The sequence below is a fragment of the Callospermophilus lateralis genome, chromosome 18 (genome assembly GCF_048772815.1).
Source record: "Callospermophilus lateralis isolate mCalLat2 chromosome 18, mCalLat2.hap1, whole genome shotgun sequence".
NCBI lineage: Eukaryota > Metazoa > Chordata > Mammalia > Rodentia > Sciuridae > Callospermophilus > Callospermophilus lateralis.
In genome coordinates this window covers 12,097,997-12,239,083 of record NC_135322.1, presented here as the reverse complement: position 1 = coordinate 12,239,083, position 141,087 = coordinate 12,097,997, and the positions used below count along the sequence as shown (strand labels likewise).

The 141,087-nt window shown below is 49.4% G+C and overlaps 3 protein-coding genes across 14 annotated transcripts; 2 read left to right on the top strand and 1 right to left on the bottom strand.

Annotated features, from left to right (window-relative positions):
* The first annotated feature begins 24,781 nt into the window (after positions 1–24,781).
* On the top strand, positions 24,782–59,268 carry Pou2f2 (POU class 2 homeobox 2). 10 transcript variants are annotated; one of them, XM_076837756.2, is made up of 16 exons: positions 28,831–28,874; positions 32,677–32,742; positions 32,862–32,896; positions 33,037–33,093; positions 36,367–36,483; positions 36,709–36,996; positions 50,725–50,830; positions 50,970–51,061; positions 53,430–53,591; positions 53,740–53,881; positions 53,974–54,122; positions 54,199–54,375; positions 55,808–55,874; positions 57,067–57,268; positions 57,398–57,471; positions 57,780–59,268. In XM_076837756.2, the coding sequence occupies exons 1-16, from the start codon at positions 28,835–28,837 to the stop codon at positions 58,112–58,114; spliced, it is 2,109 nt and encodes a 702-aa protein (XP_076693871.1). In that variant the 5' UTR covers positions 28,831–28,834; the 3' UTR covers positions 58,115–59,268. The 10 variants fall into 10 exon arrangements, with proteins under 10 accessions (XP_076693875.1, XP_076693874.1, XP_076693873.1 ...); XM_076837760.2 differs by lacking the exons at positions 28,831–28,874; positions 36,709–36,996 and adding an exon at positions 24,782–24,816 and having other exon boundaries at positions 53,478–53,591; XM_076837759.2 differs by lacking the exons at positions 28,831–28,874; positions 36,709–36,996 and adding an exon at positions 24,782–24,816.
* A 7,633-nt stretch (positions 59,269–66,901) lies between these two features.
* On the bottom strand, positions 66,902–72,191 carry Znf574 (zinc finger protein 574). Of its 2 annotated transcripts, none has more exons than XM_076837852.1 (2): positions 72,047–72,191; positions 66,902–69,882 (listed from the first exon to the last, which is right to left on the bottom strand). In XM_076837852.1, the coding sequence occupies exon 2, from the start codon at positions 69,858–69,860 to the stop codon at positions 67,167–67,169; it is 2,694 nt and encodes an 897-aa protein (XP_076693967.1). In that variant the 5' UTR covers positions 69,861–69,882; positions 72,047–72,191; the 3' UTR covers positions 66,902–67,166. The 2 variants fall into 2 exon arrangements, with proteins under 2 accessions (XP_076693967.1, XP_076693968.1); XM_076837853.1 differs by having other exon boundaries at positions 72,051–72,191.
* An 8,221-nt stretch (positions 72,192–80,412) lies between these two features.
* Grik5 (glutamate ionotropic receptor kainate type subunit 5) lies at positions 80,413–134,254 on the top strand. Of its 2 annotated transcripts, none has more exons than XM_076837471.2 (19): positions 80,413–80,491; positions 80,804–80,968; positions 83,814–83,911; positions 84,007–84,172; positions 86,117–86,295; positions 87,649–87,702; positions 87,795–87,956; positions 89,430–89,582; positions 90,008–90,112; positions 90,227–90,334; positions 99,207–99,410; positions 116,701–116,814; positions 116,988–117,097; positions 117,432–117,605; positions 126,700–126,865; positions 127,687–127,912; positions 129,781–129,909; positions 130,005–130,126; positions 133,826–134,254. In XM_076837471.2, the coding sequence occupies exons 1-19, from the start codon at positions 80,413–80,415 to the stop codon at positions 134,252–134,254; spliced, it is 2,943 nt and encodes a 980-aa protein (XP_076693586.1). The 2 variants fall into 2 exon arrangements, with proteins under 2 accessions (XP_076693586.1, XP_076693585.1); XM_076837470.2 differs by having other exon boundaries at positions 116,698–116,814.
* Positions 134,255–141,087: the final 6,833 nt, after the last annotated feature.

The window sequence follows — 141,087 nt, the reverse complement described above, 5'->3', positions numbered from 1 at the left end:
AACTTGCTTATGAACCTGCCAGCAGACAGAGCAGAGGCCCTGTCTGTGCCCCCTCAATATTTGTTACCTAACCAAAGGGAAAAAATGAATGGACAAATGCACAAGTCAGAAATATCATCATTAGGATTTTCATTTTCATCTCCCCACAGTACATAGGCACCTAATAACAAGAAACTCTTCAAATTTCTTTCTCACTATATCCTCCCAGCAGTCTTTTGAGATACACAGTTTTCTAATTAATTAACTCATTTGTTCATTCAGTCATCCATTATGTACTTAGAGAGTATCTCAAATTTACCAGGCCTTCTGCCACATCCTAAACTGTAAGACAGTCCCTGTCATTTAAGGAGCTTCCTGTCTGATAGGAAAAATATATATGCAACTAGGGCAGATACCAATGTGCCCATTATGAGAATATGGACACTGAGGTTCAGGAGCCAGATATGACTACTGAAGGTAACAAGTAGACAGCAGGAACCGAGTTCCAGGTACCTGTCTTCACAGTTCACCAACTTACAACTCCTGGTGGTGAGACAGGAAGAAAATTCGTCTGCTGAAGGGGTGTGTCATCCTACAGGAGGCTGAGACCAATTCCCTGGGATATTGACTCCATTTTCTCTCTCTCTCCCCGCCCCCCCACCCCTCTCTTTCTCTCTCTAGGTTCTCTACTGGACCGGGTTGGTGGCCTGAATGTATTAGCTTTGCTGCGTCTGCCTAAGAGGTAAGAGCCATGGCCTCAAAGTCTTGTGTATTGCTGTATTCAGGGATCCTGACCACTCACAGAAGCCTCTGCTTTCCAATCCTGGTCACTGGCCTCCCCTGGGGGGTTGCTTTCCTTCCCTGTGTTATCCCCAAACCCCAGAGGTTAGAGTCTGACTGGTTTGTTTTCTTTCTCCATATGTACTGTAGCTTTCTGACCAAATCAGTAGTTCTGGTGTTGGTAACCATGGGTGTTCCTTTGGATGAGTGTTAGGGCTCAGTGGGAGAGAGATGAGGTTAACAGTGGCTCAGATCATGGCTCTGGGGTCAGGTATGCCTAATTGCAAGGGACTTGGAAAAACTGATGCCTCCATTCTTCACCTACAAATGGGAAATAATAACAGACCCCACCTTAAGTGCTATCCAGAGGACAAATGAGATACAGGAAGGATGGACAGGTGGCTCTGTGATCCTGGACATGGCTCAGTTTCCCCAGCTGCCAAAGGATGGGAAATCACAGTATCAACCACACAGAGGTGTTGTGAAGATGAAAGAAGTTCTCTGCAAATCATGTAGCCTTAGGAAGTAGGAGCTCAAGATATAACTGGAAGCACTACCCTGAGCAAATAATACTTTGTGAAGTCCCAGTGAGGTGGACAAACCAAAGCCCAAGTTTTCCAGCCACTCAAATCTGTGGGAAGCAAGGGCTCTGGGCATTAACCCTCATGTGGGTTCCACTCGGCTTCTCATGGCCCAAGCAATGAGCATCAGGGCAGGGGTGGGTCCACTGACTATGCTCATGCACAAAGGTAGCCCTGACTTGCCAGATTTTCTAATTTTTCAAGAAAAGCCAGAAATCCCAATTTTTATGTGAAATCTCCTAGTTCTTCTTCTCCATCCTTTTCCCCAGTACTGAGGATTGAACCCAGGGCATCTTGCATGTTAGATAAGCACTCTATCACTGAGTTGCACACCTAGCCCTTTTTATTTTGAGGTAGCATCTTGCTAAGTTGCCCAGACTGTCTTCAAACTTGCCATCCTCCTGCCTCAGCCTCCTACATAACTAGTATGATAGATGTATGCCACCTCACCTAGCTAAAATTTCCCAACTTAAAAATGTTGACAACTAATGCAAAGTTTCAAAAATCTCCCTGTGGTCCCAAACATACTATAGATGTCTAGGTTTGCAGCATTATAGGCCTCCCTGGAAAACACATACCTACCCAGTTCTGTTACCACTTAGGGATATTCATAGACCCCAAAGCTCATTCACAGATCCCTCTTCTGTGAGGTATGGGTGTCTTATGTATAGAATGTGTCCTTTCACTAGTGTGTCTTATTCAGGGAACCAGAGTTGTAGCTTTCCCAGGAATACTCCCGTCCTCTCTGATACCCTTGAGGTTGAAAAGAAGGTCTAGGATCTTCCAGGTTGCAGAGTTAATTTGGGGGCTAGAGGGGCTTTGAGGTCTGCCTGAAAATTGGACTAAAGTAACAGAGGGCTAACAGCATTGGTAGGGGTTGCAGTTAGGTCTATTATTTTATTTTTTGTCTTCAAATAGGTGTTCATTAAGTATCATGGTTTTATGGACATATGGACAGAGTTGGTAACATGTGACAGAGAGTTATATTCCAGTGAGGAAACACATTTATTAGGGGCCACCTATGTGCCAGGTCCTATTATGGATATTTTTCTTTGAATTTATAGTGTGATCCTGTGAAGTTGGTGTTAGCCACCTATTACAGGGGAAGAAAACTAAGGAACAAAAGAGGAAGGCCTGGTGACAGTGCTCAGCCCTGATTATGGCCTAATGTCTCCCGACATATCAGTGGTAGAGTCAGAATTTGAACTCAGATCTGCCTGAACTTAAAGCTTTCATTCTTCTACTTCACCAAAACCTACCATAGATTTTGGAATCTCCACAGGGTTGCAGATCTTTGTGCTTTGGGAGTAAATTGGATTTGGGAGAACACCTTACGTCTGATTTAGCACCAACTCTGCTAAACCTAGCAATGAAGGTGTTGAATAAACCTGGAACTACTTGCGGGTTTTTCAGTAAAACTCGAGATAGTAATACACTAGAGAGGTGTTTTGCTGATAGAGTTTGTAAACTTGCCTTGGAGGCTGTTGCCAGATATCTGAGTGGTTCAAGTACAAATTCAACCCTCAGGGAGACATCTTTGAAGGATGTCACACACTTTTATGTATATAATTTTGTCACACAACTACAACAAACATTGCCCCTGTCTCCACTGTCTTTCCTTTATAGCCACACTTGGAAGGTAAGTAATTCCCCTAAACTACTTGGAGGCTTCCCAATGCTCTGTGGGGACTGAGCTCCAGGGTGCGCAGGACCCTCCTCCATCCAGCCTGGGCACAGGTGTGCCTCTGCTGCCTTGCTAGGGTGTGGCTCCCCCTCCTTCACTCTCCCGGCTCCTTCCTCCAGTTCTCTTCCCACCTGTGCCAGGGCTTCTCTCTGCTGTTGGTTGGGTTCACTCTCTGCCTCCTCAGTTCTCCATTTAAGGCTCCCCTACTTTAAGCAGCCTTCCCTGATCCCTGAGCAAGATTATACCCCTCTTCCCTGCTGAGCACTGTCACCAGGGCTGATTATATATTATGTGCTTAGTGTCTCCCCCATAAGCTTCATGGTGAAGGGAAGTTCTGTTTGTCTAACACATCGGCACTCAATCCCTGGCACAACATAAATGCTCAGTAAGTATTTGAATACATAAGTGAGCAAACAGACACATAAACCCTTATCCATTCATTTATTCTTACAGCCAACATTTTCTGGAATTTCTTGTGCACTAGGCCTTGAACTATTGTCTGAAGGAGAAGAAAAAAGGCAGATCTTCTGAGGCCTCAGAGGGGCCCCCAGCTGATGAAGAGTCAGGCATAAACCCTATTACCTGAACCAAGGGGCTACAAGGTGCTGGGTTAGGGAAGAAGGGAAGAGATTGGCCTACTTAGGGGGCTTCCAGAAGAATTTTGGAGAAAGTGATAAGGAGAAGCTCCTGAGGGTTAGGAAAAGCCAAGGAATAAGTTACAGCTCTGGTAAGTGGGAAGGTGTGTCTAGCTGACTGGCTGTTATTCACTATTGGGGATGGTGGATCCTAGCCTGGCCTCAGAGTCCCCATGGCCAGCTACAGTCATCTGGGCCTGATGTCCTCAGAGTGCCAGGGCAGGAGCAGGGCTGTGTCATCACCTTGTCTCTCCCTCCCTTTTGTCCCTTCATCCTTACACAAAAAGTTATGTGAAACTGGTCCCAGGGTTGCAGAGATGATTCAGATGTACTCACCAGGGGTGTGCCCCAGGGAACCCGCACTAACCACAGAGTCCTAAAGGCCTTGGAAGCAGGCATTTAGCTGTGAGTGAAAGACTTTCATCACTGTGCCTGGTGAGGTGACTTGAAGATAACTGCATGAAGAGGGTGTTGAGCCACAAGGTAGAGAAGTTCTCTCCAGGTGAAGGTGTAGGGGTGCTGGTGGGTGCAGAAAAGATCCAGAAATGATCGGTGGTCAGGGATGTATCCAGATCCTCAGGCCCAGTTTCCTTCTATATTGAAACTGGGGTGCTTTGGCTTTAGGAGTAGGGCATTTACTGTTACAGATGGGGTTTGGGGGGGTGCTAGAACACAGCTTTAGTCGGGGCGGGCAGCTTTCTTGGTGTTAGTGACTTTGGGTGAGACACACGGGATACTCCATAGGTGGCAGCTGTGTGAACCAGGTTGTGGGCAGGGGCTGTGGGCATTGGTGTTCTTCACTGGATTTATAGTCCAGATGCCAAGGGCTGTCTCCCATTGTGGGGTGTGGGGAGATTGCTTGATCCCTTTGGCTGAGTTTTGTCACTGGGTGGGGTAGGTAGAGACAGCTATAGACAGAGTGTCTGTTGGCTGTGGGATGGGATATATAGATGTGGATGAGGTAAAAATGGCTCACATCTCTTAGCAGGTTTGAAACAACAGGGTCCTGAAATGCCTGACAGTCCCACAGCAACTGAAGGCCGAGTGATCACCATTCTGGCAAGCATGGGACCCCAGGGGCTGAGGGCAGGCACTGGGCTCTGACTTCAGATAGAGGGAGGTGCTCCTCAGAGCTCTGTGTGAGAGCTGGCAGACAGAGGGCAGGCCTTAGGTCCAACCCTAGAAGTTTTTAGCAAGGTTTGTTGGGAATCATGGTGAGTGTCCCATGCCCACCCAGACTGTCTGGCTCGCAATGCCCGGCAGGTCTCTGCTCCTGGTCTTCCTTCCTTTTCTTCTTCTCTGCCATGTGGTTCTACCCTGTCCTCTTCTTTCTCATTTTCTCAGTCTTCGTCTGTATTTGGCCTCTCCATTCCTTACCGGTCACCTCTTTTCCTCTGTGCCAGGGTTTCTGAGTCTCGCGTGTGGGGAGTATTCTTACTTCTGTCTCCAGAGAGGGCCACAAGGGGATGTGGAGCCTGCTGGGGGTGAGGAGGGGGCAAGGACAGGGAGAAGAAAATAAGGTCCTGAAGGAAAAGCAGGAACAGAGCTGTGTCCCTGCCTCTGTCACCTCAGGACTGCTTCCAGGACTCCCACACTGCCATTGCCTGGGCTCCCCGGGGGGCCAGAGGGAGCCGAGAGAGGGGGTCCAGAAATATGCCTGAGGGTGTGGGTGAGAGACTCAACTTGGAGCACACCCTGGGAGAGAGAGACATATAGAGAGAGAAGGGGCAAGGAGAACGCCGACAGAGAAACGAGAAGGGAGAAAGCAGAGAAGGGTCGGGACAGTGAGGAAGAAACCGAGAGGGAGGGGAGGGAGGGCACGGGACCGTGAGCATGTCGGAGGTGAGAGATGAAGGCCACTGGGTTGGGGGCTTGAGAAAGAATGGAAGGATGAGGCTGAGGGCAGCCCCGGAAAATGGGCTGTTGGCAGGAAGGAAGTGCCCCATGCCCCGGCTCCTGTGCCCTCCTCAGGCCCACTGTGACTGGCAGACTGTGGAAACTGATCCAAGGCTCCTAGTGCCTGTGTCCCTGTGTGTGGAGGGTGAGGGTGAGGTGCCGGGTGAGGGATCCCTGCTCCCAACTGCCCTGTGGCTGTGAGCCCAGCCCATGGGACCATCTGCTCATCTTCTCCACCCTGCTTCTGGCTCCAAGGGGCCCAGCGGACTGCCGGAGAGCTCGGGCATCCCCGACTTCTGACCTGGAGGCTGGGGAGACAGCTGATTTGTGTGTGTGTGCGTGCATGTGTGCGTGTGTGTGTGCATGTGTGTGTGTGTGTGCGTGTGTGTGTGTGTGTGTGTGTGAGGATGGGGGGGAGAGATAATCACTTTGGACTTGGCCTCTCTTCAGCTTGCTGTCTTGAGTTCCTAGTGCATCACCAATTGCCCTCCATCTCCGTCTGTGGCTCTCCCTCGGTCTCCATCCCTGGCTCCCCGGGCTCCTGCCCGTTTCCTTCTCTTACTATCTTTCCGTCCCTCTCTGTACTGTGTGGAGTTCTCCCCACCCCTCCCCGCACCTCTGTCCCCTAGTTCTCCGTCTCTGGTTCCCATTCTCTCTTGATCCGTGTCCTCTGCGGCTCCTCCTCTCTGGTTTCACTGTGTGTCCTGTCTCCCTGTCTCTCTGCATCCCTCTGGTCTCTTTTTCTGTGTGTCTCTAGCATGTTCTTTCCACCTGCCCTTCCTCCCCTTCCTCCCTCTGCCTTTGCCTCCTGGTTTCTGTGTCTGTGTCCCTTCTGGTCTCTTTCATCTTCTGACTCTGCTTCTCCCTCTGCGTCTCTCTCTGTGTCCCTGTCTCTCTGTCCATCTCTGCTCCATCCTTGTCTCTCTGGGTCTCTGGCTGTCCATCCCTGCCTGTGTGTGTCTCTCTCTTGCTTTCCCTCCCCCCTTTTCTGTTTCTAACACCCACACTCACATCCTACCTCAGGAGTAATTGCTTTTGTCTGGGTTGGACTGGACTTGTGGTGGGGGGAGGACGGGGGGAGCGGGTGGCGCTGGGGGGGTTGGGAGGGACGGAGGTCGCTTGGTGAAGCTGAGGTGGCATCCACCAAAGCAGCGGGTATTGAAGAGCAGAGGTACTGCCTGCCCAAGGTGGGAGAAAGGAGGGGGTCAGTGCCCACCCTGGCAGGGGTCTGGGGCCTCTGGCAGGAAAGGGAAAGAAGGCAGGCAGGCCCCCACACTGGTATTTGGAGATGATGAATTGATGAAAAGGCCAAGCTAGTCTCAGTGGCAGACTCTGCCACCTTGCCCCCTCCCCAAACAGAGACTCAGGGGTGTAGCCTCTCCACACCACATACACCATCATGTGCACGAGTCACCATGACACACACAGGGACACACCCAGAGCCTCCATTCCACTCATGGAAATGCATTCAGCCATCAACACACAAGGATACCTGGAGCACGTAGACACAGAGAAACCACATGGAAACTCCTACACTCATAAAGAGAAAGAGCTTCTCACGCACACAGAGACAACCACACAGAGCCCTGAAGTGCACATTCAGCCACCCACAACACAGGCACCAGGACACAGGGAGAATCACTCACGGAAATACCCGTGCTCAGACATGCTCCGCTGGGGCATGTACATGCCACCACACGCAGAGAGCACACAGAAGCATGCAGCCCTCATATTTCCTGGGGACAGAGAGTATCCCCTGAAATGTTCTTGGGATACATTCACACTTCCCCAAGAGACATATTTGAGGAAACTCAGGGTCAGGTAGACACCCATGGAAATATACATACAACCCCGGAGGTCCCTGGGACACACCCACAGACTCGTGGTCAACAGACATGACTCAGGAGCCAAGACACTAAGGACGCACAGACCCTGAGTGCCCGGCAGAGCTTACGGACCCGCACATACCCTGTACGGATAGCAACTTGGACACCACAGCCCTCCCTCTGGAACCTCCTGTTTGACACCTCACAAGCCCCCCATTCCTACACACGCCCAGGCCAGGCCCTGGGGTGAGGATAAGGCAGCTTCCACCCACAGAGATCCACACCATGGGGCAGCCCTGGCCCTGTGAGTGGGTGGCAGGCTTGCCTGAGGTGCCCCTTTTTCACATCCATTCACCCTAGCTTATTCCAGCACCCCAGGCCCTCCCTTCCCCGTGAACTCAGGACAGTGTCTCCCAGTGCCCCTAGGGGCCCCTGCCCACCTCCCAGAGCTTTATCCTTCACAAACCTTCAAAGGGCCCCATCTTCTTGAGCCGCTCCCAACTGAGGGGATGCCTGCTCTCTCTTGGGGGACTGTCTCTCAATTTATCCCAGTCCCCTTACCTGTGAGTGTGACCACCATCCCCGTCTGCTTCCCTGCCCACTCCCATACTCACCCCCTTTCCTGGCTGTCCAAGCTCTCAGCCTCCCTAAGCTCTCCCGCTGTAGGGGAGTGGTGGTGGGGGCCCTGGCCCCTCAGAAGCTGGGGTAAGGGGTGCATGGGGGTGGGGGGCATGGGTGCGGCTGGCTCCGGGAAGGGAAGCAAGGCAAGCAAAGGAGAGAGAGAGAGAGAGAGAGAGAGAGAGAGAGAGAGAGAGAGAGAGAGGCAGAGGCAGGCAGGCAGCCAGCCGGCTTTATATCCCTGCCGTATTGATCTACCATGTCACAGCCCCGGTCGATAGCCAGCCGAGAAAGAGAGGGAGAGAAGGGAGGGGAGGTTTGGGGGAGGGCAGCCGGGACCCCTATAGTCCTTGGCCCATCTGGGGCCTCCTGGACAGGCTGTGGGGGCATGTTTGAGCCTGGCCCACTTCCCCAAAAGAGGTCTGCCCTGCCATCTCCCTCCTCCCCTTGGCTGCGGCCCTCTCTCTGAGAGTCATCTCAGCCTTGGTAGGAGAGAAGATCTGCTCATCTCTTTCTGTCTCTCTGGCAGCTCTTTACCCCTGCTCAGAGCTGTTTGCCACCTTAGTACCCCTTTGCCCTCCATAGTCAGGAAGGGCAGGTGTGAGGCCCCAAGACAGTGTCCTGTTGATTTGGGGGTAGACAGGACTGTAGATCCTCTTCCTATGCTATGTGAGCATGAGCAAAAGAGAGACCTCTCTGAAGGCCCTCTTCCTTGCACTCAGGGGCTCCTGTCTGCATGGTTTTGTTCCTTGCATCTGTTTCTCACCATAACTGTGCCAGGCCAGTGCCAGGCCAGATCACACTGAGGATTTCTTTTTTCTAGTTCTTTTCCCTCCCTACTGGCCTAAGCTGGAAGAGACTCAACCTCTCTTTTCTCCACAGAAACTTCTACCACCTGCCCCATCCATCTAAGTCATCCCTGACCTGGGAGGGGAAGGGCAGGGAAGGAATAGGTCTACCTGGGTAGGAAGGGGTGGTAGGGAAAAGGTGCAGGGACAGCACCGAGAACCCTGGGGCTGTGCCTCCATCATGGATCCTATCTGTTGCTCTGTCTCCTCTTGCTGGGCCTCAGTTTCCCTCCTTCCCGCATGCAACCCTGCTCCAGCTGGAAGGTTCTGTCATGGCTCTGGGATTCATAAAGATTGCTGCAGATGGGAGACAAGGCCATCAGGAGGGTGAGACCAGGGCCAGGAGGGTGCCTGGTCTCAGCCCCTCCCTCAGTCAGAACTGCTTGGGTCCCAGGTGTTTCCCCCAGCCCCCAACTCCCCGGGGCTCCAGTTCTTTGTCTGCCCAGATCCTCCTCCCCTCCAAGCCCAGCCTGGAGAGGTTGAGGAATCACCTTAGCCTTGACCCGAGGGGGCGGGCCGAGGAGGGGCCAGCAGCCCCCACCCCGCCTCCTGCCCATGGCCATCTACAGTTCCTCTCCTGCTTCCCTGAGTACCAGGCACCCCCCACCCCAGCATCAGGCCGCTGCTCCCTTTGTTAGGAAGGGGGAGGGGAAAGAGACGAGCTGAGGGGACGTGGCCTGACCCCCGACCTCTCCCCCTCCCTCCTCCCATCTGGGTCCCCAGGGGCTCAGAGCCCCCTTGACGGACAGTTCTGACCATCAGCCAAATGGCTCAGGGAGTGAGCAGGGGGCCAGGTAGGGGGGAGGGGAGGAAGGTCTGACCAGGGTTCTGCGCCCACTACGGGTGTGGGGGTGCTCCCTGGGTGAAGGGAGGCTCTTAGGAGGGGTTACAGGAGAAACTAGCCATGGAAGGGGCCAGGCTGTGTGGGGGAACCTAATCAAACTTGGGGGTATGGAGGCAAAGTGGGGCTCATCCTGGAACCAGCAGCACTGGAAGCCCTGTGGGTAGGGCCTGGCTTGGACAGACGCCCCCACCCCACCCCCACCTGGCCTGCAGCACTGGGAGTGCAGTGAGTTTTTAAAAAAATTAAAAGAAAGGAGAAAAAAAAAAAAAAACAGGAGCAGGAGAAGCTGGGGGAAAAAATATATAAGAAAAAATATAATAAGAACTAAGCGGTGGCTGCAGGAGAGAGAAAGGGCAGGAGGCGGGGAGGGGGGCGCAGGGGGGAGGGCGGCTCGGGCCCTGGTCGCTGCGGAGGCCGGGCCGCCGGCCTCTGCGCTGAGCCCTCCGCGTCCCCCCTGCCGGCCCCCTCCAGCCCCGATCGATCCAGTTTCTTGGCAATAAAGCATTTTTATTGTCAGCTGCCCTGAATGCCAAATGTGAGCCTGGTCCTGCTTCCCCCCAACCTGCTTCCTCACCACCCCTCCCCCAGCCCTCCTCCACCCCCTGGCCTGCCATCGCCCCACCAAAGAATCAGCATCGTCCATCACCAAGACCCCCTCCTCTTCCTCCTCATCCATGTCAGCTGCAGTCCCTGCACATCCTCAATAACCCACCAGCTCTCCACCCCCACTTAGGCTGCTGTGTTCCCCTCCCTAACCCCAGGCCTATAGGGGAGCAGAAAGGTGGGCTCTGGATGAATGGTCTTGTGGGGCACAGGGATGGGCAGGAGGAGGAAGAACAGGAGGGTGTTGGAGAGGGCAGCAGGAGATGGCCACAGGTTGAGGAAGGTGTTGGCTAAAATCAGGGGAGCAGTAGCCTGCCCTGCAGCCGCAGCCAACAGGGGCCACCAACAAGAACAGATGGGGTGTCCCCAGCACACCACGGTGAGGGGGAGGCAGACCCAGGCTTGGCCCTGCTGCAGCCCTTGGGACCCCCTGTACCCCTTCTATTCTGAAGGCTGCCTCTTTTTCTGGGAGGCAGCTGAGTGAAGGCGGAAAGACAGGGGCGGCAGTTGGACACCTCTCCATAGATCAGCCTCATCTCTGCTCAGGACCAGGGAGGGACACACCACACACCCGAAGGACCACTGGTGTGAGGGGCCGAGAAGAGGGTGTTGGGAAGCAATTTGCAGAAGGCCCAGTGGCCCCACCACAGCTTGCTTTTCTCCCTTCCCTTCTTTCTTTTCTCTTTTTCTCTTTCTCTCTTTCTGCTTTCTCTGTCTCTTCCTCGCTTTCTCTGTATGTTTCAGTCTCTCTGTTTGACTCTGATTCTTTCCTTTATTGCTGCCTCTCCCTCCAGGGATTTAAAAACCTGCACATACTTCTCTGTTCTACCTTTCAAGGCCCCGGTTATTCCCTCCCTTCACTTCTCTTTTCTCTGCTCTGTTTTTCCTTCTACCCTTGCCCCCCTCCATCTCTTGTCTCTTCCTACATCTCTCCTGGTTCAGCCCCCCTCCCACTACTGTAAAAATAAACAGAGCCCCTGAAACATCAACGGGAGCAGAGAGAAAGGGTCTCTGCCCCTCTGCTCTCTCTCGCTCATAGTATCAGTGACTGCTGGAGTGAGAGCTCCTCTACACCTGCAGACGTGGAGCTGGAGTCCTGAGGGCTGGGCCCTCTGTCTGTCTCACACTTCCTGTGTGGCTTTGCTCAAGTCACTTGCTTGTCCTGAGCCTGGTTTTCCCCTGAAAAATAAGCAGTTCAGATGGTGTTTGTGGCATCTCCTGTGTCTTGAAAGCCCAGGGTTCTTTTATTTTCTGCAAAAGGACTGGGGGCTTCTCTAGCAGGATTCCCCACTCTGGTGAATGTGGTCATCCCACTGTCATACTAGGGGCCCCCATGATGATATCTCAAGGATGCAGGACTGGGCTGTCATTATCTCTTTGTGGCTTGGGAAGATGAATCTGTAGAAATAGGAAGGCCTGCTGGGCATGATGGTGCACACCTATGATCCCAGTCCCATGGGAAGCTGAGGTAGGAGGATTGCAAGTTAGAGGTAGCCTTCAGCATCTTAGTGGGACTCTGTCCCAAAATAAAAAAATAAAAAGAGCTCAGTGGTTGGGCTGGGGGTTGCAGCTCAGTGGTAGAGCACTTACCTAGCATGTGTGAGGCCCTGGGTTCAATCCTTAGCACCACATATAAATAAATAAAATAAAGTTCCATTGACAACTAAAAAAATAATTAAAAAAGAGCTCAGTGGTTAAGTACCCTTGGGTTCAATCCTCAGTATCTCTCTCCCTCTCTCTCTCTCACATACACACACACACACACACAAGAAAGAAAGAAAGAAAAAAGAAAAAAAAAGAAAGAAAGAAAGAAAGAAAGAAGAGAGAAAGCAAGCTCTGGTATGCCAAGGTTTTTCTGCTCAGTCTGGGCTTAGGAGTGACAAGACTGGGGTCATGCTTTAAGGAGTAGTGTGAAAGATAGATTCAAGATCCCAGGCCCCACCTCCATTACCAGATTTCTGGGTTAAGAGTTTTGTATGTGACAGGGGTCTGTCAATATGACTGATACTGAACTGATCCCTAGTTCAGTATCTGTCACATGGACAGGGTTCAAGGGATATGTGTGGAGCAAATGATGGAGTGAAGAGCCTATGCCATAGGATAGGCCAGGGGGTGGAGAGACAGAGAGAAGGGTGGCCTCAGAAAGAGCAGGGACAGAGCAGAGGAAAGAGCAAGGGATTCAGAATCTCTGGGGTGAATTGAGAAGCCGACAGATGGGGGTCACTTGACAGGAAAAGAATTCTGAGGTGACCCTAGATCTCCTTTCTAAGCTGCCATCTTCATCCAAGACTCAGTGACCCAACCGGTCACTCCACTGCACATCCACAGATCTTTCCACTAAGTCAGTGTCCATGTCATGCTGTCTTGGTCTACAGATCCCTGGTTATGAAGGGAGTAAGAAGCCCTGTGTCACACAGGTCCCACTGACTCGAGGGATGAAGCCCTTTAGGTTAAAAAAAGTTGTGTGTAGACACTCATGCCTAGCCACATGTCACATGCTTACTTATACCTCAGCTAGTTGTAAGTGTTTGAACTACCCTCAGATAACAGCTTTCCAGCTGGTAAAAGGCCTTCCTAAGAAAAGAGAGCCTTCCTTCAGGCTGGTTAGTGGGGAAGGCCAGGGCATGAGCTAGAGGACCAGGGCTGGGCGACAAGATTGGCAGGAATGGCTTAGGAGTGTGGGATTCTAGTGGGGTTGAGAAACCTGGAATGAAGGGAGGGCTCTGGGTCAGAAGATGAATCGATGGGCAGGAGACAGGGGATGCTTCTGCAGCAATGACCTCACTACCTCTGTGGCTTCCTGAGGATCATACACTTGGTCAGGAGCTATTCCTTGAAGTTCAGGACTCATCAATACTTCCCACTTCCTGCCTTGGCAGCGAGGTGCAGATTTGGGAGTCCTTTCTCATCTGGCTCTAGATGTCCCCTCTGTTGCATGGCCCTCCCTGAGTGTTCCTCTCTCCACTGGCCTCTCATCATTTTTTTGCTCACACTCTTCCCTCAAGTGGAAGAGTAACAACCCTAATAGCTGCTTATGGACAGCTTTTTGTGACCTGGGTAGTCTTGCTGACTCTGACACGCTAGGTGCAGGCATTGTCATTAATCCTGCTTTCAAGATGGGGCCACTGAGGCTGAGAGAAGGCAAGTGGCTTGCTCATGGTCACCAAGTGGTTAGTGCCAGAGTCAGGACTGCCATTTAGACTCAATGGTTCTGGCTGACTTTCATTGATTCAACCAAGAAATATTTTTTGAGAGCCCCCAGCTAAGGAGGTGCTTAGAAAATGTGAATGCTTTAGTGTGAGGGGTTCAAATCCTGACTCTGCCATGGATTCACTGTGACACCATGGTAGTTGGCTTTTTCTCTCTGATCCTGTTTCTTCCTCTGGGTCATAACCACCACCTCATAGGAATTAGTGAAGCAGGAAATATAAAATACAATAAGATTACCTGATAAAAGGTCGTGTCCCTCCTCCTTGCTCCTCTCTGAAATAGTGCTCATCCCCTAGTTCTGGCTCTTTTAAGCTTTTATATTTTTGGAGCACTTTTTCTAAGGCATTATCAATATCCATTCTCTGCTTGGATCCTCATTATTCCTTGTAATAGATGAATTATTATCTTGGTTTAAGGAAGTGGAAACTAAGGTTCAGAAGCCTCAGGTGCCCCCGTGGAACAAATGCATTCAGCATTCTGTTGAGTACATGAGCCAGGTGCTTGTTGGGTACTGAGCATACTCTCTCTAGGTGTTAAGAATAGACAAGACTTATCAGAGTCAAGCATGGAAGTAGGAAGATCCTTAGGGAGAAGGTTGCTAAAGTCACTCAGGGCAGAGATTGGTGGCCTGGATTGCAGTAGGGGAGTGAAGGAATCAGAGGGCACTTTTGGAATTGGTGATGATATTGAGGCTCAAAGACATTGAGAGCAGAGTTAAGGTCTGGGCTTGCACATATCTGAGCTTTTTCTCTCACCAGGGCAGCTGCTACTTTTTCTCTAGAGGCTGGAGGAACCTCTGGGTGGTAGGGGCCTGGATTGTATCTATTTGTTGGTCTCCACATAAACTGCAAAGTTCCTGGTGTTCTTAGCACTGAGCAGAAGTTTGTGGTCAGAATGAGATCAAGCCTGGAAGTGAGTGAGAGGCATTCCCTTGGAAGATTCCATGAAGGAGGTGAACTCTGAGTAAGGTGGTGTCAGAAACAAGTAGATCTGAAAGATGTAGGCTCCTCTCACACCTAGACTTGCTGTGTGGGCTTGCAGAAGGTGCCAAGAGCCTGTAAAGTGGAGTGGGGAATACCATTTGGTCTGCATCCCAGAGTCCTTGTGACTCAAGGCTGGCAACCAATAGACAAGCTCCTAGTGACTGGCTCTTATTGGCAGGAGGCTATGCAAGACAGGGAAGGGAGACATATGGATATCTTGGACAGCAAAGCCCAGGTTTAAGTCCACCATTTGAGTCAAAGGGAAGAGGTGGGCAAAGCGTAAGTTTGAGGAAGAAAACCGTGTTGGCAACATGGACTTTGCTGTCCAGCTGCCTGGTGCTGGTCATAGTTCCATCCCCATAACCCCAGGTAAATGACCTAACTTGCTAAGCATCAATGTCCCCACTGGAGAGTGGGGAGCTTAGTGGAAGGCCGGGCCTTTGATTTCTTCTCTACCTCCACCCAGGTACACACTCCCAGTAGTCCCCTTTGGCAGGGTATGGAGGTCATTTTCTCTTCAGCAAATATACACTGAGTACCCACTACATTGCAGGCACTGGAGACACAGGAAAGACACAACTCAGTGGGATTATTGTCACAGGTCTAATTTGAATGTTGACTGGTGGGTTCATGTTAACACATTATTAAAAACACTTAAGTTGGACTGGGGTTGTAGCTCAGTGGTAGAGCACTTGCCTAGCATGTGTGAGGCCCTGGGTTGGTTCCCCAGCACTATGTAAAACTAAATAAACAAATAAAGGTATTGTGTCCATCTACAACTAAAAATATTTTAAAAAACACTTAAGTAAACAGATAAATAATGAAAAAGGGCTCTATCTAGCTCAGTGATGGGAATACACCATGACCAAGGTTTATAATTAATCCAGTTTTTTGCACCTGAAGTACTTTTTAAAAGGAAGACAAAATATAATAGGAAAGCCAGGCATGGTGATGCATGCCTATAATCCCAGCAGCTTGGGAGGTTGAGGCAGGAGGATTGCAAGTTAAAAGTCAGGCTCAGCAATGGTGAGATGCTAAGCAACTGAGTGAGTTCCTACCTCTAAACAAAATTTAAAATAGGGTTGGGGATGTGACTCAGTGGTTGAGTACCCCTGAGTTCAATCCCTGATACCCTCCCCACCAAAAAAATAACAGGACAGACATGCTCCCCATCCTCCAAGCAAAAGCATTCAGGTTGTGGAAGAAAGATAATTAGCAAGTTCATAATACATAACACATGGAAACTTGAACATTAAAGGAGAATGTTAGAAGAAAATGCAATATGATAAAGAATGGAGTGATGAGAGAAGAGTTAGAGTGATCAAAAGGACTTCTCTGTGGAGGTCATGTTTAACTGGAACCTCGCAGTAAGTGAGGGGAGAAGGCAGGGGAATGACTGGGGAAAGATTGCACGAGGCAGGGGAAGAGCAAAAGCAAGGTCTTGAGGCAAGGAGGAGAGCTTGGGCTTGGGGTTGCAGAAAGCGAGATCCAGCCAGCATGAAGGAAGTGTGCAGAGGATGGGAGAGAGCCAGGGGGAGTACAGAAGGGGTGGCGTCAAGTCACAGGGCAGAAACAAGAGTGGCCGTTACAGTAAGAAGTCTTAGAACTGGCTTACTTTGCCAGCCTCCCCCATGGCCTTCCGGTCTTGGCTGTTAGTACCCTGGACAGCAGCCTTGGTCCCGCCAAGTGTTTGTAGCTACGGGCGCGCCCTATCCAATGCTGGACACCAACTTATTTAAATTTGTTTCTGAGCAGTGGAATGAAAGAGGGAAGAGGAGTCAGATGATGCTATCACGTGTACAAATTTGCCCCTGCCTTCAGGAAGCTTATGGTGACTGGACAAGACAAAAATGGACAGTTGAATGAATGCTGACCCAGCGAACATCTCTATCATCACCACTAGAGTTGAGGTGTCAAAGGCACCCCAGCATCCATAAGTTCCTTCCCTGTATCCCTTCCCAAGCACCCTCACTCCCTGCTGGAGGCAACCATGATCCTCCAGCCTGATAAACCTTTAGGATAATCATTGCTTTGCTTTTCTACCTGGTATTCTAATTTTAATTTAAAAATGAATATGATCTCAGGGCCAAAACCAAAATCATTTACAGAAAAGGTTAAAATTTCCTTTGAATCATCTATGCTTCCTCAGTCTTGGTTTCCTCACCAAAGGTAGTAGTCATTAGTTAATTAATTATCTTTCAGACCTTTTCCTCTCAATGCCTGTGCGCCCACAGAAAATGTAGAGTGTTTTACCTAAATGATATCTAAGTGTAAACTTCATTCTGCAACTTGATTTTTTTTCTCAATAGTGCCTTGGAGAGCTTTCCATGTCCATATCCATAGATATATATCATTCTCACTCATGACCACATAAGATTCCTGAATATGAACATACTACCAATTTATTTAACCACTGTTCTATTGGTGGCATCAAGATTGTTCCTGATTTTATCAATCTCAGACTTTGATTTAAAAAATTTTTATTTGTTCTAATTAGTTATACATGACAGCAGAATGCATTTTGACACATCATACATAAATGGAGTATAACTTCTCATTCTTCTGGTTGTACATGATGTAGAGTCACACAGGTCATGTGATCATGTATGCACATAGGGTCATAATGTCCAATTCATTCTATTATCCTTTCCACCCCCATATCCCCTCCCTTCCCTTCACTCAGACCTTGATTTAATGAACTCTTTTGTACTTATGGCATGATGGCAAGTTTATACTTAACATGAATGAAGTTCTTGTCATCCTGTGTTACTGCCTCCATTTTACAGATAAGGAAACTGCAACTTGGAGAGGGAAGTCCTTGACCTAGTTATAAAGCAAATAAGTGGGAGAACCCATTTAATCTGTCTAACCCTCAAACTAGTCATAATATTCATGTATATGTATACTTATATTTAGTCTATGGGGAAAATGTCCTCATTCAATACATTTTGGAGCCCTGGATATATGCTGGGTCCCAACTCAACAATAATGAATCGAACCCAGTCCTATCCTTAAGAATATTACAGGCTGCAGGGGACAGCCTCACTGGGAAGCAACTCAAGACAGTACAAATAGTGCTAAGGCCCAGGGGTGCTGCCTGATCCTGTAGGAAGACTGGGGTCCTTCCTATTGGGTTTCTGGTGGAGTCAGGGAAGGCTTCCAGAGAGGGGAGATTTGAGCAGGGGGTAGAATCTGTGTGGAAGATAAAGCAGGCAGGAGGGACATGGCATGCATCGTAATCCTTGTTGCTGAGCAAAGCTTGAAGGTGAACTCAGAGGGCAAATGGCTGAAGAGGTTGTCAGGGGGCATATCCATTTGGGCTTGGAGATCCAGCCATAGACTTCAGTTTGTGGGCCATGGAAGCTTGGAGGTATTTGCTCATTCAACAATAACAGGGTTCAAGTCCAGCACTGATAACATTAGGATGCCATGGTGAAAAAAAACAGAAAAGAACACCTGCTTTCAGAGAGCTTACATTTTAGATGGCAAAATACTAAAACAGTTAGATAGTAATTAAATATCCAAAGCCCATGAAGAAAATAAAAATGAATATTATAGTAGAATGTGATGAACATAGTGCTCTCTAAGGAAGTGACCTCTGAGATGAATCTTATTTGGTAGGGAGGAAGGTACCAGGGATTGAACTCAGGGGCACTCAACCACTGAGCCACATCCCCAGCCCTATTTTGTATTTTATTTATTTAGAGACAGGGTCTCACTGAGTTGCTTAGAGCCTCAGTTTTGCTGAGGCTGTCTTTGAACTTGTGATCCTCCTGTCTCAGCCTCCCAAGCCACTAGGATTACAGATGTGTGCCACCACACCCGGCTCCAAGCTGAATCCTTAAGGATGAGAAAACTGGGAGGAGGTGGGTGGCATTCAAGAGCATCAACCAGGTCAAAGGCCCCAAGGTGGGGATGAACTCAGTTCCTCCAGTGTAGCTGGAGTTTGGTGCTAGTGTGGACAGAGGCCCTTCAGAGCTCTTGAGGCCATGGTATGGGGATTTGATTTGTCCTGGGGGCATCCAGGAGTCCCCAGAAGGCCCTGGGTGGACAAGGATAAGGGTCTGGACTAAGGAGATTCATTTCAGCCTTTGGACAGCTCCCTGAACAGGGGAGACAATAGTGGTCACTGAGATGCTGGAAGAGGGGAAGTCAGAGCTGGAGCAGAGCAGGATGCATGTGTGCATGTGCATGTGTGTGCACACGTGCAATGGAAAGTCTGGGTGCAGCAGGGGGTGTCCATGGGTACAGTGAGGAGACTTTAGGAATCTGCTCCTTTGGAGACCAGTGAGTATGTGGCAATGGAGATGAAGGACTGTGTTCTTGGGGGATCTACAATCTGAGAGAGACATGTGTTAGTCAGGGTAAGAGCAATGAGCTCAACATAGTAATTTAAGCACAGGCTTGGAAGTCAGCAAGACTTCAGGTGACTGTGGGCCTCAATTTCCTCATCTTTAAAATGGGATATTAAGAGTCCTTACTTCTAAGGTGGCAGTGAGGAATCAAGGGATTCTAAATAAACTCAGTTAGGTCTTCCATAGAGTAGACCTGCAATTCATTCTCTTTCTGTTTGAGCTGATCATCAGTCTGTCTTACCTTTCTTGCTTCTTTCAAGCCACAGAATTTTAGAGCTGGAAGAAGTCTTAACAGTATCCCTTTAGCCTACCTTCCTCTTAAGAGTTGGGAAACTGAGGCCCAGAGTGTACAGGGAGGCTGTCCCTAAATCATCAGATGTCCAGTTGTAAAATAGCAACCTGGTCTTCTGATTTTTATGTTTTTTGAGCCACAGCACAGAACTTCTCTTCTTACTTGAGGTGACTGTACATTCTGGTGGATTTGGGAAGCTCGGGTAGTAGTGGGTATGACCAGTGCCTTGTGTCAGTGTGGTTTATTAAGCATCACTGGTTGTCTGATCCATAGACCTTACTGATTCCAAGGTGCTTCTTTCTGATCTTCCCCTAAATTTGTTCCCCTTCCCAATGTCCGTCAGAGACAGCCTAGCATCCCCCTGCCCTTTGATCTCCTGGTCCCTAGTGACTGTAGATTGAGTTTGTATCCTCACCTTTACCTCATGTTTCAATCTTCCCTAGCTGCCTGGACCAGTGTCCAGTCTCAGCACTGGTCATCCTGCCTCCAGATTCACCCCACCAGCCTGTCTCCATACCAGTCCCTGGTGGCTTCCTCACTCAGAACCTCCCTCTCAGCAGCCTTCCATCTACAACATCAAACCCATCCTTAAGGTTCTTGTCTCTCTGGGCCCTGATCTTTCTCAACTGAGCTTAAGCTCTCCCTCCTCCCCCATCTTCCTATGGCAGGAACTACTTCCAAGTAGCTGGGCTCACTCTTGACTCCTTCCTCTCTTCCACACCCCAGATTTATCTAGCTACCAAATCCTGCTTTGTCTGCACAGAAAATTTCTTCCAGAGGCACCTCCTTCTTTCCTCCCCCACTGCCACTTTCCTGGTTCTGTCTTCATCATCCCTCATGTGGACACTGTATCAGCTTCCTCATGGCTGACCCCCTCACTCTCTGGTTCTTTGGTGTACCCCCACCATCACAGCCATAATCATCCATTAAAATGTTCACAAAATCATGTCATTTCCCTGCTTAAAACTCTCTCGTGGTGTTCCACTGTTCTTGAATCAAATTCCATAATTCTTGCCAGGGGCTGCAAGGCCCTGTGTGGCCTGGCCCTACACCTCTTCACCTCATCACCATATCCTCTTCCTCATTCACTCTGTACCTGCTGAACAGGCTGATTTTCAGTTCCTGGAATTTTCATGTTGCTTGCTGCTTTAGGGCCACCACCTCTTCTGTTCATACTGCCTGGAATGCTTTTCTCCACATCTTTTGCATCCTGAACACTGTGCTGAATTACAAAGTAAATGTTACCTCCTTGGGACAGATTTCTGCAATTTAAGAAATCCATTTAAGCTCCTTTATCTATTCTTTTTTTTTTTTTTTTTGTACTGAGGATCGAACCCAGTGGTGCTTAGCCATGGAGCCAGATCCTCAGCCCTGTTTCATGATTTATCTAGAGACATGGTCTCACTGAGTTTCTTAGGGCCTCACTAAGTTGCTGAGGCTGGCTTTGAAATCATGATTCTCCTGTCTCAGCCTCCCAAGTCGCTAGGATTACAGGCATGTGCCACTGTGCCTGGGTCCTTCACCTGTTCTTGAAAGCACTTTTCCCAAATTGGAATTATATATTTATTTGGTGATTTAAAAAAAAAAACAAAACTGATCCTCCTCTTCAAAAATGTAAGCTCTGGGGGGTGAGGGATAAAGCATATCCCTGTATTCTCTGGGTTTAGCCATGTCCTGGCACAGTAGCATTTCCTGGATACTGACTGAGGGATGGACTAGCAGATATTTTATCTGCATGTCTTCCCCCCACACCATGAGCAACTTGAGTGCAGTCAGGTCTAGCTCATTTCTGGGTCCTCTGCTCCCAGCCCAGGGCTCAGAACCCAGAAACATGTAGGAAATGTATGGAATAAGGAACTGGAGAAGGGTTGGCTTACTTTGAGGCAGGACCAGATGGGGTCAGAAGGAATCTAGTTCCTTGCTGAACATCCAGAAACTGGCTCTAAGAGCTGTCAGAGTTGGGTGGGGGCTGTGGAGGATTCTAGTGTTCCTGAGTGGACAGAGTGGCTATTCCTGTTGTCCACTGGATGATGGGGAGGCTTCCAAAGTCTAAAAGGAGGTCCATGGCAGAGCAGAGAGAGAACAAGCTGTGAGGAGAATGGACCCAGGTTTGAATTCATACTCTATCACTTACACGCAATGTGACTTGGGTCAGATGACTCAATTCTCTGAACCCCACCAACAAAATGGGGGATGATAACAAACCTCTTCAGACTGTTGTGAAGATTTAGGAATAAATTATTGGTTCAAATAGCACAGAATAGACAGTGATGCTGCTGCTACTGCTAGTGTTGATTACGATAGTGAGGAGGAAAAGATGAAGAAATATTTTGAGTCCCTGGATGCTGGTCGATCCATATAGGACTTGACTTTGACTTGGGGCTGTTGAAGAAATAGTCCTGAGGGAACCTCAGATCCAGGGGGTGAAGTAGCATGTCAATAGGAAGTAGTTCTGAGCCCAGAAAATGGGAAAGTGGGCAAGAGATGGGCAAGCACTGCCTGCGGTGGGCCAGAGCTGAGGCTGGGCATGGTTTGAGGGTCACTGAGGCCCCTGACGGACTGCCTGGCCTGCAGCAGGGTTGGCCACACTTCTCTTTGTGGGTTTGTCTGCCATTCCTACCATCCTTGTTTTCCTGCCCATGTAGGTCTCTAAGCCAGCTCTCACTATCCCTCGGAGGCTGTCCCTGGCCTGGATTCTGCTGAAGGCCAATGTGCTTAGATGCAGAAGGGAGGCCAGGCAGAGAAAAATTGGTGCTAATGAATCTGGGGCCCAGGTTCACTTCCAAGTCCAGTCATGGACTCAGAGTATGGCCTGCGACTCAGTTTCCCTGTCTCCCACCAGGCAAGGGTTCTGAGGTGCCCCTCTGAACTCCCACATGCTAGAACCTACAGATGAGGCCAGCATCTATGGGGAAAGGCCCTTTGGGTTTCCACATAAAGCAGGGATGAGGCTGAAGGCTGAGCAGAAAGACTGCTAAAGATAACAGGAGTCCAGAGAGATACTGGGGAACTGAGCCACAGAGAGTGTCCCCAGGGGTGGCCGGGAGGAATAGGCCATGGCAGGGGCGCCCTAAGGGGTGAAGAATCTCTCTCTGCTGTCCCCGGTGGGCTGGCTGCTGCCCCCCCACTCTCCAGCGGGCCCCCAGGGGACCTCGCTCTAATAATGTATTTGATCGACTCGCCAGCCGCGTACAAGCGATTATTGTCTTGTCGGGAGTCAAACGTATCGATCCGGCGAGAAATATGAGCGGAGCAATGGGGCCCGCGTGTCAGTTACCAGCCCCGCTGGCCCTGGGGAGCCCCCTACGTCTCCTTTAATTACCGCTCAGCCCTGAGCCCAGCCTGGCCTCCCCTGTGCCGCCTCCCTGCAGGCTCCCTACACCTCAAGTGGCCCCCACTGCTCCCCAGTGCCTGTGTCCTACCTGCCTTGTTCAGCTTGGCATGAGTCCTCTTCTCTGTCAGGGAGGCCACCGTCTCCCCCTGCCTAGGTCTCTCCATTCCCAGCTGTCAAGTCCTACCTACCTACTGTGTCCCAAATTCTGCCCCTCTGTTCTCTCTTGGGCAGGCCCACCCCAGGTCCCCTCATTCAGGCCCAGGGATTGAGCTCTGGTCTGAGGCAATAACAGTAAAGCCAACATGGGAGGTGTCAGGAGTGGTGATTTCATCCCCTGAGGGAGCAAGTAAGGCCTTCCCAGCTCCTGGACTCCCCTTCAGACCTGGGAGCACTGCCCTAGAAGTGTGTGGTCCTCTCCTCGCTCCACTTAAGGGGCTGGCCTGGAGTCATGTGTAAAAGTGTGCTTCTCACTTTGATGATGCTGAATATGTTCAGGGTGGAGCATAGGGGTGTCCAGTGTATTTTGCCCCCCATTAATGTCATATGACCCCCATTTCCAACCCCCCCAAACATAAATCCTAAATGAAAACAGAGCTCACTGGGCAAATGCAGCTCTAAGACAGGGCTCCAGTAGCCCACTGCCACCAGACTGCTATCTGAAAGACCTTCATGTGTGGAACCCTGCAGTCAGATGCTGTGTGGTCTGTGGGTGTCCTCTGTGCAATGGCCTTGACAGTACGGAATGTTGTGGAGTGTGGGAGCGTGGAAACTGTCCTCCCTGTGCAGATGGGAGAACTGTGGTCATCGCTGTCATGCCCACCTGCCTGCCCAGTGTATCCGGGTGACTGGCCATGTGCAGATGGGGAGGGCACCCATGTAGTTGTGCTTGTCTATCACATCCCTTGTGGGTGTGCATGTGTGTGAATGTAGATACACGTGGCCAGACCTGGACTGTTCATATGTGTAGATGTGACCTTGTGCCCAAGGGTCCACATAGAGGAGTAGAAGAAGGTGTCTGTATAAGGGAGAGACCATGGTCAGGAGGGAGGACTGGGGCCATGTGCACAGAGATGTGTTCAAAGGAGTCTGTGTGTGTGTTTGAAGTGCTAGGGTCCACGTGTAGAAACACTTTCGTGTATGTGTAGGTCTGGGTGAGTCCAAACGTGTGTTTGCGGACGTGTGGTTTGGGGGGCCCCCCACAGCGTGGGGCACAGCGTGTCCGGGGGAGTCCCGGGCCGCAGGAGAGGTATTTGGAGGCGCCTTGCGATTCTGCATCCTCGGACCCTGTACGTCGAAATAAGGAAGAGGCCCGAGGCTTTGGCGCGCCTTTGTCTGCTCCGCGGTGCGCGGGGAGTCCTGCGCCTTTGTGTGACCCTCGCAGGTGTGCGCGCGGGGGCGGGGGCAGGGTGGGGAGACCGCGAGGGGAGGGGAGGGAGGGGCTCTTCCTCCGCAGCCAGCCCCGCCCTCCAGCCCATTGGCGGGGCGCTGCCGCCCTCTGGCGGTTACGGAGGTAGGCACTAGGCTGCGAGCTCCGCAGCGCGCAGGGCCAGCCCTCAGGCTCCAGGGCACTGAGCGGGCTCCCCCACCAAACAGCCTTGGACGTCCGCATTTGCCTCCTGACCGACTTCTCACCGGCCCGGACTAAGACCCCGACTCTCCGCCGGTGCTGCCACTGCCCACAGGCACTATTTCTTCCCATTAGTGACCCTGGATGGCTTACCTGTGCACAGGTGCAGGGTTTGGTCATCCCCAGTGTCCTGTTTTTTGGCTTCATTGCTTTTTGACTTTGGACCCTTCAGAAAATTGCTTTTTACCTTTCTGATCCTCAGTCTTTTCGTCTGTAAAACGGGACAAATAACAATGCCCGCTGCTCCAGAAGACTCCTGTCAAGTATGATGCGCAAGGCCAGGCACTGGGAAGATCCGCCCCCAATAAACTGCCAGCTAGGGTTTGTTATTGCTGTTATTGCTACCAGCCTACCTTCTCTCCCAGACCCATGTCTCCTGTTCCTCATGGGGGATAGTAAGAGGGCTGAGGTCACTGTTGTAGGCATCTCTCGGGGTTGCAGCCCCAGGAGTCAACTCTTCCAGCCTGCTTTCTTTCCATCCCACTAACTCCCACCCCCCAAACACGCATACACATGATTTGGGGTCAGCTAGACTGCTGGAGCAGGTCTGTGGGCCAGGGTATTTTCCCTTCCGAAGGGGGCGGACCAGCCCTGTGGTTTCCTCCCTGGGTGACTTCCGGCAAGGAGGGCTGGCCCCCAGAGAGGGCGGGGAGATGACACAGTTGTTCCCCCAGCCCTGGTGGGGCGGGCAGTATGGTTCACTCCAGCATGGGGGCTCCAGGTAAGGGGGCAGGTGCCTATGCACTGGTGGGAAGGACAGGTTGAGCACATTTGGGTTTGTTGTGCTGGCAACTCAGCTGACCCCCCTGCCATCCCTTCTTAGCTTTCTCTCTTGTCCTGCTCTGTACTCCAGCAATTCCCCCTCTTCCTAGGCTGGCTCCCCCCCACACACACACACACTCCCTGGCTCCTCTTTTCCCTCCCTTTTCACAGCAGGCATTGAAGCTTCCAACCTTTGTCCCCATGTCTACTGCCCTGTTCTGAGGGGTCTCTGGGAGGAAGGGACAGAGCCAGGTGTTAGTAGTGAGACCGTGTATAGAAAACCAGTGGGGTGGGCGATGTGGGTGGTACTTGGGTGGGGCTGGTAAGGGGTTGCTGGACTTGGGTATTGCCATTCTTTTGAGTGTATGTATGCATCTGTGTATAGGTCCTGGTGCATCTGTATATGTGTGTGAGCATGTGTGTGCAGTAGTTTTGAATCTTCTGAGGGTGGTTCTTACGAGCACATTAGCAAGTGTATGAGCTGGTGTAGGGGGCTATGTGTGGCATTGTAAGGTGGCCTTGGCAATGCTCTCTTGACTTGCTTCTTTCCCCTCAGCTGTCACCGCCTCAGAGGTCTGATATCCCTGTGTAAATTAGCAATAAGCCTCTCTCCGTCCCCTCACCTGCCTTTTCTTTTCTTCACAGCACTTATTGATGCCTGAAATTTCATTATATATTTGTGTACTTATTAAATGCCTCCTCCACCAAATGTCAGTTGCCTAAGTGAACTCTGTGTGCCAGGCACTGTATAATATGATTTATATTTGTTAGTTCACTGAGTAGAATGCACATACCTTGGCACAGTGAGGATTATCACTTGACAGTATTGTTGGGAATGTTAAATGAGATGACATGTGTAATATGCTTAGCATAGTGCCTGGAATGTGGCAAGTACTTGGTACTTCATGATTCTTTCATTTGTGGCTGCATGGGCATGACTGTGGGTATGTCACTTTTCTGGGTGTCTGTGGGTGTGAATCTTGGCTTGATGTATGTCCTCCTATGTGCACCAGTGTATGTGGGCATCATTGTGATCCTTTACCAACACATATTTATTGAGTGGTTCTGTGCTGGGTGTTGGAAATACAATTGAAAAAGGCAGCTTCATATCTGCCCTCCTGGAGCCCCAAGTTCAGTGGAGAAGACAGACCTGTCACCAGTGATCCTACAGAGTGATTAAGGCAGGAATTGGGGAGGCATGGGGGTAGTAGGAGGCCAGAAAACAGAGTTCAGCTAGTGCAGGGTCAGAGAGTGCTTTCTAGAGGAGGGGACTGTCTGAGCTGGGATATGAAGTATGAATTGGTGTGAGCAGGGCCCAGGAGGTAAGGAGGGGATGGGATGGGAGAAAGATGTTTCTTTTTTTTTTCTTCCTTTTTTTTTTTTTTTTTTTGAGGGGGTACCAGAAATCGTACCCAGAGTGCTTAACCACTGAGCCACATCCCCATTCCTTTTAAAATTTTTATCTTCAGACAGGGTCTCATTAAGTTGCTTAGGGCCTTGTGAAGTTGCCGAGGCTGACTTTGAACTTGTGATCCTCCTGTCTCAGCCTCCCAAGCTGCTGGAATTACAGGTGTGTGCCACCGTGCCTAGTAAAGGAGGAAGACTATTTAAAGGATGGCATGTGTTTATTGACTGCATAGTCAGCTGTGTATGTGTGTGTGTGTGCCTGTGTATTGTGGACACAAAATTCATAGTGTCTTCACATGCACGGTATCTGTTCCACCACTGACTCATCTCTGTCGGGGACCAAATGGGGATTACATAGGTGATATGCAGCAAGTTAGACTCTTTACTTGCAATTTTTCACAAAACAGCCCTACTTGGGTGGACTGGCCTGCGTTTTCCCTGCCCAGACATGAATTAATACATTGTGTAGCCTTTGACAGATTCCTCATCCTACATGGACTCTCACTTCACATCTGTGAACTGGCCCAGGGTTCTGCTCTGGTCATCCTGTCCAGGATGAAGTGACTCTGTATATGTGAGTGTGTGCATGTTTGGGCACGTCTATATGTGTATCTGTGTGACTTGCGTGTGCATATCAATCTATCTCCCTGAGGCTCCGGGCATCGTGCACATCCATGTGTGTGTGTGACTCTGGGTATGACAGTGTATAAGTGTGTAACATCTGGGTATATGTTTTGCATAACTTCCCCTGGCATCACAACTAGGCATCTGTCTTTATCAGCAGACCTGTGAACATTCCTGTCTGGCATCTGTGCACACCTCTGTCTTGTGTGTGTTGGCCAGGCCCTGCTTGGCTGTGGCTGTGGTGTGTGATGTGGAGTTCTTGCCTATTGTTGGCACAGCTGGAGGCCACCTCTCTTGTTGTGTCTGCTGCCTGCATGGCTATCCCTCCCTCTTGACAGCTCAGAAGTGCTCACTCCCTTGAGGCCACCAGGGACAGCTGTGGGGTTGGGGGAGGGTGGGAGGTGCTGCTCCTGGGGAGGCCGGGGGCTGGGCCAGGTGGACCCACAGAGGTTCCCGGCAGCATCAACCCTGCCCACAGGGGCTCCCAGGGCATAGCTAGTATCAAGGCGGGCTGTAGAGGCAGAGGACCCAGGGGACAGGCCGAGCGGGGCCAGGAAGGGTGAGGGGCAGTCCTTGGGCCCTCTATATTTAGCCTTATTTTCGGTAAGTGCTTAACGAGAAGCTCGCCTAAGTCTGCTAAAACTGGCTGGGGGAAATGCAGAGGAGAAGTGAAAGTCCGGGGAGGGAGGGTCGGGGAGGGTGGAAGGGACCCAGAGTCCCAGGCCTGGGGTAGTGGATGAACTCAGGGCAGGGCAGCCCTGGGTGAATCTGGCCTAAGAGTGGTGGGATTCAAGGTGTGGCTCCAAGGGGCCTAATCATGCATTGCTATTGGTGTCCAGTTCCTCCAAAAAATTACACGCTCCTTGGAAAGTCAGAGAGGGTCATAATCCTAAGTAACCAACCAACTTTTCTATTCAAGTGAAACTTAGAGAGGGACTTCTGGAGATGCCAGGGCACTGAAGCACATCAGAATCATTGGGAGCACATGGTGGGTGTGTGTGTGTGTGTGTGTTTAAATCAGATGGCATGTCACACCTTGTTCCATTAAAACCGATTGGCTGGGCACAATGGCACATGCTTGTAATCCTAGGGGAACAGGAGACTGAGGCAGGAGGATCACAAGTTCAAAGCCAGCTTCAGCAACAGCGAGGTGCTAAGCTAAGCAACCCAGTGAGACCCTGTCTCTAAATAAAACGTAAAAAGGGGGCTGGGGATATAGTTCAGTGGTTAAGCTCCCCCTGGGCTCAATCCCCTGCCCCCCCCCCCAAAAAAAAACCCAAACAAAAAAAGCAGCACCAGAATTTTCATAAAGTCAAGGGCAGGGCATGAAGCATTCCTGCCTGGGCAGAGGTTGAAGCAAAGTCTTCCATGGCCTCTCCAGGTCCCTGGTCCCTGATGGACGATGCCCTGGAGTCCTTGTCCATCATTTAGCTTTTGGTGCATGGTAAAAATAGAGCCCCTATTCAGCCTTGGTAGGAATGGCTTTACCCTTCCCTTGAATTGCACTCTGATAAGGGAGAAAGGATGATCAAGAGATAGCTTGGCACCTATAATCCTAAGCGGCTCAAGAGGCTGAGGCAAGACGATCGTGCGTTCAAAGCTAGTCTCAGCAACTTAGCAAGACCCTAACCAACTCAGAGAGACCCTGTCTCTAAATAAAATATTAAAAAGGACTGAGGATGTGGCTTAGCAGCTCAGTTTCCCTGGGTTCAATCCCCAGTACAAAAGAGAGAGAGATACCTTGGCCAAGGGAAGTACTTAATTTGCTATGCCCCACCCAAGGACTGGGTGGTGAGTACTGGGGCCTCGTGGGAGTAGTCTAGAAAATTTAGGGAGAATGAAGGAAACGGAATGGTGGACATTTTCCCTCAAACTGCTTTTGCCTCTAGCTGCTAACCCTGCGGAGTGAATCTTAACTTAAAAGTTTAGGCAGAATTGCTTTGGAGATGGGGCAGAGGATTGAGGTGTCGTCAGGTGACAGCAAAGGTAGGGTCTTGCTTGGACAGCATGGGGAATCCTCTCATGCTTTCACTCATTTCAAAGACACAGCCTGAGTCCTGCACAGCAGTGACTCCAACCTGGGTCCTCAAGGAACCCACAGTCAGGGGGTGGGAACAGAGTCACTGGGGGAACCTACATGAAAGAGACACTGACAGCCTGGGGGTGAGGGATGACTTCATATAGGAGGGGATTCGTGAGCCAGGCCTTGAAGAGGGGCAGGAGACGCAGTAGAGCAGGAAAGGGTCCCTGTAGGAAAGAGCAGAGGGAAAGGTCTGAAGGAGGGAGGTCAGGACCCGGCCATCTTTGGCTGTCAACCTGCATGTCCTCTGCTGGGCAGTGGAGGGGCTCAAGATCAGACGCGCTCTGATGGGAAAGACACATGGGGGACTGGAAGGCTACAGCCTCTGAGCCAGTGACGGGAGATGCTGGGGCAAGGAAAGCCAGGGCAAAAGCAGCAGGGCAAGATCCCCGGCTTCCTAGAGGGCAGTCCTGAAGGATAAGTAGGAGGTGGACAGAGTGGGGGACAGCACATACCAAGGACTTAGGGAATATTTGTTAAATGGCAGGGAAACAGCAGGGCAGGGTAGGAACAAGTAGGAGGCAGCAGAAGTTGCGGGGAGGGGTGTTCTGCAAACACATAACTCGTTCTGGGCTGGTGAGGCTGGGGACCCAGCAATGAGTCAGATAGGCCTGTCCCTGGGTCTGATGAAGAAGGAACCTGGTCACAGACACCACAGCCCTGGGGGATCGAGGAAGGGGGTATGAGAGGATGAATTAATTTGCTAGGGCTGTCATAACGAAGTACCGTAGACTAGATGACTAAAACAACAGAAATTTATTTTCTTGAAATTCTGGAAATTAGAAGCCGGAGATCAAGGTGTTGGTAAGGTTGGTTTCTTTGAGGCCTATTTCCTTGGCTTGTAGGTGACAGTCTTCTCTGTGTCTTCTCTCTGTGAGTCTGTGTCCCAATTTTCTCTTTTTATAAGGATACCAGCCAGATTGGATTGGGGCCCACCCTAATAGCCTCATTCTTACCTTACTTACGTCTGTAAAGACTTGATCTCCAAATGCAGTTACATTTGGAGGTACTGGGATTTAGAATTCATCATACGAATTTGGGAGGACAGATTCACTCCACAGAAAAGGAGTTTCTGTGGTGGTGGGCTGGAGGCTGCTCCATCTGTGGACAGGAGAGCTGGCATTTGCCAGCCAGGAAGGGGTATAGCACCTGCAAGATCTGCACTCCTCGTCAAGCAGAGCCCCCAAACAGAGGGAGATGCTGGGTGGGGTGTCAAAGAGCAGGATGCATGAGTGGTAAGGACGAACTGTCGAGGGTAGTAGGCTGCACCCTGAAGTCTGGCCGAGGGGCCTGGACTTTTCTTAAAGAAAAAGGTTTAGAGCCAGGGAGAGCTGGATGTAGGAGGGATTGCTGGAGGGAGGGGGCCAGGGAGGGGGCTTAGGCTTGGCCCTGTGATGGTTAATGGTTGCCTGGAATAGCGCTAAGGTTTCCCTGAGTAGGAGCTAGGATCAGGCCTTTGCTGCCCGAGTCGGTAGCAGCCCCAACCCATCTCTCTTTACATCTTCCTGGATTTCTAACGATCATTAGGCATTCAGTGTTCCATCTCCAGTGCCCAGAAACGGAACTTGAGCCCCCATAGCATTCTGAGCACTGTCCTCCCACACCCTCCCAGCCTACACCTTAATAGGACTATGTGCCTTTTTTAAACCTTTATTTTTCTCTTTTTGTTAAAGCATAATGTATATACAGTAAAGTACTCAATTTTTAAGTGTGCAGCTTGATGAATTTTGTCCTGTGTATTGATCCTACGGGCTTCCTCATGGTCGACACTCCCCAGAGGTACTTACTAGTCTAGTCTCGATCATTCGAGATCAGCTTGCTTGTGTTTTGAACTCCATGTATTAGAATTAGCACTTGTGTGTCTGCCTTTGTTTGGCCACTTTCACTGGGCCTGTGAGAGTCAGGAGCATGCATGAAGCAGGAGCTTGTTCTTTTTCATTGCTGTGACTGTTTCATTGTATGGATGTACCACATTGTGTTTATCTGTTCACCCATTGATGGGCTCTTGGGTTCTTTCCAGTATGGGGCCATTATGAAAAGTATGCGGAAACATTCGTGCCTGTGCCCTTTAGTGGCAGGATGTGTGTTTCTCTTGGGTGGATGCCCAGGAGTGGATGTGCTGGGTCATGGCGTGGGGGGGCAGGTGCAAGGGAACTGTCTCTTCAGTTTTCCTGAATAGTGTTTGTATCAATTTACACTCCCACCAGCAATTCATGACGTGGCTTTTGAATTAAGATTCTAAAAGAATCTGAAACACAAGCAGCAGTTCACACAGAGTAATCCACAATTGCAAAATCCCCAGACTCTCCCCCAAGTCCCTATTGCTGAGTTCTTCCCAGTCCTCACTATAGCAGGTCTTCTTTAAATATCTTGGGTGCAGATCACATTCGAGTTGGACAGCTCCTTCGATTGGGGTGGGGTCATAGTTTAGGTGGGGGTTTTGGAGTGAGCTGTGGGATGTAAGGGCTGAGGACAGTTGAGAGTCAAGATCAGATGAAGAACTTGGATCATCTGGGCATAAGCTGGGATCAGGGTGAGTAAGGGTACTGAGAATGGGTAAGGCTGAACCCCAGATTTGTGTTGGGGTCCAGGGGTAGGAAGGGTAGGAGTCAGTATCAGGATGAGCTTGAATTAGCAATTGTTGGAGATAAGATTCATGCAGAGATGGGGCCCATTAGGATGGAGTGATCCAAATTAGACACAGGAACCCTGGAGACATTAAGATCTGGGCCCAATCAGGGCACTTCTTCACCTTGCCATGCTCTTGCAGAGGTGAGACCACTTTTGGAGCCTCAGTTCCCTCCTCTATGAAATGGGGTGACATCAACATCAACTGTTCATGTAAGCTCACTCCTATTTAGCTTCCTGCTTGGTGGGTGAGCACTCACCTTTCCATGGTTGGTGTCGGTGCAGAGAGTTCCTGCAATTTTTCCATTCATTTGTTCCCCTGGTGCCCAACTTGCTGCCTGCCACCTTTCTCTGGTCACCTCCTCCTATTTGTAGGATGGACTTGAGAATGCAGCTAGGAATCAAACTGAAGTCTGGGTAGAGTCTAGGGTTAGACTGGAGGACATAGCAGGGACAGGGGCAGAGGGTGTTAAGGTTAGAGAGCAGCAGAGTGAGGCCCTGAAGCTTCTGCTTTGCACACAAGGAGGCCAGTGGGAGTGACGTGTGTTGGGAAAATTGGTGGGCCAAAGGGTGGCTTAATCACACCCTGAGATCTGACAACTCTCTCCTTTGGGGGTGCTGCAGCCTCATCACATCTCCTAGGCCCCATTCAGAGTGGAAAACATGTCTCACCCGAAACCTGGTGGGGCAGAATGGGAGCCTGGGCGGTCCTCCTGGGGAGGAGGCCAAGGTCGCACTTGCTCCTGGAACACCAGCAACCTCCTCCCGGGCAGCTGACACCTTCTTGTGACCACCTTCTACCTCCCACCCTGCCCCAGTGTTTCACGGTGGGTGACATCCCCTGCGCTGCTTTTTAGAGGGGAGAAAGCTTAAGGCAAGATTCCTTCAAGGCCTGAGGGCCCCCTCTTGTCCTGCCAGAGGAGGGCAGAGGCTCAGAACAGAGGATACCTCTCAAAATGGGACACTTCAAAGGTGGCAGTGGGAGGAGGGGATTTGGAAGAGGCTTGAAGGTTGGAAGGGCCCAGGAGCCCTCTAGGCTTCCTCTCCTTCACCCCATTTTCATCCCTTCTCTGTCCCCAGAAATAAGAATGTCTAAGCCCCTGGAGGCCGAGAAGCAAGGTCTGGACTCCCCGTCAGAGCACACAGGTGGGTGGGGAGGGGCAGGGTCACAGTGGGCAGAGAAGTGTGGCAGATGGGAAGACCACAGAAGGGACAGGTGTGGTGGGGGTGGCTGAAGACAACACATCCTTTCCCTCTCTTCACAGACACTGAAAGAAATGGACCAGACACTAACCATCAGGTCAGGAGGGAGTGGATTAGAGGGAGGTGGGCAGAGGGAGGAGGGAGTAGAGGGACCTCTGTGCAGCCACAGAAGGGGCAGGAGCCTGAAGCCGCTTCATCATACTATTCCCACCCCCTGACCCATCTTTCTCTTTGCAGAACCCCCAAAATAAGGCCTCCTCGTTCTCTGTGTCTCCAACTGGCCCCAGCACCAAGGTAAGCACCTGTTAGAACATCCAGGAAAGGGGACTGTGTTTAGGAGAGGGTCTTTGACAGTCAGCCATAGGCCCCAATATCTGAGAGAACACCCAGTGACAAGGCTTCTCCCGCCCCTTCTCACCCTGGGTTCCCGCCCCAGGCCTGTGACTCACCAGAGCTCCTTCCCCTTCCCTAGGGGGTGGGGGTGGCCAGGGAAATCCCCCCCAGAGCCCCAGGGCAATGAACAACAGGAAGCCAAGGCCCCACCCCCATCCCGACTTCCCTGACCAAAGGGGCCTGCACCACCCCCTGTCCCCCAACACACACACACACACACACACACACACACACACACACGTACCCATTGGGGTTGCCGGAGTTGGAAGACCCAGTGACTCTACAGCTCTGGGAATTCAGGAGGAGAGATGATGGGGAAGCCCAAGTCTCCTCTCTCTAGCCTGGGCTGGGGCGGGCAGCGGGGCGGGGGGGGGGGGGGAGCGGGGTGGTTCTGGGGCACAGAAGGTAGGTCCAGAGACCTGAGGAGAGCACCGTAGGTAGGGTCAGAGAGGACATGGGCAAGACTGCTGACACTGAGCAGAGGTGGCCAAGGAACAGGATAGGAGGCTAAGACATGTTTCCCACTCAGCTGCAACTTTGCTCTGTGACCAGGGGAAAGTTACTCCCCTCTTTGGACTTCTAAGTGTCTTCTTCTTCAATATGGTGTGTGTGTGGGGCGGGGGGGGTGGTTAGGGACTGTAGAATTGGATGGCCCCTGAAGTCCCTTCCACATCTGGTCTATTCCCACATTGCTGTGGGAGGACAAAGTGCTTTGTGAGCAGGTGTCTTCTCTTCTGTACTGAGCGCTTCAAACCAGGTTCCACTCTTGCCTCCTGATTTCAGGCTTGGCCCTTACCTCATCTCTGAGGTGATTGCCCATTGCTCCCACTCCCCCATCAGCTCAATTAGATCTTTGCAGTCTCCTTCACTCCTCAGCAGCGTTCTTTCTCGCGGGAAAGCCAGTGAGGCCAAGGGAAGAGAGTTTTTCCTCCCATTCCCAGGCCTGAGTTCTGTCCACCCCTCACTCTGTTTCTCTAGTCCTGGCCTTTGCCTCTCAACCTCTTTCCGACTCTTCTGGGCCTGTCTTTTCCCATCGGCAGTGATTCACATGCTACTGTCATGGTTTCAGACATATCCACATACCACCATGTAAAATTATTTACATAATAATTTTGTTAATTGTCTCAATGTTTAAAAACACTTTGCTGTGGAAAATGTGAAGCAGATACAAAAACAGACAGAAGGGTATAATGAAAATAACACCCCCCAGGATCTCATCAATCAACCTCAACAATCATCAACTCATGAACTGCCTTGTGTTTTCAACAGCTTGAATAAATGGTTTTTTAAATGGAAATTTCATGAATGGAAAACTAGAGTCACTTGCCATGGAAATAAATACAATGATTATTAAAATTTACCCACAGTCTCTTTATGTGCTGAAGGGTCTAAGCCTGAGGCCTGTTCTCCATTAGCTAAAAGGAGAAATCGGCCAGCCTTGGAGAGATGTTTAAGACCTCCTCACATCGGAGTCTTTCTTAAGACAACCAAAAAGAATGAAAAAACACACACACAAAAAGGAATGGTTTTTCTCATTACAGCATTCAATATTATTTTTTAAAAACTTCTTATTAAAATGATACCCATCAAAATATACATAGATCCTCAGCTTACGACTGAATTTTCACAAACTGAGCACACCCATGATGCTAGGAGTAGCAATCAGATCAAGAAGCAGAAAGAGACCAGCCTTCCAGAGGTCCTTAATATCTTCCATTTCCCTGACTTCTTATACTCAGTGTCGTTTCATGCTGCATTTCTCTTAGCTCTAAAGCTTCCTGAACTTGGGTCCTATAATTTGGAACATGATATCTGTCACTTGGCCTTTCCTGAGCCTTTGTCTTTCTGTTCGTCTTTTCTTCATTCCGAAGATCATCACCCCCTCAACCCTCCCACCATGCCAATCTGCCTGTTTTACCTTGCAAAAGTTGCTTTCCCTCTCTGGATCTCCTTTTGCAAATTAGTGCTTGGATGGTGGGCTGAAGGATGGTCCCTAATGTCTGCTCTTGGCTTGAGAGTGTGACCATCAAGCCATGCCTTCTCGTGTCCCAGCAGCCCTTCAACCAACAGCCTCTGTTATGTGTCTTTGTGTTGAGGAGAGGAAGAAGGCCAGGGCAACTCTCTGCTGGTCTGTTCTAACTGCATGATGCAAGATTCATTCATCTCATGGTTAGGAGTTTGGAGGGATTCATAGACCTCTGGTACAGAGGCTGGAACCTGGCAGACCTTGGGCCACATTTGGTTAATCCACTGCACAGAACCAGCCTGGGTGTGTTTTTCTTGTCCTGTGGTGTTTCTGTTCCAGATTCTGAAATGGGACTGGCCAATGGGAGCAGAATAGTTGCTGGGTAGGCCTCCTCTTCTGGTGGGCATGTACTCTTCAGCTCACCCTGTCCACCCCTGCCTGTGTCACCCACTTGTGCTGTTTGTCTTCATAATCCTTTGAGTTTGTGGCCCAGGTTAAAATACCCCGAGATCCTGCTTTCCAACCAAGTCTTATTCCACTGGACAAATAAGAGATGCACTTCTCTTTTTAAAATATTTTTCTTTAGCCTGGAGTTGTGGCTCAGGGGCAGAGCGCTTGCCTCTCACATGTGAGGCACTGCGTTAGATTCTCAGCACCACATAAAAATAAACAAACAACAAAATAAAGATATTTTATATATACATATATATTAGTTGTAGATGGCCAGAATACCTTTATTTTATTTATTTATTTTTATGTGGTGCTGAGGATCGGACCCAGTGCCTTACACATGCGCTAGGCAAGCGCTTCACCACTGAGCCACAAGCCCAACCCTAAGAGATGCTCTTCTAACTGATGCAGATGAAGAGTATCTCATCCTGATACCGACTCCTACCCTTCCTACCCCTGGACACCCACTAATTTGACCATACAGATTCCCAGTGGCACCATTTCCCAAATGGGGACACTGACTCCCAGGAGGAGAAAGATGCTCACCGAAGGTGGCCTCTCCTGTAGGGAGCTTGGATGCAGGTGGTGAGCTAGCCCTCCTGGATTGATAAGGAAGTTGAGGCCAGAGCAGCTCCTTCTGTGCCAGCCTGAGGCTGTCATTGCCACACATATGCACTCTCTTTGGTCCACAGGTGGGCATTCTCTCTGGCCTCCACTTAACATTCTGGGGTCCCGGACCCTGCCTCTCTCCCCCCCAGATCAAGGCTGAAGATCCCAGTGGTGACTCAGCCCCCGCAGTGCCCCCGCCTCCCCAGCCGGCTCAGCCTCATCTACCCCAGGCCCAACTCATGCTGACGGGCAGCCAGCTAGCTGGGGTAAGTAACTGGGGAGGGACTGTGATGAAGGCACAGACCAACTCCTCCCATCTGTTGCAGGACTCGTGAAGGAGGAGCCCCAACAAGGCCATAGCCTCTCATGCCTGCCTCCTGCCCTCCTCTGCCCTAGGAAGACTTGTCCTCACCTGCTTGGCTCAGGCTCTAACCCCTCTCTGCCTTCTCTGCTCCCTTGCCCTCTTCGGCCTGCTGCCCACCCACCCATAGCTCACAGCACTGATGCCAGCTCAGCAGCAGCTCCTCCTGCAGCAAGCCCAGGCCCAGCTGCTGGCCGCCGCTGTACAGCAGTCCAGTGCCGCTGCTGCTGCTAATGCCGCCGCCGCTGCCGCCGCCTCCTCCTCTACTTCTTCCTCCTCCTCCTCTTCTGCCTCCTCCTCGACTTCGCAGCCCCCAGCCTCCTCTGGGGGAGGCGACCTGCCACCACCACAGCCTGCCAGCCAGCCCCCTGGGACCCCACAGCTCACCTTGTCCCAACCCATCCAGCTCACAGCACAGGTAAGGGTGGCCACCAGGGACCATACTCCCTCTAGCAAAGGACAAGCAGAAGCAGTGAGTGTGCAGGGAGGGGCTGACTGGTCCATGTGGGGCCTTCTGACCACCAGCCATATGCTAGGCAGTTTTCAATAATCCTAGGAAGCCTTGGGAGATGTTGCTATCCCATCTTACAAATGGATAAAATGAGGCTCACAAGGGGGAGTATCCCACATAATAGCCTTTCACCTGATGGTATGCTGAGCTAAATGCTTTCTGTGCATCTCCCTAGGGCCCAGAGCCTCCTAGATATCATTAGTTTCAACTGAACAGGTAAGGAAACCAGAGTCATCACCATGAGTGGTACCTGTATGGGCACAAACAAATCAGAATTAGTGCCTCCAAGATGTTCTTTCAGAAAGGATGTCCATGATCTGTGAGTTAGGAAATGTTAGCTCCTCTCTCCCCCTTCTGGAGTTTATGGGTACATCCTGAGCCATGAATTAGTGGTTGTATTAGTTTCCTAGGGCTGCCACAAAAAAATGCTATCAAGTAGGTGTCTTCGAACAATAGAAACCAGGTATGATGATACATGCCTATAATCCCAGTGACTCAGGAGGCTGAGCAGGAAGATCACAAGTTTGAGGACAACCTGGGCAACTTAGCGAGGCCCTAAGTAATTTCGCAAGACCTTGTCTCAAAAAATAAAAATGGCTGGGGATGCTCCTGGGTTCAATCCCTGGTACCAAAAAAACAAAAAACACAATAACCCCTCCTAAAAACAGCAGAAATGTATTATCTCAGACCATAAGTTCAAAGTCAAGGTATCAGCAGGGCCACGCTCCCTCTGCAGTCTCTAGGGGAAAATCACTCCTTGTCTTTTTTAGCTTCTGGTGGTGCCAGCAATCCTTGGTGTTCCAAGAATGGATGGCTCCAAACTCTGCCTCTGTTGACATATGGCCTGCTCTTTGTGTCTGCCTCTGTATCTAAATCTCTTTCTTTCTTTCTTTTTTCTTCTTCTTGTGGTGCTGGGAATTGAACCCAGGGCCTTGGGCATGAGAGGCAAGCATTCTACCAACTGAGCTATATCCCAGCCCTAAATTTCTTTCTTATAAGACAAGATTCATTGTACTAGAGTCTACCATAATGATATTATTATTATTACTAGGAATTGAACCCAGGGGTGCTTAACCACAGAGCCACATCCCTAGCCTTTTTTATTTTATTATTTTGAGACAAAGTCATGCTGATTTGCTGAGGCTGACTTTGAACTCATGATCCTCCTGCCTCAGCTTCCCAAGTCACTGGAATTACAAGCATGTACCACTGCACTGGGCTCTGACCTCATTTTAACTTGTTTATACCTGCAAAGACCTTGTTTTCAAATAATGCTATATTTGGGGTACCAGAAATTAGGATTTCACCCTATCTTTTGGGGGTACACTGTCTGACTTGACAGTGGTTAATAAATTTCCCATAAGGATAGTCAGCTAGCAAAAGGAGCAAGGTAGGAGCCTAGTCGGATTCCCCTTCAGACTGACACGTTCTCTCCAGTACATTTGCCCATGTCACCCATTTGTGCTGTCTGTGTAGTTTCCACCAGCACTTGAGTTTGTGCTGCTCATTAAGGGGGGAAAGATCCTGAGAAGTCCTGCAACAAAGACACCTGCTTCACCTCCTTAGCCTAGAGGTCCAAAGCTTTTCTCTTACTCCATCCACCATCTTTCCAGGACCCCCTGGTGGCAGATGTTGTCTACCCTGCAAGGCTTTTCCCTTTTTATTTTTATTTATTTATATATTTGTTCATACATGTACGTATTTATTTATTTATTTATTGGTACTGGAGCTTGAACCCAGGGGCACTCCACCACACTGAATCCCCAGTTCTTTTATTCATTTATTTTTTTTATTTTGAGACAGGGTCTCGCTAAGTTGCCGAAAGTCTCACTAAGTTGCTGAGGCTGGCCTCCAACTTGCCTCCTGCCTCAGCCTCCCAAGGCGCTGGGATTACAGGTGTGCACCAAAGTCTATTCCCTTGATGGAGTTCATCCCTCTGTTACTGACTGATGCTCCCATCTGGAATTTGCCTGAACACTGAACTGATACCTGCCTTCTTTAGAATAGGCTGCTCCTGGGCCTGATTCTGCAGGGAAACTCAGAGCCACCGGGCCTCACTGCTCTGTGATGACTCTTCCTGTGTAGCCTTCCACTATCTGACTCACCATAGAACAATAGCTGTGGTCTAGTCTTCTGGGTGCTGCCTTTGTACCAGGCACTGTGCCAGCAGTGACTTCTGAACTCATGCAGCCTCACTTCACCTGAGGCTCCCAGTGGCAAAATGACATTCCCCAGGTCACACAGTTAACAGAAGTGGCAGAACTGGTTAGGAAGCCAGTGGTGCTGGGAATTGAACCCAGGGCCTGGGAAGCCTAGGGCTCTAACCACATGGCCTCTGACTGCTGCCTTTAGCTGTCTTCCTTGGACATGTCCTTCACGGCCCCTCCCACCCAGGTCACCAGCAGCAGGTGTTCCATTTGCCTCATAGTACACAGCCAAGGCTCTTTACTTAGCAATGCCAAGCCCTTGGGGCTCCTCACTGGGCTGGGCAGCCCCTGCTCCCATTCTCCTTTCTACCTAGAATTGTTCCCTTTCTTTACCTAGACTCTTCATCCATTAGGCCCAACTCAGGAGTACATGTCTCCACGAGGTCTGTGTGGATTTCCCTCCCTCCCGCTGTCTGAATATGCCTAAGGAAATATCTGTCAGAGGGACAAAGGCTAGAGGAAGGAGGAGGGCAAAAGACAGGCAACCCGGTGCAGGCCCAGCCAGGCCATCACCCCATTAGCAGCCAACACTCCATGCGTTCATGCACCCCTAGGAACTCCCAACCCCCTAACTGCCCAGCAGCAGGCCAACCCTCTGCCACCTGCTGTCCAGCCAGTCCCTGGTTGCTAAGGTCTCCTTGAATCTCTCCCTGCAAGCCCTTTCCTCTTACTCCTACCTCCCCAGCATCCTCACCCCTGGTCTTTCTCTGTGTGTCCTCAGCTTGTGCAAAGCTGGACCATGTTTGTTTTCTAGGGATTCTTTCTCATAGGCTGAGTTACTTTGTGGCCCCAATTTCCCATCAGTAGTTTATTCTGTACCGTCTGGGTGCTCGACACCACGCAGAGCCCAGAGGCAGCTCCGCCTGCCCCAGCTGCCCACTGCTCCAGCCCTCCCAGCCAGCTCCTGGGCCTCCATCTCCCCATCCTCCACTTCTCTTGCCTGCTCAGCTCCATTCTTTCAGTCATTTCACAGATATTTCCTGGCCTTCTGAGAGTCAAGCCCTAGCAGGAAGCTGAAGACTTAGTAGTGAGTCCCAGTCATCCTTGCTCCTCAGGAAAGATGTAGTGAAACAGGCACATCAACCATTGAGAAGTTTTATTTACAGATATTAAGAAGCCCAGAAAAGAGAGTCAAAAGCACCCATAGAACTAGGGTGTAGCTCAGTGGTAGAGCACTTGCACAGCATGTGTGAAGCCCTGGGTTCAAACCCAGCACTGGGGATGAGGGGGAAGCACTTATAAATAAACTCTGTCACTCCAGAATTATATAAAGTATGAAGGCACAGTCCTCCTTCCATAGTGCTAGTTAGACAGTTTGGCAGGATCCTTCCCTGCAATTTCCTGGATTACAGATGAAAGGTTGATTATAATATTGTTTTATAATTTGACCAACGTTCAGTGAGGTGTATTCAACCTGGGGCAACATGAATGCTTATGGAATCAATGAAGGACGTTTTGCTGCAGTTTTTTGATCTCTCCAGGGGAGTGTTTCAGAATGTCTGGGATAGGAGTTGGCACTGATTGAAAACTTACATTAATCATTAACTGTTAAAATATTATTCTGTATTTGGAAGGTGTGAGTGTCAGGGAAACGGGCGTAGAATCCCTATTTTCCTAGTAGAACCACAGGAAATAAAGGTTACCCAAATCTTTTAGGCTGGTAATGCCTAGTGAATAAAGGTTTCCCAGGGACACCCACAGGATGTGGTGGGAATGTGGGACAAGGAATGTGCATGTGTCCAAGGGACAGGCTTTCAAGAGGAGGCAATATCTGAACTGAGGGGAGGAGTGTGTTGATGAGTTGGAGGAAGGGCCAGTGGGAAGAGCCAGTCGTGAGAATGCAGGACAGGTTTAGGGAGCTGGGGAGGGTGACAACGAAGAATAAGCTGGAAGGGGGCTCCAAATAGGCCAAGGCTCGACTCAAGGTGGCTGAAGAAGAAATGGAAATATTTGACTCAGATCATTGAAAACACCTGCCCTGGAATATCACGCCCAGCTCCAGAGATCTGTCTTCTTGTTTCATTCTGGGGCAAGCGAAGTGGCACCAGCACTTCCAGACTTCCAGACTTCCTGCCCTGAAGGATCTGACACATCTACTGGTCAGGTTTGAGTGGTCACCCAATCCCTGGAGAAGGCAGGGTCAGCCCCATCTGGCCCTCATGACTTGAGCATGGGGGAGACAAGTTCCCTCAGGAAAGAGATGTTGTTGAAGAGGGATAGTGGTACCAGACCTGGAGGTGTGTGGTCAGTGCATCTTAGAACCTTGGGGTTCCAGAATTGGGCCAGTCTCTCCCACTATGGTCTGCAATTGTGTGTCTATCCTGGAATTTTAGTGTAAGGCAGCATGTAAGGTGCGTGCAAGTTTATCTCCCTGTTGAATGGTTCTCTGTTTCATGGTGTTCTGACCCAGCGGTCAGGATTTCCTGGGTTCCATGTGGAGAGGCCAACCTCTAGGAAATGTAGTGCAGAGATGAGCTCACTCTGGACTCTGGACATCCCCACTTCTTCTTCTTCTTTTTTTTTTTTTTTTTTTTGGCCTTGAGATTGAATCCAGCGGAGCTTTACTACTGAGGTACATTCCCAACCGTGTGTGTGTGTGTGTGTGTGTGTGTGTGTGTGTGTGTGTGAGACAGGGTCTTGCTAAGTTGCTTAGGACCTCTTTAAACTGCCCCAGCCTCTCAAGTCATGGGATTTCAGATTTCAGGTGTGTGTCACCACACCTGGCTACATGCCCCCCTCCCCTTTAGAGCTTCCCCTGGTAGAGTAACTGGAAGAAGAGTCATGGTCATTTATTCATTCAGCAGGCACTTATTGGTCACATTTTGAATGCCAGGGGCCCATTTACACCCTGAGGGGCAGCTGAGAACAGGGCAGAGGTGGCTGTTCTTGAAGACCATATACAGACAGTAAACAAATAACAATCCAGCAACAAGATAGTTTCAGAGTAAGTGTAAGGCAGAAAATGAAACAAGGCTGTGTCGGAAAGGGAGGAGCCACTTTTGATGGGTGGTTAGGAAAGGTTTCTCTGAGAAGATGGCCTTTGAGAGTAGAGGACTGAATGAGTCAACCATGAAAAATGCTGGGGGAAGAGCATTTCAGGAAGAGGGAACAGCAAGTGCAAAGGTGCTGAGCTGGGAAACAGCTTGTTTTGTTTAAAGCACAGAAGGAGGAGGCGTGGCTGGAGCAGGGTGGGCAAGGGGAATGTGGAGGTGAGGAGAGGAACATAGGACCAGAGTTTGCAGGGTTTCGTGGGCCAGTGCAAGAAGTTAGAAAAGTACTCTGAGGCATGATGGGAGGCTTTGTGGACTTTTTTTTTCTTTTTAAACAGCGGGGTGACACCACCTGATTGGTATTTTTACAAAGCTCCTGGGCTGTGGGAAGGACAGATTGCCAGGGGTGAAGTAGAACCACAGAGCCAGTAGGAAGTCCTTGCAGGCGCCCGGCGGGTGTGGGCGATGCTTTGTATGGATTGGAAGAGTCAGGAATTATGCCTAGGAATTTGGCTTTAGCACTCATATCACTGGGTGGTGATAGGGTGGTCCCTGAGTTGGGGAAGACAGGGAAGGAAAAGGGTATTCTGGAAGACTTGGGTAGGGAGTCAGCAGTTTCTTCTGGACGTGTTGGGGTTTGTCTGAAGAGTCTCTTAGTCACCCAAGTGGAGGCAGCAGGTAAGCAGACAGACAGAGACCAAAGCTCAGCAGAGGGCCTGGGTGGGCACTGGAAGTTGTCACTTTTCAGGAAGCGATGGATTCAATAGCTAGGTAGGGTTTGCGTCCTTGAGGGCTCACAGTGGAGTGGGGTGCCATGAGATGGCAGTGGCCACCAATGTTCATACTTGAGGAGAATGTTGCAATTCCCAGAGCGCTCTCTGGATGATATTACTCAGGCCTCAGAGCAACCCAGTGAAGAGAAAGACACTCTTCTCCCCTTTCTGTAGATAAGAAAACTGAGGCCCTGAGAGAGAAATGACCTAGTAATAATGATTTCAAAGCCTCAGTCTTTTGGGGACATTTGCATCACCGTTCCAGACAGTAAAGGAAGTTGAGGCCCCAAAGAGAACTTTGCTTCCCTGGGTCAAGTGCCAAGAAGTTGTCATGAGGACCAAGACTCAAACCCCTGAATTTCTAAACTGGAAGGGACGCTTCGGAGGGCGTCCGTAACCTCCCACCAGTGTAGGAACTCCTTCATGCCATCCTACCACGCCTCTCAGAGTGTCAGGAAGCCTGTCCTCATTTTTTAAATTTTATTTTACTTATCTTTTGTGCTGGGATGGAACCTCATGTATGCTAGACAAGTGTTCCACCACTGAGCTGTGCTGCCAACCCTAAACTTTAGTTTTAATTGACAAGTAATGATTGTAAATGTTTATGAAATACAATGTGATGTTTTGATTCATGTATACATTGTGGAATGATCAAATCAGGGTACTTGCCACATTCATCAGTCCAAATAGCACCATTTCTGGGTGGTAAAAACATTTAAAATCTGCTGTTTGGGTTGGGGGTGTAGCCCAGCACTTGCCTAGCACACTTAAGGCTGTGGATCTGATCTCCAGCCCTGTATTAAAAAAATCTTCTCTTGGGCTAGTGTTGTAACTCAGTGGTAAATCACTTGCCTAGCACATGTAAGGACCTGGGTTCAATCCTCAGCACCACATAACAATAAATAAATAAATAAGGGTATTTGGGATCTACAACTAAAAAAAAAAATCCTCTCTTTTATTGATTTTAGGATGTACAATAACACTGTTATTATCTATAGACCCTGTGCTGGGCCACAGAATACCATAATTTATTCCTCCTAACTGAAACTTTGTAACTGTCAGCCAATATTCTCCCACCTGTCCTCATTTAGAACATCATCAATCATAATTTACTTGCTTCCCAGACCCCACCCCTTCCTGTTCTCTGTCTGGACTTTACTGAAGGTTGCCCGTGTCTTAGCGTGAGGTGTCTAGACTGGTCATAGTTTGCCATATTAGGCATGTGGGCCAACACTATTCCAGTCATGGTGGATGAGAGCCACAGGAGTGGGCTGTCTGCCCTGTGCACTGGAGTGAGGCACAGCACCTGGGCTGTGTTTCAGCTGGTTGGCTCTGGGACCCACATCTCCTCAAGTTCACTATCATGGCTTTCTCCTTCCCAAGCTCAGATGAGAGAAAGTGAGAAATTATCCCCCCACCCACCCATTCACTCATGTAACATATAAACCACCTTTTTGTCCTCAGCCTGTGGCTAAAATCCTAGCTGCAGCAAAGCATAGCTGATCTGTACTGAGGTTTTCTCTCAATTCATTTATTGAAAATATGTTGATTGCCTGTTACAGGTTTGCAATAGGAATGGAGGGTGATCAGAATATAGTGATGAGCAAGAATTGGTCCATTCCTTCTCAGATGTAGTAGGGTGCGCTGGGTGCGCTAAACCTCTGGGCTAATTTTCCTCAGAAGTTGGGGACAGAGCAGTTGATCAGGAACTATGCTGGCCAAGGGCCCTCCCTACCACAGCTTCTCTGCTTAACTAACTTTTCCACCATTTGTCTCAGACATAACACGCCCCCTAGTGGCTTTAGCAAGCCACGTGGAATCTAGATTGTGGAGAAATGGGGCCCCCTACCGGCTAATCCCAGTCCTTACCCTGCTCACTGTTCACCCAGAATCTTTTCTTTTATTCCTTTAGTCAGCAAATATTTGGTGGACATGCCATGCTCAGGCACCTTTCTAAGTGGGGACAAGGTAGACAAGCTTGTGCACATGGAGCTGATGCCCGCTTTAGTTGGGGAGATACATAGGAAGCAGATAACTGCAATGTTGGCGAGAATATGATGTAGTGTCAGAAGAAAAGGAAGACCCTTTATCAGAGCCGGTGGCCAGGGAAAGCCTCTCAGAGAGGGGCATTTGATATATCCTTGAATGAAGAAGGGCCAGATGTGCAGATCTCGAGGAATAGCAAAGACCCAGAGGTGAGGACTCCTTGGGTTCAGTGATAGGAAAGAGGTCGCTGTCCTTAGTTAGGTCAGGGTTTGAGAAGCCATGAGGTGAGAAAGGAGGGGTCAACGGGGGCCTGGGGCAGGTAGGGCTGCAGCAGGGAGTAGGTTCTGTTATAAATGTGATGAACATAAAGGAAGGTTTGTGGTTCTATTTATATTTTAGAACAGGGACCAGGAGTCCACAGACCATCCCAGGAAGGATCAGTGGATGGCATTCAGAGAGTCCATGAACTTGGATGGGAAAAAAATATATATGCCTCAATTTTTACCATTTGCTAACCAAAAAAACATAGTGTTTCCTTCTATTGTGAGTGCAGACAAGAGGCCACAGTAGTATTAGCAGTACTTGAACTGTTACCAATAGGATGTACAGAGATTTTCTTATCCCCCTCTAGAGATATTGCATATCTCTCAGTATATTGTTTTCTCCAGGTGCAGGGACACACACCTGTAATCTTACATACTTGGGAGGCAATGACAGGAGGATCACAAGTTAAAGGCTGGCCTTGGCAACTTAGCAAGATCATGTCTCAAAATAAAAAATAAAAAGGGCTGGGATGAAGCTCAGTGGTAGAGCACCCTGGGTGCAATTCCCAGTATACACATACACAAAAAAAGTGTATTTATGTATTGTGTGTGTGTGTATATATATATATATATATATTTTTTTTTCACATCATTGCTTTGAAATTATAGAAGTTATCAGACCTATTGCTGGATCCTCTTATTTGATGTGCTTGTAAAGAAACCTACAGATTACTTATTACAATTTAAAATATACTTAACTGCATTTCAATATGATTGATTTAATTGAAATCCCATGTTTTATTTTGTGTGTTTTTAATTCTGAGAATGGAGTGATAGCTTGTTTCAGATATCAAAGAATTCATGGCATAAGCCAGGCATTGTGGCACATCCTGTAATCTCAATGACTCAGGAGGCTGAAGCAAGAGGATCACAAGTTCAAGGCCAGTCTTAGCCATTTATTGAGACCTTCAGTAAGTTAACGAAACCCTGTCTCAAAAAATAAAAAGGAGCCAGATGCAGTGGCACACATCTGTAATCCCAGTGGCTCAGGAGGCTGAGGCAGGAAGATGGAAAGTTCAAAGCCAGCCTCAGCAAATCGAGGTGCTAAGCAACTCAGTGAGACCCTGTCTCTAAATAAAATACAAAATAGGGCTGGAAATGTGGCTCAGTGGTTGAGTGCCCCTGAGTTTAATCCCCAGTATCTCAAATAAAGTAAAATAAAAAGGGCTGGGGATGTAGCTTAATGGTAAAGCACTCAAAACACTCGATGGTTCAATCCCCAGTACTGTTAAAAAAAAAATGAGGACATATGAATGTGCAGAATTACATTTTGTTAGATCCCTCTCTGGCTGCTTTGGAAGAAAGGATGGTCAGGGGCAAATGGTATGGTGGCTTCATCCAGGATGGTGACAGTGGGGAGAAAAAGAAGTAGAGGGAGCTGGTAGAAAGTGAGCTGGATTGACTGGATAGCAGAGAGAAAGGGAAAGTAGGAACCACAGATGACCCCTGAGTCTTGGTCTGGTTAACTGGATGGGTGTGGATAATTTTTTAAATCTATGTTTCTCACCATGAGATCCTCTACAACCCAGGATTCACTTTCCCCAACCTCTCTCCTGCTGATTCAGGATGCAAATCACAGACACCTCTTTTAGGTTTCTGGCAGGAAAGGGGAGTTTTCATTGAGAATCATGCTAGGGAGAGGTACAAGTTACCAAGTATTTTAATCAACATACTAAGAGTCATAGCAAATCAGAAAAAAAATCAAATAAGACTTTCTAGTTTTTTTCCATTGGATTCAATCCAGTGGGCATATAATGGGGGTTTCTGAGACTCTTTTAAGGGTTATGGATACAAGAAGTTAAATAAGACATGCCTCTTCCTGCTAGAGTTTCAGACTAGCAGAGGAAGAAAGTACATCAACAAACTTGTCTTGTGAGAGGGCAGCACAGAGCAGGGTGGGTCTCCTTTTCTGAGGCCTGAAGAGTATACAGTTTGGAGGGCTTTGAAATAAAAAGAAGATAATATTATGAAATATTAGGTCAAGGGCTTTGGGAGGGTCTATTGTAAATGGAGGGCTGTAAAGCTTAATGTTTTGCTTTGAAGTTGATCTACATCTGAAGGGAGATGGCCATGGGCATGTTATTGGGCTGCAGTAGTTAGGAGAAGGAAGTCAGAGTGGACTTGGTCTCTCAGGATATAGTGGAAGACTTCAAAACCCTTACACTGGACACTGAGGGGACTGGCAGCTAGAGGGAAGAAGCATCAGCATACCTCCTCCTCTGCTGGAAATGGAGAAAGCAGAGGCTTCTCTTTTCAGGGAGATAGGAAACAGCCTTGAATTGTTGTAAGATGAATGATTGGAGAAGCATAGATGTTGGTCGCCACTATTTGGATGGGCGGGGGCAGGACACCTGAATATTTAATTGGACAAGGTAAATGTTTCAAATCTAAGAAATGCAGAAGGATTTACAGCATGACCTGTTTCTGGTATAGTTTTCCAAATGTTATCTATGCATACCCAAATCAATACCTATATTTACACTTTTTACACAAATAATTGCACATCATATCCATTGTTTTGCCTCTTGAGATTTCCACTTGACAGGACACTCTGGAGACTTCTATATCAAGACACAAAGAGTCTTCTTTTGATGACTGCATAGTGTCCACTGTGAAGCTCCACCCTAATTCACCCACCCATCCTCTATTGCTTCATGACCAACTGATTCCTACTCTTGCTAGAACACTGCATGCTGTTGGGAATATCCTTCTATGGAGGTCATTTTTCACAAGCGTGAATGTGTCTTTAAGACAAAGTCCTAGCAGTGGAACGGCAGTGTCAGAGGATATGTAATTTGCAATTTTTATAGACATTGCCAAGTTCCCCCCCACCAGTCACGGGAAGAGCGTTTTCCCACATTTCCACTGTGGTGTCTTGTGCACTGTTTTCATCTTTGCTGATCTGAGAGATAAAAAGAGCACCTCAGTGTAGTTCTGTTTGTTTACTTGTGATGTGAATTCACTGTACTTCCTTTGGTAGGCGCTCTCTAGAGTACTGGATCATTAGTATTTTTCTTATGGATTTGTAATTGCTCTTTATTAAGGAAATCAACCTTTTCTGTCGAGTTGCTTATATTTTTCTCAAATGTTCATTTCCTGGGACATTAAATTGGTCTTTAGCATTGAAAGGAATTGAGGGGCATATGCCAACACCCCAAATTTCCCAGAAGAGAAAAATATCATAAATAATGTTATAGCTTTTCGCTACATATACATAAAATTTGGAAAGTAAATGATGAAGTATGAGTTTTTGTCTGTAACATAAATGTGGAACACCTACTGGGTGCTAGGTGCTATTCTAGTGCTAAGGATACAGTGTTGTGATGGAAAGAGTCAAGATCATGCTCTCATGCAACTGACCTCCTAGTGAGGGCGGCACACTATGAATAAGGAAACAGAAAGAGCCACCCCTGAAGTCTGATGAGGCTTGTGAAGGAGGTGAAAAGGGGATTGAGAAAGGAGGTTGGGTTGTGGGCTTGTTTATATTACATAGTCAAAGTGGGCATCTCTGAGGAGAGTTTGTATAAGAACTAGAACATGCCCATAGAGGAAACAGCATGTGCAATGGTCCTGAGACAGGAAAAAAAATCGCTCAGAAGAGGACTGAGTGGCTGGAGAGGACAGAAGGAGGGGTTGAGGTCAGGGAGAACTGCACAGGCCTATATAAAGGCCTTATACCCAGGTGAAGAGTTTTGATTGCAGTGTGTATGGGGGTGTTGCTTTTCCTTTTGGAAATGTCCAAGCATAGAAATAGAGAGGCTGATGCAATGAACCTCATATGCCCACCGCCCAGCTTAACAGACACCAACGTTTTGTCAGTCCTACTGGCAAGTAGGATTTCATCCATACATCTCACTTTTTTGGAGGTGGGGTGGGCTGGATTTTATTCCTCGGCTTCTTCCCCTGCCTCACACCCTTAAAAGAAAAACTTCACTGAGGTATAACACATACAGAAAAGTGTACATAGACATACAGCTCAATGAATACCTACAAAGTGGGCGTGCCCATGAACTGGCATCCAGAGCTTCCCAAGCTCCTGACAGGAAATGAAACGAGGAGAATCAACAGGTGTTCTTTTCTGCAACTAGCTTCTTTCACTTACGAGGCTCGGGAAGTTGGTGCTATTGTGTGTGATGTCAGGTAGACTCTGGACGCTCATCTTCATTGCTGTAGCATCCATTGAATTATTTACCCACCCTGCTGTGAGGCACTGGGGCTGTCTTCAGGTTCTGGCTATTTCCAATGGCCTACATGGACATTCTAGCCCGTCTTGTGGAGAACATTCATACACATTTATGGTCTTCATACCCAGGGGAGGAAATGCTGGATCATAAGGCAGGTTAGGTTCAGTTTCAGTAGATACTGGATTAATTTACTAGGGCTGCTCTAACAACCACAAATTGTGTGACTTAGACAAGAGAAACTACTTTCTCCCAGTTTGGGGGGCTAGAAGTCTAAAACCAAAGTGTTGGCATGTTGATCCCTTTGAGGGCTGTGAAGAAAACATCTGTTCTGGAAGTCTGTCCTTGGCTTGTAGAAGGTCATCTTTCCCCTGTGTTTCTTCACATCATCTTTCCTCTGTTTCCAAATTTGCCCTTTTATCAGGACATCAATCATAATGGACTAGAGTCCACTCTAATGACTTTGTTTTAACTTGATCATCTGCAAAGACCCTGTTTCCAATAAGTTTATGCTCTGAGGTTCTGGAGATTAAGATTCCAGTATATCTTTTTATCAATTCATAACAGTGCAAAAGAGTTGCCCAAAGTGGTTTTGCCAATTTACAAAGCCTCTATTTGCTGAAGTATTTTAAAACTAATTTGGGGTATCTTATCATTTGTCTTAGGAGTGTTTTATAAAAGAAGAAAGACTTAATTTGATTTACATTTTTAAAGAATATTTATTTTTTAGTTGTAGTTGGATACAATGCCTTCGTTTTATTTATCTATTTTTTATGTGGTGCTGAGGATCGAACCCAGGGCCTCATATGTGCTCAGCGAGTGCTCTACCACTGAGCCACAGCCCCAGCCCATTTGGTTTACATTTTTAAACAAACCTATTTGTTCTGCAGGAATGTATGGCAAGGCAAATATTTCATTAGGAAGGAAAATAAATAAATAAAGAGCGAGCTCTCCTAAGACTGCTCATATGGGACTCTCTGGTACCCCTTGGCAAAAGAAGCCTCTGGGTGCCCTCAGCTCAGGGTGCTGTTCAGAGACTGATGGACTCCCTTGCTGCCCAGTGCCAGATTGCACTGTTCCTGTTTTAGTCCCTTGGGGACTCAGGTGATACAGAGAGGGAGGAATCTGGCCAGGACTTAGGCTGATGGTCTTTCTGTCCATCACCTTTCTGCCAGGACATACAGCAGCTCCTCCAGCTCCAGCAGCTGGTGCTTGTGCCAGGCCACCACCTCCAGCCACCTGCTCAGTTCCTGCTGCCGCAGACCCAGCAGAGTCAGCCAGGTAAGTCTCCCCTCCTGTCCCTGCTCCCTCACAAAACAAACAAACAAACAAACAAAAATCCACTTCCCTGATGCCTCAACAGTATTCCCTTACCTCCCCCATCCCCCCCTCACCTTGTGTATCCCCCGTTTCTCTCCAGGCCTGCTACCGACGCCAAATCTATTCCAGCTACCTCAGCAAACCCAGGGAGCTCTTCTGACCTCCCAACCCCGGGCCGGGCTTCCCACACAGGTGAGAGGATCCTCTGAGTGTGCCCAGGCCAGGCTAGTAGCAGGGCCCTCGGCTGGGTGAACAGAGGTGGTATGTGGGGGGGAGTCTTTTTTCTTTGCCCACCCCAAGCCACAGGAACCAAGACAGAAGCTGGGGAATCTGCCGCAGATTTTCTGTGTGACCCCAAAGCATGCTTCCTGTCTGGAACAGTGCCTTCCTCTAGAGAACGAAGGGAGTCAAACTAGACTAGTGCTTCTTAACCTTTTCAGGCACACAGACTCCTTTGAGAATGTGAAGAAAGATTTAGATCGGATGATCCCCATGCCCTCAAAATATGCATCTTAACAAATACAAACTTTCAGGAGGTTGCAAGGCTTTCTGTTAGAAATGCCTTGGTTTCTTCCAGCATGAAACTGGAGGGTTCTTGTGAGCAAGGCATCTGTTAGGCGCAAACTCATGTTCATTTCCCAGACTTAGAGTTTGTCCTGGGAGAGGGGCCCACAGATGTTTTATTTGACCACCATCAGCTTAATTCCCAGAAAGCACCAGTTTCCAGCTTCTCTTCACAAATCAGAATATCTTGCAAAACTGATGTACATTCATGTGATTACCTGGAGGCAGTGAGTGAGTCGCCCTCCCCCCCCCCCCTTAGAAAGGGTATCAGCTCTCCAGGGCACCTCAGGGTCCTCTTGCCTGGACCCCTTTCCTTCAGTTTGCTGCCTGGGTTCTAGAGTTTAATGAGACTCTTTCACACCTTTTACTTAGTTCAGTTTTTTTCCTTTTTTTTTTTTTTTCTTGTACAACCCTTTCAGAAAATATACAGAGGTTGGGGGTGTAGCTCAGTTAAAGAGTGTATGCTTAGCCTGCTCAAACCTCTGGGTTCAATTCCCAGTGCCCCCAAACACACACACACACACACACACACACACACACACACACACGTATGAGCTAGTTCAGAAAGACTGAAAAGTTTAAAGACCAATACAGGTCTTGGCTACAGCGCTGAAATTCAAATGCTCTGAAAGTCAAGGTGTTCTTCAACATTGGCACCAGAACTATTTTGGCTGCAAAAGCTGCCCTGCCTGATACGGGGCAGTGTATGACTTCCTATGTCTCTTGGTATAATATTCCTGCTGCTGCAGAATTGCTAATGTGTCTGATTACAAGGTAATGCCTTTAGCCTGATTGGGAGATGTCACCTTATCTATAATACATGCCCTAGATATAGACTTCCCAAACTCTGAAAAACTTAGGATTTCCAAACCACAGCTGGTCTCAGGATTTGGGATCATCAGAGATGACAGACATCCCTATTCCTACCACCTGCTTTAGACTTTTTATTTTTAGAACAATGAAGCATTCCAGATAGAACTCTTGCTTCTTTGCCCATCTCTTTCATTGTACTCCCTGTCTTTGTTTTTATATTTTATTTGCAATCTACAATTTTTTGTGGGGGGGTACCATGGACTGGACTCAGGGACACTCAAACACTGAGCCACATCCCCAGACCTATTTTGGGTTTTATTTAGAGACAGGGTCTCACTAAGTTGCTTAGCACCTTAGTTTTTCTGAGACTGGCTTTGAACTCTCAATCCTCCTGCCTCAGCCTCACACGCTGCAGGAATTACAGGTGTGCACCACTGCACCCAGCCTATCTACAATTTTTTTATGACTTAAAATTTTTAGAGCAGTTTTAGACTCACAGCAAAACCAAACAGGGAAGGTAGATCCCATATACCTGCTGTCCTTCACATGCAAGCCTTCCCCTTTATCAACATCCTCAACCAAAGTGGTGCATGTGTTACAGTCAGTGAACCTACATGGACACATTGTTATTACCAAAGTCCATAGCTTGAACATCAGGGTTCACTCTTGGTGTTGTACATTCTGTGGGTCTGGAAACCCACTTATTTTTAACCTGATTCTTCCAAAACCCCAGTGAGCAGCAATGATGGTTTTCCTCCTTGTAGAGGGAGAAAGGGGGGCCCAGGGAAGTTATGAGCCTTAGCCTGAGCTGTCCAGCAATTCAGTGGCACAGCCAGAGCCAGTCTTTGATTCCTTGGTGGAGAGGAGGAGGGAAGTACCACTCCCCTCCTCCTCATTCCAGGGAACAAGCACTTGGCAAAAGAAGCTGGCTGCTCCTTCTGGGTGATTACAGATTCTAAGGGGCAGTGCAGAGAGTTCCAGGCAATGACAGGACCCATGAGGGGCAGCAGAGTCGAACCTTTAACGGGATTGACAGTGAATGTTGAGGTGCTTCCTGGGGCAGGTCGTGGGGAGCCTGCAGGAAGAGTCTGGACTGCAGGGAGGGACCAGGGACGTGCAGACACTGCTGAGCACCATCCTCGCCCTCCGTCCTGCTTCCCACCCCACCTGCCCGCCCCACCAGGCCGTGACCCGCCCCACGCTGCCCGACCCGCACCTCTCACACCCGCAGCCCCCCAAATGCTTGGAGCCACCATCCCACCCCGAGGAACCCAGTGATCTGGAGGAGCTGGAGCAGTTCGCCCGCACCTTCAAGCAACGACGCATCAAGCTGGGCTTCACACAGGTCTGGGGACACCCTGCAGGGTGGGAGGCGTGCAGCGTGGGGGTGTGGTCAGTTGATGGGGGTGCGGGGAGTAGACCACTAATTGACAGGCACCCTAGTACCGGAAGACCTCTCCCTGACCTCAGCCCGTATTCACTCCATGGCTCAGGGTGATGTGGGCCTGGCCATGGGCAAGCTCTACGGCAATGACTTCAGCCAGACGACCATTTCCCGCTTTGAGGCCCTCAACCTGAGCTTTAAGAACATGTGCAAACTCAAGCCTCTCCTGGAGAAGTGGCTCAATGACGCAGGTGAGATTGGGCTGGAGTTCTAGGGTTGGGGACCTGATGCGGGCTGTGGCAGTGGGAGGGTCCTCTCAAGCCCATGTCTCCTCCTGGCACAGAGACTATGTCTGTCGACTCAAGCCTGCCCAGCCCTAACCAGCTGAGCAGCCCCAGCATGGGTTTTGACGGGCTGCCCGGCCGGAGACGCAAGAAGAGGACCAGCATCGAGACAAATGTCCGCTTCGCCTTAGAGAAGAGTTTTCTAGCGGTGAGGCCCCATCCTCCTTGGCGGCCCAGAGGGTGGCAGGAGGGAAGGCCAGTGCTAGCGAGCCCTCTGCCCACAGAACCAGAAGCCTACCTCAGAGGAGATCCTGCTGATCGCCGAGCAGCTGCACATGGAGAAGGAAGTAATCCGCGTCTGGTTCTGCAACCGACGCCAGAAGGAGAAACGCATCAACCCCTGCAGCGCGGCGCCCATGCTGCCCAGCCCAGGGAAACCAGCCAGCTACAGCCCCCATCTGGTACCGTGAGGGCCCTGTGGGGGGCAGGGGAGCCACAAGCCCGGTAGGCACCTATGTGAAACAAACCTACCTGGTTGTCCACAGGGCCTAGAACAGAGGCCCCTGGGGACAGTCACATAGAAAGTACAGTCATACCGGGAACACAGGGTTTCCAAGTGCAGATATATACTGACACAGAGTTCTCACAGGGACATAGCAACATGGGGATGGATATATATGACCAGGGAATGGACCAGGCTCACATCCATACAGAGACAGGGAGAGGTGTTTTTTTTTGTTGTTGTTGTTTTTGTTTTTGTTTTTACCTGGTGGGGACATCATTTTACCCATGGGGGAACCCTCAGGACCACAGCTTGTGCACAGGCCCACTCAGTATCATACACAACTGGGACATCCTTTTCCCATTCCTTTATTTCCATTTGTGGAAAGGGCTCCAGAGGAGTGCTACTCCAGAGAGGAGCCCCCTGCCCCAGGGGTGTGGAAGGAAGAGGGATCCTTTGAGCTGAATCATAAAGGATAAGCCAAAGCCGGCCATGTGAGGAGAAGGGCTTCGCAGGTGAAGGGAGTGGTGTGTACACAGGCCTAGATGCTGGAGTGCCAGGCTTATTTGCAGGAACTCCTGGGCAGTTTTGAGTGGAGCTGCAATGTCGAGTGGGGATGGCTGGAGGCAGGAGCCCCAAGTTCATGATGAGGAACTTGAATTTGATCTTGAGTAGTGAGGAGCTAAGAAGGAGTATTAAGATGGGGAGGGACAGGGTCAAATTCAGCAAGGCTTCTGGGGCTGATAGAAAGGTGAGATTGGAGGTAGGGATGATCCCAGGAAATCAAGTAATATGACATCCCAACACTGACACAAAGATTTTATCTTTGAGGGCAGGTGTGGCTGGGTGCAGTAGCACATGCTGGTAATCTAAGCAACTCGGGAGGCTGAGGCAGAAGGATCACAAGTTCAAAGCCAGCCTCAGTAACTTAGAGAGATCCTCCCTCAAAATAAAAAGTTAAAAGGGCTGAGAAGGTAAAAGGGTAAAGTAACCCTGGATTCAGTCCCCAGTACCATAAAAAATTTTTTAAAAAGGCAAGTATATTAATTCTGGGAGAACCAATGTCAGCAGGAGCACAAAGAACAGTTGCTCCTCAGTTCAGTCACATGTCATTGGAGGACTTGAGCCGGACTAGAGAGTGCCAGGTGGGAGGCAGGGAGACCTCTCAGTTGAGAATTATTCCTTCCTGCTTGTGACTCAGACTCACCTAGGGTAAATGTGAGGAAAGATATAATGGAAAGCAAGTGACATAATACAAATGTAGCATTGTATACAAAGTCCCTTCTCCCCCCATCCCTTGGGGAGGACAGTGGGGGTCATATGCACAGGGAGCATCATGGGGGTTTCTGAGAGACAATGGCCTAAACATACCTCTTTTTCTCTCTCCCCAGGTCACACCCCAAGGGGGCGCAGGGACTTTACCATTGTCCCAAGCTTCCAGCAGTCTGAGCACAACAGGTCAGGGAGGGCAGAAGGCCGGGAGGGGAGTGGGAGGATGCTGCACAGGCTGTAGCCTGAGGTTCTCCAGTGGCTGTGTGGCCATGGGCCTCAGGCTGAGTCTGGAGGTTGGGGTTCAAGGGGAGTAGGAAGGACAGAGGATAGAAGGCAGACCCTCCTCCTCCTCCACCAGAGCATCAGGGCTCTAATCTGCTCCAGGATTTCCTGTGAGAAAAGCATGAGGTGGCTAAAAAGTGACACACATAGCTTTTGTCCCTGGCCTCTGTCATTTATAAGCTATGTGAAGTCAAGAAGTTACTTTACCTCTCTGAGCCTCAATTTTTGTAATGTATATTATAAAAGGCAGCCACTCGGCTAAGATATGCGTATAAATATACACAGACCAGAGTGCAGGAACTGGAGTGGCTCAGTGGTAGAGTGCTTGCCTAGCATGACAGAAGCCCTCAGTTCAATCCTTAGAACTGTAGTAGTAGTAGTAGTAGTAGTAGTAGTAGTAGTAGTAGTAGTAATAATAATAATAATAATAATATAAACAAACACTATATTGCCCCCCTTAGTTTCCTCAGTTTAAGAAATAATAAGTAAAGGTTTATAAATAGTTAGTGGGAGCCTGGCCCCATTCTAAGCTCCTTATAAAGCTTATAGACTGATTTGTCACACCCATTTTATGAGTTAGGTTCTATTATATTCCCATTTTCCAGAAGAAGGAACTGAACGTTGGAGAGGTGAAGGCGCTCATCTCAGGGCACAGCTGTGACATGACAGAGCCAGGCAACTTAATCCCAGACAGAGCATACAGGCCCTCAGTCCCTCCCTGCCATGCATGCCCATACTTATGCCCTCTTTATGGCCTCTAGAAGGAGTCCCTAAATGGGGTTTTGTCTCCTGGGTGCCCCATTTCTTGTCAGTGTCAAAGTGGTTCAGGTGTGGTTTGCAGAGCCAGCATCTGTCTGGCACAGGTTCAGGAGGAGGCTGCTGCTCTTACTAAGGTTATTGGGAACCACTTTCCCATTGCAGAGGCACAAGGAGATGACTCTGGGCTCAGGGAAGAGGGAACAGGGATGTATAGTCTGTTCTGCTGAGGAGATGCTGAGTGAGCTGGAGGAAATGACAAGCTGGGGTTGATCCCAGCTTCCTTGATGGGGGACTTAGTGGAAGCTGAAGACCCCATCTCTCTATCTCTCTCTGGCAGTTACTACCTTATCCTCAGCTGTGGGGACGCTCCACCCCAGTCGGACAGCTGGAGGGGGTGGAGGCGGGGGCGGGCCCGCGCCCCCCCTCAATTCCATCCCTTCTGTCACTCCCCCACCCCCGGCCACCACCAACAGCACAAACCCCAGTCCTCAAGGCAGCCACTCGGCTATTGGCTTGTCAGGCCTGAACCCCAGCACGGGGTAAGTGTGCAGGTGCAGGCGGGGAGGCTGTGGGGAGAAGCTGGGTCGCTGCTGCTTTCAGGGTGGGGAGCTGCACCCCAGTTCCCGCAGCTCCCTGCCCCTGCTAACGCCTCTGCTTTGCTCTTGCAGAAGCACAATGGTGGGGTTGAGCTCCGGGCTAAGTCCAGCCCTCATGAGCAACAACCCTTTGGCCACTATCCAAGGTGCGTGCTGCCTCATGTCACTCCCATTGTCACCAATCCCATCCTCTAGTCCTGTCCCTCAGGGCCTTGAGCCCCCTCCCCCTGCATTTTGCTCCAGCCATGCCATCCTGCCCCTGCTCACTGCATCGCTCGCCTCTTCATCCCCATCTTGCCTTTGGGGAAGGTGTGAGGGTTGCTGATGGGGGCAGTGGGACAAATGGGGAGACAGACAGGTTGCACTGATGGGGTCACTGGGGTAGGACACTGGGAGGCGAAGGTCTCCCCTGGCTTGGTGTGCCTCCAGCCCAGCCTCTCTCTCTCCCCACCAGCCCTGGCCTCTGGTGGAACCCTGCCCCTTACCAGCCTTGATGGCAGCGGGAACCTGGTGCTGGGGGCGGCTGGCGCGGCCCCAGGGAGCCCTGGCCTGGTAACTTCGCCACTCTTCTTGAACCACGCCGGGCTGCCCCTGCTCAGCGCCCCGCCAGGCGTGGGCCTGGTCTCAGCAGCGGCTGCAGCAGTGGCAGCCTCCATCTCCAGCAAGTCTCCTGGCCTCTCCTCCTCATCCTCTTCATCCTCGTCCTCCTCCTCCTCCACTTGTAGTGAGGCGGCAGCACAGACCCCTGGAGGCCCAGGGGGGCCCGAGGCAGGGTCCAAGCCTGAGTGAGGGCCCATCATGCTTCCCCTCCCACTCCTCTGACCCTCCACCTTGGTCCCCCGCCTGGAAAGAGGGCGAGGAGGCCAGTGGTGGGGGTACAGCGGGTCCTTGGAGCAGGAGTGACAAGGGAGGAAAGACCAAAAACCCAATCAACCAAAAAAAGAAGAAACTAACCAACAAAAAAGAAAACCAAAAATAATCACAACAGAAACCAGCTGCCCCAAAGGAACCAGAGGTGAAAAACAAATAAAAAAACCAAAAACAAACAAAAACCCCACAAAATCAAACCAAAAACCAGTCTCGAGCCAGACCTCAGAGTGCTCACCCTCACTGCTACGACACCAAATAAGAACCCCAGCCAGGAGCAGAGCAGCCTCCTGCAGGTCGGACCTCATGCTGCCGAGCCCTGGCTGTGGGGCAACCTCCAACCTTGCCCCCCGAGTGGGGGCTAAAGAAGGAAAAAGAGAATGTGCCAGCCTGCTGGTGCCAGCCTGCTGACCCCTGCCCCAACCCTGGGCCAGCGGAGACAGGGCACAGCCTGGGGCAGAGGGCCCTGACCCAGAACCACCCATCAAATGTTCTTTTCCAGAAGGTGAAAGAAAGGGCCTGAACAACCTTACACCAAATATTCAGTAGCTTCATCCAAAGGATGTACAGACTTTTTAGCGTTGTGCTCAACAGAATGTGTCCCTACCATATGTCCCCCTCTCCCCTAGCCCCCAGCTCTCCCCACCTGGGCAGGGGGTCTTTCTTTAGCCCTCTTCCCTTCCCCAGCCAGGGGTGAGTTTGGGGGAAGGCCCAGGGATGATGTTTCACCCTGTACCTCCCCCTTTTCCCTTTGAAGGGTGGGCTAGGCCATTTTGCCAAGTTCCAGCTCTCATAAGCCCCTCCTCAACCCTGTCACCCTCTTGTGCTCTGGAATCTACCCCTCTCCAGCCTGTGGGAAGGTGGATGTTTCAGGCAATAGGTGATGAGGTGAGGGCATTCAAGTTGTCTTTTTTTCCATCCTGTCAGTTTCCCTGAAAAAAAATATTCATATTCCAGTGCCTATCCGTGGGATCCTTCACGTTCTGACATTAACCAGAAACCAAAAAGATAACTCACCTCACTCCGCCCACCCTGTGTCCCTCTGACACTGGCAGATGCCTACCCTCCCCTGTCCCGACGCACACACGCACGCACCCCAGTGGTGGGTTCCTCCAGATGGCATCCCCATCAGGGTCCATGTGGCGGGGACAGTGCCATGACCTATGGTCCCCATCCAAGAGGGCGTTGTGGTGGCCACCACTCCCATGAGACCTCCACAAGTCTTGGCTGGACCCTGGGTTTGCCCAGCCCTAGACGCATCTTGATGATGGACAGAGGAGAGACGCTACTGGGAGCCACCTTGCCCTCCTGCTGTTATGGAGGCCAACAAAGTTTTGAACCAAAAAAACAAACAAACAAACAAACAAAAACCAAACAAACAATAAATTAAAACTAGAAAAAAAGAATTTATAGATATATATATATATAAATAAATATATAAGGGAAAGAAGACAAGGACTCTTCAAGAATAAGAAGGAAGCTCGAGGTGGAGCCAAGCCCCTGCACCAGTGGTCCAGGCCCTTGGTCCCCAAGGCGGATGGAAGGACGGATGCTTCTTTCTCTTCACAAATACCTCATGGACGTCGTCTTCGGGAAAGCCGGAGGGGGACGGCTGGGGCAGGGCCTGTCCCTCAGCCAGGGTGGATGGAAGTGGGTGGGCAGGGCTGAGAGAGGGTGTCAGGGACAGGGGTAAAGAGCCCCAAACTCCTCGCCCCCCCCAATCAACTGAAAAAGCTTTAAAAAAAAAAGACAGGAAAAAAAAAGAAGAAAGCAAAAAGAATGGACGAAGGAAAACCAACAGTTTTCCGGTGGTTTGATTCCTCCTTTGATTTCTTTTTCTGTTCTCTCCTGTCTCCTTCCTCTTTCTTGCCCTCCCTCCCTCCCTGCCCTCTCCTCTTTCTTTTCCTTTCCCTTTGCTCTTTTCTCACTTCTCTCAATCTCATTCTTTCTGTGTCTCTCCTCAAACCAAAGTGTTGCTGTGAAGGACTGGAGCCATTGAAATCAGAGTGGTCCCCGCCCCTGGCTGGGCAGGAGCAGAGGGAGGGGAGCCTGGAGATGGCCGGGTGGCCTCCATGCTTTCTGCTGGACACTCCAAAGAGAGGCAGACGGAGCCCCAGCCTCAGCGTTCTCTTTTCTTCTGGTCTCCCTTCTCCCAACCGGGAAACAAAACTGTTGGGCTGGGCCACAGAGGCAGCAGAGACAGCCATCACAAGGGCCTCGGTGCCTTGTCTGGGCAGTGGTGGAGCGGCACCTCTCCCACCCCTGGCACTAATGGGGCCTGGCACCTCGTCAGCCCATCCTTGCTAGAATGTAAGCATCTCCGATGAATCAGCTCCCTGCCCTCACCCTACCTCTGAGTTTGTCCATTTGATGTCCTGAAAAGGGCCTGGTGAAAGGACCTAAGCCCCAGCCCAGGGGTGGAGAGGGGCCAAGGGCTCCTGAACGGATAGGAAGGTTGTTTGAGCAGAGCAGAATGAAAGGAATGATGACCAAAAACCCCCTCCGAGAAGACAGGCAGCATGGAAGGCATGGTGGAGATGACTCAAACGAAAGCTATGATTCTAGACCAAAAAAAGGAAAAAAAGAAAAAGAAAAAAAAAAAAAAAAAAGGAAAGAAAATCCAGGACTCACCACCACCCACTTCATCCTGCTTCCTCCCCATCAAGTCCCCTACCTGGGACCTCTCCCCATCCCAGCGTGTGGGGAGTGGGGCAATGAGAGAGGAGGAAGCAGGGCAGGGAGGGGCAGATGCCCTGACTTGGTGGAGGGACCCCCATGCAGCTGGGGGTAGAGGGGACCCTCCCCATCCAACCCCCACAACTTGGAAAAGAAAAACAAGAAAAAAGAAAATTCCTGGGGGGTGGGGAATAACCAAATTCCAAGCTTTAACTACAGCTGTGAAACCAAATATTGGGAAGGGGCGGGAGGGAGGGAGGGAGGGGCAGGTGAGCCCCAGGTCTCCCCCCTGGGCCCCCCCTCCTCCGAGGACTCGAGATAAGGCACCAAATACCTCATAGAACTTTAATGTTTAAAAAAAAAAAAAAAAGAAACCAAATATCGTTGGCTGGGGGCCAGCCAGGGCAAGGGGCTGGAGCTGGAAGGAGCTAGGGCTGGGAAGGTGATGGGGGAATTCCTGCCCCCCCACCCCCACCTGCCCCTTCCACTCTGGCCCCCACCCCACCCCGCCTCGACTCCGGGAAACAAAACTATCTCATCGTTTTTATTTTGTGGTCTGTACAGAGCCTGTGTCCGTGTGTCTGTGTGTGAGCGAGAGAGTTGGAGAGCTGGGGAGCTTTATGTGGGGATAGGGGAGGGAGACCCCAGGCCAGGCTCTAAGCTATCTTAGAGGTCAGATAGAGGGCCAGGGGCCTGGGCTAGAGAGGAAAGGTGAGTGAACTGGGGCAAGGGGAGCCCTCTGAATTTCCTTCTTCCCATCCCTGACCTCCTACTTAAGGGAGGGACAGAGACTGGGTCTACTTAATGATGGGCTTTTTAATTGTGCCAAAAAAAAAAAAAAAAAAGATGCCAGTAACTAAACCACCTCTCTCTGTTCTCTCCTGGAGGGCAGAGTGGAGACTAGAAGTGGGAGGAAGGGGCTGGGTGTGTATGGGGGGTGAGTAGTAGGGATGGGGGCCCCAGGTCCCTGTAGAAGTTGGGGCTAAGATCAGGAGGGGGATGGTGTGAGTTTTCCACACATCTCCTCCCTGGGGAAGGCCAAGAGAATGGTCTCCAAGCCTGGCACCCTGGGAAGATTCAGAAGGAACTAGTGGGGGGTGACCTCTTGACCTATTTTCTCTCACCCACCCTAACCCCAGGGTGCCTCTCTCTTCCTCTAGCCCAGGGTAGGGGAAATTGAGTGAGAGTGAGACAGACTGAGCAAGATTGAGACACGCGGGCCCCCACCAGTCTCAGTGGGAAAGGCAAGTGCGAGAGATAAAGGCCTCCAAGAGAATAAAGAAACAAACCAAAGATTTAACCATTTAAAAAAAAAAAAACCCACAGACAACTCCGCTACCTTTTTATACGTTGGGAAAAAAAGTGAAAAAAAATTTAAAATAAAAACTAAAAAAAAAAAAAAAAAAAATACACAAAAACTCCGAGCCGCAGTTCCCTCTTGCGGTTTAAACTTTGACCTCAACAGTCTCCAAAGCAAGACGATGATAAGGAGAGAAAAATAAAAAATAATGTATATTTTTAAGTATTTGTCCTTGAGATGTTAGCTCCTCGCCAAACAAACAACAACAACAAAAGGAGCAAAAAATTCAGAGAGAAGTGTTGCTGGGATGGAGACAACAATTTACTATGTCTGTGACCCCTCCCCCGCCTCCCTCCCCTCGCCCTCCCTTCCTTTCCTCCAGCCCTGCTGCCTTTCCCCCAACTTATCCTCCAAGACCAGGGGCTCAGTATTTATTTATGTAATTGCAGGGTAACTGGGAGCCTCTCTTGACAACTTGTAGAGGCCTCTGGATCATGGTGGGGTGAGGAAGGGGCAGGGTGTCTTTAGGGAAAAGCAAGGTCCTAATCTTTGAGCAGCTCTTCTCACTTCCCTCTGGCCTCTTATCCCACTGCTGCCACCATTACACCCCAATTCAGGACTGCACTAGGGGAGGGTGACCACCCCACTTTGTAAAGATCTGATTGGCTCAGCCCTTTTTGGGGTGGGTGTCTCACCTAATTGGGTGGGAGACTTGGAAAGGGTGGCAAGTAGTGGTCGCAGGAGACCGAGTGGCATCCAAAAATTGAGTAGACTCTGGAGTACACCTGCCTTTCCTCCATCCCCCCAAGTGAATCCCCTTTTCAGTTCTCTGACCCCTGTGTTGGTAGCCCTCCTCTCCCATCCTATACCCTTTCCCTGTCTCTTCTCGTGGTAGCGGGTTAGCGTTTCAGTGTTCTTAACTCCAATCTGCTTGTTCATTGTACAATGTGCTTCTTTTAAGGCCCCATTTTTGTAACTTGAGTGTGTCATTCATCTGAACAACCAACATCAAAAAATAAAAAATTAAAAACTGTACAGAAAGAAATTATGCCTGCGCTCCCTTGGTCTTCTGACTGTGCTGGGAAGGGTGGTGAAGAAATGAGGGTATAGGGGTAGGGATGGTAATGTGGGAGGGGAGAGTTTTACTTCTGTACAAATACTGAATGTTCAGAAGGCCCGAACAAAATTGTTTACCAATCAGAAAACTAAGTCCTGGAACTTAGGCTGAATTCAAAATTCAGTTCTGCCATTTTATGGATATGACCTTTAATATGTAACTTTCAGTTTTCTTGTCTATAAAACAAATAATACCTATTTCATGGGGCTGAGAGAATTAAATGAGATGGTATAAGAAAAGCGCTTAGGACAGACAACACTGTCAATAAATCTGACAGCAGTCAATAAATGAGAACTATAACAAAACCAGGAACCAGCAAGTACGTACCCACCTCCATCCCTGGATGCTTCCCCAGAAGACTTTAAAGCTCTTTTAAAACTAGTTGATTTTGATGGTACAATGTATATACCATCCTTCTTCCTTTTTAGAGGGACATTAAATATAATTTATTCAAATTCTTCGCCTATCTTGAATAAGTCATAGGCAGGAACTACAGCTTCACAGGCCAAGCCTGGGCTGACCCCTAGAACTCACCATTGAAAATCAGAAGTGGTCTTAACACTCCGCTTTCTCACAAAAATATATTGAGAAAGCCATTGGGGTTTTCTTGTCACTGAATTATCATCTGATGTCTGTGTGGCATACAGGTGCTGGGATTCCAAATCCAATAGCAAAGGTTAGGGAAAGAAGGAAATGGAAAGGAGACAAGACTGGGTGAGGGGTTTAATAATTTAGTAATGAAGTATTAGTGATGCATCATTTTGGCAAGATTAAAAGAAAAACAGCAGCAGAGTGCTTGCCTTGCGTACACAAGGCCCTGGGTTCTGTTCCCACCACAGCAAAAAAGAAAAAAGTCAAGCAAGCTCCTCTCCAACTCTTAATTAAATCAGCAGGATAGGAACTTCAGGATAGTGTGCTGAGGAGGATCTTTTGGTGCAGGCTCCAGCATTCAGAGTGGTACAGTCAGAACCATGCAGGTCATCTTGTGACAAGCAGACGGCACACCAGAGCACCCTTCAGAGTTTGTCACTTGTCCTGAAGCCTCAACTGTGTCCACCTGTAGCCCAGTGAATGTGCCCAGTTTATGTACATGCCCCACCTTCTAGTTACATTTGGGCCTACTCTTGTTAAGAGCATATTGGGTACTGAGTGTGATGGTGCACATCTGTAATCCTAGCTACTTGGGAGACAGAGGTATTACAGGTTCAAGGCCAGCCTGGGCAACAGAGTGAGACGTTTTCTCAAAATAAAATAAAGGCTGAGGATGTTTGTCTAGCATGTGCGAGGCCCAGGGTAAATAAGACCCTAGTACTGTGGGGGAAGAAAAGAGAACACTGGGTACTAGAGGAGCAGTGTTCGGTTCTTTTGACTATTTGACTTCCATTCCAAAATAGTCAATGCAAGTCTCTTGTTAAGGGCCTCCAAGCTGCTCTCATCAGAATTGGTGTGTTCACCAACAGATTTGGTGTCTGACCTAGATTTGCTTGCTGGGTCCAAAACTCAGAAGGAATTGCCCAACAAATCATTGTGGAGTTTGAGAACCTTTGCCTGTCCAATTCGAACACCAACATCCAACAAGTAGTCAGCACTGCCTTTTTTTAAACAAAGGTTCAACTGAACAGCATCGAGTTTCAGCAGGGTGATGGGGAATAATACTTTCCTGGAATTTGTTCACAAACTTTGTTTGCATGGGTAAGCTTTTCTTATGTGTAAGCTTTTCTTATAGGCTCCAGAAAATAATAATAAAGGACAGTCACCCTATCATAGTTGTTATTCTCTGTTTAAAAGCTTTTTTTTTTGGTCTGTGGTCAACCAGTACTCTTTATTTTTTTCTCCACTCTTGTTGTTTTGGGGGTGAGGGGTGGAGAGTTACCAGGGATTAAACCCCTTAGCACTTGACTGCTAACCCTCATCCCCAGCCCTTCTTAGTTTTTGAGACAGGGCTTCACTAAATTGCTGACGCTGGCTTTGAACTTTTGATCCTGCCTCATTCTCCAAAACTGTTGGGATTATAGGCATGCACCAATGTACCCTGCCCTTTTTTTTGGTTGTTTTTCCTTAATTCAGCCTGCTGTCTGGTTTTACAAGGATGAATCTTTCTAAGCACTTATTTGATACTACTTTCAGGATATTATAGCACCACAGGAGTGCAGTTCAGGAAATATTATGGGTAATTATGGGGACCTGGCATGATCGTCTACAATGGTTCAAATCCTTCCTATAGGATATGCAATATGAAGATGATATCTATGATCAACACACCATAGTGGGAAACACTACTTAACAGAACTGCTCTTTATTAGGTGCTTTTAGGATATCAAATGATGAGTACATTTTTTAAAAATTAACTATTTTGTAAAAAAGCTAATGTGTTAGAAAAGCAGTGAAATTAGAAGACCTGACTTCTAGCCCTTCTCACCTCTAACTGCCTGTGTCGCCTTGGTAACTCCGTTCCCTCTCCAAGCCCTCTTCTCAGTTGAGCAATAGATTAAACCTCTGATCTTCAAATGACATCCTAGGGCCTCAATGCCCAGAGAGCCAAAGGTCTGAAGAGAGAAGAATATCAGGGATGTTTACTGGGCAGGTCCTGGGCCTCCCATTCCCAGAATTTCAATACAGCTTTTCTTTCTACTTCTGTATTGGGGTTCCAAATTAAGAATTCTTTCCAATAGAACTATCTGGAGACATCTCAGGGGGTGGCATCTTAGAGGCAAGGCTGGCATAGCAACTGAGCATGCCCCATTCTCTTGTCTCTACACCTTCCCCCAGCTATGTAAAAGGAAGTAGAGTGAAAAATATATGGGTGATTAAGCTAAATGGAACTTGACTTAAATTCAAGCTCTGCTCTGTCTGGGCTGAACTGACCTTGGGGAAGTTACCTCAATGCTTATGACTTTAGACACCTTCCCTGCAAAAATGTTCTCTTTACAGGACCAGTGTAAATGTTATGCAAAATAATGCAATTCATAGATAACTAGACATTCTAAAACTGGGAAGCCACCCCAGCACTGCCTCTTCCCCCACAAAATGTATTGGTCGAGCCACAGTCTAACTCCAGGAGGGCTACCTCCTCTTATGCTTCTTCCTACCCCAGTGACACATTATTCACAATCTTATCCAATTCCACAGCTGAGTCTGACCTCAGGAACCACCCTGCTTTACTGTCCCAGAAATATGCCCAACCTGAGTTTACACTTAGGGACCCTATGAGTAAACCAGATGGCCTTGGGCGACATGGGCCACATCAGGCAAGAAGTGAAGGGAGAGAGGCTGGTAAGAATCTAAGGATTTTTCCAAACATTCCTAACCACTAGCAGAAAAGCTCTGAGCATTTTCTGCAGGGCTGTGGGGACCTCCAGTGGCAAGAAAGTCATGTTGCCTCCCTTTAACAGAAGTTCCTGGATTATAGGTGCCATGCCTATAATCCAGCAAGTCTCCAGCATGGCACCTGGATTATAGGTGCCATGCCTATAATCCAACATCTCCTGATGTTCACAAGGAGCTCCTACTACCCGTTAAGCCCTGCACTGGGTTCTGGGAATGTAGGCATAGTCAGACCCAGTACTAGGTCCCGACTCCCAAATTCCATTCTACACAGCTAGACCTGACAAAAACACATGTTTAACTCAGTCTTTATTGACTCTTTTACTTCGGGGTCACCAATGCTAACGGGTGGAGGGTTGTGGGGGCACCTTTATGCATGTCAAGGACCCCAGAGCATCCCCTTAAGAAAAGAGAATAAATCCAGTTTCAGAACTTACACAGTGGCAGGGAGGGGAAAGAAAAAGGGGCACAGTATGTACAGAGGTTTAAGGGGGGATGCTGGAAGAGGGCCTTTAGCAACAAGGCATGGTGGTGCTAAAGAGGGAAACAGGGTTGAATCAGCCACTGATCTGGACCCCTTCGGCCTCAGCCAGAGGGTATATCTCAATGGCCTCTACCAGGGGCAGTGCCTCTACTGCAGACTCCATCACAGCTAGTCCAACAGCCGCTTCTGCCTCTGCCAGCTGTTGCCGCACAGCTGCCTGATGCTGCTGCTGGTGGGTCTTGCGATGCTTCCAGAGATTGGAGAAGGAGCGGTAGCTCTTGCCACAGTCGGGACAGGAGTAGGGTCGTTCACCTGTATGGATGCGGCGATGTTCTGCCAGGCGCATGGAGATGGCAAAGGCCTTGCCACACACTTCACAGGCAAAGGGCCTCTCACCTGTGTGCAGGCGCCGATGGTCTTTCAAGTGGGTACTCTGACGGAAGGCCTTGCCACAGTCTGGACATGGGTATGGTCGCTCTCCTGTGTGGATACGCCGGTGTACTTGCAATGATGTCTCTGTGCTGAACAGCTTCTTGCACTCACTGCACTCTAGGCCCCGGCGTCGGGCAGGGGCTGAGGAGGCTGTGGTGGCAGTACCTCCAAGGGTTGCTGGGGAGGCAGCAACTGGGGTGCGAGTGGCTCTTGGAGCCCGAGGAGCTGGGGGCTCCTTAGCCAGGACCTCTCCAGGCCCAGCAGCTGCATGGGCCGCCTCATGTGCCTGCAGCCGAGCAGCTGAGCCCACTTTCTTGCCACAGGTCCCACACTCGAAGCGACGTGGGGCCTGAGCAGCAGCAGCTGCACAGCGGTGCTCTCGAAGTCGCAACGAGGAAGGGAAGGCAGCCCCACAGGAGGGGCAGCGATGGGGCTGGCGCCCAGCATGGGCCACAAGCTGGTGCACCTCCAATAGCCGGCGCAGCAAGAAGGAGCGGGGACACTCACGACACTTGTATGGGTACTCGCCTGTGTGGTGGTAGCGGTGCATAAGCAGGCGGTATGGGCGGTGAAATCGTACCCCACATTCCTGACAGCGGTAGGGGAAGTGCTGGGCATGCACCAGGCGGTGCTGCCTCAGTGTGGAGCTTTGCGTGAAAGCCTTGCCACAGTCCCCACAGCGGTAGGGTCGTTCCCCGGTGTGTGTAAGTCGGTGGCGCGCCAGATTGGCAGGTGAATTGAAGGGCTTGGAGCAGTCAGGACAGGGGAAGGGCCGCTCTCCTGTATGTGTGCGCAAATGGTTACGCACATGAGACTTCTTCTTGAACATCTTGCCACAAATACTGCATTTATGGCGCCGCTCCAGCCGGTGCACAAAACGCTGGTGCCGAGTCAGCTGTAAAGCTTTACCAAATTCACGGCTGCACAGGAGGCAGCGGTAGGTACCTGGGGCAGCAGGCCCTGCTGAGCTCTCCTCAGACACAGGCGGCTCTGGGGCCTCTGGCTCTCCAGTCTCTGCTGGGGCTGGCTCAGGAAAACCAATGACAGGCTCCTCTGGTGGGACTGGTGTCGTGGGCAGAGGGACACCCCCTGCTCCATGGGTACGCCTGTGATAAAGGAACTTGGTGAGGTTGACAAAGGTTTTCCCACAAGGACACGAATGCAGAGGATTTGGGGTATGAGCTCGCCGGTGGGCTAGGAGGAGGGCCTCTGTGCCAAATGCCAGGCCACAGTCTACACATAGAAAGTGGGACTCACTGCTGTGGTCTCCAAGATGCTGGTCCAGACTAGAAGGGCTAGGGAAGACACGACTGCACAGGGGGCACTTAAAGACACCTTCCCGGTGACTCCGCAGGTGCTGCTGTAGCTGGTGAGGTGAGAGAAAGAGCTGATCACAGGCTGAGCAAAAGAGCTCTTGGGTGGCTGCCCCACCTGGCTCTCCACTGTTGTTCCTTCGGGCCCTTCGCCCCCGGCGATCGCGCCCAATTGCTTCTCCATTACGTAGCTCATAACTGTGGTCAGAAGCTGGCAGAGGGTCAGGTTGAGACACAGGCACCTCTGCAGGTGATGGGGTCAGAGTCTCCTGCTGTAGGGCAGGCTCCTCAGGCTCTGCGGTAGGAGCAGGAAAATGGGTAGCCTGGTGCTCCAGGAAGTCAGCTGGAAGCTGGAAGAGCTGGGAGCACTCAGAGCATTTGTAGAGTAGTAGTTCCACCTCAGTCACTACCTCGGTGGTGGTGGCAGCTGCAGATGGGACAGCAGCCCCTTCCCCTCCCTCTTCTGCTTTTCGGTAGGAATGTTCTACAGCCACTCGTGCCTGGCCCACAGGGGGCCCTAGGACAACTGGGGACCCTAAGACAACTGGGGCAGGAGACTTGGTGGGTGTGGCCCGAAGATGTGTCTGCCGGTGGCTCAGCCAGAGTTCCTGGCTGGCAAAGAGAGCCTTGCAATCTATACACTCATAGTGTATGGTGCTGGAACTCAGTGGGGGCACCTTGGGTGGTGGCTCAGCTGGCACTGCCTCCTGTGGTGCCATCATCTTCAGGTGCAGCTCCTGGTGCTCCAGGAGCTGGCTGGGTGACATCAGCAGTTGCCCACACTCTAGGCACTGATACTGGCTCTCCTGTACTAAGGTCTGATAGAGGCCTGTGCCTGAAGCTGCTTCTGTGGCCACAGTGACTCCAGGGTCAGCCACACCAACCAGCTCAAAGTGTTGCTGGGGTACATGGGAGTTCTGGTGCACAAGCACCTCCTCCAGGGATCCATAGAGCTGGTTGCACTCAGAGCAGACATAGCGGTGCTCAATGTATAGGACTGTCTCCTCTGATTCCTCAGTCATTGCAACAGTAAGTCTCTGTGGGCTGTAAGAGGGGACAGCAGGGTCAAATCAGCTCTTCCTAGGGACAATTCTTTCCCTTTATCACCCCTACCTTCTATTATCTTAAAACTATTTCCTCTCCTAACTCCTTCCTTTGATTTTTCTACTCTAACTTCCCTCCCTAACAATGCTTCCTTTCCTGAACACACAAAATGAAAACACCAAGTGCAAAACCTTCCCAGCAGTCCCTTCCCAGGGTCCACCCCAAGTCTAATCTCTCAATTGACTCACATAAAAATTCACCCACCAAATCCTTAAAACCTGTCTAATCCCTCCATCTCCCATTCCTCATAGCAGGACCCATGGCCCAATCCATCACACAAGAACCTGTCTCCACTTAGATCTCCTTCCACTGATCCCTTACAACTCACACTACCCTTGCTAAGGTACTCAGGAGAATCTTCACATAGGCCTTCACTACCTGTTTCTCCTGGCTACACTCTTCATTGGACTCTGTTCTATCTCCTAGGTTCTCAGACCACTTTTTATACCCAGATCACTCAAACTGCCCCAGTGACCTGCCACTCCACTTTTGGCACCCTTACATGATATAACCCCTCTCTTTTACTCACACCCCTGTTAAGCACCAACTCTCCCTCTGGTGCCAGATTTCTCACATCAAACTATCCCTTTTCCCAATCAAATGTTCTCACATCAGCCTAACCCATCTCCACATCCAGACTTTTTCTACCTTAACCACTTCCTCACAATGCCCAGACCTCTCTGCTTGAACTGAAAACTTCTTCAACAAATCAAGGTCCTCTCCCACACCTAACTCCTTATCCAGAACAGCCAGACCCTCAAAAAAAAAAAAAAAAATACCTCTTCTCTGTAATAAGTCTACAATTCTAAGACCCTCTCTGAATCCAGATCCCCTCTTCACATTGATTTAAACCCCTCTTCTTCATACACAGCTACCCAAATTCATCCTTGGTGCCCATATTACTTCATATGAACCTAAGTCCCTCTTCTTTGCATAAATGCCCAGGTCAACCTTAACCTATACCAGGAATTCCCAAACACCTACTTCACATCAACTTAATTTTTCTTCTTTGTAAAAAGATTCCCCAACTCTGTAACTCAATCCAGAAATATTCAGACAACCCTTCCTAATGGCTCCAACTCCTTTCCCACACAGCCCTTCCACAGACAAATCCTCTTCAGGGATATACAGACTCCCCATAACCACTCTAACCTGGAAGACAAACCCCTTCACATCCAAATCCTTCTCACCAGGATACTACTATGGAGATACCTAGATTTCTAATTATCAGTGTAGCATCTTTCTCATCACAAGGATATCCAAACCACCCTCTCTTTAGCACACAGATCTCTCTCATCACATCACTCCCCAGGGTTACCCAAAACACATCTTCACCTTGGCCTAGTTACCCATACTAAAAGCAAATGAGCGAACAAAAACTACCTCCCTTCAGTGCATTCTAGGGACACCCAGACACTTTCATATGAACATACCCTTTGTACAAAGGTCCCTCTCAACCCTTTCCAAGGGTACCATCCCCCACATAATGTCCCACCACATTCGCTGAACGACTCTTCACATTAATTTAATCCCATTCTTCACATCTGGATCTCTTCCTCAAGTCTAAATTCCCCTTAAAAGAAGAATATTCTTTTCCTAATACCTTTTTACACCAAGATCCCTTTCACTGCCCTAATTCTTTCCAGACGTAACTAGATTTTGCCCCCAGGGCAAACACCTCTTTCCTCATGCTCTAACCCCCCTACCCCGGGCACCAAAAAGCCCTCTAACCGCCCCCACTTGGGTCCAGTACTCGTCCCACGACCCAAGTCCTTTTCCCCGATACCCCGTGGAGCCTAGAAGCCCTCCTCGGCGTCAGCACTAAGGCCGCTTCTTCCCTCCCAAGTCCCCACCGGCCCGAACCCTCAGTCCCGCCCCGCCCCTCCTCACTCAGCCCTGCACACGACTCTAGTCCCCTTCCCCACCCGCCACCCTGTCCCGACTCATCCTAGCCGCCCGCGTGCCCCGCGGCCGTTGGTGCCATTCCGCCCTCACCGCCCTGCGCGCGCCCCTTCGGGCCCTCACTGCGCAGGCCGTGACGAGAACAGGCCGCGGGGGAGGGGTGGAGGCCAGGCCGGCCCTCCGCGCGCCCGCTGGCACTCACCCACCTCCGCCGTCTCGTACGCCCAGGGACGGGGCAGCGGCTCTTCTTCCACAGCTACCCTAGCACGGAGCCCTCTCTAGCTCCCGCCGTCGCCTCTCGCCTGCTCCGCAGCCTCACTCTCGCCCCAAGCCACCCTCAGCAACGCCCCTCCTACCTTCCTCCACGGTCGCCGCACAGACGGCACCACGCGACCAATTATCGCCTGCCTGGCTCCGGCCTTTCTGCCAATCGACGCTCTCGTCTCTGAGGCTCGGGCCAATAACGAGGAGGATCTGGATGCCCCGTAGCTCCCAACCAATCCTCTCGCTACGCTCCCTCAACACCCCTCCCCACGGCCGGGTTTGTAGTGACCGCCCCCTTAGGCCTCCAGGAGGTTGCTCCTCCTCCACCACCTTTTCGGCTCCGCCTCTGAGGGCTCGAAAGGAGAGCGCTGAGCCCAGGGCAGCGCGATGACGTCAGGAGGGGCGCAAGGCCGCGGGCGCCATCTTGGCGGCACTGGGCGGGAGTCAGCGTTGGGATTGAGGAGAAAATCTTGGGCAATTGAGGCATAAGAACCCCCCCGGAAGGCGGAGGCAGGGGAATTGAGGCTTAGAAACCCTCGAGGATCAAAGGAAGACAGTCAAATGCCAGTCAGCGGGAGGGAAGAGGGGAAATTAAAGAGTCCATCATATGGAGGGGGTTTAAAAATTGAAACCAAGGCACCAGGCTCTATTAAACAGGGAGTGAAGGCAGGAAGGAAAGGCGGGGAAGCTAAGAGACGGGATAGACGAACACGAAATGTTAGGAATGGAGGGTGGGTAGCTTAGGGTAAAAGGAAAACAAAGGCTCCAGAAGGAAATGGGAAATGGAGAAAAAGAAAAGGGTCAGGAATTTACGTTTGAAGAAATGGAGTGTGGAGGGTAGAGTACCTGAGCACAATTCGGGCGTGAGCCTGGAGGAGATGATCCGGTAGCGCATGGACTCAGGGAGGACGGATCCCTATGTGTCTGAGGGATTCTGCCCATCTCTGCTCACCTTCCCTTCTGGCCCTCCAGGTCTTGAGAGCAAGTTGCTTCAGCACTGTTAAAAAAAAAAAAAAAAATGTTTTTAGGTGGGGGTGCAGCTCAGTGGTACAGTGTTTGTCCTGCATGATCAAAGTCCTGGGTTCAATCCCCAGCACTGCAGGGGAAAAAAAAAAAGAGGGCCCTCTGAATTTGAGGTGGGGGAACTGGAAGATAGAGTTGGTCAAACCTCTCCTCCCTACCCGTTCCCATTTCTCAGATGAATAAACTCAGACTTGGGTCTTTTCCCCCATCTGAGGCCAAAAAGCTAGTAGGGGATTGAACACCAGAAAATCTAGGTCTTATTCTTCAGTCACTACCTTTGCTTTGCCGTTATCAGTCTCTTAACTGGGTGCCCTAACTTTCCACTAATCTCCGTAACACCAGGCCCACGTGGTTAAACCAGGATGTTTGGACTGACATCCTGGCCCAGCCACTTCCTTGCTGTGAACTCCCTTGTGTCTCAGTTTCTTCATCTGTGAAATGGGGCTAAGAACAGCCTCTGTCTCAGTTGTTGTGAGGCATGGAGTAAAATCTATATAGGAGTTAGTTTTTATTAGTGTCTCAAGGAGCTTAATAATAATAGCCAACATTTCCTATGTTAGAATGTGCTAGGAATTATACTCAGTGCTTTCCATGCATTATTTAGTTTAATCCTCTGAACAATCCTCAGAGGGAAAAACTGTTATCCTCAGTTATCCTCAAAGAAACTGAGGCCCAGAGAAGTTAAGTAACTTGTCCAAGTTCCCATAATTAGGAAGAGACAGCCAGGATTCTAAGTCAGGAGTTGATTCCACCCAAAGTTTACAATCTTTTTTTTTTTTTTTTAATGAAATAGTCTTTAATAATAATAAGCATAATACTAGAATTGGTCAAGCTTCTAGATCTAATCACCTATTTATAGAAAATACAATATATAGAGGCACAAGCATTTATAAGACAATTGGGGAACAATCTTGGTCCCCAGGCGTTAGCGTGCTCTAAAGTTAGGGCCTGCAAAGATTCTTAAGTCAGGCTGGATTTGCCCTTAGGGTGAAGTCATCTAGGGTGGGAACCTGAGAAGTAGAAGTTAGGCTCAGCCTTTGATAGGCTGTCTGCCCTTGGACAGGTTTTTGCTCCTACAGAGACCTGCTTTACACTTGAAAGTCTGAGGGTCCAGCGTAGTTTCTCAGGCCCCTTTCTGCTAGAACCTTCTTGGATTTTTTTTTTTTTTTAACTTTCTTGTGTTGGTTAGGACCTTTTGGACTATATAGGAATAAAAAGAGGTCTGGTTAGACATTCTGGAAGTGGCAGCACCAGACCAGGACTTCAAGAACAGTGTTTAGAGAGAATAGGTATTCTTTGTTGATATTGCTGCATGAGCAAAGCCAAGAGGCAGGTATGAGTCTGGGCCTCAGACCTGGCTAAGAGTGGGTTAGCAAAGTCATAGGTGCTGCCCAAGTTGGGTGAGGAGGTGTGTGCCGAGTTGTTAGTCCAATGTCACATGTATGTCAGGGATGCCACACATGGCAGCTGCAGAGCGCTCCCCATGCCAGGCCTGTGTGTGGTCTGAGAGTTGCCACGTGCCCAGTTGTGTGTGCGAGGCAAGCGGGTCACATGCTGAGGGCCGCACGTGAGCGTGTCACTGTCTCCTCCCATCACGAGCATGGGGGTGGTAGTGAGTCACGGGCTCAGCTGAAGGCTCAGCCTTCAGCGCCAACTGTCATGTTCCTTCCCCCAAAATTTCACCCCCCACCCAGCCGTGCACCACCCACCCCCACTCCAAGATCTGTGGAGATTCTCTCTTCCATCCCCCTCCCCAGCTAGGCTCCTTTGAGAGGCAGCAGAGGCTCCCTGGGAGGGAGGGAGTCTCCCAGCTCTGGCTGTGCCCTCCACTCCCTGCTCTTGTGTTGTGCCCCTTTCCCAAAGCTTCTTTGCCCTGGTGACTGGAGAATGAAGCCCTCTTCTTCCTACCCAATCATCTTTATGGATCCCAAAGACTTCAGTATGTGTTATCAAGAATTCCCACACCCGAACCCATTTCTTCCCTTCATGGGGGCTCTTTCTCCATGACGGCTGCTCTTGCCTCAGTGGGCCTTTTGCATCTATGAGCCAAATCCTTGTCTCTTTTGGGTCCTCTGGTTTCTGTGTCACCCCCCCCCCCATTATCGTGCCCTCCTCCCACATTCTTGTCCCTCTCCTGTTCCTGTGGTCTGCTTCCTTATTCCCTTTCCATGGACTGAGAAGTTTTCTGTTTCTTGTCCTATGGGCCCATCTCTCTGGATATTGATGGCTGCCTTTCTCTTTTTCTGCATTTTTCTTCATCTCTGTAGCCCTCTCTCCATCTCCATGGCCTTCTCCCCAAGTCTCCCTGCTACCTCTTTTCTCTGTGGGCTCCCGTACCTAGGGCTGCCTGGGCAGGGCGGTGGCATGGTGTGGTAGAGGGGGTGGCCTGGGGGTGGGCCCTCCATCCAATGCAGCTCCTTCCTCTCATCAGCATTCTCCTCGCGGGGGCCCCCCAGCCCAACCAATGCGAGCTCCCCCTCCCCCCCCATTCCCCTCCCTCCCTCCTTGCTCTCTGCCTCCTCCCTCCCTTCCTCCTGCCTGCCCTCCTCCCTGCCTCCCTCCTTCCACCAACCACCCCCCCCAACACTCCAGGACCCAGCGCGGGCGGCGGGCGGGCGGGCAGGCAGGCGGCGGCCTCAGAGGGGAGAAGGAGCGGTGGCGGCGGCCAGCAGCAGGGAGGCAGGCCCAGCTGGGGACACAGAGCCGGCGGCTGCTGCTTCTCACAGGGGACCAGGAGTCCGTGGCCAGGCCCTCCCACCGAGGCCCTGGGAGGGCCGCCCCCGGGACACCCCACCTCCGCCTTCCTCTTCCACCTGCTCCTCTCCATTCTCCCTCCCTGCTCCTCTTCATCCTCCTCTCCATCCTCTCCTCTCTCCTCCTCTCCTCTTCCCCATCTCTCCACCTCATCTGCCCCCTGCTCGCTCTCCGCCGCCAGCATCCCATCCTCCCCAGCCCCTCTACTGCTTGCCTTCCCAGGCCCCCATCATGTTTTTCCCACTGGGGCTGAGGGCTTGAGGACTTCAGGCCCCAGCCTCATCCAGGGCAGGGCCAAGGCTCTGGGGGGAGGGGGGGACGGGGGCGACCCCCTCCCCCCCATCAAGCCCTCCCCTCCCCCACTTCTCCCGATGGCCAGCTTCCTTTTCTTCACCCAGTCCTCGCCACCCCCTGTGGCCCCCCCAGGCCGGCCAGGCTAGGGGAGGGGGCGGGGGCCCTTTCCCGGGCCGGCTTCCCCCTCCCCCGGCTTTGCCTGTGTCCCCCTCCCTTCCGTTTTCACCTTCCTCTCTTCCTTTCCTCCCTCCTTCCCCTCCATTTGCTCCTTCCCCCTCTCCTCTCTCCCCTTCTCTCCTCCATTTTCTCCTTTCCCCTTCCTCCCCTCCTGGCCCGCCCTCTCCTTTTCCACCTGTCCTTCCTTCCCTTCCTTGGGAGCCACCAGTTTGGATTAGTTGGGGTCCACAGCCGGCGGCGGGGGAGGGGGCCCTGTGAACTGCCCTCTCCCCCTGCCCCAGCCACACCACCACCCAGCACCAGACCATCTCCCGATTGTCGCTCCTCTGTCGTTCCTCGGGCCTCGAGGGAGCCCAGCCCTCCGTCCCACCAGGATCCGTGAGTGTCTCTGCAGGGCGGGGATTGGGCTGGGTCCTGGGTCCTGGAAGGCTGGGCTCACTGCCCACCTAATAGAGTCCTCACATTCCCTGTTCTCCAGACAGCAAGGACCCTCCCTCACTAGGGGCCTGCTTCATTCCCTCCATCTCCCTAACCTCCCTTCACCATGACCTTTTCTCACCCCTACTTGTGGGTACACAGTTCACACCTGCCCCAGTCCCCCACTTCCTGAGGTCCTGTGGGGTTGGCCAGCTCTTACTTGTGGTGTCTCACTTCTTTGGGGTTTCTGGCAGGTCCCTGCCCCCACCCCCTTCACTGATCTTTGGTCCGGTCCCAGACCAGCTCCTACTCTCACTCTGTTTCAGTGCCCTCCCCACCCACCCCTGTGCCTGACACATGCCCTGTCCCCACCTTATCTGCCTATCCCACCTCATATCTCTTGGAAATGTCTTTCTGTTTTTGTTTCCACTTCATGTGTCTCTTGGGCCTCTATCTGACTCTGCCCAACTTCTCTCTTCTTTGCTTTTAGCCTAAACCTGTATTGTTGGGTCTCTGTTAGTGGTCTCTGTTAGAGGTGCCCAGGCCATCCTAGCCATCTTTCCACTTCTCTTTCTGTTCTTTGCCTCTTTTCTCTCTCCAGCTCTGAGCTCAGGACTTGAGGTTTGGAGGCTGTTTTCTATCTCTTACTTTTTGCCTTTCCTCCTTCAGACCCACTCTGGGTACCCAGCCCCTCTACCTATTCCCTAGCCGCCTCTGCTCCCTGATTGCTGGGTTGTTCTGCTTTTCGGCCCTGAGCCCTCTCTTCTCACTTCTGTTTTTCCCTGCCTGGCCTTTCTGCTCCCATCCCTACCCATGCCTGGGGGCTTGCATCCCCTGGGATCTTTTCACCCCCACAACCATCCCTGAGCATCTCCTGCTGGATGTGCCTGTGTTAGGGGGAGCTGCCTCTGCCACTCCAGGCACATTTATTCTTCCTCTCTGCCTCAGTTCTTTCCTCCTGACTCTTTTTTTTCTCTCTCTCCTGTTGTCTGTGAGTCCATCTCTTTCCCTGTGTGCTTCTCCCTCATGCGTTTCCCTCTCACTTCTGCCCCTCTTACCTCTCTTAGGCTGCTGTGCAGCTCATCATCCTCCCTCTTCTTTCCTCTCCCTGTTTCTTTCTCAGACTCTCCAAGTTTTATTGTTTTTTTCTCCTCCCTACAGTTCCTGTACTTTCTCTTCTTCTTCTTCTTTTTTTTAAAGTCTTCTTCCTCACCCTATTTGTCTACTCATCTCTCCTTTGCCCTCTTGTCTTTCTCTCTTTCCCCAGTGGCAGGGCCCCTTACTTGCCCCTTCCCCACAGCGACTGACAGTGTTTTTGCCTTGTCTGGCTTGGCCTGAGTCCCCATCTGTAGTCCCAGGCCTGCTGGCTCCCTATATCTCCTCTCTCTCATCTTCAGTCTGTTTTCTGCCACCTTGGGTGTTTCACTTCTAGGCTGTGTCTGTTTGTTGTCCTCACCCATTTAGCCCCATTTACTACTTTTGGTCTGTCTGTCTTGCTGTGCATGCCTTCCTGGACCTCTGTGTCTATTTGCTGTCCCCAAGCTTGTCCCTGTCTTGTGTCTCTGTCCTTCTCCCACCTGTGTCTCTTGGTCCCTGCCCTTCTGTCTCCTCTCTTGGTCTTTCTGTCCTCTAGTCTCTACTACCTATTTGTTCCAAAGTCTTTGGTGTCTCAGGATGACCCCTCCCAACCCCACCTTCCCAACCTTTCTACTGTGAGCTCTTCTCCCAGCTCTCCCATCATCCCTTGCTCCTACCCTTGACAAGCCTTCACCTTAAATCTAAATTACAGACTGTAGCCACCAGCCTGTCCAGCATGCATTCCTGTCCCCCAGCCTCTCCTTCCCAGAGGCCCAGAGAGTGGTGACTTGCTCAAGGTCATGCAGTGAGGCCAGGGTTGGGACTGACAGGTACAGAGCTCAGACTGACAGGGCTCAAACTGACTGGGCTTTCCTGACCACATCAGATGATCCAAGGTTTTGGGTTGTACTTCTGTCGTTCCTAGCAGTTGTCACTCTGGCATCTCACCAGCTCAAGCTTTCCTTCTATGGAGACTGGGTGGGATGTGGAGAGACACTAGTTTCACCTCATAGCACTCTGGGCCCTACAACAATCCTCTGTCCTGGAAACCCAAGTATCCCTTCTCTTGGGGCATGGCCTTGGCCTGTGTTGCATGTGCATCTGGCCAAACATCCTGCCCAGTGGTGCATCCAGAGCCATCCCTAACCCCTGGCGGTCAAGAGTTGTGAGAAGCAAAGAGTCAGTCTCCCCCTTTTCTTCAGCTACCCAGAACAGGGTGGGGGCAGCAGTTTGGCATGCACTACTGCAACAGCTCATTCCCAGCCTCACTCACTTTCTTGCCTTCTGGCTCTCCTCGGGTTGCATCCTGAGTTGGTATGTGCAGTCTATTCTGTCTTCCTCACTCTGTGCCTCTCCTGTGCTTGGTCAACCTACCCTGCTCTCTTCCTCTTTTTTATATATATGTGTGTGTATATGTGTGTGTGTGTGTGTGTGTGTGTGTGTGTGTGTATATATATATATACATATATATATTTAGTTGTAGTTGGACACAATACCTTTATTTTTTATTTATTTATATGTGGTGCTATGGATTGAACCTAGGGCCTCTCACGTCCCAGGTGAACGCTCTACCGCTGAACCACAACCCCAGCCCATATCTTCCTTTTCTTGCTTCTGCCCTCTCTTTCTGTATCTTCATATCTCCCCCATCTTCTTTCTCTTCCCTCTTTCTCTCCTAATTCTATCCCTAGCTCCCTGTAACCCTTCTTGTGTATCTCTCTCCATTTCCCTCTCCATTTTCCTGTCATCTTTCTGTTCCCTTTTATATCTGCCTGTTTTTCCTTCCTTTCTCCTTCTCTGGGTCTCTCCATTTCCCCCAAGACCTTCTAGCTCTGTTTCCTCACTTCTCTTTATTCTTTTTTTTTGGGGGGGGGTTAGGCCCCTTTACTACTTTGGGTCCATCCATCTATGTGAGTCTCCCTCTTCCTTTCTGTTCTCCACTCTCCTCAAGTTTCCTAAGTCCTGGATACTGTCCCCAAACCAGACCCCAGATGTCCAGTCCTCTCTTCCCATGGGATTGTGGGAACTAGGGATGTCAAAAAGGTGGCAACTGAAGCTTGGGATGGGGTTGCCTAGCAACCATTACATTCTCTCCAGCCTGTTTCTGTTGCCTAGTAACAGCTGCCTGCCCAGAGACAGGGGCGGGACTGGGTGAGGGGGGTGGCACTTCCTGGTTTCTTACTGGGGTGGGGCTGGTCCCTGGAATCACTCCTACCTGTGATCTCTAACATGCCTTGCTCCCAACTGGGTCACTGTGTGCATTCTCTAGCAGTGTCTGTCCCATCAGTGCCCAAGTGCTGGGAGCTCCTCCTGGTTGCACCTCTGAGCCTGAGCTTCCTTCTAGCGGTGCCCCAGTACTGCAAACTTATAGTCAGAGCAGGGTTCTGCAGAGCTGTGAACTCTTCACCAGCAATGTCCTGGAGGTTGTGCTTGTCACCCTGTCTAGCAGCCCTCCTAAGAGACTCTGCCTTCATATCAGCAGTCTCCCCTCAGCTTGGGGGTCTCCCTGCAGGTGGCGAGTGGGGGCCGCGGCAGCTGCGTCCCCATGAGGAGGGGAGGAAGATGCCGGCTGAGCTGCTGCTGCTGCTGATTGTCGCCTTCGCCAGTCCCAGCTGCCAGGTGCTCTCATCACTGCGCATGGGTGAGGTCCTATAGCAGCCCCTCTCTCAGAGACCTCCTGCTGGGTCCTGGGAGTCCTTTTGGGAACCCATGCATGTCCGTCCCCTAGGATCCAGGATTCTGGGCCTCATATTCCCACATTCTTCAACAACAGGGGGAGCCCTGGCCCCCAACTCCTCCTTCCTCTGCACCTAGGAGTTGAGATCTCCAGTTCTCTCCAGTTTCAGATCCAGAAGTCTAGACCCTTAGTCTCTATACCTGCCCTCATTTTAGACCCCAGCCCCTCTTTTCTCAGGACCTAGGAGTCTGGTCCCCAACCCCTGTGTCCCCTCAGCTGCAATCCTGGACGACCAGACAGTGTGTGGCCGCGGTGAGCGTCTGGCCCTGGCTCTGGCCCGGGAGCAGATCAACGGGATCATCGAGGTCCCCGCCAAGGCCCGAGTGGAAGTAGACATCTTTGAGCTGCAGCGGGACAGCCAGTACGAGACCACGGACACCAGTGAGCGGGGCCACGGGGGCGTGGGGTGAGGCAGGGCAGTTGGGGCCCTCAGTCTGTCCCTCTGCCCTGACCTCCTCATCTTGGCCTTGTCCTCTCCTGAATCTTTGTGTCTGCCTTCTCTTTCCCAGAGGAGGCTGCTGCTGGGTGCAGGTCCTGGGCAGTGAGGCAGGTAGCTTAAGGGTGGGTCAGCAAAAGCATGCTGAAGGAGGCTAGACTGAAGCAGAACTTTGGCAGGTGAACAGAATGTAGAGAGTGGCACTGTTCCCAGCACACCTGTGGAGCCCAAGCCTGCCACATGATAGGGGTGTGGAAGTGTTTGAATATTGAATGAATGAATGTTAATACACGCTACTTGAACAGATGTGCTGGAGATATTGATCTTTGCAAGCAGCTGTCTTAAACCATGTTTAAGAGCTGGGGATGTAGCTCAGTGGTAGAGCACTTGCTTAGCATGTCACGAGATGCTAGGTTCTATCCCTAGCAACACCAAGAGGAGGAAAAAAAGATAGCATGATTTAGACAGGGTTTTCTTCTGCAGGCCTTATCAGAAGTTCTCTTTTTGGGGGGTGGTATGGTGGTAGGGGGGTTGTACCGGGGATTGAACCCAGGGGCACTGAGCTACATTCCCAGCCCTTTTTTATATTATATTTAGAGATAGGGTCTCACTAAATTAGAGCCTCACTAAATTTTTGAAGCTGGCTTTGAACTCACAATCTTCCTGCCTCACCTCCTGAGCCGCTGGGATTACAGGCGTGTACCACTGCACCTGGCTTTAGAAGTTTTATTATGTTCATGCAATATTTCAAATCACCAAGAGGGAGAATGGGGCACAGCATTTCCTAGATTTTTTTGACTGGTGCAGCATAGAACATGGTCTGGGAAAAGTGGTGGTGGAAAGTAAGAAGGCAGATGGCATTGTGCCTGGAGCTGCGGGGCAGGAGGAAGAATTTGGAGCCAAGGAATAGAATGTGGGGTTGAGGCCATCCTGACTACCTGAATTCAGGGCACATTTGAGAGAATCGTGAGTGGTTCCTGGGCTAGAATATGACAGGGCAGTGGGAGGCAAAATTGGGCAGATTGGCAGATTGGCAGCCTGGCTTAAGGAGGCCTGCAGTGCCAGGGTAAGAGACACCACCTTTAGCTAAGGCAGTAGGGAGTTGCCAGTGGGTTTAGACCAGGGAGTAAGCTTTTAGAAGGGGAATCCAGAGGCTGGATTTGAGTGATGCATGAAGAGGCTGGTACTTGCCTGACTTGGGAATCCAAAGTAGGACTGGACAGAGGGATTAAAGAGTGGGGGACAGGTATAAGAAATCTTGGAGACAAAGAAGAGAAAGGAGTTGGTGATTAATGACTAGAGGGAAAGAGGCACCTGGTCTGTGCAAGTGGTGGGACCTTCACAAGTGTGGAAGGCACAGAAGTAACAAGTTTGGAGGAAGATGAGATGTTCAGTTTTGATACTTTTAGTTAAATATGGCAGAAACTCAACTCAGACTGGTTTAAGGAAAAAAGAGATATTATAGCTAGGGGCTTAGCTTACTTGTAAAGCACTTGCCTAGTCCCTGGGTTCTATCCATAGCAACACATACACACACACACACACACACACACACACACTATTAGATCAGGTCACTAAAAAACCTATAGACTAGGGGCTAGGATTGTGGCTCAGCAGTAGAGCATTTGCCTGACACATGTGTTGGGTTCAATCCTCAACACCACATGAAAATAAATAAATAAACAAAATAAAGGTATTGTGTCCATCTAAACTAAAAAAAAAAAAAAAAATTTAAAAAAAGTCCTGCAGGGCTTGGGATGTGGCTCAAGCAGTAGCGCATTTGCCTGGCATGTGCAGGGTGCTGGGTTCGATCCTCAACACCACATAAAAAAATAAAAATAAAGATATATAAAATTTAAAAAAAGAATTCTTAAAAAAAAAAGTCCTGCAGACTAATTTTAGGAGGCATGACTACATCTAGATACTCAAATAATGTCCCAGAATTGTTCCAGGAATGGCTGGATCCAGAGGTTGAAATGATAGTCTAGGAATCTCTCTGTTTTTATCTCTGGGTCCTGCTTTCCTCTGAGTTGGCTTCATTTTCAGGAGTGCCCTTCTCAGTTGGTGGCAGGATGGCTGTAGCAGTTCAAAGCTCACATCTCACCAGTTTAGGAAACTCAATAATAATCATAGCAGAAGTTGGGGAAGGCTCTTTCTGGTCTGATTTGAACCCAGATCCATCTCTGAACCAGTCACTGTGGCCAAGAGGATGTGGCTTTGTGACTGGCCAGGCCTGAGTCGGGTGCCAATCAATCCTGGGAAGTGCGTAAACTGAGGGGCAGAGTGGTTATTCCAGGAAAAGACAGCATTCTGCTGTGAGAACAGGCACGAGCAGGCAAGAGCAGCAGTTGTCTGCCTCTGAGTCTTGAGACCCACATGTGTTTTAGGGGAAGAAAGCAGGAGAAGCGAGTAGATGTAACAGAAGGGTGGTGTCTGGAGCAGACCCAGGGGACATTGGTTGCGGGTTCAGTGTGGAGGGAGTGCTGGGTGCATCCTAGGTGGCAACATGGCTGAAAAGATTGAGAAAGAGAAAGACAGAGGAACTGGCCCCCTGGTGTCTCTCTGCTTTCCTTTATTTCTCTTGGTCTGACCTGAACCTCTGATTTGTTCTTCCTTTTGTACAATGCATTGAGCAAGATCAGGGATTGGGCCTCTAGGACTGGTAGATAGAGAAGCAGCAGGCATTTCCAAGTGTCCAGGTCATCTCCTAGTCCAGGCTGTCCCCTGGCTGGTGGGGTAGGACAGGAGGCCAAGAATCCCTGACTCTGGTCTCTTCGCTTCACCTTACAGTGTGCCAGATCCTGCCCAAGGGGGTTGTGTCTGTCCTGGGACCCTCCTCCAGCCCAGCATCTGCCTCCACTGTGAGCCATATCTGTGGGGAGAAGGAGGTGAGGCATGGATCGCAGGGTTGGGGGTGAGTGGTCCCTGGGAGGTGAGGGCTGGGGAGCAACAGGATGGAAGTAAAAGCTCCCTCTCTGTCCAGATCCCCCACATCAAAGTGGGTCCCGAGGAGACGCCCCGCCTTCAGTACCTTCGCTTCGCATCTGTCAGCCTCTACCCCAGTAATGAGGACGTCAGCCTGGCAGTCTCCCGAATCCTCAAGTCCTTCAACTACCCCTCGGCCAGCCTCATCTGTGCCAAGGCTGAGTGTGAGGGAGGAGAACTGGATGTTTTGTTTTGATTCCCCCCAAATGTCCCTTCCCATATGGTTGTTCAGTCCCCCCTGGCTAGGAGCCCTGGGCAACCTGGGTATTAGGCTTCCTAATAGTCCCCACTGTCCCTTTCCCTTTTAGGAACTAAGACCTCTGGTTCCACAGACCCCTTCTTTCCCCAGAGGTACCCAGTTGGTCCACAAATGGTCACTGAGTACTTGCTTCATCCAACCTTCTGCTAGGCCCTGGAGGGATTGGCAGGGAACAGTGCTAGGCAGGTCTCTGCCTGCACAAGACTCTATCTAGGGGAGGCTGCAGGTCATTGAATTGTTGGGACCCATACTGGTAATGTAGGCTTCCAGGAGGTGTGTGGGGCTTCTGGGAGGGCCCCAACCTATCTGGGAGGTTCAGAGCCTGTGTCTGAGAAGAGGACATCTAAGCTGAACCTGGAGGGCATATTCCAAACAGAGGGCTTGGCGGGGGCAGAGGTGGCTTATGCTCAGGAATGCTGCTGGCTGGAGTATAAGAGCAGTGAAGCAGGAGGCAAGTGAGCCATGGAAGTTTTCTAAGCAGGACAGGTCAAGGGCACACGGCCAGGTTCATGTTATAGGAAGAGAATGGGTTGGAGAAGGACACACGAGACTGGGAGACCAATAAGAAGCAAGGAAAGATAATGTGGTTTTGGGCCCAGGTGGTAGAAATCAGAGTAGAGAACCAAGGTGGATTGAGGGAATAGAGGAGGGTGGGGAGGCCAGGGTCAGCCATGGCACCAGAGAGAACAACAGTCAGCTCGAGGAGCACATGCTGGGTATAGCAAGTCTTGTCTTAGACATCCAAGTGGTCAGTCTGGTAGGTGTGGAGCTTGAAAGAGGGCAGATTGTGCTCTGTAACCTCTGGAAGGAATTCCTGTTTCCAAGGGGGCTCACCAAGCATCTGATGGGTGCCAGACACTGTTGGTGTTAGTGACCAGCAGTGAGTGAGGCAGACAGAAATCACTCTTTGTTAAACCTCCATTCTGAGAGGTGTTAGACAATAAATAAGCACTTGCTGTGGCTAGACACATTAAGCTCTGTGAGGACATGGCAGCCAGTAATAAGGATTGGGAATCTGGAGGGGGCGTTGAGGACATTTTCAAACCAATTGATGGTCTCAGCCCTGAAATGGTGGGTTTGGGCCTTGTTGAGAAGGTGATTTTGAGTAAGGGCTGGAGAAGAGAGTTCCAGGTAGAGCGAACAGCCAGGGCCAAGGCCACAGTACAGAAGCGTGACTATTGTGTGTGCAGAGCAGCAAGGAGGTGTCTGTGGCCAGAGCTGTGTGAGTAACAGGGAGAAGAGATGTGGAGCCATCAAATTGCTTGATGCAGAGCAGGAGGCCACCTATTGACATCATTTTGGCTGCTGTGTAAGAAACAAACTTATAGGAGCCAATGTGGCTCTTGCAAGAGTCAAGAGATGGCTGGTAGTGATAGTGGGATGGCGGAATGGGTTCTAAAGTGTTTTGAAGGGAGAGCCTGGATGGGCTAGGTGTGGGTGAGGGAGGTGGAGTGAGAGAAAGCCAGGCTTCCATCGAGGTCTGGCATGAGCCAGTGTCAGGCTGCAGTTGCTGTTCACCCAAAGGTGGAAAATGGGGGCAGGGTAATGTGGTTTTGGCAAGAAAACAGGGATGTTGAATATGATGTCATACCTCCCAGTGAGGGTTCAGGAGAGGGGTGGGAGAGGCGTTTGGAGATCTGAGGAGGGGTCTAGGCTGAGATTTTACTTGGGAAGGATCTGGGCATTAGGTCCCTGAGCCCCAGCTGCACTGGGGACAGCCATACCATCTTCTTGGCATGCCCTCTAGTTCTCTACCTGCTGCCCTGTGTTGGGGAGGAGAAAGGAGTGTCTGCCCCGTGTCTGGCACCCAGAAAGCAGGGCTCTAAGCCAAGGCCTGACCCTCCCTCAGGCCTGCTGCGATTGGAGGAACTGGTGCGTGGCTTCCTCATCTCCAAGGAGACGCTGTCTGTGAGGATGCTGGATGACAGTCGGGACCCCACACCATTGCTCAAGGAGATCCGAGATGACAAAGTGTCTACCATCATCATTGATGCCAATGCGTCCATCTCCCACCTTGTCCTCCGTAAGGTGGGCCCTCTCCACTGTTTCTCATTTCAAAGGACCAGGGTCAGAAACCTTGGTAACCGTGACTACATCACTCAATGCTCAGGGTACTCAATGATGAGAGAGGATATCAAGACCCTCTTCTTACATGCAGCTGATGATTATAAGGCTCATTGCCTGGCCTGGCTGCTCCCTTGACATGTGGTCCTGGACAGTCACCTTGTCTTTCTGGGAAGTAAGGACAGTGATAGTTCCTACCTCAGTGGCTTGTAGTGAGGGTTGGTGAGTGAATGGCCGGGAAAGTGTTTAACACAGTACTGAGTTGAGGTACTTACTGTGCATCTTTAATTTGACTGTCACTCTGCAGGACAAGTGTCATGAGCATTTGGTAGATGAAGAAGCTGAAGTTTGTGGGGAAGACTGGCTCAAGGACACACAGGAGGGCCCAGAGCAATAGACTTTCCCCCGGAGGCTCAGCACATTCTGTCTACCAGTGACCCACACTCATTAATCATTGATTTGCTTCCCTGTTCTTAATTTTTCTTCATAATCAAATTTGTATTATTTTTCTCCACTTTTTTTTTTTTAATTAAAACCATATGTCATTGCTGATAATAGCCCACAGAAAGAAGTGAAAGTGGACTCTGGAGGCAGGATGGCTTAGGGAAAAGATTTCAGGCTCAGGAGGCAGGCTGGTCTGGGCAGGCAGCCTGATCCCTCAGGTGGAGCTATGTGTGGTCTTCTTTCTCTCTCACCTTGCCCTTCCCTGATAGCCACGTGTAACCCTCAGCTCCTGCCATGCAGGAAATACAAGTTGATGCCCTGTAATAATTCTCATGGCAGGTCAAGCCTGGGCACTCATGGTGTGGAGAGGTCTTCCAGCCTTGTTCTTGAGGACTATAAGAAAGGGAACTCAAAAAACGAACCTCAGGATTAAAATGGGTGGCCTCTGGTTGTGTAGTGCTTTTCTGAGCTCATATGTGATGGGGCTGAGTCCTACACATTAGCAACTCAACACCTTTTGGGCAATGTGAGGTTTAAGGTTAAGTTCCTATCCTCGTCCAGCCTGTTTCTGAGGTTTTCCTTCATTTCCAGAAGGAAGTCTGCCAAGTTTCTTTATGAGGAACAGTAGGCATTTGGGGGCCCTATTGTCTCCTCTAACAAATCTCTGCTCACCTGGGGCACCAAGGGATCGAGGTCTCCCTCTGCCCTCACCTGTTTTCTTCTGTCTTTCTGTTTCTGAGTGTCTTTTACTGTGTTTCCTATTGGATCTTGTCAGGCCTATCACTAAATCTCTCTTCCTTTCTTGGGTTCCCTGGATTGCTGCCTGCTGGACCTCCACCTCTCATGCCACCTCTTGGCTTCTGTGTTCTCCAGGCCTCGGAGCTGGGAATGACCTCAGCATTTTACAAGTACATCCTCACCACCATGGTGCGTACCCCTGCCAGCCCCGAATCACCTCCCACCGTGTCTGCCCCACTTGGGATTTAGCCCCAACCCTCACCACCTCTACTTGGTCTCAGGACTTCCCTATCCTGCATCTGGATGGTATTGTGGAGGACTCTTCCAATATCCTGGGCTTCTCCATGTTCAACACCTCCCACCCCTTCTATCCTGAGTTTGTGCGCAGCCTCAACATGTCCTGGAGGGAGAACTGTGAAGCCAGCACCTACCCAGGCCCCGCGGTGAGCAGAAACACTCAGACACACTGCACAGATGCTTCCAGGGGCCCCTTGCAGACCTTACTGAGATCATACTCAGAACCCTCTGGCACCCAAGAGGCCTTTCAGTATGATGCTGTGACAAGTCTAACTCGTGTCCTCCTCTTCCCTGCTTCCCACACTGCTGCAGCCACACCAGCCTCCTTGTAGTGCCTCTGCTGCCCCAGTACATGCACAGCTCTGGCCTTTGATACGTCCTTCCCTCTGCTTCCCATGCACTTTCCCACAGAACAATTGGCTGCCCCTCATCTCCAGGTGTGTGCTCAGATATCCTCCTGGCTGTAAGACCTTCCTTGGTTCCTCTATCTTTCCATTTAAAATGGAAAGCAACCACTTTTTAGCTCCCTTCCCTGCTGCCTTCTTCCCTGCAGCACTAATATTTAATCACCATGTGGCTCACTTGATATTCTACTTACATATAGATGAAGATCTGTAGACTATAACTTCCACGAGGGCAGGCGTTTCTGTCCATTTTGCTCACCATTGTACCCCCTGCACCTAAAACAGCCTGTCTCATGGTAGGTGTCTGATAATATATGTAATAAATGCAAGCATACAAAAGAGGCTTATTTATGTGTATTTGTTCATAGACACCTATTCATATGCCAAGATACTAAGACACTTCTGCCTGCACTAAAGTTCCCACAGATGCCAAGATGTCATTTACAATGTATGCAGAGACATCACACACTGACACAGGCAGAGCTACATTAGTATTCACCCCTGTACATACCAAATGGCACACTCAGCCCTTCATACCAGCCCAGATAAGGCACATGCTCACACGTACACATGCATGCACCTGCCACAGTCGCAGCTTAGTAGCCAGGGCATATAGAACACTCATGGTGTACCAGGTCCTGTTCTGAGCATTTTATGAGCTTTCTCTCCCTCTAGTCCCACAGTAGTTCTCAGAGGTGGTTACTACTGCTATTCCCATTTTATAGGGGAGGAAACTAAGGCTTAAGAGAATGGTAGGGACATGGCCATAGCATCAGGAAACAGCAGACCTGGGCCTCCATCAGAGTCCCTGCCTCCCTGATCCCACACCCACCCTGCCTACTCCAGACACACTCAAGACAGGGCAGGGGCTGTCTTCCTCACCTGTGTTGATCATGCAGACATAGGTCTGTTGGCGTGCCTGCCTCTGTGGGAGACACATCTGACCCTCCAGGCAAACCCTCTCAGATGTGCCTTCCCTAGGGAGACATGGTCATACACAGTCTGGCAGAGCTATTCCTACCAAGGCGTGGGACAAAAAAACACTTCCCCATTGTCATCCACATGTCCCAAGGGAGACCAGTGCTCCTTCCTCCCTCCTGACCCCCTGGTTTCCCATTCCTGTGAAGATAGGAACCATCCACGAGGGGCTTCAAGGCCCCCTCCCCACCAGCTAAACTGCCTCTTTCTCTTCCTACCTGCTTCTGCTCACTCCAGCTGTCAGCTGCCTTGATGTTCGATGCTGTGCATGTGGTGGTGAGCGCCGTCCGAGAGCTGAACCGCAGCCAGGAGATTGGTGTCAAGCCGCTGGCCTGTACATCAGCCAACATTTGGCCCCATGGGACCAGCCTCATGAACTACCTGCGCATGGTGAGCTGGGAGCAGAGAGCATGTGGGAGGTGGGCAGTGGTCACCTCCGACGGGGACACTCACCATGTCCACCCTGCGGCCCTCTGCCCTCTCCCCTACCTTCAACCCCGCCTACCTACTGCCTTTGGGCTTCTTCTGGGCCTCCTCCTCATTCTTGCATCTTGTCTGTCCATTCCCAACTGTACTCTGCCTGTCTGGGCTGTATGCTGTCTCTGGGTCCTACTGTCTTGCTCCTGGTCTGCTTCCTTGTGCCATATCCCCTTGTTTCCTTGTGTGCTGTCTTCTTTTTTGACTGTGATCCCTTTCCTGGTCCCTCTCCTGTTCCTTCCCTTCCCATTTCTGTGGTTGTCTCGTCTCCACTGGGTCTTTCTGCCCATCTCTGGGCCCTGCCACCCCTCCCTCTGCCCCACCTCCCGCCCTGCTAGGTAGAGTATGATGGGCTGACCGGGCGGGTCGAGTTCAACAGCAAAGGGCAGAGGACCAACTACACCCTGCGCATCCTAGAGAAGTCCCGGCAGGGCCACCGTGAGGTGAGCAGGCCCAGGGTGATATCAGACCCTTGCTGGGATTTGGGAGGGGTGGGCCTAGAGACTGCTGTGTCCCTAGGCAGGGCCTGGGGCTGATGGCGCCCTCTCTGCCCCTAGATAGGGGTGTGGTACTCTAACCGGACCCTGGCCATGAATGCTACCACCTTGGACATCAACCTGTCACAGACGCTGGCCAACAAGACACTGGTGGTCACAACCATTCTGGTGAGTGGCCCTGGGGAAGGAGGGTACTGTAGATTAAAGGGTCCAAATGTTGGGCCTTCCCTGAGGAGTGGTCCAGCTTTATGCCAGCTCTCTCTGAGGTGGAGGGATACTTTACTGGCATAGGTTACATTGTACCAGCTAGCAGGGGATGTGGCCCATGTATCCACTAACTCCCAACAGTGACTAGGTGTCATCATCCTAACCACATGGGAGCCAGATTCAGCCTTGGGCTCTTCACATGTCTGGCCTATGGTGGGTTCTCCATAATAGTAATTTCTACAATGGTTATTTTGTTACACTTACCAACATAGTATGTTGACACATGCCAACTTATTTAGTATCCATCCCAAGATGTGGAAGCTAAAGATCAGAGAGGTAAAGCAACTTGCCCAGGGACACAGCACAAATACATGACATAGCCAGTACTGGAAGCCATGTCTTTAAGGATCCAGAGTCTGAATCTTAAGCGCTGTGCTTGGAAGCTCCAGTCCTCTCCATACCTGAAGACCAGATAAATAAATTGTTCTGTAGCCTTCAGGTTTCTATTCCTGCATTTTATCAAGTCAAGGGTGGAGGGGTCTTGGGGTGTCAGTGATCATCCCCTGCACCAGGCACTGTGCTGGGCCCTTACAGGTATTGCTCTTGAGACCTCACAATAAGGTCAAGCCTGTGAGGTTGATTTTATTTCCTCTCTTTTGATAGTAAGGAGACATCATGCAATGAGCCCTAGTGGGCCCGAGTGTCAGGCTTAGAGTCTGCACCCTCCCTTTTGCACCCTGCTGCCTCCCATAAAGTCAGGGAAGTTCTGACGCACAGGGCCTGGTGAGAAGGAGCTTCCCTGAGCAGCTGCGCCTGAAGACAGGACATGCTGGGCAGCCACACTCTTCATAGCAGCCAAGTCCAGAGCCTGCTGGCTTCCCTTGTCCAAGGGGGCTGCTAATAGCTGTGGAGGCCAAGGTTCAAAGAAGATTTCTAGAAGGTTCCACAGGATGTCAGGGGTCCCACAAGTATCAAATCACAGAGCTTTTCCCTTGATTTCTAAAAAGGAAACTCCTGATCTAAAGTGGAACTGGAATCTCTCTGGAGAAGGGCCAGTGAGCCTGTTGCAAAGGGACAGATGGCCTGCAGACAGGAAACCAGACACTTCCTAATAGCCTCACCAAGGGGCCCTGAGGGCTGGGCTGGCATGGAGCAGTGGGCACCTCTGTGCATGTAATGTGTAGTCAGTCCCTGAAGGCGCCTGGAGGCAGAAGCACAGAGGTCCTTGGGGAACTAGGGTCAGAGTTCAGGAAGAAGATGTCAGGTGAACCAAGCCATGACCTGGCTCTGAGTCTCTCACATTCTCCCTTCTTCTCCCCAGAGCCTGAGAGCCAATATTCTTCTCTTTCTGAGGTTCATTTTCCTCTTGATGGGTTGGTTCACTCACCCATTCCACAAATATTTCTAAAGCTGCTATGTGCCTGGCCTTCACACAAATTCTGGAGGCACAGAAATAAGTCATAGGTGCTCTCAGGTGGCACTGGGGAGGTGATCTCACCCTGAATACAGTCCTTGCAACCCAGGGTATTGAGGGGTTTCCTGACAAAGGAGGGACTGGTGCAGCTGCAGCGGCCTGAGGAAAGCCTCAAGAAGAGGTGGCGTCAGATGGGGTTTTGGAAGTTGCATAGGACTATGGTGCAGAACATCCTGGAAGCAGGAGCAGCAGGAGCGGGGGCCTCTGGATGTTTGTTAGTTTGGATGGGAGACAGTGGCCTCCATGTGTACAACAGGATGTGTTTCCTTTCTTTTTGTGGTGCTGAGGATAGAACCCAGGGTCTCACACATCTAGGCAAGTGTTCTGCCACTGAGTCACACCCACAGCATTCACCAGTTTCTGACATGGGTTTTTGGGCAGGGCCTGTGTCAGAAACATGGGGATTCAGGTATGAGTTACTGATGCCTTGGCCAGACGTGGGTCAGGACTTGTCTTATTCCCTACTCTGTCCTCAGGGCCTAGGATAATGCCTGGCACCTGTAAACATGAGGTGTGTGGATCGTGATAGGATAGGATAGATGTGGTCCAGGGGGGCTGTGGGGCAGAAGAAGGGAGGGGTCTCTGGAGGCCTGCTTATGCTTGCTCTTTACTTGGAAGAGAGTGCTGAGTAGGAAGGGCAGTGCCAGATTCTGATGTCAGGAGAGCTCCTGGGTCCACATTGGAGGATGCTGGAGAGAAGATGCCTGGGTGGGAGGAAGGGGAGTCTGATGAGGATGTTAAGAAGCAGGGCAGACAGGACCAGCTGGGTGAGAGCGGAGGAGGCCACGTGATGGGGTGCAGGCTAGAGCTGTCCCTGGGGTGGGAGCTGTTTTAGTCAGCTTTTGTGTTAGTGTGACCAAAAGTCCTGACAGGAACAATTGGAGGAGGAAAAGTTTATTTGAGATTCACGGTTTCAGAGGTCTTAGTCCTTAGATCGCCAGCTCCATTCCTCAGGGCTGAGGTGAGGCACAATATCATGGTGCAAGGGTGTGGTGAAGGAAAGCATCTGAGAACATGGCACCCAGAAAAGAGAGAGGGCGGGCCGGGGGTGCACTCCACTTGCCAGATATGCCCTCCGTGACCCACCTCCTCCAGCCACACTTTACCTGCCTTCAGTTACTACTCAGTTAATCCCCGTCTGGGGGATTAATTTACTGATTGGCTTAAGGCTCTCATAGCCGAATCATTTCACCTTTAAACCTTGTATTGTCTCACACATGAGCTTTTGGGGGACACATCATATCTAAACCATAATAGGGGCACTCAGCTCTGGAGCTGCAGAGGGTGAGCTAGCTATGAGGTTGCGTGAGGTGGGGGTGTAGAAGTCCTGAGGAGATGAGGTTGGGCTGGGACCTGCCTTCCTCAGTCCAGCCTCAGGCTCTGGCACATAGTTCTGATGATTCTTTTCCTCAGTCTGTGGCCTCACTCCAGTCTTTGGTGAATGATATGGCAGTATGAGCCCCTACTGTGGGGCAGTCAGACCTTAATCCATTCCTGGCTGCCATTCAAGCTCTCTAACTATCCAGTTTCCATACCTTCATCTGTAAAATGAGCCCAGTGGGCCACCTCAAGAGGCCACAGGAGCAGTGCATGTGCTCGTCCCTGCAGTGCCCAGCATACAAGACCGCCAGGTGCACCAGTGCTCTCCCTCACCCTTCCGCACCCTCTTGTACTTGCGTCCATGAAGAAATAGCTGCCACTGTGGCACTCTGAGCACTGTGCACAGTCCTTCACTGGTGTTACTCAATTTCCATAGTAGCCCTGCAATCAGTATCTTTATGACCCTGTTTTTCAGATGAAGAAACTAAAGACATAGGGGGGTTAAGTGACATGCCAAAGGTCACAGCGAGAAGATAGTAGAGAGTAGAGCCAATTTAGGTTGACAAAACCTATATGCCCGTCCTTTGCACTCTATTGCCCCGGGTTCTGATGCTTCTTGAGTCTTCAGGGTGGTGTTCTAGGCCTGGCACTGCTGTTCACAGTATTCATAACACAATGGGGCTGGGCTAGATCAAGGTCATATAACTGTATTCCAGGAAGTCACAGACATGGATTTGAGTCCAGGGCAATCAGCTTTTGAAGCATGTTCTAGAACCATCCTCCTTTAATTTTGTTTAACTTTCAGGAAATTTTTTTCCCCTTGTGGTTCTGGGCATGGAACCTAGAGACTTGAACATGATAGGCAAGTGTCCCACAACTGAGCTACATCTCCAACCTCAAGAGACTTTTAATGAAATATAACATGCACATAGAAACTTGCAGAAATTATAAATGAAACTTCACAGAATTTTCAAAATCTGAACATATTCGTGCTATCTATGCAACCAGCCCCCAACTCCTAAAAGCTCCTTGTGTCCCTTTCTGTCACTAACCTGCCCACCTCTCAACTTCCCTCACCAGAGTAGCTTTGCCTGCCTATGAACTTAATATAAATGTCATCATACTGGTAACCCTTATGTCTGACTCCCTTTGCTCATAAACTTTATGTTTATGAGATTTACTCGCATCATTGCATGTAGTTTAGACTTGTATGTCTACAGTTTACTTATCAAATGTAGGTGGAAATTTGAATTATTTCTGATTTTCACTGTTATGAACAGTACTACTAGTTACATTCTCTCCCATGAACTTGTACTGGAATGTCTATGGCAGATGTTTCAGGGAGAGTTGCTGGGTCACAGGTGCATGTTTCAGCTTCTTAGCTACTGCAAAAGTGTTTTCCAAGTGTTTGCACCACTGCATTCCCTGAGCAGTGTATGATTGACAGTTCCAGTTGCTCTTCATTGTCCCCAGTGGTGAGTATATTAATAGGAACCAGTGACATGTGGTGGTTTTCATTTGTACTTGATCACTTTTTTGTGTTTATCAGCTATTTGGAAATCCTTCTTTGAGAAGTTCTTGCTCAAGTCTTTGTCTATTTTTTAAAAATTGGGATATATGACCTTTTTATTGATTTTGGAGTTATTCATATATTCTGGATTCCAGTTCTTGGTGAGATATGTGTATTGCAAATATTGGCTCTCCTTTTATGGCTTACTTTTTTATTCTCAGTTGTATATTTTGATAAGAAGACTTAATTTTTAATTTTACTAAGATCTATTTTATGCATTTTTTTGGTTAATGTTTTAGAATTTAAGAATTCCTTGCTTACCACAAGGTTATGCAGGTATTTTATTTATTTTCTGAAAACTTAATAATTTTGCCTTTTACGTTTAAATCTATGTTCCATCTGAAATTGATTTCTATGAATCATATGAAGTGGGAGGTGGTTAGAATACATTTTTTTCCCACATGGATGTTTAATTGAATGGTACCATTTTTGTGTCTGTGTGTAGAGGTATTGGAGAATTGAACCCAGGGCCTTGCATATTCTAGGCAAGTATTCTACCATGAAGCTACATTCTTAGTCTTTTAAAATTTGTCTTGAGATATCTCACCAAGTCACTGAGGCTGGCTTCAAACTTTTGATCCTCCTGCCTCAGCCTCCTGAGTAACTGGGATCATAGGTGCATGCTACCACACCCAGCTGAATAGCATCATTTATTAAAATGAACATTTTCCTCTCTTCCCCACAGTCTTTTTTTAAAAAAACATATTTATTTATTTATTAGTTGGATACAATATCTTTATTTTATTTATTTATTCTTATATAGTGCTGAGGATTGAACCCAGGGCCTCGGATGTACCAGGCAAGCACTCTACCACTGAGCCACAACCCCAGTCCCGCTTCCCTGAAGTCTTATCTTTGTCATAAATCAATATTCATTTATGCGTGATTTTCCTGATACTCCATTTAATTGTCCATTGCCCCTCTGTTTCTAATACCACATTGTCTTAAAATTATAGCTTAATTTAAATGTTAACTTTGTGTGGAGTTACCTACCAGTTTTGATGATTTTTAGGATTGCTTTGGCCTTTTTTGACCTTTTGCATTTCCGTATACCAACCGTGGAGTCACATCACCAGTCTTTTATTTTTTATTTTGAGACAGGGCCTCACTAGTTGCTGAGGCTAACTTTGAACTTGGGAACCTCCTGCCTTAGCCTCCTGAGCTGCTGGGATTACAGGAGGCATGTCCCCCCACCCCTAGCTGCATTTCCATATGCTTTTAAATATCAGACTTTAGTTTAAAAAATTCATGACCTTGAGGGAGGGACAGAGATAATGAAAATCTAGGTAAAATAGAATTCAAAGGATAAAGGGGGTAAGGTGTGAGAAATCAGCCCACTTCCCTCCCTAGTCCCTCATTTTTCTTTTCTCAGAGGCCACCATCCTTCTAGAAATGTCTGTGCATGCACAATCACATCCCTGTTCTTTCTGTCACAAAGAATAGCATATTGTACACGTTGTTCTGTAGCTTGTTTTTTTCTCTTAATATATCTTATAGACTTTGCTATTTTAGTAGTTGCCTGGGATTCTTTTATGACTTCGATGATCTCTTTATCTTGTCTCAAATTAAGTTGTTTCAGTCATTGTTCCCACCACAGGCACTACTGTGATGACTTTCCTGGACCTGTTTTTGGCTGTAGATGCACACCATTCAAGGGGAGCTCTTAGACAGACTCACAGTGCCCCACTGCCTGCTTGCCATGTAGGACTTTCACCTTAGACTCTCTTTGCAGAAACCTGAAGATATTGGATTAGGGGCTTCTTAAAAACCTTTGGTTGGGAGGGTCCAGGGCTCTGAATCTTAGATCATTGTTTTCTGATCCTGAGTTCTATCTTAGGACCCAGTTTCTGTTTTTGTCTCTATAAGCTCAGTCTCTGATTCTGAGACCTTAAACCCAATTTCCTCAATATTGAATTTGAAGATCAGCTTGGCATAGTGGAAGGAACAAGGGCTTCAGAGTGCACATTGGGTTGTGAATCTCAGCTTTGTCCTGTATCCCTTCCCGTGGCTCTGCTTTAGCTGTGTGTCCTCGTGCTGGACACTTTACCTTCCTAAGCCTCGTTTTCCTCCCCTGTATACCAAGAAGGCTGTATGAAAGCCTTCCAGCTCCAACATGGGTACTTCTCTAAGAATTCTTGATTTCTGAGCCTCTAATTTTGGTACTTGACCCAGAGCCTCGTCTCTGTGTCTGGCTTCTCCCATGTCCACATTATGATTCTGTCCAGTTGAGCTCAGTCTAGCATAGGTGGAGCAGAGCTTTAGAATCAGACTGACTTGTCCTACTGAGTTACTTATGACTTCATTCTCTGGACCTCAGTGTCCTCATCTCTAAAGCAGAGGTAATAATACCGACCTCCCACACTGACAGAAGAGCTGTCACACAGCAAGCCCACAAGAAATGCTAGCTGCTGCTGCTATTATTAGTATTATCTCACATTCCTGCTCCCAGTTCCACACTTTTGGATTTGAAAAGGCAGCTTGGTAGAGAAAGAGAAATACTGACTTCCCCCATCTGGTTGTCCCTCAGCTGTGGGCCTCTGGTCTCCTGGAGTCCAGCGACCATGACAGGAGGCTTCATGGGAGGTGATTCTATCTATTGCTATGTAACAAACCACCTCCAAACTTAAAGACTTAAAATAATAATGATTCATTAGTTCTTGAGATTCTGTGGGTTAAGTGGGCAGCTCTTGGCTGGTCTTGTCTGGGCTCACTGTGGCTATATTCAGTTGGTGGCCAGATTTCACAGGAAGGGCCAGGATGCCTCTAGGTGCTGGCTCTTGGCTGGCCCGCCTTGGTCTACTCATCATCCAGGCTAGCCTGGGTTTCTTTACATGGATGTCCCTGAGAACTGTTCTGAAAGCAGAGGCTCTAGAATTCGCACATTCTGTTGGCCAAAGCAAGTCATCAGGCCAGCTTGGCCCAAGTAGTGGGAAGGTAGACTACACCTGGAAGAGGCAGCAAAATATTATGTTCTCATCTATCACAGAGTTCACTAATTATAAATGGTGACAGGTCATGCCCTTTAGGAACCTCAGTGTACACATGTGTAAAGATGAGTCTAATATTGCTTATTTATTTATTTAGGGTGCTTGAGATTGAATCTAGGGCACTCTACCACTGAAATAAATCCCCAGCCCTTACTATTTTTTATTTTGAGACAGGATCTCACTAAATTGCTCAGGCTGGTCTTAAACTTGCAATCCTCCTGCTTCAGCCTTCTGAAGGATTACAGGCATGAGCCACCACACACACACACACACCTAATATTGCTTGTTTTGTTGTAAGGTATCTGTGAGGAACTAAAGTGAGGTAACGGAGAGAACACATACAGCTGGTGCTTAATACAAGGTGCTTAATTGCAAGGTAAACTCTCTCTTACTGTGGTTCATAACTAAATACACAGTAATCATCATGGATGTTATGACCAAAATTTTCTACTGGTTATTTCCTAAGTTATTTCACTCATTAGTCCAAAGAGACACTGTACAACAACCATTTAGACAATCACTATGTCAAGATAGGTTTCCCTTTTGTATGATCATCTCCACATTACTTGTCTTACTAGCATTTGGGATGTTCTCTTTGCTTTTGTGTTTCTTTGGCACAATGGGGTCAGTAAAACTTGCTTACAACCCTCAGAAATAAGCATCTGTGTAGCAAAAGGCCAGGGATTACAAACTGGCAGGTGTGTGTGTTTGGCCCGCAGAGCATTAAAATAAATGGTATTAGAATTTGAATTAGTTGCTAACATTTATAATCAGGAGATTTTACGAAACAATCTAGGTTTCCAAATTCTATTGAAATCGTACCATCTGGCATCTCAGGCCTGCTTCCCTCATAGTAGTGCTGGGCTGGAGCTAAATCCTGGTAGGGGACACATTCTTTGGTCCATTGGTGGCTCATGAATTCAGCTTATTAAGTCACTCCTGGTAGCATGAAAAAATGAAATAGGGCAGAAAAGAAAATACCAGTGTACTGTCTATTATCACTAAGGGCAAGGACTACTTTGTGGAATTAGGTCTAGTTATATGTGTGCATGTGTTGGGGGTGACTTGAGTTGCAAGGTAAACTCTCTCTTACTGTGGTTCATAACTAAAAAAACAGAAAGCCCTGTTCCAGTTTGACACAAGCTCTATCCAATCCTATTTTCTTCCAATCTCTCTCCTCCCTTATAGGCATTTCAGCTGGAGACCAAGGAACATTAGATTGGCTGAGGAGATTAAGATGGCTCCCTGTGATCTGCTAGGGGCTGGCAGGGTTCATGTGCTTTCCTCCCAGATTTCAGGCCCCTTTCCCACTTGGAGCATTTGTAAGTGAGGACGAGTGCAATGAATCTGTCCTCCCAACTCTGCAAGCAGATTGCTGCTCTGGCTGCCTGGTCCAGGCCCTTGAGGCTCACTGGGGCTCTGGGATCCCCAGTCCAGCTGGAGATATCCAGTCTTTGACCCCTGCTCTCTTTGCTCACCCAGGAAAACCCGTATGTCATGCGACGACCCAACTTCCAGGCCCTGTCAGGGAACGAGCGCTTTGAGGGCTTCTGTGTGGACATGCTTCGGGAGCTGGCTGAGCTGCTGCGCTTCCGCTACCGCCTGCGGTTGGTGGAGGATGGGCTGTATGGGGCGCCTGAGCCCAATGGCTCCTGGACAGGCATGGTTGGCGAGCTCATCAACCGGGTACGTCTGGGCCAGGGATGGGGAAGAGGTCTTAGAGTGGGCAAGTGAGGGAGGGAGGGCAGCAAGTGGAGCCTCAGAACCTGCCTGGCACATGGCAAAAAGAGAGTCATTAAGGGCCCCTCCACCAGCCTGGGTGATAGGGGCTGGGCACCTGTGTTGGGAGCCCCCATGAGGCTGGACAGTGTATCACCCCATGCCCCCTGTCCCCCACCGGCCACCTTGGCTTAATCAGTGCTCAAAGATTTATTGAGTGGATGAAATGACACAGAGTGGGGATGGAGTGCAGATCTGAGTGATCATGTCAGGCTTCCTGTAGGAGCTGAAGCTCAGAATAGGGCTTACCTTGTTTGTGTGCTCTGCCCAGTATTGCAAAGGAGGACTGGCATATTGTGGGCCTCGAGAGATGCTTCTCAGACTTATACATTCACTCAGTCAGTAGTTTTTGGAATACCTATGGTGTGCCTTTCCCCTTGTTGGGCATGAGATATAGCAAGTGGGGAGCACCATAGACCTGGGTCCTGCCCCTAAGAACTTCAAGTCTCTTTAGAGTTCAGGAAGCAAATGATCATACCCTAGAGCCATTTGGTCTAAAATGGAAAAAACTCAGAGGAGGGGCCCATGGCAGGCACTGGACCCAGGTTCCACAGAGGGCTTTCTGGAAGAGGCAATGCCCAAATCATTTCATGGAGGGCATGAAGAAGTCAGCAGGTGATGGGGTACAGAAGGGGGATATATTTGGAGCAGAGGAAACAGCATCTACAAAGCTGGGGGGCCTGAGAGAGTGGGGAGCTCTGGAAGAGCTAGCTGGGCCTGCAAGTGGGCAGGACTTGGATGAAGGTGAAGAGGGATAAGAGGCAGGGCCATGGGAGGCAAGGGCACAGTGCAAAGAATGTTTTGGAGTCAGACCAACCTGAACTGGAATTCTTGGGTGAGTCATTTCTTTTCTTCAAATCCTTTTTTCCCCTCCCTAAGGTAGGGATAGGACCTGACAGGTCTGTGGTGAGTAGAGACAAGTTCCTCACACACTGCTTATCAGACAGTGGGGACCAAGGTGGTGTTCCTATTTCTATTCCAGTTGGAGAAATTGAGAGGGCACATGGCAAGAGACAGGACTGTGCCAAACAGGCCCCAGTTTAAGTCACACTCAGAGCTAGTGTGCAGAGCAAGGAACTGGCCAGGAACAGTCAGGGTGGCCTTGACATTGGACTTGGCTGAACACATCAGAGATTCTTAGCTCCTATCTCTCCTGTGCCAGAATTTACTACATCCAAGCCCCTGAGTGTCACCAGGATAGACATGAGTAGGGCACTTTGCTTGACAAGGACATTTATCCCTTAGGGCACTGATATTCAAGTTATTCTGACTGGAACTTTTTTCTATTATTGAAAGCTTCTTCTGAATTCTGGACAAAAGGAGAGCTCCTCTGGTGGAGCAGAGTCCCTGTGTCCTGGCTGCGCTGTCTCCCCCCCACCAACTCCCAGGGCAGGCCCTGAGGCACTGCCTCCTTGTCAGGCTGCCATCTGGTTTGAAAGCTTCTGCCCCAGGGTGGGTTTTAAGGCCTGAAGCCCAAAGAGGCACCTGATGAGACAGAGGGCAGAGGCCCAGAACTGGTGGCCCTGCTCCCACCAGACTGCTAAGCTTCCCATGACCTGTTTCCACAGTCTGGTCCTCAGTCACATGAGCTCTAAAATTTTCTTTGATTAGGAACCCTAGAAATAGGTTCTGGGACTGGGGTTGTGGCTCAGAGGTAGAGTGCTCACCTACCATGCATGAGGCACTGGGTTCGATCTTCAGCATAAAAATAAAATAAAGATATTGTTATAACTAAAAATAAATATTAAAAGAAAGAAAGAAAGAAAAGAAATAAGCAACTGAAGATCTATAAACTGCATTGCCAGTTTATTCATCAAAAAAGAAGGAAGTTCTGAACAGTACTTATTTACAGCTGCCCAACCTTGGGCCAGTCTTAACCTTTGTGTTTCTGGACCTGCTCAGTGGGGTGGGCAAGATGATTTGGTGCTGGGGGACAAGCTTTTGTGATTGGTTGCTGTGACTTTAACCCTGAGTCTTGGATCTGCTGTGCCCCAGTTATGTGACCTTGATCAGGCTACTTAACCTCCCTATCACTTAGTTTCTTCAACTGTAAAATAAGCGTGAACATGAAATGAATGAATCCACTTAAGAGGCCTAAAAAGGGCCTGGAGGGTAGGAAGTGATAAGGGCCTGTGTCCTGTGCTCTTGTTGTTCTTATTCCTCTCGGCATGGCCAGCTCAAGAGTACATTCACGTTCTTTTTCCACTAGCTACCCAGCTAGTATTGATTGAGCACCTACTGTGTACTGGGCCCTGTGCTTTATCCTGGGGTACAGTAGTGAACAAGGCGAATCTGGCCTAGCCTCTACTACTGAGTGTAGTAAAGAGTTTAGGCCTCAGCAAATTAATGGGATGCCCTCAAAGACTTTGAGTTGGCTCCATTGTAGGAGGGGGTGCAGGCAGCAGTGGCAGCAGGACTAGTAAGGAGGTTCAGGGTGAGATGGTGTACCTGGGCCCCAACACAGCAGGGATGGAGACTTGGGGAGGGATTGTAGAGCCCAGGTCTTGGTGACAGCCTTGGGAGTGGAAGCAGGAGGGAGAAGGCAGGCGGGTGTTCTTCCCTTGTCTGGCTGGGGCAGCTGGCAGTGATGACATTTATGGAGAGAACAGTGGAGGAGGAGCAGGCTGCGAATGCTAAGCAGGGTGGGGCTCAGCCTTGCTGAGTCTGCGCTGCCAGCAGAGCTATGTGGGAATCGCCGCCACATCACCACGACAGCAGCAGCTGCTGTTGGCCGACTTCACACTGTGTGCCAGAAATGTTCCAAGTGTTACTTAACTTCGTTCTCATAACAATTCTTCATAGTGCAGAGGTTCACTGTCCTCCTACCAATGTGAGATCTGGGGCTCAGCAGCAAAGGGACTTGCCCCCAACTCACAGTGCTGTAGCAGGTGTCTGTCCCCAGGCCCATGCCTTTTCAAAACCCCCAGCAGATACTAGAAAAGCCAGGAATAATGTAGAAATTCACTGTTACTGATCAAGCACTCCTGTCCAGGCTCTTGTCCAGGCTTTGACTTGTGTTCACTCCTGGATGCCTCACTACCACCCAGCAAGGGACTGGCATTAGCCCCATTTTCTCAAATGCATAGAGTGAGGCACCAAGGTACTATGTCCAGCCTGTACAACAAATGACTGAGAGAACTACAGTGGGCACCCCAGTGGACTAGCTGGGAGATGGAGAGTGAATTTCAGATGGAAGACAGCCCTGGATGCTGGCATCTCCCCATTCCCAGTCACCCTTGGCTTGGGCCAGGTATCCTTGACCAGTGTCAAATTATGGTCCCTTTATTCCACCCAGTGGCCACTGCTGGAATTGGCCTCCTCCTCCCTGTCGCTGCTTTGGTGTGAATTGAAGCTCTGCTCCTCAGCCTCCTCACAGCCGCTTGGCCTCATGTCTCTCCATGCCTCAGTTAATCCTACAGCAGAATCTCTCTATAATTAAGTCTAACCTGTCCCTCATACTTTAGGTGAAACTCCATGGTCTCAGGATAAAATCTGTGCCTTCTGGTCTGGCCCTCAAGGATAGAACAGGTATCAGGTTAGGGTCCCAGGAACATACTCAAGTCAGATTTACAGGCCAGGAGCACGGGAGGTACCCCTGGAAACCTGCCCTGTGAGGGATTGCAGGAAGCAGGCATGGGCAGAGGGTGAAGTTGAGCTGCAATACAGGCCTGCTGTCCTATAGTCCTCCACCATGGACAACTCCAGAGTTGGGATGGCCATCAAGGACATCCCTCCTAAGGTAATGAATGGACCAAGCCTTTATATCCCCCACAGATGCCATTGGACATGGACTGTCCTTGGGGTGGGTCACCTTGGGTGAAGGGCTGTCCTGTCTCCTATTGTCAGAGCTGAAAGCCATCAGCCAACAACACCCTGGGCAGCTAGAGCCAGAGCCTCCCTTTCCCTTCCTGAAATGGGGCTCATATTACCTCACAAAGTATGAGGGAGTTAAATGCGGCTAATACCAGTCCCTTGCTGGGTGACTGTGAGGAGTCAAGGAGTGAATACAAGTCAAAGCCGAACAAGAGCCTGGACAGGAGTGCTTGATCAGCAACAGTGAATTTCTACATTATTCCTGGATTTTCAAGTATCTGTTGGGGGTTTTGAAAAGGCATGGGCCTTGGGACAGATACTTGCTACAGCACTAGGAGTTGGGGGCAAGTCCCTTTGCTGTTGAGGCCCAGATCTCACATTGGTAGGAAGACAGCCAACCTCTGGGCCATGAAGGATCATTATGAGAACTGTAGAACTGCTATTCCTAACCCCTCCATCTAATGTCTGATTTCATTTTTTTTTTTTTTTTAAGGTACTGGGGGTTGAACCTAGGGGCACTCAACTACTGATCTAAATCCTCAGTCCTTTTTTATTTTTTATTTTGAGACAGGGACTCACTACATTGCCCACTCTGGCTTCAAGCTTGCCATCCTTCTGCCATTAGCCTCCCAAGTAGCTGGGATTACAGGTGTGCACACCACACCTGGCTGATTTCAACCTTCTTACTTATAGTCCTCATTCAAACCTTGTCTCTTGGGGATGCACAAAGTCCCCTAGATGCCATTTTCAAATACCATATCACAATTGTCTTCCAATTTCAAAATTTTTATGCATTGAGAAAATCATAGGTAAGAGAGAAAAGAAATATCAATACAGAATATCTCTGCTTTATGATTTTAAAAATTATCTCATTTTATGCGTAGATTTTTGAGCCATTTTATAGTTTTATATCATATTGTGTTTCAGGTTATAAAACAATATATGGTAAGTATAATTCCATTTCACACAAAATGTATATATACATCAAAAAATTATAAGTGCTTCTGTATGCCATCAAAAGTTGTCATATGGCTAGGAAGTAGACCAGTGTAGAGTGAATGCTTGCATGTGCAAAGCCCTGAGTTCAGAAGTTGCTCCAAGCCATTTAAAAACAGTTTCTTTATGTTCATTAATTACATATGTAATACAAAGTGATGCAAAATCACATTTTGGAGATAACCACTGTGATGAGTGTGGGTATATTTTTGTAACTCATTTTCTATAAACTCATTAATACATGTATTTAAAGTTTTAAACTTTATAAAATGGTATCCACCCAGGCACAGTGACACACACCTATAATTCTAGTGACTTGGGAGGCTGAGGCAGAAAGACCAAAAGTTCAAGGCCAGTCTAGTCCATTTAGTGAGACCCTGTCTCAAAATAAAAAGCGTGTGAAGCTGGGGGTGGGGTGGGGTGGAAATACAGCTCAGTGGTAGATCACCCCTGATTTCAGTTCCCAGTACTGGAGAGGAAAAAAGTATCCTGTTACACATACTATTTTGTAATTTGCTTTTTTTCACTTATAGCATGACATTTTTTCTGTTGGTACACATATTTCTGCCTTTTAAAAGGGCGGATGGTAGCTAGGGATATAGCTTAGCAGTAGAGTGCTTGCCTAGCATGTGTGAGGTCCTAGGTTCAGTTCCAAGTGTGGGTGGGGGGAGAGTGAAGAGGGGGAAAGGAGAACACAGGGGCTTACCAAAGGGCTGTGAGTGAATTTTCCACATGGATCTGCCTTATTTTTTAAAAGCGACCCAAAAAAGGCAGATACATTTGGCCATTCATTTATTAACTTATTTATTAAGCACCTGTTGTGCACCTGGCCCTGTTCCAACCACTAGGAGGAAGCAGTGTACAGAGCAGATATACTTCCTACCTACCCTAAAGCTAATGTTTCTTTTTTTTTTTTTTTATTGGATCTTTATAGTTCTTCATAGTAATTGGGTTCAGCCCAACAAACTCATGCATGCTTGGAAATCAATTTCAGTTCATGATCCTTCCCTTTTCCTTACCATCCTCCCTCCCCTCTCCCATTCTCTTTCCACTACTAGACTTCCTTTTGTTTATCTATTAATTTATATTCAGTTGATTATTTATATTATCCTATCCTTCCCTTCCCCTTTCCTTTATTTTACTCTAACTTCTGCATATGAGAGAAAACATTCAACCTTTGAGTTTCTGAAGTTTGGCTTATTTCTCTCAGCATGATATTCTCCATTTCCATCCATTTACCGGAAAATGCCATAATTTTAGTTTATTTTTTTAATGACTGAGTAGAACTTCATCATATATGTATACTACAGTCTCTTAATCCATTCATCTACTGACGGGCATCTGGGTTGATTCTATAGTTTAGCTATTGTGAATTGTGCTGCTATAAACATTTGGCTGTATCACTGTATTCTGTAGTATGCTGATTTTAGATATTTTGGGAAAATATCAAGGAGTGGGATAACTGGGTCATATGGTGGTTCCATCCCTAGTTTTTTGAGGAATCTCCATATTGCTTTCTAGAATAGTTGTACTAGTCTGCAATCCCACCAACAATGCACACGAGTACCTTTTCATCACAACCTTACCAGTATTTGTTGTTGTTCATAGTCTTGATCATTTCCATTGGATTGGAGCAAGATGGAATCTTTTTTTTAAATTTTTTTTTAAAGAGAGAGAGAGAGAGAGAGAGAGAGAGAGAGAATTTTTTTAATATTTATTTTTTAGTTTTCGGCAGACACAACATCTTTGTTTGTATGTGGTGCTGAGGATTGAACCTGGGACGCACGCATGCCAGGCGAGCGCGCTACCGCTTGAACTACATCCCCAGCCCGCAAGATGAAATCTTAGTGTAGTTTTGATTTTCATGTCCCTGATTCCTAGAAAGGTTGAACTTTTTCTCATATATTTGTTTATTCATTAGCCATATGTGTTTCTTCTTTTGAGAAAAAAAAATTTAATATCTTTTGCCCATTTATGGATTGGGTTATTTATTTATTTGTCTATTGGCATCTGCTGAGCCCCCAGATCTCACATTGGTAGGAGAACAGCCAACCTCTGGGCCATGAAGAATCATTATGAGAACTGTAGAACTGCTGTTCCTAACCCCTCCATCTAATGTCTGATTTCAATTTTTTTTTTTAAGGCACTGGGGGTTGAACCTAGGGGTACTCAACTACTGTTTTTTGAGGTCTGTATATTCTAGATATTAATCTCCTATCAGAGAAGTAGCTGGCCAAGATTTTCTCCTATTCTGTCGGCCCTCTCTTCACGTTCTTAATTGTTTCCTTTGTTGTGCAGAAGCTTTTTAGTTTGATGGAGTCCCACTTGCTGATTCTTGGTTTTATTTCTTGTGTTTTGGGGGTCTTGTTAAAGAAGTCAGTACCAGTACCTCTATGATGAAGTGTTAACCCTGTGTTTTCTTCTAGAAGTTGTAAAGTTTCTGGCCTAATTTCTAAGTCTTTGATCCATTTCAATTTGAGTTTTGTGCAAGGCAAGATATAGGGGTCTAGTTTTATTTTTCTACATATCGCTGTTCACTTTCTTTTTTTAAATTTTTTTAAAGACAGAGTGAGAGATGAGAGAGAGAGAGAGAATTTTTTTAATATTTATTTTTTTAGTTATTGGCGGACACAACATCTTTGTTTGTACGTGGTGCTGAGAATCGAACCCGGGCCGCACGCATGCCAGGCGAGCGCGCTACCACTTGAGCCACATCCCCAGCCCCCGCTGTCCACTTTTCCCAGCACCATTTTTAAGCTATCTTTTCTCCAAAAAAAAAAAAAAAATATATATATATATTTGGCACCTTTGTCAAATATCAGATGGCTGTAGGTATGTGGATTTGTCTCTGTGTCTTCTGTTCTTTCCCATTGGTCTTCATGTTTATTTTGATGGCAATATCATGCTCTGTAGAATAATTTCAGATCAGGTATTGTGATGTCTCCTGTGAAATTAATGTTTTAGTGGGGAAGCTGACAGCATATATATTAATGTCATGCCAGATGGTGAATGCATTGTGAATAGAAATAAAATAGGGTAAGAGATAAAAAGTATTTGGTGCATAGATATGTTTTGGGTGGTTAGGTGGAGTTTGGGAAAAAAGCCTGAGTGAGATGAGGAAATCAGCCCTGAGAAGACCTGTTAGGAAGTAGGTGACAAGGACAGGGGCTTTGTCTCTGTGTCCCACTTCTGTATGCCCAGCTCTTAGAACTGTCAAACACCCAGCAGGTACTCAGTAAATACTTGCTAACAGATTGGTAGGTCTGGGGGAACAATATTTTCCAGGTATAGTACAAAACCTGGAAGTCAAACTGAGCTTTCCTGGGTCCAGGAAACAGTGATGGGGCTAGAAGGGCTGAGGGGAGGGAGCGAGGGAGGCCATGGGGCAGTGAGGTCCAAGAGAAGGCTCAGATCAAGGGCAGTGGGGTCTGGAAGGCACAGGTAAGGATTTGGGATGTTATTTTTATTGTGTTACAAAGCCATTGTATGGGGGTTTTTTTAAAGAATTTTTAAAAATTTTTATTAGTTATTGATGAACTTTTATTTATTTATTTGTTTGTTTCTTTATATGTGGTACTGAGAATCGAACCCACATGCTAGGCAAGTGCTATACCACTGAGCCACAACCCAGCTCCCTATTGTATGGTTTAAGTGGGAGATGTACTGTGATTTTTTTTCTCCTTTTTATTGAAGTGAAATTCATAAAATTAACTATTTAAAAGATACATATCAGTGGCATATAGTACATTCACAGTGTTATGTAATCACCGCCTGTATGTAATTCCAAAACATTTTCATAACCCCCAAAGAAAACCTTGTACTTACTAAGTAGTCACTTCCCATTCCTCCTTCTCTCTCCCACCCCTGGAAATCACCAATCTTCTGTCTCCATGGATTTACTTATTATAGATATTTCATGTAAATGAAATCATCCAGCCTGTTATTTCTGGCTTCTTTCACTTAGCATCACTTAGCATGGTGTTTTCAAAGTTCATCCACAATGTAACAGTTCTCAGCACTACATTCCTCATTATAGCTGAATAATATTCCATTGCATGGATATGCCATCTGGATCTAATTTTTAAAATTTCTTAAAAGTGATCACTCTGGCTATTCTCTTGAGAAATAGCCATAGTGGGGCAAGAGTAGAAGCAGATGGTTCATGTAGGAAGCTATTGGATCAGAAAAGGTGTGGGCCAGAGAAGACATTGACTTGGGCTTGAGAGGCAATTGTGACAGAGGTGCTACCAGATTGGATGTGTACAAGTGGAATCAGAGGTGACTGGGGAGTTTGGCCAGAGCAGTTGGGTAAACAATGCAAGCCAGTTTCCACCATGGGGTGGTTGGGTTGAGAAACAAGTGTTATGTCTGGACATGGATTCTTCAAGATGCTTGTCTGAAATTGAAGGGGAGATGTATGGGTTCCATTGTGTGTCTGGAGCATGAATTAACGAACTCATCCCCTATTGATGGATATCTAGGTCATTTCCTGTTTTGCTAGCACAAACAATGCCCCTGTAGACTTGGCCTGTGAATTTGTAGGAGTGTTCCTGGGTTATACATTTTAAGAAGTGGAAATTCTGGGTCAAAGGGTATGAAATTTTTAAAAGTATATATTGCTAAGTAGCTATTGAAAAAGGTTTTACCAATGTATGTTCCCACCAAAAGTGCACGAGAATGTCAAATTTCCCTCATTCTTGCCAACAGCGGATATTATCAATCTTCAAAAAAAAAAATCTTTGCCAATCTGAAAAGCTAAAAATAATATCTGATTTTTTTAATATTTATTTTTTAGTTGTAGTTGGACACAATACCTTTATTATATTTATTTATTTTTATGTGGTATTGAGGTTTGAACCCAGGGCCTCGCCTGTACAAGGCAAGTGCTCTACCACTGAGTCACAACCCCAGCCCAATATCTGATTGTTTTAACCAAAACAGAATGTTACATGACTGAGTATTAATCCCCACATTGGATGTACTGTTATTTATCTAACCATTTTTTATATTTAGTTATTTTCAAGCATTTTTATTTGTACTGTTATAAACAACTATAAACATCTTTCTGCATAAAAGCTTTGCCTGAATAGCAGCTTCTTTTTTCTTTTCTTTCTCTCTCCTCTCCTTTCCTATTCTTCTCCAGTCTTCTCTTCTTTTTGAGACAGGGTCTTCTTATGTTGTTCAGGTTGGCCTTGAACTCCTGGACTCAAGTGATCCTCTTGCCTCAGTCTCTTAAGTAGCTGAGACTATAGGCATGTGCCACTGCACCCAGCTTATTTACTGAAGATTGATTTTTGCACAGAATGACTGGACAAAAGAGGAAGACCCTTTCTATGGCCTTTGTTATATATAGTTGAATAGCTTTCCAGAAAGACTACACCAGTTTCTATACAGGCTTCTTCTCAGCATTGAGTACTTTTTGTTTTGTTTGTTTTATTGTGATACTGGTGATTGAACCCAGGAGCACTCTAACCACTGAGATACACCCCCAACACATTTTATTTTTATTTATTTTATTTTTGAATATTACATTAAAAAATTGTTCTAATTAGTTATACATGATAGTAGAATGCATTTTGACGCATCATACATAAATGGAGTATAACTTCTCATTCTTCTGGTTGTATGTGTTATTTTTTATTCTGAGACAGGGTCTGACACTAAGTTCAAAGCTGGCCTTGAACTCATGACCCTCCTGCCTCAGCCCTCCTCAGCACTGAGTGTTTTGATTAGTTTTTAGCAATAGAAACCCTCTGTCATTTTTGTAGGTGGCAAATTGTTTTTATTATGCCTGCTTTACTGGACCACAATGGGGCGTATGTGTTCAGGTAAAAGATGGAATCTGGGCCCATGTTCAACTTAGAATGGGTCTTCATAGGGCTATGGACCCACCTTGTGTTTTCCCAGTTCCTGGCTGTATAATAAATAGACATGTAGCAGCCAGCAGCATCCCACACAGAGGCACTGACCTGTGGAGCCAGGGCCATTATGGTAGAAAGAACCAAGTGGAAGCCCCTAGAACTCCCCATCTTTCTCAGGATAGTAATTCAAAAGCAATTTTACATCCTTAGGGGAAATTGCAGAGATTAGTTCCACCATTAACAGTTTAAAGAAGCAGGGGTAGTGATACCACCCTCATTCCGCTGGCCCATTTGGCCTGTGCAGAAGGCAGATGGATCTTGGAGAATGACTGGATTATTTTCACTGTAATCAGGTGATGACTCCAATTGCAGTCGTTGTCCCAAATGAAGTATCTTTACTGGAGGAAATCAACACAGCCCTTGGCAGCTGGTGTGAGCTACTGACCCGGCAAATGCTTTTTCCTCTATCAATTTCCAAAGGACCACCAGAAGCTAAGAGTGTGCATCTTCACAGCCTTGCCTCAGGGCAACATCAACTCTCCCACTTTCTGCCATGATAAAAGGGGCAGAGAACTCAATCTCAAGGGTTCCCACAGCATCATGCTGATCCACATGTTGACAACATGATGCTGATCTGATCTGAGGAGCAGGAGATAGTTTTGTAAATGAGGTCAGCCATAAATCCCCTGCTGATGTCTGTCAGGTCCAGTCTGGAGATGAAGATAGCACCAGTTAGTTAACTAAAATCCCATCAGTTTTTTGAACAGAGAGAATTTAATATAAAGGATTGTTAACTAAATGTAAAGTTATTGACGAGCTAATTGAAAAGATAAAAAGAAAATCAAAGGGTCACTCAGGCAGCAACTGCAGGTAGCAGCTATCACCCTTGGGCTGAGGTGACAAGGGGAAGAGATTGAAAAGATGAAAACTTAGGAACCTACCAGAAGACCACTCAGAGCCAAGACTCATTAGTCCTGAGGAGAGAACCCTATTTGCTTGATATGTGACATTTTTTGGATTTGGGGACAACTTATAATCACATTAGATTGTATAATTTCCATTCACTTACTTTCCAAACAAACCATATAACTTGTCATTTCTAGTGTGGTCTGGAGCACACACCAGCTCTGTAAGCAAGTCTAAGTTGGCAGCGGATGGCCCAGCAGATCCACAGATCTACAGAGAGCTGCTGGCAAATGGGATGCTATATGGGGCCGCGCTGGTGTCAATAGGCAATTAATTCATGGAACAAACTCAAGTCCTCTGCAGTAGCTGTTCTCTTTTGAGAAACAACTTCTGGCTTCTTTTCTAGGCCCTGCTAATAACCCAACACTTTCCCCTGCCTGTGAGTGACTGTGTGACCTCTTCAAGACCTGGGTGTCACTTCTGGGTCAGTCAGATCCCACCAGGAGATAAGCCACACAGATATTTGAATGAAGAAGAGAATTTTGTTCTAGGTATAAAGTTGTTCACTAGGTAAATGTGAGCATGAAAATTCCAAGTCAGGAGGTAAAGGGCCAGGGAGTAAGTATTCTGACTTTCCGTCCATTCTGCCATAACCACTCAGTCCTTCTGTTGTGTGGAAACCAGTTTGACAACATGTAAACAAGCAGGCAGACTGTATTCCAATACAACTTTATTTACAAAACTAGGTAAATGAGCTGGCCTTGGCCTGGGGTCCATGATTTGCCCACCTTTGCTCTTAGTGTCCTGCAGGAAGTGGCCACAGGAGGAGCTTTCGCTGCTGGTGGTGGTGTTTCGGAGAGGGCTGGCTCTGCAAGTGTTGGGAAGCTGTAAACTGGCTTCATCTGCTATCGTGGAAAGGAACCACTGCTGCCAAGGGGTGCCCACGCAGGCTGGGAGGAAGAGAACAGTGACAGGAAGGAGCAAGCTCTCTCCCCCTGCAACTCTGCAGCCTCCCTCTAGTGCCCCCCTATGGGCAGAGCCTTCAAGGCAGGAATATAGGTTGCACATAGCCTCAATATTTGAGTGCTTTGATTGGGCACTTAGATGATCCCCCTTGTAATTCCTAATTTGAATTCGTCCTAATTTCATTCTAGAGATTAGACAATTTTCAGGGTCCCATTGGAGAAAAGTGTTGGAGTGCATATTAAGATGGGAAGACTTATCTAAGAAAGAGGTATTTCTGCTGGGAAATGAGGGTGAGGAGGAGGTAAGAGGGGGTCCAATAGGCTTTGACAGGAGCCTAGAAGGAATTCACAGCATTTGAGGATCCTTTAGTCCTACCTTCAAAGCAAAACCCAAATCTGACCACCACTTTCCACTACCACTGCTGACCCTCAGTCCGGCTCCACCATCTCCCTGGGCATTTTCAGTCAGCTCCCTGGTCCCTGCATCCACGCTGGTGCCTGCAGTCTGCTCCCAGATTGTCCAGATCATTCTGGCATGACGTCCTCTGTTGCCCTTGGAGCAGAGCCCGACCCCTCACCATGTCTCACAGGTCCTGCAGGGCTGTGTTCCCTCCATGCCATATTTCCCATCCCTCCTATTCTCCCACAGCCTCCCTGATCACTGCAAGCCACTTCCCACCTCAAAAACCACCCACTGTCCCACAGCCTGGAACTTGCACGCCAGGTCTTCTCCTATCTTGCCCTTGTGCTTCCTTCAAGATGGGTCTCAAATGAGACCCTACAGCAGAGAGTTATCCAAAGCACTGTCTTCCATAGGTCTCTGTTGCCCTGCTTTATTTTACTTTGTTGCACTTATCACTTTGTGTGTTTGTATTCACAATACTCCCAAAGCTAGTATTGTGCCTGGCCAGTAGAGGGCGTCCAGCAAAGATATGTTGAGCAGGTAAATGAAAGAATGAATGAACAAATGCAAAGGGCACAGCAGTTGTGATGCAACTGAAGATGGAGATGCAACTTGGGCTGGAGACCAAGATGTCAGGGGGTGAGGCAGGCAAGGTTTCAGGAGCCAGATGGAGCAGGGCCTCATGGAGGAACAGGTGAGAATTGGGGCTGATAGTTGAAGAAGGATGAGTGGCATTGAGGTATTTAAGCAGGGGAGTGGTGTGAACAGATTGTAGCATATTGGAGTCCCTTGGGCTGCCAGCTGAGTGGCCTGGGAGAGGGAGATGAGCTTTCCAGTCATAGGTGGAGGCCTGGGCTGGGGTAGTCAGTGGAGGCAGAGATGAGTGACTCAGCTCTGCAGGTGTTTGGGGGAAGAATCAGGAGGGTTCAAAAGAGACTGCAGGGACTGGGGATTTAGCTCAGTGGTAGAGCACTTAGCCTGTGCAAGGCCCAGGTTCAATCCCAAGCATGAAAAAAAAAAGTGTCTACAGTGAGGGCAAGGGAGACAGACATGTACAGGATGACCCCCAGATTTCAAATGTGATGGCTTCAGGGAAGATGGGATTCAGATCAGTCTTCGGGAGAAGGTAGATGTTGAGGTTGCTGAATGTTCCTTGGAGGTTCAAGGGCTCGTTCATTTCTTGAGCTCCCTGAAAGCCAAGGAAGGGTCATACCTGCACTTGACCTCAGATGCCCCCAGCCATTGGAAGGATGTGGGCAGCAGAGAGGAAGTCTCCTCAGCAAGGGAGTGATTCCAAATCTGGGAGCAGCTAGGTCAAGACACCTACCCTCTCTGTGTCTCAGTTTCTTCACATGTAGTATGGTGGGAATGTGGTCTCTCATTTTATAGGTTTCTCTGGGGGACCAAACAAGCTACTCCAAGGAAACCCTGCAACAGTGGCCCTATGGGAGCTAATATGTACTTAGAAGCACTTAGAAGGATAATGTGAATAAGAGGGCCTTGGGGTGGGGGTGAGTAGGGTCTGGAGGCTGCTTTGGGGTAAGCTTAAGCAGTGAGCTATACTGTAAGCCTCCAGTGATTGAGGAAGAGCAAGTACAAAGGTCCTGAGGTCGGGAGTGAGCCTGCTAAGTTGAAGAGCAAAAAGCAGGCCATTGTGACTGGAGGAGTGGGTAAGGGAGAAAGGACATGAGAAGCCAGCAAGGCAGACTGCAGAGGGCCTCTGGGCCATGAAAGGGTTCGTCCTTGGTGCTGTGGGAGGCCATGCTTGGTTTTAACAGGAGACCATCCCTTTGTCTTATATGTGAGGAATTCATCCAGGGTCTGTTAGTGGTAGAAGGGGCATCTATGAGTGGTGTAGGTGAAGAGAGGTGGATAGATCTAAGAGTGTTTCAGGAGCAGTGCCACTGCCCTTGTTACTACTAGAAGGAAGCAGCAGGCCAGCTGATGAGGATGTTGGTGAGCCTTCAAGGGACAGGGAGAAAGAAGCAGGGGAGGCCTGCAGGCTTCCTCAGGAACTGGGGATAGCCAGGGCCCCTCGAACCCATCTGAAAGGCCACTGCTTCCTCTTCTCTGAAATGGGGACTGGGCCACCATGGGTGGCCACTGGGTGCACAAAATGAATAGGATTCCTGTGCTAGCTGGACTGTTCCTGCAACAGTTCACATCTTAGTCATAAATGTGACCAGCATACAGGAAAGGAGGTAAATGCTCCTCATTCTCAACACCCAGGAAGCCCCACAGATGTTGCCAGAATCAGATGGGGTTTGGGTCTCTGCCACACACCCGGCCTCTGTTATGCCTTGGGGCTGAGCTGACTCAGTGCTTAAGCTATATCAGGCAGGTACCAGAGTTCCATCGCTTGTTGCCTTGAGCCCGCTGTTTGACCTGTGCCGCCTCAGCTCTGATTCATCTTTCGGGTCCGTGTCTGCTCTCCCTGATCTTGGGGCATTGTCTTTGGACTCTCCTCTGGCCCTGGCCCTGGATTGCATTTGGCACATTTGCATTCTCTCTGCTTTTGGGTTTGGTTTTTAGCTTGTGCCCCTCTACCTTGTAGTGCTTTCAGTGATCTGGGCTTGTGTTTGATCCCTGTCACCTATTCCTGCCTCTGGGTTAGGTCCTGGGCCTGGGCTGTCTCGCTGCCATCCAGGGTTGTGCTTTGATTCCTGTGTCATCTCGTGGCTATGGATTCTGTTTCTGGCTGTGGCCTCTCCCTGACTGCAAATGGGGTTAGGCCTGGGTTGTCTACACTGGCTGTACCCTTCTGGGGACTGTGTCCTCTCTCCCCATCCCAGGTTATGTCCAGGCCTGGGTTCCCTCCTGTACCCTGTCTCAGTCCCTTCAGGACCTTGGCTCATTCATTTCAGCCTCAGGGGAAACTCCGTTTTTGAATTTAGGTTTCAGGCCCCTCCGTCCCTGGCCCCTGAGGCTGGGACCCAGTTGAGGCCCAGGGGATGGAGTCAGGTTGCTAAAAGGGGCATCCTGGGGCCCTGGTCTCCATCCTGGGACTGGGGATCTGTGGAGGACATGGTGCCTGACACCTGTTTACAGATGAGCAAACTGAGGCCCAGAGATGTGAAGGTTGCCTGAGATCATGCAGCAAGCTGGGCATAGCCAGGGCTCCCACCTCCCCATGCTCACCTCACCTGCTCCATCATGTACAGGTGAATGCAAATTCTATGTGTATATGAGGGCATGTGCCGGGCCACTAGGGACTATCCCTGTGGTTGCTTCTTCCGCCTGTGTATTGGTATGTGTGGGTGAGATAGTGCAGAAGTGACTGTGTAGTGCTCCTCTGTGCAGTGCGTGCAGGAGTGTATGTGAAGTGTGGGGATTTTTTTAGGTCTTGTGTCCAGCCCTTGGTTAAAGACCAGCTACTGTCCCCTTAAGCCAGAGTGAAATGGCCTTTTGGATCAACCAACATGTTCTAAAAGGGGTTCCAGATATACCAGCAGGTCCAACCCACACCCTGCTCTCTGTCCCACCCTTCACTGCTTACGACTGGACTCCAGCACCCTCCACTTGGGGCCCCACACAGCCTCCCCTGAGGTCATTTCAACTGAGCCAGACACTGTTCCTATATGTCTGGGGAGGCTTCAGGCACACATCTGGGTCACTAATGTCTTCCAGGGGCAAGAGAATAGAGGTCACATCCCCAGTTTGCAGTCCCCAGCAGCATCTTTTACTCACTAGTGCCTTTGCCTGAGACTTGGTTTCCCCATCTAAAAAACGGGGCTGGGATTGGCCCAGGGAGCTGTTGGAAGGAGTGTACAAGATCATCTGTATGACTTGCTATCCAGCACAGAGCCTGGCACTTAATAAACATCACCCAGTGCTAATGATTAATGCAGAAGAGGTGAAACCAAGGCCTGAAGAGGGTCCTGGAGCAAGTTGGTGACCAGGTGTCTTAAGGCCAGTCTCAGGCTGTCTGCGTGTCTTTGGGTTAGTAGGGGACAGAGGTGAGTGATGAGTTCTATAAAGCAGGTCCCTGATGATACTTGGTAGGGGAAGGGACAGGGCAATGACTGGGATTGAGCAGCTGGGCAAGACTAGGGCAGGAGGAGGCCTAAAGCCAGTAGGAGCTGTGAGGGCTGATGATGGCCCAAGGTGGACACCCAGAGCCTCTTCAGGCTCTCGGCCCTTGTGATCCCTTCCTCTCTCTCCTTTGCCCCCTCAGTGGCACAGGTTTCTCTCTAACTGCCCATCTCTGTCTTCCTTTCCTCCCCCTCTGCCCTATCCTGCTTCCCCTCCAGCAGAAGGCAGACCTGGCTGTGGCTGCATTCACTATCACTGCCGAGCGGGAGAAGGTCATCGACTTCTCCAAACCCTTCATGACCCTGGGGATCAGCATCCTCTACCGAGTGCACATGGTAAGCTCCCATTGGGGACCATGGACTGCAGACTGACCCAGGGGATAGGGACAAGTGGGAACAGGACTCCCACTGGGCCACAGATGGGCCCATCAGACTCCTGGCGCCTGACAGGGACCGGGGGTGAATATACAGTCCAGGTCAGGAGCAGCTCCAGATTTCACTCCCCACAGGGCCGCAAGCCTGGCTACTTCTCCTTCCTGGACCCCTTCTCCCCTGCCGTGTGGCTCTTCATGCTTCTTGCCTACCTGGCTGTCAGCTGTGTCCTGTTCCTGGCTGCCAGGTGAGTGCACTCTCTGCTGCCTAGGAGGGAGGGCAGGGACAAGGCATGAGCCCTTTCCCCTCATGGCTCTGCCTTTTGCTCTGTGGATCTCTATCTGGGCCATCTCCTTGCCTCTTCCCTGAAGAGGTGTCTCTCCATGTCTCTGTCTCTCTGTCTCTGTGTCTCTGCCTCCCTTTCTCTCTACCTTTCCTCTGCACGTATGTCTCCATCCATCTTTCTCTTTCCCTCCCACTTTCCCATCTCTGCTCCTCTGACCACAGTGGCTCCATGTCCCCCGACTTCTACCCTTTTCCCCTGCACCTGGACCCATGCACCTGCCCATGTCTCTCCACAGGCTGAGCCCCTACGAGTGGTACAATCCGCACCCATGCCTGCGGGCACGTCCCCACATCCTGGAGAACCAATACACGCTGGGCAACAGCCTCTGGTTCCCAGTGGGGGGGTTCATGCAGCAGGGCTCGGAGATCATGCCGCGGGCGCTGTCCACACGCTGTGTCAGCGGAGTCTGGTAAGATGCTTTCTATTTGCCCGGCAGGGACTAGGGGTCATCTGAGTTCTGGAAGGTGTAGGAGGCTGCTGCAGTCCTCTGGGTGATCTCCATCTCCAGCTATGTGGCAGGAAATGGGGTCAGACACTGAGCCCCAGCATGACTGCCTACTAGCCATATAAACTTGAGTAGGCCCCATCCTTTCTCCATGCCTCAGTCTCCTCATCTGAAACTGAGAATAAAAAGGCTTATGTCTAAGGTCTGTGAGGATTCAGTGAGGCAGTTAAGGAAAAGCACGGTTACAACAGGAGAAACATCATCTGCTGTCACACACATTGCCCTGGTTATCACAGAGACTTAGAGTCCTAGAAGTCCCATAGTGACCTAGCATCCTGGAGAGAACTTATTTTTCCCCTTGGACAAGATCCAGGAAGCCCCATGTCAGGGGGGCATTCACTGAGAATTCATGGTCTCTAGTCCACAGTTTAAAAAAAAAAATGTGGAATTAGATGCCAACACTCAATGTCCAGGCAAATTCATCCAGGCACAGTGGCACACAACTGTAACAGCAATGACTCAGGAGGCTGAGACTGAGACAGTGGGATCACAAGTTCAAGTTCAGCCTTAGCATCTTAGACCCTCAGCAACTTAGCAAGACCCTGACTCAAAATAAAACATTAAAAGGGCTGGAGATGTAACTTACTGGGCTCAATCCCCAGTACCAAAAAAAAAAAAAAAAAAACGGAAAATTTACCCACAAATCTAGGAGACCTGTCAGCACTGACCGGCATCCCAGCTGACATCAACTTCAGGCCCACACTCCCCACTTCCATTGTTTTTTGGCCTGGCCTCACATTTACCTCCCTGGTCTATCATACAGCAATTGGATTCAGCTGCAGTTCCTGCAACTAAAGAGAAAGTTTAGGAGTGGGAATAGTCTCCCTGTTTTATGGATTAGAGAGGAGTGGGTTGCTAAAGAGCATGCATTTGGCTAGATGCAGAGCCAGGTTCCAGCCCCACCCTGTGCCAGCCCTCAGAACTGCCCTGCCAGCCCAGCTCCTGAGGCCCTCCGTAGCCTCTCCAGGAAAACCCCAGGCCTTCTAGGACATGTCCTCCTCCCCTCCTTCCCATTAGAATTTGTGCATCCATGGACATTCCACAGGGGTTTGTTGAGCCCCTCCTATGCCAGCTCCATCCCTGTTCTTCAAAAGCAAAGGTGTTGATAGTAAACAGGTAAACAATAAACACTGGGCTTCATATTAATTTAATGGATCTGTCCCAGAGACATTATTTAATATACAACTGTTCAATCAAGACTAACCTTAAGAGGCAGCAGGTTTTTCTTTCTCCCAGCTAAGTGGAAGCAACTATAATTCACTTAGTCCACTGGCTTTGAAACTTTCAAGTCTTTTTGCTTTTGTTTTCTGTTTTGGTGGTATTGTTCCAAAGGTTTGTATTGGTACTCACTATGGAGGAGCTAACTGGGGCTATAAATGTATTAATTGAGGAAACTATGAACAGCTGGGAAAACTTGAAAACTCAAACATAAACCACAGTGGATGAGAGTTCAGACTTTAGCACCCACATAGAACCCAAGTCAGAGTCCTGGATACTGGCTTGTGACAACAACTCATTTGTTCATGTTGGTTATTACCACGGATTACCCCAATGAAATTTTCAAGTCTTAATGATTTTTTTTTAAGTTTTTGAATTTGCATCATTTCAGATGATGCCCTGTATTTGTTTCTTATGGCTACTGCAAAATTTATCACAAATTTACAGGCTTAAAACACATTAAATGTATTCTGGAGGTCAGAAGTCCAAAATAGATCTCACAGTGCTAAAATCAGGTTGGCAGGGGGGTCTGGATCCTTCTGGAGGCTTTAGAGGGAATCCCTTTCTTTGCCTTTACCGGCTTTTAGAAGACACCAACATTCTTTGGTCATGGCCTCCTTCTTCCATCTTCAAAGCCAGCAGAGTAACATCTTCAAATAAATCCCCCCACTCCCCCTGATTCTGACTTTCTTCTTCTACTGATAAGCACCCTTGTGATTCACTGGGGCTGTCTGGACAATTCAAGAGTATCTCCCAATCTTAAGATCCTTAAGTTAATCACATCTGCAGTGTTCCTTTTACCATGTGAGTTGATGTAATCATGTTTTCTAGGAAATAGGATGTAGATATCTTTGGTGGTGGCAGGAGGAGGCTTATTCTGCTACCATACTGCTCAAGAGAAATGTATTGATATTTTCAATATAATGATGTATTAGATGCACATAAAAGTGCTGTTGACCGGGCCGGGTTGTGGCTCAGTGGTAGAGAGCTTGCCTAGCATGCGTGAGGTGCTGGGTTCGATTCAGGAATCGAAATTTTAAAAACTAAATAAAAACAAATAAAATAAAGGTATTGTGTCCATCTATGACTAGAAATAAAATTTAAAAATTAAAAAAAATAAAAGTGCTGTTGAGGAACTTGCAGAGTGCATGACAGAACAGTGGAGAACGGCCCCCTGAGGAGGTGCATGGGAGCCGTTTCAGGGGCTACAGTGGAGTCATCCATGCCAAAGAGGGTGGGAGAAAGCCAGGTATGTGAGAAGTAGCTGAGAGGGCACTGAGAAGAGCCACTGCAGGTCAGGCAGGGGGAATCAGTGGCCTCTCTGCAAACCATGATTCTTGCTCCTTGGTCAGGGACCCTCTTCCTGAGGTTCATGTTCTCCAGCCAGGCATTCTTTGCCTCTTCCATTGCTGTCACCCAGAAGCCCTGGGTCATGCCCCCTCTATCACTGGAGACTTTGGCCCTATGCTCCTCTCTTCTGTACCCCAAATCTATTCACACATTTGCTCATTTCATAAATGTTTGTTAATCTGCAGATATGACCCCATCGTGATAATTCAGCAAGCCAGGTCCCTGACTTCCAGGAGCTGGCATTCCTTTAGTAGACAGTAGGGGTTTGGTGCCATCATCCTAGAGGGTTTTGCTGATGCTTAACCTGCAGTAGCCTGGCCAGACCTGCTTTCTTGTCCCCTGGTATCCAGTGTCCACTTGGTCTGCAGCCTCCTGTAGCCACATCCAGGGGCTCATCATCATTCAGAACAGCTCTGCCTTGGAAATCAGCATTCCAAGACCTTTCTGACCACAGCCTCATCCCTTCCAGACTCTGTCTTGCTCCCTCTCCCTGTTCTCTGAGCCCTGCCTGCCTTCAGTCCATCCATCTCCAGGTAGAGTCCCGGGCACTCTCTTCAGCCATTGTCCTCTACTCTTCCCCTGCTGCTCCTTCCCTCAAGCTCTCTTGGCAAGAAAACCCCCAAGCCTCAGAGCTAGCTGCACTTGGCCTCTCCCCCTCCCCACAACCCCAGTTCCACAAGGTCTCTCGCAACCCCCTTATCCATATATCCAATCCCTTTCTTCCTTGTGGCCAACGTATGCCCTACCAGTCACCCACCACTGGAGACTCTGTTCTTGCTTCTGGGATACCATGTCCTCAGGTTTTCTCTGGCACTTTGGTCCTCAACCTCATTTCACCATAGATTCCCTTTGCCCTCATCCATCCCTCAAGTGGGCTTCTCACCCCACACAAGTGATGGTTCAGTCCTCGAAGATTCAGCACTTTCTTTTTATAACAATTATTCCTTCAAGCTTCCTTTTCTACCCTGAAATTCAAGGATAATATATCTATAAACAGGCATAATTTTTTAAAAAGGAAAAAGAAGAAGAATATAACACCCTATTTGCAATATGAAGGAAAAAAGAAAGTGATTTCTAATAAACTAACATGATGGTAATATGTAAATGCTTGGATGTTGCTACACCAGAGGACAGAATGCCATGATCAGGTGGCATCTACTTGAAAGGAAAAAGTCTGGAATGATGAGGAGTTTTCTTGTCCCCTGGTCTCCAGTGTCCATTTGGTCTGCAGCTTCCTGTAGCCATATCTATTAGGATTTTGTCAACCCTTGATATTCGATGTGGAAATAGTTGGCAAATAAGAATTGCCACGAATGAGATAGTTTGCTAATGCAGCTGATCTGAGCATCCTGACTCCAGGATTCAAACACAAATGGACCAGTCATCTGAGACATGACTTCCCAAAATGGTGAAGAGTTCTCGCCAGAGTACCAAACAAAGCAACATCCAGTTGTTTCTCAGTCTGAACAAGAGATATATTCCTGGAGATTTCAGTTTCTTTTCTAACTGCAAAAAGTATGTGGATTTTCTTATACCAAAGTGACAGGCTTAGGTCCTCATGTCTAGATTTTCTGTCTTATTCAGACTAAGCTGAGCATGGTCAGACACTTGCCACCTGCTGGACCCACTCTGACCAGCAGAGTTCCCCGACACTTCACCAAACACCTTCCCCACACACCTCCATGCACACCCTCAGCCAGAGACCACCAGTCTTAACATTTGGTCCAGGGCCATCTCACCTATGCCCTGGCTTCCCTTGCTTTCCAGATATAGATACTTCTGAAATCCTCATCTATGACATCTTCATATATCCACTCAGCTTGGGCTTCTTCTCTTAGGTACCCAACAGGCATCCCCAAACTTCGTTGTTCAAAACAGAGCTCGTGTTTTTGCTCCCAAATCTAACTCCCCATCTGTGTTCCTTCTGCTGTCTCTCAGTGAGTGGCCCCATCACCCTCTACCCCATCACTATCACCAGCCAGACAGGAGGTATCCTCAAGGACAAATGTGGTGCCTGGTGTGTACAGGCACTGGTTAATTTTTTTTTTTTTTAACTGTGACTGAACCCAGGGACACTTTGTCACTGACTTATGTCCCCAGCTCTCTTTATTTTTTATTTTGAGACATGGTCTTACTAAGTTGCTTAGGGCATCACTAAGTTGCTGAAGCTGGCCTTCAACTTGCAATTCTCCTGCCTCAGCCTCTTGAGTCACTGGGCACTGGTTAATATTGTTTTAAAGAGTGAGTGACAGCATTGACCCATGGGTGGGTTGGGAGATACTTGGTTTCTGGAAAGGTTATGTTAGTCCCTGGGTTTTGTGTATTGGGGTTGGGTTTTGTTTTACAGGAGGCTGTATTATCACTAGAAGGAGGACAAGGGGGCAGGATAAGACAAATGGCTGCCCTGGGGTCCTGCAGCCAGGCCCATGGGTGCCTCTTCTCCCAAGTCAGTCTTGTGACACCAAGATAATAAGAGCAAACGTCTGCAAGGCACATTTGCTCTCTCTTCCCAAAACTCTGTGAGGGAGGGCTGGCAGTTGTGCTTACTTCATAGGTGAGGAAACTGAAACAATTTCAAGGTCATACAGCTAGAGCCAGGATTTGGGGATTTTCCATAGAGCTTTCTATTATTGATTTCTAATTTAGTTCCATTGTGATCAGAGAGCACACTCTGTAGGACTTGAATCCTTTAAAATTACTGCGACTTATTTTATGTCTCAGCAAATGGTCTGTCCTGGTAAAGGTTCTGTGTGTACTTGCACTGAATGTGTATTCTACTGTTGGGTAAATGTCAGCGAGGGCCAGTGGTTGACGGCGTTAATCAAGGCTTCTGTGTCCTTACTGCTTTCCTGTCTACTTTTCTACTTGTCCTATCAGTGACTGAGAGGAGAGTGTTGGAGTCTCCACCTGTAATTGTGGAGAAGTTGTCTATTTCTCTTTTCAGTTCTGTCAGCTTTTGCTTCATGAATCTTGAGGCTCTATAATTAGGTGCATAAATGTTTAGGATTGCTATGTCCTCTTGATGAATTGGTCCTTTTGTCATTATACTTTGCCAGTCCTATGAATGATCATTGTCATGACCACTCAACTCTGCCATTGGAGTATGAAAGCAGTTGTAGATAAAATATAAATGAATGAATGTGACTGTGATCCAGTAAAACTTCATAGATACTGCTGGACGTGTGATGCATGCCTGTTAATTCTAATGATTTGAGAGGTAGAAGCAGAAGGACTGCATTCAAGGTCAACCTTGGAACTTAGCAAAACCCTGTCTCAAAAAAAATTAATTAAATTATTAATTAGATTTAAATTAAACTGAGCCACACCCCTAGCCTTTTTTTTTTTTTTTAGAGAAAGAGAAAGAAAATTTTTTAATATTTATTTATTTATTTTTTTAAGTTTTTGGTGGACACAACATCTTTGTTTGTATGTGTTGCTGAGGATCTAACCCAGGCCGCATGCATGCCAGGCGAGCACACTACTGCTTGAGCCACATCCCCAGCCCCTCACACTCTTTCTTAAAAAAAAAAACAAAAAAAAAAACTTGCAAGCTGGGTGTGGTGTGGCACAACTATAATCCCAGAAGCTCAGGAGGCTGAGGCAGGAGGATCAAAAGTTCAAAGCCAGCCTCAGCAACTGAGTGAGGCCCTGAGCAACTTAGCAAGACCCTGTCCCAAAATAAAAAGGGCCGGGGATGATGGCTCAGTGGTTAATCACACCTGGGTTCAATCCTCAGTTAAAAAAAAAAAAAAAAAAGTTAAAGTAACATACAATTTCATATAAGATGTAAGACCCTTGCAACAGTGTATATCCATCTCATCCTCCCATCTTTTGACTTTTATCATTTACGTTACTTCTGCATATCTTATGAACCCCACACAATACTAGTGGTGGGTGGGTGTGTAAATAGTAAAGTTTTTTTAAAAAAGTTTTTAGGGGCCAAGGGTATAGCTCACTGGGAGAGTATCTGTCTAGAATGCATAAGACCCTGAATTCCATCCCAGCACCAAAAAAAAAAAAAAAAAAAAAAAGAAGAAGAAGAAGAAGAAGAAGAAAAAGGAAAAAAATCAAATGTGGAATATGCCTTCTATATTTACTTACATGTCTACCATTTATAGTGTTCTTCATACCTTCTTGTGCATTCACATGCCCATCCAGTGTTATTTTCCTTTTACTTGAAGAGCTGCTTTTAACATTTCTGAAAGTGCAGGTCTGCTGGTAACAAACTCTCCCAGCTTTGTTTACATGAGAGATGTTTTCACGTGTGATCTTTGGAGGATGTTTTTATTGGATTTGGAATTCTAGGTTGACAGTTTTGTTTTGATTTTTCTTTCAGCATGCTGTTGCCTTGTTTTTTGGCTTGAATATTCTCTGACAAGAAGTCTATTGGAGCTATTATCTTTACTTCTTTACGTGTAATGTGTCCTACACACACACACACACACACACACACACACACCACACCTTTATCTATTCTGGCAGCTTTTAAGCTTTTCTCTTTATTACTGGTTTTCAATAATTAATTATAATGTCCCTGGTGTATTTTATATATAAATGTGTTTATACTGCTTGGGGTTTATTGAACTTCTTGGGTTTGCATTATAATAGTTTTTGTCAAACTTGAAAAAAAATTTTTTTTAAAGAGAGAGAGAGAGAGAGAGAGAATTTTTTAATATTTATTTTTTAGTTTTCGGCGGACACAACATCTTTGTATGTGGTGCTGAGGATCGAACCCGGGCCGCACGCATGCCAGGCGAGCGCGCTACCGCTTGAGCCACATCCCCAGCCCAAACTTGAAAATTTTTTAACCATTACTTCTTCAAATAATTTTTTTTCAGTCACTGCTTTCTCTCCTCTCTTTCTGGGACGCCAATCATATCTGTGTGGACACTTGATACTGTTCCTCAAGCCACTGAGGCACTCTGCTTGTTTACAGTCATTTTCCTCTCTGCTTTGTTTTGGATGGATTCTGCAGCTGTCTTCCATTTCCCTGATCTTTTCTGCTGCAGTGTCTAATCTGTGTAATCCCTTCCAGCAAAAGTTTCTTTTCAGATATTGTGTATTTCATCTCTAGAAGGTCCCTTTGCCTCTTTTTTATATCTTCCATTTCTCTCCTCCATGTGCTTTTTATATTCTTGAGCATTTTGAGTATATTTATAATAGCTATTTTAATGTCCTTATCTACCTTTTTCATCGTCTTTGACCACTTTGAGTCTCTTTAAGTCCAGGGTCCCTTTTTTCCTGTGCCTTTATATATCTGATTATTTTTTTAATTAGATGATAGATATTGTGAATTTTACGTTGTTTATATTATAGTGTCTTGGACTTCTGGCTAGGGAAGTCCAGGGAGGTAGGGAAAGAGGATGAACCTACCAGGGGGATTTAACTTAGCTCAGTGATAAAGTGCCTATCTAGCACCACAAAAACAAACCAATCAAAAGAGTCTTGGACTTTTTCTGGCAGACAATTAAATTACTTGTGAATTATTTTGATCCTTCCAGGCCCATATTGAAGCTCTTTTAGGACAGGTCTTGTGTTGTCTTTAGGGCCCATGTAACCCAGTTTCCAATATGGTGTTCTTTGTGTTCCCTACTGAATATCTCATATATTCAATGAGGTCTCGCCTCTGGCTGGAAGGAGCTCAAGCAATTCCCAGCCCTGTGGGAACTCTGGGAATTGTTTTTCCCTTGAAATTTGTTCTTGTCTGGCCCCATGGAGTTTCATTCATGCACTTACAGATTGATATTCAGCCAAAGACTCAAGGGGACCCCAGGTTTCTGGAACTCTCTGTGCAGTTTCCTCCTCTTAAGTATTCTGACTCACAAATTCCAGACATCTTGCTCCCTCCACCCTAGCTCCTATCTCCATCTCTACAGCTCTGCAGGATTGCTGAACCATTTGGATTTCCCTTTCAGGTGCTGAGTGTGTAAATTAAATCCATTGGGCAGCCTATATGATGATGTCTCACTTCATTTCTCTTTTCTTAGGAATCACAGTCCTGAGATGCCTATTATTCTCTATAGTTTCCTATATCTGTACAGTTTTCTGGTGGTTTATGGTGAGAGGGTATTTTTTATGTATATGTATTTTTAGTTGTCAATGGACTTTTATATTTTAAATTTGTATATGGTGCCAAGAATTGAACCCAGTGCCTCACACATGCTAGACAAGTGCTCTACCACTGTGCTACAACCCCAGCTCCATGAGAGGGTATTCTCATACCAGGAAATAGAAGTCTCTGGAATGGATATTTAAACCCAAGGAGTCTGGCTTCAAAATCCACACTCCTAACCTGTCCACTAGTCAGCAGTCAGCCTGTTGAATGTTGGGGTCACTGTTGATGAGGGAGGTACCACTAATGGAGCACATGGTCACAGGTCAAAGTGGCAGGGATGGCTCCAGCCTGCAGCTCATCCCTCCCACCCCTCAGGTGGGCCTTCACCTTGATCATCATCTCCTCCTACACGGCCAACCTGGCCGCCTTCCTCACCGTGCAGCGCATGGAGGTGCCTGTGGAGTCGGCTGATGACCTGGCAGATCAGACCAACATTGAGTACGGCACCATCCACGCTGGCTCCACCATGACCTTCTTCCAGGTGGGGCCACTCGGAACCTTCAGGCTTGATGTTGGGATCCCTGCCCTGCATAGCATCTCTGAGTGGGGCTGGGCAGGGCCTCCTGGATCAGAGATTGATGATCAGTAACGGTCAGGAGGTACGGGAGCAAAGGACACACTTGCTCTCATGGGGAGTGCTGCTGTCTGGCAGGGGACAGAGAATGGGGACAGGGAAGCAACATTCAACTAATGTTGAATCAGTGCCATAAGTAGAGGACAAGCAGGGCCAAGGAACTTCTAGAAGGGTTAGAACTGGGAATATCATCCAACAGAGAGGAAGGAGGGCCCTAAAAGTGAGAGAATACACTCTATATATTTGGGGTGAAAGAAAAGAAAGATAAAAGTCTGGCAAGGAGGTTGGGTTAAAGACTCAAAAACCTCAAAGGCCAGGGAGAGCACTTAGATTGGACTCTGCACATGGGCAGTGGGGAGCAAGGGGTGACAGTTTAGAGTTGGACATTCCCCCTGGGCCAGGTTGGGGTAGACAAGTGTTCTGGAGGAGGCTGAAGCTGGATGGGGCCACTGGAGGGTTAGGGGAGAGGAGACAGGAGTAGGTTTAGGAGGTTGCTGAGCCATGAGGGCTGTGAGGCATCCTGGGAGAGGGGGCATGGGGATGATTTGGACCTGGCTTGGACACTTTGTCTAGTCTCTCTCCTCTGTCTTTGGCTCTTTCTGTCTTGACCTCATCTCTGCACTCTCTCAGATTGAGGGAGACATCCTGGAGGGCAGGGTACAGGGCTTGGGAAAGGACGTGGGTGGAGAGACCCTCACCTGTCTTCCCCTTGTGCTCCCTCTGCCCAGAATTCTCGGTACCAGACGTACCAGCGTATGTGGAACTACATGCAGTCCAAGCAGCCCAGCGTGTTCGTCAAGAGCACAGAAGAGGGCATCGCCCGTGTCCTCAACTCCCGCTACGCCTTCTTGCTCGAGTCCACCATGAATGAGTACCACCGCCGCCTCAACTGCAACCTCACCCAGATCGGGGGCCTCCTCGACACCAAGGGCTATGGCATTGGCATGCCGCTGGGTATGGCTTCAGTGAGGATGTGCAATGGGGCAGGGGCCCTTTGTGTCTGAAAACAAGATGTGTGAGCAGGCCTGGGACTGGGCCAGGGCCCCCTGAGGCTGGCTGAGAATTCTGTGTGTAATCTTCTGGCTGTGTGGCATTAGGCAGGTGTCATCACCTTCCTGTGCCTCTGTACCTTCCACCTGCAAAGATGAACCCAGGAACAATCAGTTCTAGACTCCAAGGGCTGTTGAGAGAATTCAATGATGTTTTGCTGTACAACTCAGTACATGTTGGCTATGAGGCTTGCTGACTTTCCCCATTGGCCTAAGGGGCACTTGAGGGAGAGGACTTGATTTTATTTGCTTCACATTCTCTGCACCAAAGCCTACAGTTTGGCTCAGAGAAGGTGCTCAGGAAATGATATAAATGGATGGATGGATAGAAGGAAGATATGTATGTAAATGGAAGGAAGGAAGGATAGATAGATGGCTGGATAGGGGAAGGAGAAAGATAGGGAGGAAGGAAGAGAGTTGGGAAGGGAGGAAGAGAGGATGAACCCTCCATGGGAACTTAACATGTTATTTTATTCTTCAGTTCAGGGCATGCTTTTTCAGGGCTCAGCGCTAGAAGCCTACCACTGATTTGTCTCCAAATGTTGACATTTTGGCTTTTAAAATCACGTGTGAGCCAATGGTGCTTACATTAGTTACCTGTAACTGCACAGAAATTCTGAGCATTTTTGCATGAGAGTTCATGTTGTTCTAGAGAAGTAGTGTAGCCTGGTGCCTTGGGGACAGGCTTTAGAGTCACATCAGCCTGGTTTTAGATCCCACTTTCCACTCTGACTCAGTATATGACCCAAGAGAAAAGCATCACCTCATTCAGAAATATCTGCTTCAGATGGAAACCTCTGCTTCACAGGGTCATTGCAAGGCTTGAATAAATTCTGCAAACCCAGGGTCTGGCACATAGCAGGTGCCTAATAAATATTAATTACCTCTACTCACCATATCCCTACTTCCTGGCATGTGACAGATGTTCTATGAGTATTTAAGTAAATGAAGGAGTGCGTACAGAACAGGATATATGGGGTGTTTGAGGCCCAAGGATGGTTCAAGGGGAGAATACGAGGGTGAAGAGAGAGGTGTTGTGAAGAGGAGGGGAGAATGGGGATCCATTCACTCAGCAGATTGGTCTGATGCCCTCACAGGTGCCAGACCCTGGGCTGGGTGCTGGGCAACAGAGAGAAGATGCCAAGCACCCCAGCCCCTCCTACCTTCCACTAGGGCAGTAGGCAGCAGAGATCATAAACATGTAGCTGCTGTGTCATATGACGTCAGGTGGTGACAAGTGTTCTAGCTGAAAATCTAGGGGAAGAGACTGACAGAAGGGGGTTCTTGGGGCCATTTTAAATAAAGTGATCAGAGAAGACCCTGAGGAACCAGCATGTGAGCAGAGATCTGAGTGAAGTGAGGGAAAGAACATTCCAGTGGAGCCAAAGGTCCTAAGGTAGGACTTTGCTAGGCTGATTTGGAACTTGCAAGGAGGTCAGTGTGGCTGGACCTGAGAGAACCTTGGGCAGGGGTACCAGAAAGTGGCTGCCTGAGAATACAGGCTCTTGTAGGCAGAGGGAGGGGCCTTGTTCTAGCAGCAGTGAGGGAAGACATGGAAGAGGTTTCAGCAAGGGAGGACTGATCTGATTGCTCCTAAAACTGACTCCTGGCTGCTGTGTTGTGAAGAAACTGGGTAGGGGTGGGGAGAAGCCACAAGGAAGACCCTGAGCAGCATCAGGGACTGATGGAGGCCATGGTGAGGGGACAGTTGGGTTTGGGGCAGGCAGGGCCCCAGGGCCTGATAGCCAGTCCCTTCTCGTGTGCCCGGCCCAGGCTCCCCATTTCGGGACGAGATCACATTGGCCATCCTGCAGCTCCAGGAGAACAACCGACTGGAGATCCTGAAGCGCAAGTGGTGGGAGGGAGGCCGGTGCCCCAAGGAGGAGGACCATCGAGCGAAAGGTCAGCCATCCCTGTATGTGGCATGTCCTTCCTGAGGACTTCCTTGCAGCCCAATGCCCACATAGCCCACTCTGTGGCTCTCCCCTAACCCCCAGGTCTGGGCATGGAGAATATTGGTGGCATTTTTGTCGTGCTCATCTGTGGCCTCATCATCGCTGTCTTCGTGGCGGTCATGGAATTCATATGGTCCACAAGGAGGTCAGCAGAGTCTGAGGAGGTGAGGAAGTTGGCCAAGGGTGGGGCATGAAGCACGGGACCCCTAGGCTGGGGCATGTGAAGGATGTGGCATTGGAAGCCACCTGGTGGATGGTGGGGAGCTGGGGAAGGGGGAGGAAGAATACAGCAGGTAAGGAGGGGCCTGGAGAGACTCCTGGGGTTAAGGAGGTCCCAGGAGAGGTGAGAGAGCAGGCAAGGAGACAGAGCATCCAGACGTGTAAGGATAGAAGGAGAAGAGCCCAGGAAGAGATAAAGATGCAGGGAAAGGGGGTGGGGGGAGAAAAGTGTGGCGAACCACAGAGGCCATAAAGCAAGAAAAAAATTAGGGGAGAATCAAGCCACAGAATGAAGACTTGATGACCAGTCTCATGCTACAGTCAGGATCACTACTTCCAGAGGGCCCTAGGTGCTGCTGGGTGACACCTCTGCTGTTCCAGACCCATTCATGTTCCCACATCCCAGACTGCTAGTGCTCTTTCCCTTGCTCTGCCAGCCTCCAGGTCCTCCTCCACTCCTTACTTCCAGCAACTGACCTCACAGGTACACCCCAAAACCCCAGCCCCACATCCAGCCCCCTGCATTCTCTACTTGTCCCTTCCACTCCTCTGAAGACAGCCTCCACCTTTGCCCAGATCACCCCCTCACCTTCCCAAGGACATCCCTCCAGTGCAAGGCAAGCAATATTGAGTCTGTTTATACCCCCAGGTCTTTCCTCCTGCGTTGCACAGTCAGCTGTCTTCTCTTTATTGGATCAGCAGTCAGCATACAAATGTGCTGTAATTCCTCCCACCTAAAGAAGTCCTGTCTTGACTCTACTTCTCCTCCCAGCCACCATCAGATCTCTCTCCTTTCCTCTGCCTCCTTAAGAGGGTTGTATCTCCCTGTTCTTTTCAGTTTCTCTCCACCCATTCACTATTGGGCCCAGCTTCTGTCCCTGCCCCTCTACTCTTTTTTAAATATATACATTTATTTTTTAGTTGTAGGTGGACACACAATATTTTTATTTCATTTTTATGTGGTGCTGAGGATCGAACCCAGGGCCTCACACATGCTTAGGCAAGCGCTCTACCACTGAGCCACAACCTCAGCCCGCCCCTCTACTCTTTAATGAGTGACTTCCTCATCTGAAATCCAGTGCCCAAGTCTCAGGCCTCATCTACCTGGGACAGCGGCAGGCTTCAGCACAGTTTATCACTCTGTCTCCTCAATACCTTTTCCTCTCTGCTGATCCCTTGTTTTCCTCCTGCCTCTCAAGTCACTCTCCTAAGCTCCTTTGTTGGGTCCCTTTCTCCCCAGGATTTGTTGGGGGATCCCAGGGCTTGCTCCTCTGACTGTTTCTCTTCTCTGTTTTTCCTCTATTTCCATAGAGGTCCCAGGAATGGCTCTTAAAACTTTCTGTGTGCTGATGACTTCTATACTAGTTATTCATTGTTACCATAATACCTTTACTGCTTAAAACAGCAAACTTCTGTCAGCTTACAATTTCTGGGGCCAAGAACCAGGCAACAGCTTAGCAGGGTGGTTCTACCGCCCTATGTTGAGGTCACAGTCTTGGTGTTGGCCAGGGCTACTGGGATCTGAAGGCTTGATGGGGGCTGGAGGGTCCACTTCTAAGATGGCTCACTGTCCCAAATATATCCATGATTTTCATTTATGGAGAGGACTGAATGACAACACAGGCCAGCACCAATGAAAGGAGATTCTTAGCCAGGAGCAGTGGTATATGCCTATAATCTGCGGGACTAGGGATGTGGAGGCAGAAGGATCACAAGCTGGAGACTAGTCTCATCAACTTAGTGAGATCCTGTCTCAAAATAAAAAATTAAAAAGCATGGGGATGCAGCTCAGTAGCAAAGTGCTCCTGGGTTCAATCCCCAATAAGGGGAAGGGGGTATGGAGATAAAGATTCTTATTATGTTTCCTGAGAAGTGGGGGTAGGACATCACATAGGGCCACAGGAGAACCACCAGATTTGGTCAGGAAATAGAAGCTGCCCAGAGGGGAAAGACTAGGCCATTAGTTTTCCTGAAGTATCTTTGGGCAAGGTTGGGCAGGCAGGCATAGGACTGGCCAGTTTGAATCAGTCAGTGAACTCTAGACTATAGGGGCTGTCTCTAGTTGTCTTGTACCTGACCTGGAATGATTTAGGGCAAGGTAAATATTGGGGGTACATGAAATTAAATTAGGTGCAAGGGGTGAGTAGGAGTATAGATAGACTCAATATTGCTTGCTGTGCCTCTGATAAGCTGAGGAGTCCTTTGCTATCTAAGATTTGGCTAGTTCTGGGAGGGTTAGTCCCTCCCCAGCCTGCAAGATTTTGAAGATATTAAAACAGCCTAAGACACAGAAAATAAAACACATGATTAGTATATTCAAAGGCAGTTGGTAGGATGCCTCAGTTTCTTGAACAGTGACCTCCATGGTCCTCATGCCATGGCAGCTGACATCCCCCAAGGCAAGTGATCCAAGAGAGGAAGGGCAAGAAGTGAAAATGTCAGATGACCAAATTCTGTTGGTCGCACAGACCAACCCTGATACAGAGAGGATTACATGAAGTGGGTAGAATCTTAGAGACTGCCTTCCATAACCCCCAAGTGTGTATTTCCCTGAGCCCAAAGTTTGTAAATTCAGCTCCATACCTGACATCTCTACATGGACATCTGGTAATATATGCATAATGTATGTGTTCACCACTGAGGTCCTGCACACCCACCAGCCAATGCCAACCTTCCAGTTGCTTAGGCCAAAAGTACATGAAGTTATCCTTTACTCCTTCCTCTCTTTCACCATCTCAGCAAATCCTTTTGTCTCCACAGCTGTCACAATATACCCAGAGTCCAGCCCTCTCACACCACTCTGGTCTAGCTAATACCACCTCCTGCCTGGGATATTGCAGTAGCCTTCTAGGTGGGCTCCCTGTTCTTGCCTCCCTGTAGTCTGCTGTTAAAAAGCTCAAGTGATTCTATGAAAACCCAGCAGTTGTCGGCTTCAAACTTGGGAGTCAGTTGGCAAAAGCCTTACAATGGCCTACAGGCCTTCCCAAGCTGGCCCACACTTCACCTCCTCTCTCTCCCCCCTTTGCATGCCCCATTCCTGCCACTCTGACCTGCATCACTTCCCATCCATACTGCTTATCTGTCTTCCCTACTTAACTTTTTTCCAAAGCACTCATCATCATCTAACATACTACATACATTTACATGTTTATTATTTTCTGTCTCTGCCTACTTGACTATAACCTCCATGAGGGCTGGGACTTCTGTTTTATTTTCTGCTGTGCCCAGGACAGTGCCTGGCACACAGCAGCATTCAGTAAACATGGCTTGCACTGTCAGGAGAAGATGGGAAACGAGGAGGAGGGAAGGACTAGGGACATCAGAAACGTAAGAGGAATAACAGGAGCCTGAATTGGTGAGGGCAGGTAGGCTCAGGGACCAACCCAAGGAAGATGGGAGATGTGAGAGAGGAAGAGACAGAAACAGGAGATGAAGGGCTGGTGAAGAGAATGGGAAGTGAAAATAGAAGAAAGAGGAGGAGTAGAAGAAGATGGGGACGGGGAGAGAATGCTGAGGATGTGCAGATGGGAAAGGAGTAGAGGAGTTGGGGGCATGGGGGGAGGCGGGCTGGGAAAGGGATGGGATGGTGAGGGGAGGGATGGTGAGGAGCACTCCAGAGGGTGACCACCCTGCGCCGCCCTCAGGTGTCGGTGTGTCAGGAGATGCTGCAGGAGCTGCGCCACGCCGTATCTTGCCGCAAGACGTCGCGTTCCCGCCGGCGCCGACGCCCTGGCGGCCCTAGCCGGGCCCTTCTGTCGCTGCGCGCAGTCCGTGAGATGCGGCTTAGTAACGGCAAGCTCTACTCGGCCGGCGCGGGTGGGGATGCAGGCGGGGCTCACGGAGGCCCGCAGCGCCTCCTGGACGACCCGGGGCCCCCAGGTGGGCCTCGGCCCTCTGTCCCCACCCCCTGCACGCACGTGCGTGTCTGCCAGGAGTGTAGGCGCATCCAGGCTCTGCGGGCCTCTGGGGCGGGAGCGCCGCCGCGTGGCCTGGGCGCCCCCACCGAGGCTACCAGTCCTCCTCGGCCGCGGCCCGGCCCCGCCGGCCCCCGCGATCTGGCCGAGCACGAGTGACCACGGGCGGGGCCGGGTGGGTGCCCGGACTGACCGTAGGGACTGGGCCTGCCCCAGGCCCCGGCCGCTCCCGCTTCCCTAGCGGGAGGGATACAGGACTTGGGGCAATGCCCCCGACGCCGCGATTTTGCCTTCGGTTCCCTGTGAGGTCCGAGGCCGGGCTCCGGAGCCGGCCTGCGCCCCCTAGTGGACTCGCGAGAGGGCGCCACGGACTCCCGCACTCCGCCCCCCGCGGCGGGAAAGAGGAGCACAGAAACTGAGGACTCCAGGGGCCCGGGACTGCGGGGGGCCGTTCCGAAAGGCAGAAAACAGTTGGCGGGGAGGATCCCGCCCTGGGACTGCTCAGGCGTCCCAAGACTTGAAGCTGCCCTCTAAACTACTGGAGGTGGGGAAGGCCTCTGGACAGATGGGTGTCCCCTGGCACCCCTCCGCTCTTCTCTTTCTCTCTTTTTTGGGGGGAGAAACCTCGGAATTTCTATGAGACCCCCAAGGGAGGGGGTCAGTTGGGCCCCCATCCCTACCCCTGCCACATCTCAGTCCCTGTTGGAATAAAAAAAAGAACAAAACCCCAAAACTGGGGATACCCGGGTCTCAATTCCTGGGAGTGGGAAGACATTGGAGGCTTGGGTCCCTGAAGTCGGCCGAGAACCATAGCCTGGATGGTCACTTACACACTCTCCACCCTTGGCCCTGCCTGCATCCAGCAGGTCAGCCCAGGTCCCAGCAGCTGGCTCCTCTCCACTGACCTTCTCTCAGGACAGAGGGAGGCTGCGACAGAGACCCTGGGACAGATGGAGAGATGCAGGGATCTGGAGAGGTGGAGACACGGGGAGTAGAAGACACAGAAACCAGATGGGGCTGGGGGAGGGGAAGGGCAGTGAGCTGTTCCCTGTGTGAAGCATTGAGGGGGCACCTATGGTGGCGAGTGTGTGCCCAGGCCAGAGTGATTCGGCGACTTTGAGATCATGGGCGTGTGTACTTTACTGAGGTGGGCCCTTTCTGTCAGTGAAAGACCCTGTGTTTGGCTGAACCTGTACCTCTCCAGCCCAGAAAAGGGGAGTGAGGAATTCCGGAGGCGGGGCGGTTGCTGAAGGGCTGGTTGAGCAGGGAGAAGGGTGGGTCTGCCTCTTGTCCCCGCCCTCCTCCGCCCCGCTGGAGGTTTCTGTGGAAACTGCAGCTGAAAAAGGACGAGTGAAGGTCAAACAGGGAGAGCCAAAACGAGGCCGAGCAGAAAGGGGAGAGTTGAAGGGGCGGGGAAAGAAAGAGATGGGGCAGGGGTGGAGGAGACCCTGCCGGGGGTGAGTAGGAGAAAGAGGGGCCAGGAAAGGGAAGGACAGGGAGTGAGGCTGCGATGCAGTGGAGGAGAGATGTGGCAGAAGAGGGGTTTCAGAGATGAAATGGGGAGTTGGGTGAAAGACAGGAAGCCATAGAAAACTAAATAGAGACCAGAAGGGACCAGAGCGGTGAGGAAAACCAGACAGAGGGTCGGAGAGTGCGAGACGGCGGAGGCTGGACGCGCCCTTTCAGCAGCCGGGCGTTCTCGGGAGCTGTCCGTTCAGCACCCGACCGCCAGCCTGGAGTACAGCCGCGCCCACGCTCACATCCAGGGTCCGCCTATCTTCCGTAGTAGTCCCTCTGCCGGCAGGACACACCTCGAGAGACCCCTCTGGGCACACAGCCCCCCCATGCCGGGCTCACAGTGCCCCCAAGTTTCCACCTGGCCCCTTCTGTGTCTCAGACTTGCTGTATGTGTGCCCTTCAGGATCAGCACCAGCATTTCTGTTCCCTCCACGTCTTTTAGATTCTAATCAATGCCTCTGCCCTTGGGTTGGATTCTGTTGAAGGGCCTAGAATATGATTGCAGACATTTATGGCCTCTCCCCTCACTGTCCCAATACTATAAGGCTGGTCTCCTCTGGGGTCTCTCCCCATTTCTGAATCCTCCTCACCCACCAAGTTTCTGATCTGAGCCTCTCCCCATCTTTATCGCTGAGTCTTCATTTGACCAAACCTGTCTCTGCCTGGCTTAGTAGCCCTGTCTCTCTGTCACCTTTACTGAGTATTTCTGTTGCTGTCTCCCTGTTTTCTCATCTCTGCCTTTGCAGATCTCTACGTCTTTTTCAGTCTGTCTGTCTGTGTCAGTCTCTCTCTGGCTCTGGACTGTGTCTGTTTCTCCTTTTATGTCTCTCCTTCCATCTCTCATGTTGAGCTCCCCTGTCCCCCTCCATCCTGGTGACCTTCCTAAGTCTTCCCTCCCCCTACTTCCGCAGAGCCTGGCGCTGGGAGCATGATGCACAGTCATCAGTCTGGCTAGGCTTGTGTCTGAGAAAGGAATGCGTGAGGGGGGACCTGAGCCTGTGTCTGGGGTAGGATGGTGGGGTAGAATGGTGGGGTAGGCCACCCCCAGCCCAGCTGGAGAGCAGGAGAGCATAGATCTCCTAGGATCTATTTCTTCCCCATCTTCCCAGGCTTCCCTATCTCCCCAGTCCTATCCTCACCTGGTCTAGTCCCAGACCTTCAGGCCAAGATGACAGGGAAGGGAAGGGATGAGTGTAGACATACAAGTTGTCTTTCCCTAGGGAAGGGGTTGGAGTTGGGGAGGGGGTGTCTAATAGCAATGTACCTGGGTTGAAAGATGTGGCTCCTCCTGCCTCTCCCAGTCTCCATGGCAACAGCCTAGTCTGCCCCCTTTTGCTGCAGAGTCAGTCTCCCTGTTACCATGGCAACAAGGGACAGCGAGAGGGACTGGGGACAGGTCAGAGAAAAAGATTGGGATGAGGCTCTGAGTGCTGGGGAAGTCCTCTTTACCTCCTTCTCCTTTGGCCCTATCCCTGAACCTGTCCAAGGTCATCTATGTGGCTCTGACTTTGTCTCTCCCCATCTGTCTCTCACTTTAGCCTTCAGCCTTTCACACATTTCCCTGACCAGGTCCTTAACCTTCACCCACTCCCACACACCAGGCTTTTCCCTGTTCCTAGCCTGTGTGCCTCATATCTCCACTTCCATAGATGGGAGGGATATCCATTCTTAGAAAGCTACAAGGTCAGGTGTTCTCTCTCCACACCCCCCTCTTCTATCCCCAGGGAGAGTCTGGGATGTTCCTCATGGAAGCAAAGTGGTGTTGGGAGTGGGAGTGGAGGTTATGACTCCTCAGGTCCCACGGGGTGGCTGATGGTGTTGCGTGTGTGTGGCAGGCCTGGTGTGTGGGTGCCGGCTGTGTGTGTGTGTGTGTGTGTGTGTGTGTGTGATGGGGGTGTGGCATGTGGGTGGGAGTGTTAGGCTGTGTTTGGAGGTGTCACAAAGGTGTATGTGATAGTGCTATAATACGTGATATGTGAAAGGTGTGTGGGATGGTGTTATGTGACTTATTTCCGTGAACTGTTGTACTGTGTGTGAGTGTATGCATCTTTTTGTCTGTCATTCACAACAACAATTTGGCAATTTTGTACTGTGGACCTTTGCTCTTGCCCAGACATAAGAGGGAGCAGTGTGTATGATAAAGTGTGTGATGCTATGTGATGGTGTCCAGGTCCACAATAGCTCGTGTGTCCTGTGATGTGTCTGGAGGCCTGAGCATGTGTGATGTAAGGGTGAATCTTGTTCATGGGTTGTACATTGCGGGTCTCTGAGATGGTGCAAGGTCAGATGCAGTGGATGGGTCTGTGATGTAGCATTCTGAGGGTGTGGGACCTACATGGCGCTTTTCAACTGTGCCAATGATTCTGTTGTGCTTTGATGGTTTTGCAAAGCGTGTGCTCTATGTGTGTTTCCTTCCTGTGTGAGCCTCTGTTTGTGCGATGGATAGTGTTGTAGGTGAGGGTACAGGCTGGTGTGTGATGGAATGTGACTGTGGTGCATAACTGGTGCTGGGCACTTCCTGGCCTCCTGGTGTCTCCTGGCTGTGTACTCTGTAGTTATATCTCCTATATCTCAGCCATGGCAGAACGCACACTGGGGAAGTGGGCAGTCTCAGGACTCTTCCTCCCCACCTGCAGCATCCCTCTTCAGTTTGGGGTCTTCCTTGCTTTCTTGAGTCCTCCAGCTTCCTTTCCTGCAGCACCATCCCCCTGAACAGCACCAACCCAGACTCCAGCCCCACCCCGCCACACTGCAGAGGGGGTGCGCTGGGGCCCCTGCCTTACTGCGGTGGTTCACTCGGGCTTTCCCCCTACCCCGCCCCCACCCCCTTCAGTGGGTCCCTCTCCTGGTGGCACACCTCTACAATGAGGGGATTTCTGCAGCGCTTCCTCTTCTCAGAGGCCCCACCCACCATAGAGGGGGTCTCCGGGATCCCTCCCCCGCCTCCACGCAGTACTCCCCCCTTCCTAGTGGCGCCTCCACTTTGCGGAGATGGGGTGGGGGTGGGGGAGGACAGCTGCAGTACCGGGGGCGGGGCCGCGGGCCGTCCATCAGCGCAGCGGCGCCCCAGATTGGCCGGCGCCGCCTCCCCCCGCGGGCGCGGGCATATGAGGAGGCGGAGGCGGCAGCCGCCGCAGCCTCTGTGCGGTGGGACAGACAGACCGACGGCTGCACGCTCCGACCGAGGCGCGGGCGCTGCAGAGGCCCCCAGCCCGAGCCCGCGCCTGAGCCCGCCCTGAGGCCGCCGCTCGCCCACCCGCGCCTCTCCCCACAGAGCCGCCAAGATGGGGGTAGGTGCTGGGGCTAGCAGGGCACTGTGTGTGTGTGTGTGTGTGTGTGTGTGTGTGTGTGTGTATGACATTGTGATTCAGGGACATTGGGTGTGTGCGGAGGCCGGGGGCTCCAAGACACCTGAACTTTGGGGCCAAATCTTTGGGGACCTGTGACCCCGCTGACCCAACGGGTCCGTGTGGTCGTGCGGCTGTGGCTGGGGGGAGGGGGGACGCAGGGCTGGAGGGGGTCTGTGGCGCATATTGGCTTGGCTTTGTGTGCGGGGATCCGAGGGGTCATGGGCTGGCCTTTAGCATCTCTGCCTGACCTTGTCGGATGCGTGTATGCAGTTGCAGGATTGCGTGCGGCATGACTGCGTGTGTGAGCTCCTGACTTTGTCAGGCCCTGGCTGCACTGTCTGCCCCTCATCTGTGGCCCCAGTGGTGTCTGAGCCTGTGCGAGAGCTGTGTTAGTGTGTCTGGGTGTGTCAAAGCCCCCTGATCCCCTGGCTGGGTGGAGATAGGTCCAGGCTGGGAAATTGGGAAATGGAGGTCAGATGACCTCTCTTTCTCCTTCCAGGCCTGGTTGGGGGCACTCTGAAGTGCACCCGCCTGGGGCTGCAGAGTATGTGTGCAGCCCCTAATCTGGGGGGAGCAAATATGAGGGGCTGGGAAGAGGGGGAGGAGCAAGAGGACCATGGCTGAGAGTCTGAGCCCCTGGCTGAGGGTGTGAGAGTGCAAATGTGTGGTGGGGAGCGTGCTTGCGTGCTATGCCCTTGCCTCTGTGTCCGTGTGTCCTTCTCTGTCTGTGAGTCTCTCCAGCAGATGCCGCCTCCTTCCCTGGCTGACCACCCGACCCCTGCTGCAGCCCTGGATTCTTCCCTGTGTGTCTGGGTTGGGGTCTTTGGTGTGGGGAGTCAGGGAAGGAGGTGGGTGGGTTGAGGTAGGTGGGCCAAAGAGGATCAGGAAGGGAAAGATGGATAAGAGGAAACATGAGAGATAGGGAGAAAGATGGCGGATGGAGGCTGATGGGCCTAAGGATGGAGGTGGGGGATGGGGCTGCAGATCTGTGGGTTGGGGTGGGAGGGGGTGGGGAGAATTGGGTGGGGGGAGGACACAGGGAGAGAAACAGGGAGGTGGGAATTAGTGATGACTTTCAGGTAAGTGAAATGGAGGAGGGGAGCATGGGAAGATTGGGGGAGAGGGCTGAGGCCAAGAGAAGGTAGATGCCTTAGAGAAGGTAGGGGAGGGGGGAATCTTAGGGAAAAAATGGGGAAGGGGGGGAAGCAAAGGATTTAAACATGAGAGGGAAAGAAAGAGATGCAGAGAGGATGAGACTTCAAAGGAGACAGACAGAAAGAAACATAGACATAGAGACAGGGACATGGAGACATAGGCAGAGAGCCATGGAGCGGTAAAGTGGGACATGGAAAAGGACCTAGAAACAAAAAGAAGAGACACAAAGACAGACATTTCTTATCCAGAGACAGTAAAGTCAGCGGGAATGATAGGAAGAGGAGGCAGAGGGCAGAGGGGCGCCAGGGAGAGGCACTCAGAGACAAGGGCCACAGGTACCTGAGGTGGGGCACTTGAGAGGTGCAGAGGCTGAATAAGCTGTGCCAGCATCCAGGAGGGAGACTGCTTGGAAAATGGCGAGGAACCGCAGATGCTGGCTACAGGGAGACAGGAGTGTCCCCATGCTCAGAGATGCTCCCTCCCACAGTGCGCCCATCTGGGCTTCCTGCCTTGACTGGGAAAGCCTCAGTTCCCCCACTGCAACAGATGGAAATTGCCCCCAAGGCAGTCTGGCCATGGCAAGGACAATCAGGAGCCCAGACTCACCTACAAGGGACCTGGGAGTCCCAGCTTTCCTCCCTGACACAAAAGTCCAGATCCCATCCCCCCCCCCCCACCCGAGACCTGACCTCCAGTCCTCCTCCCTCTTTCCCAGGAGTCCAAACCTCGGCCCTCCTCCTTCAGACCCAGGAATCCAGCTCCCAGAATCCAGTCACCCAGCCCCTCCTTCTGATCCAGAGGTCCAGGCCCCAGCTCTTCTGCAGATCCAGGGGTCCTGATTGCAGTCCTCCTCCCTCTATCCCTGGAGTCAAGACCTTAGCCCCTCCTCTCTCTGACCCAAGAGTACAGGCTCCAGGCCCTCACTCAGAACTAGGATCCCAGACCCCATCCCTCTTTTCTTAGACCCAA

Coding starts and splice junctions, on each gene's coding strand:
- Znf574 (XM_076837852.1), bottom strand. CDS start 69,860: ATGACTGAGGAATCAGAGGAGACAGTCCTATACATTGAGCACCGCTAT.
- Pou2f2 (XM_076837756.2), top strand. CDS start 28,835: ATGGGGCAGAGGATTGAGGTGTCGTCAGGTGACAGCAAAG. Junction 36,484..36,708: donor CGGGCAGCCAGCTAGCTGGG/GTAAGTAACTGG, acceptor ACCCACCCATAG/CTCACAGCACTGATGCCAGC. Junction 54,376..55,807: donor CCAGCTACAGCCCCCATCTG/GTACCGTGAGGG, acceptor CTCTCTCCCCAG/GTCACACCCCAAGGGGGCGC.
- Grik5 (XM_076837470.2), top strand. CDS start 80,413: ATGCCGGCTGAGCTGCTGCTGCTGCTGATTGTCGCCTTCGCCAGTCCC. Junction 84,173..86,116: donor CATCTGTGCCAAGGCTGAGT/GTGAGGGAGGAG, acceptor ACCCTCCCTCAG/GCCTGCTGCGATTGGAGGAA. Junction 86,296..87,648: donor CCCACCTTGTCCTCCGTAAG/GTGGGCCCTCTC, acceptor TGTGTTCTCCAG/GCCTCGGAGCTGGGAATGAC.